The sequence below is a fragment of the Schistocerca piceifrons genome, chromosome X (assembly GCF_021461385.2).
Source record: "Schistocerca piceifrons isolate TAMUIC-IGC-003096 chromosome X, iqSchPice1.1, whole genome shotgun sequence".
In the NCBI taxonomy this organism is placed as follows: Eukaryota; Metazoa; Arthropoda; class Insecta; order Orthoptera; family Acrididae; genus Schistocerca; species Schistocerca piceifrons.
In genome coordinates this window covers 742,878,015-743,022,193 of record NC_060149.1, presented here as the reverse complement: position 1 = coordinate 743,022,193, position 144,179 = coordinate 742,878,015, and the positions used below count along the sequence as shown (strand labels likewise).

General features: G+C 42.2%; 1 protein-coding gene across 1 annotated transcript; it reads right to left on the bottom strand.

Moving 5' to 3' along the window:
• Nucleotides 1–34,732: 34,732 nt before the first annotated feature.
• Nucleotides 34,733–118,294, bottom strand: LOC124723113 (protein obstructor-E-like). Its single transcript, XM_047248295.1, has 5 exons — nucleotides 118,209–118,294; nucleotides 75,963–76,217; nucleotides 53,365–53,565; nucleotides 47,232–47,427; nucleotides 34,733–35,351 (listed from the first exon to the last, which is right to left on the bottom strand). The coding sequence occupies exons 1-5, from the start codon at nucleotides 118,255–118,257 to the stop codon at nucleotides 35,201–35,203; spliced, it is 852 nt and encodes a 283-aa protein (XP_047104251.1). The 5' UTR covers nucleotides 118,258–118,294; the 3' UTR covers nucleotides 34,733–35,200.
• Between the last annotated feature and the right edge of the window lie 25,885 nt (nucleotides 118,295–144,179).

The following is a 144,179-nucleotide window of genomic DNA, read 5'->3' as shown; positions in this document are numbered from 1 at the left end:
GATTTTTGGCGAGCACTACCAGGTCGTCTGTATACTTGATGGTGTTAATGAGACGTCCTCCTGCTTTGAAGTTTACGCATACTTTCAGCGCTTCTCCCGCCAGCATTTCTCCATACAGGTTGACGACAGACAACATCCTTGTCTCACTCCCCTTCCTATTTCCACACTGTTCGTTTCTCCATAGTTCAGTCGTACCTTTACCCTTTGTCCCAGGTAGAAGTTCCTTATAAGTCTCCGATCTCTCCAGTTGATTCCTATTTCCTTAAGGATGTTCATCAAAATATTCCAATTGACTCTGTCGAAGGCCTTATGCCAGTCTATAAAACAAGCACAAACATCTTCGTTAACGGCCAAAACTCTCTCTGACAATATCTTCATCATGCCAATGGCGTCTCTGGTCCCTTTTCCTTTCCTAAAGCCAAACTGGTCTACTCCCATCACTCCTTCAATTTTGTTTTCCAACCGTCTGTTTAGTATTCTTGCAATGATCTTTGCCACATGTGATATCAGACTAACTGTTCTATAATCAGTACACTTCTAGGCTTGCTTTTTCTTCTCAAGGGTAACCATTGTGACGTCCAAAAAGTCTTCAGGCCATTCTCCAGTTTCATAAATAGATTTGGAAATAATCCGAAGTATATACATCCTCACCATATACAAACGAGGCTGGGTAATGGCCACAGCGCATCAAAAATAAACTTTTGCTACATACAAAGTTAACAACTCATGGAGGTCACGAAACCTTTCTCGCTATACTATACTGATAGAATGCGACCTTAGAGATCTGCAGAGATCGAGCACCACCTGTCAGTAAGCATATTCTCCAAATACTAATAACCTGTAAACTGCGAATAACACACATACACACAATGACTGCTGGAAAAACGGGCTACACCTATGCGATGATAGTAGAATCACAATTTCTTCCTGATTCCTGCGATCCCCACAAAGCTCCAGGCAACCCAGAGGTAGCAACGGTAGCAGCGTAAATAAAATGTCTAGTCCTGAGAGCCACAACTTCAAAGTACGGACGGCAACCACGGGAAAAATGGTCTACGCAAACTGATAAAGGAAGGCGATTTGAGCAGAGCCCGCGCAAAAGTGACGGTGTCTCTAATCCAAGAAGCTGTTACATAAAGACTACCATCGTGTCATCTGACGAGAGTGCGAAGCAGCCAGTGGAGCTGTATGATTAAAAATGCACTAAAATAATTTTTGTTACACGTCTGTCAGCTGTAGGATTTACCCATACATTCTTATTAACAATAAGGCATATTTAGTGGCTAAAACACACCCAACTTGTACTGGTTACGGTAATATTATCAGATGTAAAGTGCTGCATGCTAAGATTTTAGCACGAGTCCACCTCTCCGCTGGCTCAGATATTTCATTAGAGCTCTAAAAACGACATAGTTATTGGTGACGAAGCAAACGTCAGCTAAAGTTCAACTCCTAATGCTGTCGTTAGGAGAAGTCAGTAGAAAAAGTATTTTTTATCTTTCTCTTCGAACTGTAAGGTGGTGAATGTGACATCTCACTTGGAGAAAATGTCCGTAATCTTTGCATGTGTGGTCTTCCTCTTACAGAACTCTCAGGAGCTAATATATTTAGGGTTCATAGATTTAAGGTAGGGTGCACCATAATCATATTCCACATCTATTAACACAACCTGGTACCGTACTCAGACAGATGAGCAAATCCAGTAATATGGTTTTATAAGCTCGCTGGCGACATTTCGTAACCGTAACACATCTAGAACTACTATGTTTCTGCCAGCCATAGCTGCAAATGCATAATGAAGCTAGCTTCCCCATCTTGGTTTTATAGGATGTAACGTGGGGAGAAGAGATGATTTCAATCATCAGACAGAGTAACTCTGAATTCTACCATCAGACTGTCTACAAAACGGCTGTCTTTATTATTGTTGGTGGTCATATCACTATGCTAAGACTTTTTTTGCGCGGACTAACGTAGATTGACAGGGCATCTAAACTGGACTCTTCCAGCGATTTAAATACTGTTGATCTGTGTGGCTGTGCATACACTCCATGTAATAAGGTCCGATAATTAGTTATAATACTATGCTCTGTATGTCTAGAGATTTAATTATTTAATCTGGAAATCGATTACATGAGCTAATAAACAGCGATGCTGATAGTTCTACTGTGAACTATCTGTAGGCTAGATGACTGTTCGTCATAAGCAAATCATTATGGGATATATTACCTTCCCAGTGTTAATAACATGAGAAAAATCTAGTGACAGTGATTCTGACAATGTAAAGGTGAGTGCTGACTGTATTTCTGGTAACATAGAGAACAAATTATACCTTCCTGATATGTATAGCAGGCTTTATTTGTTTGAGCACATTTAGACTATCACATATTAAAATATTCGTATATGTAACCCTAATGTCGTTCTGCAACTTTATCTACTGGGGCGTAACTCTATCTTAGACGTTGTTGATCCTTTCTATTGTTATGACTCCTAAATTAGAATACATAAGTGTTATATTTTTAGCTGGATGTGTACATGTTCTGGAAGATTGTAGTTTTAATGGATTATTCGTAATGGCAGCATGTAATACCATACATCGATACTATACCTAAAAAGACAATCAGGACCTATAATGCTTATAAAACTATGTGCTGTATGCCTTGGTAGCTGTTTCTAGCCAACCTGATGGCGGAATTCAGAGTTAGTCTGCTGAATGACTGAAATCACTCGTCTGCCCATGTTACTTCTCATACTGGGCGGAGAACATAAAAGTGGCCCAAAGAAAGAGTTCCAGAGCACAAAGAAACACAGCAGAGGAAAGGAAATACAGTACTAACCTCACTGTAACAGATGTTGGAAGTGGCCACCATTTATCTTTTTGCACTGGCCAGCAAGTTGCTAAAGGCAGATCGAAGCTGGACTCCTGGAACTGCTGCAGTCTCATCCGAAATCTTCTGCTGCAGTTCTTGAAGACGATGAGGACTGTTGCGATATACCTTAAACTCGAGGACTCCCCGCACAAAAAAATCGCACACTGTCAGATCTGGTGACCTGGGTGACCAGCCAGGGCCGCGACCAGACTGACCTCTGCTAACAATTCCGTCAGGCGTGAAGACTGTGTGAATCGGCCGACTGTATGAGCAGTTGCTCTATCCTGTTGGAAACAATTATAGGTCTTGCCTTCCTCCGTTAATGCTGCCACAAATAGTTTCAAAATGTTGGTAATCAAAGAAAATGTGACCAATAATGTGGCGTGCAGGCTGTGCACACCAAACTACAACCTTCTGATCACGCAATGATGTTTTGTGGAAGTTACGTAGATTCTCTGCTGCCCAGAACCTGTGATTCTGTAAGTTGACATAACCACTTAGGTGAATCCGGGCTTCATCAGACACCAAGAACAGCTCCGTAACCAAGTCATTCATTGTTACCTCAGTGAGCAACCACTCACAAAACTGTAGCCGCTGAGGAGCATTTGCTGGTTTTAATGCATGAACAAGACACTCGGTAGGGATGCATGCGCTGTTCCAGGTGGAGTATTCCTCTCATGATCCACGTGATATGCTGGTCTCTTGCGACAGGCATCGGGTTGATGAGGTAGGACTCCGCGGCATTTTCTGGTGAACTGAAGTCATATTTCCTGGTGTGCGGGCACGTTTTGGAATGTTTTTTGATTTATTCAAAACAGATCCTGTCTGATGCCATTTTCGGACTAAGCGTTGCACGGTACTCTTTCCTGGCACATTGATACCATTAAACTTCTCAGCAAACAGATGACTGTACCGTTTTCACGATTTTGTTGTCGTATAACACCTGCTGCTCCACTGTGAGGATCATCGTCCCGTTTGTCCTGCTTCACTCACACTGACACAGCTCGCACTACGCTTTGAACCGGTCTGGATCACGTGGAGGGCGTACACATGGCGTGCGCGTTGTGGGATGTGGTTATATGCACACATTCACGTCCACTCATATTCACTCCTCTGGGCCACTTTTATTTGCCCCAACCTATGGGAAAATGGTTCAAATGGCTCTGAGCACTACGGGACTTAACATCTCAGGTCATCAGTCCCCTACAACTTAGAACTACTTAAACCTAACTAACCTAAGGACATCGCACACATCCATGCCCGAGGCAGGATTCGAACCTGCGACCGTAGCGGTCGCGCGGTGCCAGACTGAACCAACCTATAGAACCAAGACTGGGAAACTAGCTTTGTCATGCATTTGAAGCTATGGCTGGCAGAAACATAGTCTTTCCAGATGTGTTATCGTTCCACTACGTAATGCTATTGCCATTATGGTGTTGTAAATAATGTGTACTGTTAGTTCCTATTATGCAGTAGGTTCGCAGTTGTACCAAGGAGGAAAATAGAAAGGAACACAATTATTTGTTTTTCGTGTCGAATGTTAAGTGATTGTGAGCCTGGAACCTGCACAGATTCCGACAGTACCTACCAGGCTACCAGGTAGTGATAGTGACGCACCACAGTGCACTCACCTTCCTGAACAACGGTGGGAGCTTGAATGCCAGATTACTGCGCTGCACACTCACCTTGAAGGAATTTAATTAAACTGTCCCGTACATGCCCAGCAAAGACAACATAGTTCCAGATTCCTTAGCCTGTCTTTCTCTTGGAATGCCTGATGAAAATCTGGACGACCCGGAGAGTAAAGGGATTGATTTCCATTGGATTACTAAACTAGAAGTTTATGTAGAAATGAGGTGCAAGCTCCTCATCAGTCAGATGGCCTTAAGTTTCTGGTGATTTGGTATCAGTTACTGCCAAGTTCGAGCGAGGGAGGTGATACGTACTTAAGGGAAGGTTTACTATCTTTTGCCCGAAAAAAGCATGTTCTTTGAGAATTTTTTTCTCAGGATGTGTTATAGATATCAAAGTCAAATTTAGTCAAAATGTTTATTGATGTTTTCTCTACAAACTGAAATTTTTTCTACCGGGAATGTGAAGGAGCAAAGGCGGAAGTGCCGTCGGAACGAAACAAAATTTCGATGTAGACCTCCACGTGCTGTATGTCACAGGTCAGCCCGCTCGTCTGAAATCAAAATTCAGTTGACGTTAGCTTAGTATATCAGATTCTTTAGGAGTTGTACTTCGCTTGTTATTTGGACCATAGGAAACAAAATGGCGGCCATTTGAAGAAAATAGGGTTTCTTTCATCGATTTTTCGGCTTCGTCGGCGAAGTAAATATATTTATAGTTGATGGATCGGAATAAAAGTGGTACAACTCCTAGACAATTGAGTTAGCTTCGTTGGAAACAAAGAATCATGCAAATCTGTTCAGTAGATTTGAAGTTACCATACCGCGCGATAAAAAAAACGTCATTTCGGGAAAAACGCGTTTGAAGTTTTGACTACATATGAATGTAATATTATGCAACATACGTTCAATCTGCTATTCCGGGTCCATAAACTAGTTCTTCCTCTGCCTCATAGAGGGCGTTCTGTTGGATCTGGGCCATCCTGCACTGCTTCAGAGCCGCTCGTACGGCCGGTTACAACGGTTTCCGACCGCTTGAATCCGGTGGTCGTCCGAATGTTTGGCGAACTGCGTCGAATAGAGTCCCAGGGTGGCGTCCATCGTTGTCATGGTGTTCAGAATTGCTGAATACCCTTCGTTGAAGCTGCTCACTGCCAGGAAAGTCGCAATCTCCACAGTCTTCGCACCAGAATGCAAACGCTTGGGAGCTAACTTCCAAACACACGCGTGCAAACTTTCATTGAATTTTTGTGTGTTTCCCCCCAAGCACCGGTACAATAACTCGTCCTCAGAAAGAGAAAAACTGCTGCGTGAAAAAGGCCGATTTCAGGCAGGCGCATTTTTTTGTTCAATCGCGAATAACAAATATTTCCGTTCCGTATTTGGAAGAACTGTTTCAGGGATGGATTCTAAATTCTTTTATGGATCGAAAAATGCAATTTAAAAAAATCGATTTTTTAACCAAAAGATAGTAAACCTCCCTTCAATGGCGTTTGTTGGATGGAGTTCTGTACGTCCACGTCCACATTCATCAGGACAATGGCAGATGGAAGCTTTGCATGCTTATCTTATAGGGTGGACCCACCTATTGTTCGGACACTACAGGGCTGCAAAGTGCCTCATGATTCTTAAACAGGACAGACACTTGAAGAACGTGCAATCAATCACTGTCAAGCAGTTGACAAAATGTGTCTTGTGCCAGAGAGCTAAACCTCTGACAGAAAGGCTTACTTGTCTGATGCAGCACGTGACTGCATCTGCCCCAAGATAACTTACATCAGTTGACATTATGCGAAGTCTCCCAGTAGGTAGAGGTGGAGGTCGTTTCCTGTTAGCGATACTAGACATATTTATGGACTACATTCAGTTCTACCCAGTGGGAACCACTTTCGCTGTTGTTTTTGCGAGATGCCTGCGGCGTTACACTGGCGTGTTCAGTAGTTCCAAGGTGTCTTAGCTGACAACATCCCACAATTCATCTTCTGTGCTTAGATTGCTGAGATAAGGCAGTGATGATTCACTATCCACAGGATACGTGTGTATCATGCTGCGTCAAATCCAGTCGAATGTTGTATCTCGGAAGTTGAGAAGCTGCCACAAATTCACTTCTCAATGAAGCATACAAGGCGGGTCAAGTATTTTCTGTATTTTGGGGATATTAGCAATGGTTTAACATACGACTCCGCTGTTATTCCTCAACTGAACTCATACTAGAGAAGTCAGTGATTACGCCTGTGAGTGGAATGGTGTGTTTTTGCCCTTTCCCTTGTAGAGTTTACAACCTAAATTATCAGTTTCTCTGAGAGGGATTATATGAAAGGATCCACTGAAGAGGGGCAGTATGATCCTACCACCAAGAGACCAAGGATTAAGAAAGAAGATCTCGTTCCGGTCAGAAAATGTCAACAATCTGATCTAATCGAGAATAAACTAGTATAGTCTTACTTGTGATACGACATCCACTACTGTGTAGAGAAGGTTCTGGGTGACCATTTGTATGTTGTTGTCGGCATGGACACAGGTGTCGAGAAAAGGAGTCAGATTATTGGAAATATTAAGCTGCTCTTCAACTAAGCCCTCCAAACCTTTAGATTAGTTGTTTAACATTTCTGTAATGCTGTAAGCATTGTATTTGTTGTGGTAGTTGCATGGTTAGTGATTTTACCCTTAGTCATAGGGATAGGGGTGAGATTGTTCAGAAGCTAGCGTCAATAAATAGAAATGGTAAATGTCTGGTCTAGACTTGGGAGATAAACACCGGAACCAACACAACAGTAATGTCAGTCTTAACTTCCTGTTCATCCTTGGCACCCTTGTTATCAATGAATCATTTGCACCGCCGTAACTCTAGTTGAAGGACTGCAATCTAAGATAAAGGAAACCAAGTCATGCAACGAGGAACCCCTACAAGAATGTGCTACATTGAAAAACGGAGTATAAAGTATCTTATATGAACAGCGGTATTAAGGAACAATCGAAAGAGAGACTTGTTATTCATTTTAATGAAATGTAAATCATAATATAACTGCATGCATGAGTACTACCCATTCGAGAATTGACGTGACACCCCCGTGGGAAGAAAGGCGACCACGAGGGAAAGTAGTTTTAAGGAAAATCAAATCTCTTTATTATGCGTATTTTTTTAACTAAATTATATATGTAATTAGAAAACCGGGAACCTATTGGAAGTCATCTCGCAACTGAGTCACCATAGTTTGGGTGTCACCAGCATCTCCTAACTAGGTAGACATCTGCAGTGATTGAGGCAATTCGCAAGGACTGAACAGTTCAAAGCGACAATACCTGGGTGTTATTGGACACAGGCAAGGAGTAAACGATCCGCTGAGGGTTTATTGCAGCGACCACTGCCGATAACTTGTTGCAGCCCGTGACGACCCTCGCGAGCTGCATCTTCCTCGCCAGGTGACTCTGCTATCGCGTGGACGGTTTTATATCGATAGTAGGTCGGTGGTCATAATGTTCTAGCTGATCAGTGTGTATTCGCTAGTGAAATTAGTCATAAATAATAAATAAGAATTTGAGAAGAACAGTAATGTCCATATCTACAACACTAGAGGGAAAAGCGACCGTTATTACCCATTATTATAGCAGTCAGTAGCTTAGAAAGGAGATCAACAAGCAGCAACAAAATATTTCGATCATTTGCCAAATAGTATGACATGTCCGAAAGGTAGCAAAGCAAGTTTTAAAAATAACTGACAATCATTTTTCCTGGACAACTCCTCCTAGTCCATTGACGTATTTCTACTTAAAAACAGGTAGCCAGTAAAAAAAAAACCTTGTTTGTCAGAGTAGTTGCTTGAGTACGACTAAAATAATAGTATGTTCATACAGTTGACACTAACCATGTAAACAAAACTTGTGTACTGACTCGTTTCACATCATGTCGATAAAATAATCGTTCAAATGATCAATGGAAGATGTAACTAACTATTTGTACATCTCGACTCCTACATATTGAGTTCAGTCTGAATAGCATCCATACACCAGCAATATTAGAGTGTAAGGAACAGACATCCTTCAGGCAACTCGACATTCTACATTTTTAATCATAGGTGCCAAGGAACATGTGTTGTATCCTGCCTACTCGTCAAATATGAGGTGCCTAGGAAACCTGCTTTCTCGGATCGCTAGACAACAGCTCAAGCAAATCATATTAATGAGGTTTATTGCAAAAGGAAATGATTACAATACTTAACTTCGTGAAATACAGATGTGTCGCAGGCAAAGGGCGACAGACAAAGTAAGGAATCTCTTCAGTATAGAAGGACTAGTCTTCAACTAGGCGACGGAGCGCTTATGTCCTCTTCGTGTCGAGGGCGCTGCTGTCGGGTTGTCGTCCTGGAGAGGTCGGCCCGCGTACTATCGGCTGACTTCTTCACAGCCCTCTCTGCTCTAACGTTCCCGACCGGCGTACCGGCACTTGATTTTACACCGGAACAACGTACAACCCCGAAAGTTATATTGCAACACAATAGGTTGCTTCCATGTCCTATAGGCACGCCTGCCATTTGGCATATCGAGCATATCTGCCATGTGGTTGGCCAGCACTTCGGATATCCAGTAAAGGCCGTTCATGCTTCGTGCACTCACATATAACTTGCATGGAGGGAGACGCCCCAGGAACTTATTCTAACCATCAATGATCCCATTCCGTGACGATTGGAGGCTTTGATTGCTGCTTCGTACAATACTGAACTGAATTTGTCGTCGGAAGAAAGTATTCAGTGTCAGTTTAGCAAGGATAAGGTTGATCACAATGTTTGTTGTGTTTTCGATAGTATCACATGCTGGTATGTGGTAGTTCTCCATTTATCGCTAGAAAGAACTGTTTACGAATATAGTGTTATTAAATTTATATTCTTGTCTTTGAATTTGACGAAATATATAATATGCAATGAGCATAACCGTTGAAATAACGATCTAAATGCTTATGAACTTCTTCTTGTTGGGTAAAACACAATTATGAATCTGATTCGTTTGTAATTTAGCAGTGCAACACCACTGACGACGCTTTTATGGAAAATAGGAAAATATTCTCATGGCAGTGCAAGAAAATGTAAGGAGCTACGTCCAGTTGATTCTGTTAGCTTTATCACTGTAAGGAGTAATTGGGGGAGATGAGTGATAAATACGAACGTACAGAAGATGAGAACGTGGTTAAAATGTTCGCTTGTTCTATTTCACATTGTTTCTTTTCAAATCACAAACGGCAAAAGCTCTCTTCCAGTCTGTTCAGTTAGAAACTTACTTAGGACCCCATACACATCAGATAATTTCTACAATCGTAAATCGCTTACAATTACGAGCTGGATGGAAAGGTTGTTGCTCTGCTGAATCTTTCACGCAATGCTACCGACAAGATCACTAACCTGCTTTGTTATGCCGAGAGTACAGCAGTCGAGGAAAGGCGCCTAGTTCCCACCGTCCTTATCTTCAAGAAACTGTTGGTTCAAACCAAGTACTTACTTGTGTGAGAGAAGCTTGAAAGTGTGTGTGAAAAGTGTTGCCCATGCTTGTGAAAAGATAATCGAAAAAAATTCGCAATTCACTTACATGAGAGAAAAAAATAGTGTATATTTAAACTGAGCTGGTCGGTATGAGGTGCCCTCCGAGAGGTGCGATTCTTTTAATTTCTCCCGACCAGCATGTCATGTTCTAAAGTCCACAGCTAAGCTGGTAGATCAGCGTATATGTGAAGTCCGGCAATATGAATGTCCTGTCTGACCAAATGCCTTCAAGAAAGTAGTCCGTGCCGCCTGCGGCTGTAAATTGGAAGCCGGCACATCATTTCTTGCCTCAGTGCTGCTGTGTCCTTTATTCACGTTGCACGCATCGCGCCCAAGAAAAACCGGCACGCTGTAAGTATTTGACACTTCGTATGAAAGTGTCGGCTTCGATACAGTAGAAAGGGAAAGAGCATTGCACCATGTTAGATGTATACACTAAGGTGAGAAAAGTCATGGCATAGCAGTATACACATATACAGATGGCGGCAGAATCGATAACGCAAGGTATAAAAGGGCAGTGCATTGGCGGAGCTGTCAGTTGTACTCAGATGACTCATGTGAAACAGATTCCGACGTGCTACTAGCCGCACGATGGAATTTAACAGACTGTGACCGTGGAACGGAAGTTGGAGATAGACTTATGGGACATTCCATTTAGGAGGTCGTTGGGGATTACACGATTCACAGTGACAACAGTATGCCGAGAATACCAGATTTCAGGCGTTACCTCTCACCACAGACAACGCAGTGACCGACAGCCTTCAATTAACGACCGAGAGCAGCGGCATTTGGGTAGACTTGTCAGTACTGACAGGCAAGCAACACTCCATCAAATAACGGCACCGAGCGAGGTGGCGCAGTGGTTAGACACTGGACTCGCATTCGGGAGGACGACGGTTCAATCCCGCGTCCGGCCATCCTGATTTAGGTTTTCCGTGATTTCCCTAAATCAGTCCAGGCAAATGCCGGGATGGTTCCTCTGAAAGGGCACAGCCGACTTCCTTCCCCATCCTTCCCCACTCCGATGAGACCGATGACCACGCTGTCTGGTCTCCTTCCCCAAAAACAACCAACCAACAACCAACCAAATAACGGCAGAAATCCATGCGGGACGTAAGTCCAACATGTCTGTTACGACAGTGCGGCGATATTTATCGTTAACGGCCGACGCAAGTACCTTTTTTTTAACACCACAACATTGTTTGCAGCGCCTCTCCTGGGCTCAAGACTGTATCGGTTTGTTTTATTTTCATTGTTTTCATTGAGTTTTACCACTTGGCATTAATATACACTGTAAAATTACTATTTTTGGCTTATAATTTAGTATAGTTTTGATTTAAACACATACAAAAAATTTAATTCAGATAATAATTCATTTAATTTTGATCAAACAATCTTTAAAATACGTTTTATTTAAATTAAAATTTGATAATATTATGAATAACAATTGTATAAAAATTATTTTGATTAAACGTTTATAAAATATTATTTAAAAATTATACATTATTTAAAAATTATGCATTACATTTAGATTTTAATTTTATAATACTTTGATTGAAAAATTAATAAAAAAGTTTTATTTCGATAAAAATTTTATAATACTTTGATTAAAAAATTATAAAAAAGTTTTATTTCTATTAAAATTTTATATAACTTTGATTAAAAAAAATTTAAAAAGGAGTATTAGTTAAATACCAATTTTAACTAATTTTGATATACAAATTTATAAAATAAATTTATTTAGGTTCTAATTTTTTATAATTTTATTTAAGAAATGTAGAAAAAGAACATTTTATTACAGATTAAAAGTCTGTAGAATTATGAGCAAAAAATTTTGAAAAGGTTATTTGGATAGAAATGTTCAAATATTTGGTTAAAAATTTATAGTATATAATATAAAAAATTATAATTCTCAACCATTATCATTGAGGCCCATTCTTAATTTTCGTTTTTCAAACAGTAATTACGCATCTATGACACATATTTTTTTTTTGCAGTTCATTGAAATTCTATATCTGATTCTTGTCTTTTCCTCAAAACATTATTATGTCAGTTTGAAATACTTTGTTTCTTACAAGCTTCATCTGATAGATTTATTCCTCTGTCACTTCTAGCTATTTTTTTAACTTTGTTTCTAGAGCACAATAATTGTAACAAGGAGGATAAATTTCAAAAGATAATTTACGAATTACAGTATTCCCAATCCTTTTCCATAATTTTCTGATTTCCAGGATGTGTGAGATAAATTATTCAGAAATCTAATTAAATAAGGAATATCTTTTGGATGTTTTGGAATAAAATCATTATATTTTTTATTAACATTTTTGTTATTGAAACTTTTCATTATAATATTTTTATATTTTGTGTTTAATATGGATACAAAATTATTGATTCATTTTAAAATTTAAGTTTAACATTTATATTGTTTAAAAATCTTTAACATTGTTTTTGTTTTGCTTCTGTTATTTAAACCATCATTTAACAATGTCGTTAAAAAACTTATCTTTAATATGGCTAATAAATCTTTTATTAGATATCTTTATTTCCATTCACTATAGTTTTTAGTTATATCTATTGTAATAAATCACAATTTATCATTATTCTAACATTTTGTATATATTTCCTTAAAATCGTGAAATTTTAAATCGCCAACGACGAACTCGTTATAAATATGTACAAAATTTGTTTCATCTAATCTAAAAACATTTTTAAAGTTATAATTATCTCAAACTAATTTTTTTCGTATTTTTGAATATTGCTTTATGTCCTCTTCCAGTAAAATATTCTTTAATTGTATCTTTATTTTCAAGAGTAAAGTCATCAAATAAAATAACTGATTTATCTTCATATTCATCTAATGGAATAATTTCATCATTATTTTCAATAAAATGAGTAATTTTGTGTGTATGTTTACTTTAAAATTTTCGCATCTTTTTATGAATTTAAAGTATTTTGTTGCATTTCAGCTTTTGGAACAGATATATAAATTATCAATTTTATCCCAATTTGGAGTACATATATAAATGATTAATATTTTCCCAAGTTAACCATCCAGCAGTTGAAATATAATTATCAATCGCCTAACCTCATTTTTCCACAACAGCTTGACCAAACTACGAAACAACAAATAGAACCCAGTAAAAGTTTCCAATGTTTATTTTTTATTTTTTTCTGGAATTCTTGTTTTTCATTCCCATTCAGTAAACTTTTTGTTAAAATGATTTTTATTAACGTTAAATCAGTTGTCTTTTACAATTAAAAAGCAATTCATTAGTTCATAAAAATGATAATTTTTCCTGTAAGAGATATTTATAAAAATGCTGCAGTTTTTTAACTTCCAGTATTACTTCAAAAGTTAATGAAATGTAGTGATATAGAAACTATAATAATTACTATTAATCAACACAGTTAAAAGTTTAGATAAATATATTCATCCTAAAAATGCAAATATTCACATTAAGGAGGATAAAATTTTGAATTAAGTTATTACTGATATTAAGTTATATATGGATATAAATGATAAAATCAAGAAATTTTTTGCCTTTAATGATCAAATTTCTGAAGTGTATCAAAAAACTGCTGCTGGTGGAATGCTTGTAGTATAAGATATTTCCATCAAGAAACTAATATTATTGCTTCTTTTAAATCTTAATTAGGTTTGGTTTCCTATAATTTATGTACTGATGGATATAATAAGTATGCTACTGTAACCGTTGATTTAGAAATGAATTAATTATGTCAAAATAATAGCAATGATAATCTTTCTATATAGAAATGGAATCATTTATTAAGGAAATCAACAGTATAAACAGTTCTAAGTTGTTTAAAAAGTTTAGTTAGTAAAAATTAATTATTGTATTAATATTACTAGTTTTGAATGTTTAAATACTAGATGTGGTGAACAAATTTGTTTAGAGCTCAATTAGGAATTTAAAATCATTTTAACAAAAATGTATAATAATGAAATTCTTGAATATCTGTTTCAGTATCTTAAGGAAGGGATTACTAAACTTAAATATAAAGAAATTAATAATAATAAGTTTTTTAATCTAGAACTCACTAATGTGCCAAATACGACTCGACCTTTGGACTTTCTTAAAAGTGACTTCACTGTAAACGATCTTTGCGATTTTTGTGAATTAGAAAATTTGAAGGAATATTATAAATTAAATGGAGATGATTTAATTATATTTATAATTAACGACTTTATAAATATCATGAAAATCGGGAAGCCATTACATTTTTCCTTTTTGAAAATCATGATATAATTTTTCAAAATTAACGTTCTAGGATAATAGTTAATTATTATTTAATCGAAAAACCATTTAAAAACGTTTAATAACTGTATATTTTGAAAGTAATAAACATTCATTCCTAAAAAAATATAAATTCATTGCCAAAACAACTTAATTCACCCAAATTCATGTTTAGAATCAATGCAAATCTTGTGTAAAGACATATCAGTAAGTTGACAACCTTTGCATGTTTTCATTCAATAATTTCATATGGGCTATTGTTTTGTGGTAACTCATCTTTAAGGAAGAGTCTTCTTTTCTCAAAAACCCATTGTGAGAATAAAATGTGGTGCTCACCCATGATTAATGTTTAGACATCTGTTTGACTTCGGCATTTTGACTACAACTTCGTAGTATATTTATTCCTTCATGAAGTTTGTTGTAAATAGTGTGATACAGTTCTGAAGAGACAATGATTTACATAATTACGATACCAGGAGAAAAAGTCATTCATTACTCAAGACTCCAGTGTGTTAAACTCAAAAAGGGGCGAAGAAGCCTACAAACAAAAATTTTTGAACATTTACTCAGTGATATAAAATACCTGATATACAGAAGAGTACAATTTGAAAAAAAAAACCGAAAAAGTTTCTGCATAACAACTCATTCCATTCTGTTGAAGAATTTCTGTATTAGCTGACACTGGGCAGTGATTTATATCAGTGCAGCAAGCTGAAACTTTTTGCAAGATCAGTATTTGAATCCAGGTCTCCTGCTTACTAAGTAGTTGCGCTGACCATGTCAAAAAGAAGGGACACCACATACACAAGACGAATCACCTAAAACTTACACCATAAAAAAATATGAAAATGAAAAGTGCTATTGATGTGCAGTTTTTACAGAATGGATTGGTAATCAGCAGCTTGTACTGTTGGCCAATAAAAGATTGTACAATACTTAAAAGTGTGTTCTTTGTGGATATATACACTTTTTAAATGGAACAATGCCTAATGACATACACAAATTAAATGTAGAGGAAATCAGTGGGTCTTTTGTTTTTAGCAGGATTCTAGTGAGAGTTGTTTATGTGTTACTGAATTTTGAAAATTTTCATGCCAACACTTGCTTGTGCCTTTCAGTCTGTGCAGTTGTTAGATATGATGTTGTTATATTTACTTACAGTCAGCACCATTTCTACCATTAAACAAGAGTAGGCAGCTGCCTAAGGTGGCACAAATTTTATGGGCAGCAAAGAGTGGAAAAAATTAATTTCAAATCAAAAAGCGGAAAATCTGACACTTTGGAATGTCTCCCATCAGTATAGCATAATTTCAAAATTCAAGGAAAAATTCATTCTCACCAGAAAATCGTTGCACATGTTTATTAGTCCATTTTCTTGCAGCTAAATAGTATTGGTAATTGATGGCAAATTTGGTTGCAGTGGTATTTTCAGTTCAGTTCTAGTTTAAAATATTCAGATAATTTTCGGTAAATTGAAAAATTGATAAAAATATAAAGAAATTGGGGGGATTTGTTGATCTCGGTCAGTTTTAAAGGAACTGAGGATGAAGTGTGAAAATTGAGAACTGTTCCCAGAATATGCAGATATCTGGTCACCTTAGTTTAATGATTAAAAGTATATTAGGAGGTCTGGATTATTGTGCTCTTGGATGTTGACGAGGGAGCGGTGAATATTCGGGAAACTAGTAGAAAAGTGGGGGTATCATTTTCCAACCCTCCCTAGGGCGGAAAAACACCAAGCAACGGTCCAGCTTGAAGTATACTTCTGTGTTCCTTGAGTGCTCTGCGATTTGTTAGTCAGTTAGTGTGTGGCAGTGCAAGCAGTAGGCCGTGAGTGGATGATGGGATTTACCAATGCAGAAAAAGCCGACATGCACATAATGTATGAAGAATGTAATAAGAATACAGTTCGTTCTTGCATGATGTGTGCAGCAAAATATCCCAATAGACTTCAACCATCTCGGTAATTATTTATCAACCTCTTCAACAGTTACGTGAAAGTGGTAGCGTAACAGCTAGACAATGTAACAGAAGAAAATAAGTGACGACAACAGAGGAGGAATTGAATGTTCTTCCTGCTGTTGCAATTGATCCACACGTTAGCTTCCACTCAATCGCAGGAGGAAGTGGCATCAGTCAGGTAAGCGTCCTGCACATAGTTAATCGATGTAGGTTCCCTCCATATCACATCGCTCTCCATCAAGAGCTGTTTGGAAACGATTATGAGAATTGTGTTAACTTCTGCACATGGGCATTAAGATGGGATACTTCAAATATATGTTATTTATTTTGTTTGGTGATGAAGCCACATTTACCAGTAATGGCTGTGTATACATCCAAAACATGCTATATTGGTCTGTTGACAATCCCCGTTGGCTTCGTCAGGTGGAACGTCAGCGTCCATGGAGTGTAAAAATGTAGTGTGGGTGAAAGGGTACAGTACCGCCCGACATTGAAAATAGGTACAACATTCTTTGTTATTTTTGTCAGAACAACATATTTTTTCTAATAATAACTCAGTTTCAATTAATACAGCGAAGCCGGATACCAGTGTGGGAAAGAATGACAATTTATTTATTTAATTGATTACATGTGCACTCCCACAAAATAAATCCCTACATCCAATTTGGTGAGATCTGTGAAATGAATGAATGTATGGTCGTCTGCTAACCACAGATAGTGAATGTGAATATATGATCATCATTGAGACGGTACTTGGGTCACCTTTGGTGGGACCAAAGAGATGAAATTTACCTGAGCTTTGAGCGCCTGAAATGTGGCTGACCAATATGGTAGCAAGGTGCTCAACCACTTCGGCAGAGGTGCGAGAGGACCTGAAGAACGGCCATGTTTCAGCACTCTGCCACTGGATCTAGTGTTGGTAAGACCTGTCTTAGGCGTGCTCCGTAAGGATAAAAGAGTGAAGACATGGTATGCATGTGAAATACTTAAGAGTAGTTTAGAATAATAATTTCTCTATTTCAGGAACTTTTGTGGGGAGAATTAAATGTCAGGAAGGTAATATTAAGGGGATCGTAGTAATCTTCGGAAGTGACCAACGGTCACAATGAAACCACGTGTAGCAATAAGTTGAAATACTTCTGAGTGCTTAAGTTAAGCTGAATTACTAGCATGTGTACTATAAGTTGGAAATATTTAAGAAATGGCGTGTGCAGGACTTGAAATTAGAGACGAGTACTTCCACGTGGTGAGTACTGTGTGAGTCTCAATCTGTGTATGAGACAAAGGATAAAGAGAAGCACTCGTCCATGGTATCAGTTGAGGACTCGCGTGTGTGATGAATATGTTCTTAATATTACTTTGCGTGTTATGTTTCCGTGTGACGGTTGATTCAAACTATAATACTCTGAGAGAGAAGCAAGGTGAGTCAGCCGTCGATCCAGCAACGCCACTTGGCTTGCATTGCACAGGAAGACGTGCATATATCCTCCAGAGTTCATAGTAGGAAAGAAAAATTACGAAGTGGGGCAGCGTCGTGTGAAACTGGGATAAATACTAATTGAAGTGAGAAAGCTGAAAGTGATAATGTTGTGACTATTCCTTGTGTTGTATTCCATGTTGCAGTGTCGTGTATGTCATGTAATTTAAGTATGTGTGGTTTGCATGGGAGAGTACCAAGGTAGTTTCAGAGGTAGTGGGTTATGCATGTTCCTTTTGTACCGCTCGGTCTGGAGGAAAGTTTCGTGATGAGGGTTGTGAGAGTCGAAGTGTGAGATATAGCAAAAGATCCACCATCCTATCCAGAAAGTGCACTGTAGCGTTAAATAATTACGAGACCATAAGATAGAGAATCACCAATGTAAAGCCATGCTCACTGGGCGGAATTTCTCATGTGTTATTGTTGTAGGTTATAGAAATTGTGTGTTTAGGTTATAAAATTTATCGGAATAAATAAGATAGTGAAAAGAAAAAGATTGGTGGCCTTTTCCTTCGAATTGTATGTTGTCATGATATCCAGAATTTATAATGCGTGCGCCATTCATATTCAGTGCGATGGCCACGTGTTGATCAAAGCCGTTAAATAAGAAAGAAAATGTGGTATTGCCAGTGCGTAATAAACAGTCAGAGTTCTGTAAATTTCTAATAGTCAGAAGTGCGTTTCCGTTGCGTAATATTCAAACAGGAGAATAACTTGTAACTTAATTGTGAGCACTAGAGTTCATGTTACTCGATAAATAAGAATGAGCCCACTCGCATGGCAGACCACTCATCTTGCAGGCCTGACTGCTTGATGCCACAGTATGAGCAAGGCATGTGGGTGCCTCTCATGGGATAGTGAACTATCAGCTCATAGGTCCGTTTTTCACGAGCAGATCACTGAATCCGCTCAAGTATCGCAGCTTCCTGGCAGACTATGTTCGAAAGGTACTAGAACACTTTCCTCTGCAGACTAGGAAGAACCTATGGTACCAACATGATGGCTGCCCAGCCCATAGTGCACGAAGTACATCAGCATGTCTTCACGAATTGTTTTCAAATCGTTGGACTAGACGTAGAGGACCTATACCTTGGATGGTCCGTTCCCCGGATTTGACGTCTGTAGACATTTCTGTGGGGAAAGCTGAAAGACGCTGTCTCAAGGACATACCAACCATATCCTATGATATGCAACGACGAATTACTGCAGCCTGCTCGGACATTTCCGCTGAAATGCTAGCACGTGTGCAGCAGTCGTTCTATACGAGTCTAGTGGCGTGAATTACCGCTGATGGTGACCATTTTGAACACAATCTCTGATGATCTGTAGTCTCGTTATTCGTCAGAACCCACGTAACTAGTATTGTTCTTTACTGTGTGCTACCACTGGTATTGTACAATTTCGGTATCAGAACTTTTCAAAATACGATATCTCGTAAGCGACTCGTGCAAAAATCCTACAATAAACACCACTGTCAGTCTAATTTTCCCTACTTTCAGTTTATTAATGTCAATAGGCATTGCTTCATTTAAAAAGGTGTGTTTTTTGCGCAAAAATACGCAAAGTTTTACTACGATCTGTTGATTGGCTAACAATACGAACCCCTGACCACCAATCCACTCTCTGCAAACAGCACATCAATAGCACTTCCCATTTCCCCAATATTTGCGGTGCAAGTTTTAGGTAATTCACCCTGTATATAATTAGGTGATGACGACTATTGGTCCTTTCAGTGGAGATGCACACCAAGCTCGAGCTTTTACGGGAATGAGCGAGATTCCACGATTGATGAAGCTAATGAGTCGGGGCATTACATCAATAGTACGTGGTACAGGTTGAGAATTTGTGTCTGAAGAGAGGTGTGCTAGAGTAGTCCGTTGGTGACCACTGTGTCCGTTGGTGACCACTGTGTCTGGATGGCATAGCAGTCAGCCCATTTGCCTAGTAAGCAGGAGCCCCAGCTGCATTCTTGGTCTGGCACAGAGTTTCAACTTGCCCCATAGGACTAAATCAATGTCCACTGGCAGTTAACGTATTTAATTCCTTTGTGTTTTGATTACCATTTATCGTGCAAAATGATTCATGCAACATGAAACCAACCAACAAATTATGTAACTAATTTTGAGTAGGATCGTTGCATTTATTGCGATGACGACCATCACTTCCTGATATCCTCATTTTCCATTCCACATTGGATGGTCCTTTTTTGCAATCCAGCACTTGAATCTTCAAGCATACGAATGTGCTTTTCTTGTCTGACTTTAACTACTATATATCACGTCAATGTCGTCCTTTGAACTTATCGCTGCAGATAATAGGTGCCATGCGTGCAGACAGTAAAACCATGTCTGTAGTGCAAGGAATCATTGCATAATCACCAGGATGAATGGTGCTATATCAGATCTTGTTTTACCTTTTTCTTATTGTCCTTTATATTACTTGTTCACTTAGACTAATTAAATTTTCAATCAACCGAACTTGTTCATGTGCATGCGAAGTGGCTGTTAAAGTCATAACATACTGAAATGATATACCCAGGTATTAAAATGAACTTTGTAGGCTACAGAACACTGTAATAATAGCAAAACTCAAGCTATGTTAACATATAGACTTTTAGAATTATTTTATATTTTTGCGTTCATTTACCTTTATTCGTAGTTCATCACTCAAATAATCAAACGGATCGTTTTTTTTATATAAATTACATTTTGAAACAAGTTATAGAAACACAAACATTTTTGTTGTTATTTGTTAGAGTACCGGATACATAATAGTGACCTCGTTACCCGTCAGCGGACGACTATACCGGCATCGTACGTTCCTCTCCACTTGTTTCTTCAATAAGCTATTTCTGAATTTTTCAGTAGAACTATCCTTTACAACTATCCTCCATTCAAGAGCGCCTGTACGGTAATTTGTAATGTGTGGGAGGAAGACTGGGCACGGAGTTTGGAATATATTTAGTATGTTGCCTACCCATAAGAAGGCATAAAAAAGTTCCAGTTCCGACCGTGTTAAAACCTGCTTAACACCGTCTTTTAAATCATTTTCTCGAAAGAGAAGCACATGATTACACTATATTGTTCCCTTTCCCTGAGAGAAAAGGGGGACAGGGGCTGCCTCGTGTACGGGCACCCTTGCCTCCGGTACATTTTACAGAAAAATCTAATGAAATGCCAAAAGAATAAACCGAAGCAGTGAACGTGTGGCTGTTAGAGTCGTTTTTCTTACAGTTCTCCACACTCCAAATGGGTAACCAGTGGACCAGTTCAAGTTTCGACTTTCCTTGCTCTGTGACATAACATCATGATTTTATAAAGCGCCTCATATCATTCTGTTACCCTTCTCACGTTAGTGGCTTATGACCACACTTCAGTTTGTGATCTTGTGCGGCTCCGTTTGATATATAGAGTAGCAATTTTTGCGTTAGTAAAAATCGGAGGACGTTCCCTATTTTCTGCAATGAGGATGCAGATGACGTAGTAGCCTTGTTCACAGGCACGAATATATTCCTTAGTACTACTTCATTTCTCAAGGAATACATCTCCCATGGTGTTTACCCGCTAATATCTACCTTTATATTTAAACTACATTCTCTAGAAAGAGTACAAAACGTTTCCAAAGGGAACGTTTGTCTCGAAGCTGACCAATTTTCTGATAGACAGTTGGTAGATATTCAGTAACATAGTGGGGTACCTGCCGGAGAAGAACAATGCCTTTTGTGTTTTGTCACTCTCATCTTTTGTAAGTTTCTAGTCATTGTGCTTCCTGGAGTGAATTCACCATTTTCCGAGCTGAATTAAAAGTATTGTTCAACTGAAGCTATTCTATACCATTATGCTAATTGTGCAGGTCAAGGAACAATTGAAATGAAGTAAATTTCATTTTTCTGTTGATCTTTCTTAGCAGAGTCTAGGACACTAGATTCGCATTCTACAGGAACATGGTTGAAATCCCTGTTCGGTGATCCATGTTAATATTTTCCGTGCTTTCCCTAAATTTCAGACAAGCATTAATAGTCATACACTGAATAAGGTTCAAATGGTTCAAATGGCTCTGAGCACTATGGGACTTAACTTCTGAGGTCACCAGTCAACTACAACTTAGAACTACTTAAACCTAGCTAACCTAAGGACATCACACACATCCATGCCCGAGGCCGGATTCGAACCTGCGACCGTAGCGGTCTCGCGGTTCCAGACTGTAGCGCCTAGAACCGTTCGGCCATTTTGGCCGGCACTGAATAAGGCACAGTGCTTAAAACTCCTTGGGGTCTTGGTGGATAACAAGTTAAAATGTAGTCTACACATCGATAAACCAATCAAGAAACTTTATTCAGTGACTTAGCCCCTTAGAGCCATCTCCCGTTGGGTTAACATATAGACGAGAGTATTGACTAATTTTGTGTATTACTGCTCCCTGTTATCTTATGGAATTATCTTCTGGGACAGTGCACCAAAAGTAATTAAAGTGTTTGTTCAGCAGTAAGTATATTATGTGGCAGAGAATTGCATATTTTGCAGCAGTATTTTTAAGGATCTTCGAATTCTTTCACTAATTTATTCTTTCATGATTTTTGTTGCTGGTAATGAAAACCAGTTTCAACTGAACAATGATATACTCAATCACAATACAAGACACAAAAATAATTTGCGTATAGACTTTGCCTCTTTGTTTAGGGTTCAGCATTAAGTTCTGAACTCCTGTGCTAAAATATTCAAAACGCTCCTGTATAACACAAAGCAAGAAATTGAGTATCCCTACCAACACAAAAGAAAATTAAAAACATGATGCCTCATAAGCCACTCTTTCTGCCAATTATCAGAATATCTAGACTAAGGAATTCAGGCGTTTTGTTAGCTACATGGAAATTAGGAGTGTATGTTATAAAACTGTATGACAAGTAATAATGTACAATTAATTATGACAGTATTTATACATGTAAAAATGTTCTCTTTGAAAAATGTCTTCGTTATCAGGTAAATAAGAAGCTACTAGTAGGAGATAATCAGCGGCTGCGTAGTCATCTTGAGGAAGTAGTACTTTTTCTCAAAGTAGCAGCTATCTTACTAATTTATTAGATTAAATTTAAGTAGCATAAGTTTGAATGATATTAAGGAGTGCAGTGATAGCCTATCGTTAATACAGCATACAGATTAAGTTTATGTGATGTCTTTGTCTCATAGTAAACTATATCTTGACTCGATCCACATCCCTGAACGTTTACCTTCTTGTTGAGATCCACGCAACATGGTGAATGAATCATTCAATCAACTGGAGCAAACTTTGGGATGGTTCCTTTGAAAAAGAAAGTGTCGTTTTACTTGCTCATCCCTCCCATTCTGAGCTAATGCTTCCTTTCTGATGAGCTGGTCAACGAAGAATCATTAAACGCTAATCCATCTTCCTTCCCTTAAATTTGCCTACAAATATTATTTTGAACTCTTTTTACCTATATTCATTATTCGTTATTTGGATCTTACAGTGTCATGGAATTACAGGGTCTAATAATCAGCATCTGTTCCTATATTATTAAAATCTTATTATGTTCTCTGTATTTGTCTAGTTACGTAGTGAAAGCGATCTGTGAATGGATCCCAGAAATGTAAACATATCGTTTTCTGACAATACTGGAAATCATAGTCGTTGCATTTACTTACCTGTATTGTTAACTTCTACTCAGTTGTAAAATTACCGTAGACTACCATGAGTAAGCGTAGACTACGGTAGTTTTCCTACTAGCTTTGGTAGTTAAGGTCGTACCCACGTTACCTGTATATTGGGTGTGTTGCATAGTATCGGCCATTACCTCGTAACGACCGCTTTCTTTACGTATGCAATCAGTGTCTTACTAAATTCCCCTGAAAACCGGAAGTCGTGAACCGTCTAAAAACTGAGTGAGGATATTTAAAGGGCCGCATGACCTACGGAACGTTTTTGTTCTACATAGCATCCTCCTGCCTCTAACTTAAGAATAAACGGTATTTATAGCAAAATTGAAATTGGCAATACTTAGTTTAGGTTTGCTGTGTCATTCGAACGAGACTCAGCCAGGGCAAAAGCACCACAGGCGCAAAGATGCAAGCTGACGCCAGTGCCTTAGAGACTCGCCACTAGCGCGAGTTCCACCACCTCCACGTACGGCCCTGAGGACAATGATATCGACTTCACCTCGGCCAATTTCCGGCCGAGTACAATCCGCCAATGACCGGACGGAAACGGACAGAAGCCTGCGAGGAAGATAGAAGAGCAGCTCTCGCCCACTTGGTTATAGATCATCTTTCAGGGCTGACTTTGACAGGGAACGTCGTTTAGTGAACTCTTAGGACACAACAGACAGTTGTAAATTGCATTTGCTATGTACTGTGAAGTTTACCTACGATTATTTGCATTTAGCCACTGAGGGCCTTTTTCGCGCTCTGTTATGTGCAGTGTGGCAGATTTCATTATTCAACAAGTCACAAAGATAAGTAAATCTTTTTAACTCATTTGTGTGACTTTGCTACAGATTTGTTGGAGTGTTGTAGAGTCTTCGTTATCCTATCCTGTTACCTGACCCTGGGGTATAGCTGTGTAATATTGGCACGGAGAAATTGTCGTAGCGGTTTACTGCACCAGAAGCCATTTCACGTACTCACAAACTCTGACTACTTAACAACAGTGTCAACTCGTTGTCCACAGCAGTAGCGACGAGGCCTTTACAAAAGAGGCGACGAGGGTTTACAAAAAGGTTTTCTTCGAAAATAATTGATTTGTAATATGAATCAGAGAAATGTAGCAAAAATAAAGAAAACAATATAGATTTATCGTATAGCGCTAGAAAATACAATTTCCTCGCAAAAAGCTAAAATAAAAGGCCACAAAACAAAAATATATCAAACACCGCTTCAATACTTCTTTGAACTTATATACAACGCGTACTGTTATTCATAAACAAATTTCGCATTTATCATTTATAACAGGAAACTCTTGCTTTTGATCATGTTGAAGAAGGTTCTGTTGAGCACAAAACAACAACAATAATTACATATATTTTTATGTTAATGTATGTAAACTGTAGTTACATCATAAGTATTTACTTTGGTTACACAAAAGCGCAGTAGTTGAGTGGCAAACTAATTTTTGTTGCTTTTAAAATGCAATTTCTACTCTGTAATGATATAAAACACACAATGGACTAACACTGAATAATGCGTGGTTCTAATAACGCACAAAATAAACAACCAAACAAATAAAAAACAAAGAAAAATCAACAGCTTCCAGTTTCTCTCTTATACATTCATTTATGTTTCTTTCCCTACCAGTTCTATCAATACTACCGGTGATCCTAACATTTAGTACGTCATTTATGTACTGTACAAAACTACCGCACCGTAGTTTCGAAAGAGCACAACTCTACTCCTACTAAAGCAGTCTTCCGCACGCTCGTGGAGGCACACCAAACAAACATCATAATGTGATATTCATGTCGGGTCTCCAGCGGGAACATATCGTCATACGCACACAATATTTTGGTGGCCCATCTGACCGCCATCTTTCTCACCTGAAGATTGCGGCCAGATGGACCGCCGAAATATTGTGTCCGGATGACGATATATTACAGGCTCGAGTGCCGACATGAATATCACAAGTTACTACGCCGGAAAAGTTTACGGAGCCACAAACATTGTTTCTGTGATGGTTTTTGCGATGGTAGTGCTCCAGCTGTTGTCACAGAATACCGTCGGTGCTTTCCGACACGTCGAAATCCCGATCGTAGAATGTTTACCAGTATTTTCAGCACATTACTGAAACAGTTATTCCTCTTAGTTCCCATTTTTCTATTGAACGTGTAGTTCAACAACCTGTAGCGGAACAACAGCATGTTGCTGAAATGGTGAAGCGTAGTCCTACTACTAGTACACATGTTTGTAGGTCTGTGTGCTAAAATACGTATTTTTCAATTGATATTTTGTAAAACGCGTGTTGTAAAGTTTAAAAATTTTTGTATATATGTACACGTGTAAACCTGACAGTGTATTAAATAATACAGAAAAAACTATATATGTTAAATGTGTTCTATCTCAAAAACCTTTCGAAACAGGGGAGATGTCCGTATGAGGTTTTTGCTTCAAATGATTGTTCCTGCCATATCCCTGAATACTGACCAGTCCTTGTGGGACACCCTGTATGTGTTTTGTCAATTTCATCTGTAATTGCTTGTGGTATATGGTTTACCTTACTGTGCTCTTTTCAGTATTGGACTTGTAAAATGCTGAGTTGGGAGATATTCTCTTCCCACGAAATGAACATAACGTCCCAGACAACAACTCTTCTTGCAATCAGAATGTCATAATTTTCACCCATGCATTACCTCGTTGGCTTATCCACAGTTTGCCTTCCTAACTGCATGCTGGATTCAAGATACGAATGAACGGGTTGCAACGGGCGGGAGATAGTCCTCAATTGCGGACTTTCACATAGCCAACATTGTTACTGCAGGGAGACATTTTTGAGTGCCGAGTCTAGATATCATGTCTTTCTTTCTCTCAATCTCTCTCTCTTTCTCTCTGTCTTTGTGAATCAGGTATTTGTGAGAAGACGAAGCACCTTCTCGTCCTTTGACGTTCAACGACTTAGTGCAGAACGTAATGGCACTATGTCAGTAAAGACAGAAACCATTTTCTAAGGATGTACAATCAAATCTTTTAATGGCTGTCTCAGTATGAAAAAAAGTTTCGTGTGTAATTCAGAGTGTTTATAACACCTCGAGAGAAGAATGATTAAAATAAAGCTATTGCGCTTTCTCGCTTCTTCCTTTGATTTAACGCTCTGCTTAGGCATGGTGCACTAGTTGGAATGAGTCTGGGGAGGGAGATTGAGGAGGGAGTGGCGTGAAGAGGACCCAGGGGGAAAGGTATAACCATGGCCTTCTAAAGGGAGTCACTCATAAAATGTAATGACCGTCCGGGGATTTGCAACTAGATTTTCTTGATATCGTGTCTGATTTCTTAGCAATATGGCAACCTATTCACTGTGAAAGCTAACGTCTTGACGGTCACAAGCTATTATTTACAATTTCCCGATTCAGGTAGAGTCGTAAAGACCTTAACTAAAATGTTACTTGACTAAATTAATGCTCTCATCATCGGAACCAAATGAGGACCAGCCACCATCGGATCTATATTCCAGGCTGACAAGGAGGTAAGACCTGAGAATCTAATACCTAATACTAAACAATACTAAAATACTTTAACCGTAATATGCCAAAAAATTATAGTAAAAACATTAAAAAGGGGTAATTTTAGCAGAGAATGTTGAATAACGAAATGGGTTGAAAATTCCTATGATTTTGTGGCAGGTTCCAATTAGTAGTGGCAAATTCACATTTCAGGGTGTTATTCTCAAGATAGACATTTGCATAGATCTTAAACGAAGACTTTAGAATATAAAATATCAATCAAGCGGTCGTCAGGTACAATCTAATAATGACATGAAACCATCTAACTTCAAGAATGAATTTTTCCAGGGAATAGACATTGATCAGTTACACAACAGTGGTGTGACTGAACATCTCACAGCACATAGCAAAAGCATCGAAGGCAGTTTAATGAAAAGAAGCGAAAGTATCAGACGGGAAAATAAACAGAGACGTAAAAAATAGGTTAGGCATGAGAAAGAAAGTAAGAGAAAACCTTGAGTGAAATGAGGCATACACATATACCGGAGGAGAAAAATCTACAGATATAGAGAAATTAATGGAGCAATTACACGTGACTCACAAATTAAATTAACAGCAAGTATGATATACAAATTGCAGTGATGTTGAAAGAGAAGGGTGCTGCAGTTAAAAAAAAAGAAACATGCTATAGCCATTACCATAACATTAGAGAAATGAAACAAAAGACTGGAGAAAGGAGATTAATAACTTCAGGAGTACGGACTGGAAAAAGCTAACACATATAAATAATTATTTATCACTCGTTAATATCCCAACAGTACTGAGGTCGTTCAAAGTTTGATCACAAGCTCATTTATAAAAAGAGGCAGTGGAGGAGAGGTGACTTTTTTGGGGGGGGGGGGGGGAAGAGAGAAGAAAAGGAATCAGTCGTGTCCTTCATCAAACCGCCAATCGGACAATTGCAGGAGGTCGTCTATGGAATCCACACAATACCTAAAACGAACCTTTCATTTTGCTTTCTTCTGGTGTGCGTAGTTGTGGAAAATATTGACGTATTAAAACTGTGCAACCGGACAGGAGTGGAACGCCGACCTCAGCGTTCTGGTAAGAGCATTGCCCCTGCCAAACAGTCTCCAAAGAAGGCATATTCTGCTGCAGAGTGAACTGTTCATTCTCGAAACAACTGCTACGCTGTGGCTAAGAAATACATCTGCGATATCATTTCTTCAACAAGTGCTAGTGCAACAAGGTAATTGGGAGAGCTATTATCAAGTCTGGAAAATAAGTACTGCCACAGTTGAAACAGTGAGTCGTATCTTGAGAGCTCAGCTGGTATGAACATTACGGGCAACATGCAACGGTATTATGTATTATTAAATTTGAGTTCGATAGACAGTATTTCAGGTAAAGGCTATAATGTGTAACGTTTCTGTTTGAAAGAAGAAGTTACAATATTTCTTACTTTCTGGTCACTTGAAGTTTTACAGTTGACTGCATATTTCTGTTCTAGATAAACTCCATGGCAGACTAGTTGAAGAAGGTGTCAAAGAGAAGCAAATTATACTCCGCATCTGGAGACATCACTATATTCTACCAGTCTGCTTTTCAAGGTTGATTGCAACAATATATTTCATTCCTCACGATGAAAAAATTGTGTTCACAAGAGAGTAGTATAGATCAGTTTTCATTCTAGCACGACATTTTAAATATGACAGTTAATCGAAAACTCAAATGCATTGGGTGACAACAAATGTCATCAATAAATAAATACTTAACGGAGGGGTGCGAGAGTGAGCCTCATATATAATTCTGATCACTTCCTTCAGTGCGATGAATACTTTTTGCCAAGATAGGGAGCTACCACAAAGTATTAATCTATATGATATCAGTGGATTTAAAAGTATAAAATGCGTTAACTTACTAACTTTCGTGTCCCCAAAGCAGGGGATTACTCTGGTGATAAAAGCAGCTGAAGTCATGTTTTAGGAGTTCTACTGTGTTGAAATTAGTTTCAAAATCTACGCTCAAGAAGTTACAACATTCTAACCTGTTTGCTATTCCTGCTTAGTAGAGTGCATCAAAATATTATGTTTTGTCTATTGAAAGGTAAAAAGTTCAAAATAATTGAGTTTTCGAACACTTATAAGTTTGCATGTAGAACACGCAGATGACTTGTAGATATTACTCTGACATGTTTGGGGAAAATTAGCAAAACCAAGAATATTTTATAGCATTCCAGTGCGACGAAAGTTTTCATGACACTAAGTAAAATGTTTGACCTTTTGATAAGGCTACCCCTGATCTAATGACTAAAGAACATTTTAAAATATATTTGTGAATATCACCTGGAAATGACAAAAATGAGAAATGAGTAAATAGAAAGTGAGAAAAGGAGTGAGATTTTGCTGCACCTCTGTGCATCCATATTTTAATTTGTATATTGAGAAGGAACCAATGTAAATGAAAGTAGAATTTAGAACAAGTAGTATTTCAAAATGGCTTATTCACTTTCCATTAAATTACAACAGATGCAGAATAGTTAGCGATTCTAATAAGACAAGGAAGGCTATAGAGGAAGTGAAGCAAGCTGGCACTTTAGCAAGTAACTTCAACAGAGTAGTCCATGTGAGATTAGTATAAGAGCCAGACAAACAGAAGCAGGGGAAAAACTCTCATCATACGTATTTTCATACGTATTTTGCTACTGTTTAACATCGTTAAATTTTAGGAGTACCAAAAATGCTAGCAAGAAGTTTCGGATAAAAAAATTCATCCAATACGTTAATCTCAAATTCTTCCATAATTGCAGTCAGAAAATTCAATGTTGTACCAAGAAGCACGAGTAGATGCTTACGTAATCTCATAAGGGCTGAAGCAGCATATAGGACTAAGTGCAGAAAGATATTACGATTGGAATAGTTATTTTACATATTGGCAATATTGGTTTTCGTGACTGTGTCGTAATGAAGGTTATACACATTTACCGCAACCACTCACAGTGTACATGTCATTGTTAACGTTAACGTAGTTGCGATATTTTTCAAGCCCCTGGTGCTCGTCATGAAGCTTCAAGGTACACAAAACTCTTAAATAATATTTTTGGAAACAAAATGCTACCAACTAAATTAATATCATAATTAAAATGGCAAATAACTTATAGATTTCGTTAGATGACAGTATGTTGATAATATAAATAACAGTTAAGAGTTTTTTCTGTCTTTTCTGCTTGATGACGAGCGTCTGTGACCCGAAACATCTCACATATAATGCAAAACAACAACAGAAAGACATTGTGACTGCTGTGGTAAGTATGTATGATGGTGCGATTACGTTACAAATATCATATATGAATTTAATTGGAGGATACACTTGGAGATGAAGATTTCGAAACAGAATGAGAACAAATACTGAATACTTCTAACGAGCTCATGGCCTAATGCTTTTATACAGTGTAAGTAAGTGTAACTGATCTCTCATCACTTGGGTAGGGTAGGTTATTATTTATGATGATATGCATCAACAAGAATAAACTGTAATTCCATCTGCAGAATGACGACAGAAAAAAATTGGGTGACTGTTTAAACCTTCATTGAAATGCAGATTTTATGAAAGAGAAAGGCAACAGAAAGAAGTTAGACTATTAACCTTCATAGTAATCAGGCTACTTTCATTCTCTCTCGACATTTAAAGTGTTTGCAATCGGTAAAGTTTAATTAGCAGTTATCGTTTGAGTGGTAGAACGGTAAGTAGCGTAAATGTTGCTGTAAAATGTTAAGTAATAAGATAAGTTTAAAGCGTAAAATGGCCTCTATCAATAATCGCTAGCAAAACACAGGAACCTTTAATCAAATTCAATTAGCAGGAACTGCAGTGAATCAGGTTGATCCTTTGCTAAGCATTTCTGAGTTCCATTTAAAATATTTCCATCACGAGGACACCCTCTCGCTAAATTTATACATACGATTATATTAAAGTCTCATGCCGTGGTTTTCCGTCGGTATGTCAAGGAACCACTGCATGGATTTTGATACTGTTGTCACTAATATACAGACTGCTTCACGAGGAGAGGTTGCGTGTAAAATTTAGTACCACTACGCCAAGCAAGTCGTCCGGCCTTAGATGCTTCGTACTACGCTTGCGAAGCCTGGGCAGGCGGGTAATGTAAAGTAGAACTATACCAAGGATCACCAATTTAAAAGTACTACCAATTCTCGAACTGTTGTGAGATTGTAGGACTATACACACAGAATGATTGTGGTAATGACAGAAACTTTGGAAATATGTTATGGGTTACTTATAAAACAATACATCAAGGACAAATTTTCGAAGATCACAAAATGAGGATTCTGGCAAAAAGTTTTAATATATAAAAACATTTACTATTTCTAAGATGTCGATTTTGTTGTCCTTCACGAAAGGGTGGGACGGAATCAAGAAGTTATCTTAGCTGTCAATTCAGTGTGCTGCGCATTAAGATCAATGTATATCGATCAGTTTCAACCATGAGCATATTTCAACGTCTAGAGATAGCATGGAAGAGCTTCCTTCGAAACTGTATACACACGAAATAAATCATCTGAAAGAGTAATAATTTTCCTTAGAGACAATTAAAAAATCTGGACGGATGGAAGGAACAGTTCTCCATGTTTTGGAAAAGTAGTTCTGTCAACGTAGAAGATTTTCCTTCTGATGTATCTCAGTTTGTCTTAAAACCCTGGAAGAAAATTTACCAAACATTCCAACATTTCAGGGAAAATCGAGATCGACTGCTACTCGTCTTATAAGTTGTATTTATGATACACTATCAAGAATGCAGATCCGAAGTTGTACCATTACTTGCAGAAACTTAAACGCATTATTTTCAACAATCTGTACATATGACCATAAATTCGTCTGTGCGTTCGTAAATAAATAGGTTTTTATGTTGTAAGGTATTAGCAAGTGGTACCTATTCTACTGGGAAGAGACAACAGTTTGTCCGCCTACAGTGTCATTTTCTTACATATAGTGTATCAGCATAAACTCCTCTACGTTTTCTGCACATCTTACTTTAACTGCCATAAGACCCTTTTTCTGTGTCGCTTAAGAATCCCTTTCCATTATTTTCTGTCAAATTATTTGTTGCATCAGACTGACTGCTTGTTTCCTGATTCCATCTGTGAACTACTATAGTACATAAATCTCACACGGAGGTAGAGCTATCAGTCTGTAGAGATTTTGCAGAGCTATAAATATTAAAAAGCCGAGCTGTGCTCTTTCTACCTTGAATGTAGATTTGTCCACAGACTGAAGTTATGACTGTCCTTATTCAGTGCACGCCCTGGTTTATTTCCTTTCTAATATATTTTGTTATAAATATTTCCTTAATCAACTATCCCTGTGGCATATTTTGAAGTCCTTTCCCATAAATTACTTACCTGGATACGCCTAAGCTATTCTGTTCCTGCTTTTTCGTAAAGTTTCTAGAATTCCTGCATATTCTAGTCAACACCCACTCTACAGTGTTCGATGTCATTTTTACACAATTTCTTATAGTTTCTCCTGGATACACTGGATATGATTAACCTCCCTGTGAGAAATCAGATCCTATCTAATTAATACCGTAGTAATTCGCTGGTGTCACGAGTATGAGAGACCTGGTATGGTCTCTCATTTGACAGTATCACTTGCGTCATTAAATGCTTTCTATAGTCCTTTTACTTTCTTTTTAAGAGCAACTAAGTTAACAAGCAATCATTTCAAATGCTCTCTGCACTCTTGTAGTGAATCAGCCAGTTTTTAATTTTTTGAAAGTGATATTTGCGTTAACCTAATTGGCCACTGCATCTATAGCTATAAAAATCCACACAAAAACTCGTCTCAAAGTCAAATATGTTTTCTTATCTTATTTACGAACTTAAACTGCAAAATGTTTCGCAGTTATTGTTCTTTATCAAGCATAGTGAAACATACTTTTTTCATATTTCACTTCAACACTGTGTTATCATCGAAAGATCGTGGTGCCACACCAAAGTCGGCATCGAGCATCAGTACTACAGACATCAGTGACGGCTCGATGCAATCCGTAATGACGAACGGGGGGTGCTCCTGGAGAAGGATGGCTCCCTCCATCCTATATGTGGCTGCGATGAAGTGTCCGCAGCTCGTGGTCGTGCGGTAGCTTTCTCGCTTCCCACGCCCGGGTTTCCGGGTTAGATTCCCGGCAGGGTCAGGGATTTTCTCTGCCTCGTGATGACTGGGCGTTGTGTGATGTCCTTAGGTTAGTTAGGTTTAAGTAGTTCTAAGTTCTAGGTGACTGATGACCATAGATGTTAAGCCTCATAGGGCTCAGAGCAATTTGAACCATTTTGCGATGAAGTGATTGGCATCATCTAATTAGGTCACCAATACTATTCAAGTCTCAGATAAAACTGTACTTTTGTAAATATTGAACTTGTACTTCAAGAGAAGTGTTTGTAATTGTGTGCATCAAGTGATGCTTTACTGTTCAAAGGCTGTTGTAAATTTTCGGCTTGTTCCTGTGTCAATGGACTGTATAAAGTCAAGTAAATCCTTTTATCATTCTTGTAATGAAGTGGACTAATGTTACACATCTTGTAGTTCCAATCAGCCGTCTCCCAAAGGAATCAAAGAACCCACAGTTATGACCGGATGATTCTAGTATGTCTGGCTGTGACGAACACTACATCGAACGTATTGTGTCGACTTCTCTTTGCTAGTCATTTGAATTTTTGTACAGGAGCTACAGTCATTTGACATCTTGTTAGTTTCGTTTTAAGCTCTTTGCACATTGATCGATAGAGTTGGCGCAATGATTATGAGACTAGACACGAATTCGTGGGGAGCTGTCCCAATCTGGCCGTACAAATGTAAGTTATTTGCGGTTCCCTAAAATCCATTATGGTGGCTTGAAAAGGTAACAACTGATTTTGTTTGACTTCGTTGTCCAGTTCAGCATGTGTTCAGACTCCAATGGTCTCTTTGTTGACAAACTGTTAAACTGAAATCTTCCTTCTTTTACTTCTGTCTTTATTGATCTTCTAAAGTTCATTAAACACTTTGCACAGTTCCACAACATAATTCCGACATTCTGAGCATTTACGAAGCTCGTCCTCAATTTTAACCCACCCTAACGGGCAGAAGCTGATTTAAACATTCTCTAAGAGGTCTTCCTACAGCATTTTCTTGAGCCACTACAGATATTTCCATCAGAAACTACTGCTATTTGTGAACTTTCCGTAGTCGTGACAGCTTAAAGCCGGCATATGTACAGCGATATCACTTTAAAGGTAACATCATACATAAATGCAGAGTACATATAATTTAGTTCAGTTACGGTCATCTCTCGGATATGCTATAATTTCAACAAACCGAGTACTCAGTGCAGTGGTTAAGACGTGGATTCCTAAACTGGAAGTGGACTAAAATCCCTTTCGAGCCACCTGCATTCAGGTTTTCTATGGATTCTTTAATGTATGGTACTTCAAATGAGTGTCTCGCTGCCTCGTTCAGTAAAGCTGGGGTCTGCTCTCTTTCGTATTCTTCTAAATCAGACATAGTTCTCTCTCTCCACAACACATTCAGCTGTAACTCCCCTTATTTGTTATGTTGTACCTTGAGGACACGTAGCGTAAATGTAGTGACATGTAAAGTGACACGTCAAATGGAAACGGGGAGAGACAGAAGCAAGTGTAATAATAGAGGAGATTTTACTTTAAACTTTCTAGTGTGTTTTTGCAACTCTTTCTTAATGAATTGTAATTCCAGTACTGCTCATTTGCCCTGTTTCACACACACAGACACATCAAATAACTATTTTGCGAAACTACAGGTATGAATATACGGTAATTTTCATCGGAAATTTGCATACGCTTTATTTATCGAAAACAAGATTATAATGCAATGCTGAATCACATGCATCTCTTAGCCTATTTGATAGTAAAATAAGCTATAAATATAATGATTATTACTTTTAACATGACATCTGAGGCGCAATATTGAACATGTTTCGAATTTCCAGAAGCTTTAATTTGTGTTTTCTGCAGCATAGCTGTGTAATTCAATGACAAGAAGCAAATGCAAGTGACAGTAAAAATCGATGTGATTGCTTTGAGATATGCAAATCGAGACGAATAAGTTTGTAAAACTTAAGGAACGTACGACCAGTGCAGTACTGCCATCACTGCTGTCACTGTCTTCTACCTTAACCTAATAGGATGGATTCGCTGGAAGGAGGGGCACATACAGGACGCAGGCTGCCCTCATTGTGCATGTGGTGCATGAAGACTTGGGAGACGGTAGTTCCCGCGGCGGCCACTAGGCTGCGTCCTCCTCTTGCGACGTTGTCGCTGGGCGCTGCCGGCCTCCGTTGCGCGTTTTGTATGCCGATTGCGACTTCACTTTAGGTTTCGGGTGCTCCAGCGCGTATAGCTCCTCGTCTGTCAGCACGCCCTTGTACCAGTCCGCACTGAAACATATCGTACATACCGCTCTTAGCTATAATCTTCCACATTCGCCCACAATCTAATAAAATATTTTACTCCTAATTGCTTGAATCAATAAAAGATTCTGACAAAAAGCTGCAGTCATTGGGTATGTTTTGCGATATGGATAACGAATTTTGACTGTAGAGGCTGAAACATACTGATAAGTATGTCAAAAGTTTGGATTCACTCTTATTTATCCAGAATGAAGAAAGTTGCTTTACATCGTATAATATAAAATTATCTTACGTCTGACTTGGACAGTTTAACATGAAGCTTCTTTCAGGGTTTCAGTTTTGGAACACTCCTTTTTATAATGTGCATAATTTGGCATAGCTCCAAAGGCATTTTATTTGTCAGTGATACAAATATAAGTTCGAAACAAAATCGCTTAATGCGAATAACTTGGCTTCAGCTGTATTATTTATAGATGTACTTCCTATTGGTGACATGTGAAAATTTGTGGCGTACCGGGTCTCGGCGCCGTATTTCCCACTTATCGCGAGCGGCAGAAATTTTTATATGTCCTAGGCAGTACACCTATACCTAATTTAGCTGAAACCAAGTAATTCGCATTCGGCGAATATATATCGAAGTAGTTTCGGAAGGCTAGGTAATCACATCATAACTGAATAATAAAATGATTAATTTGTTGGATAAAAATCGTTCCCAGTTCACACCTAATAGACTGACAGTTGCTATCAGACACAGAATGCTCAATTTCTTACACGTAATTCTGTGGTAGCTACTCATATGATCAAAATATATGCCACAGTTAGCATGTGTGATAAACTCCAACTGCTTTATTTTGCGTACTTTTATTCATTGACGTTACACTGGATGGTTCATGGTTATTCAAAATGGATATATTTAAGTGATCAAAACATTCCGTTTAGTGGCTGCTTCGCGTTTTCCCAAATGATTCGAGGTCGTATCATGATATTAATTAATGTAAGGCCGCTCCAGTTGCTGACATGTACTTTACCTAAGCCCACGATAGGTTTTGGCCTTCATATCCATGCCATCTTCAAATGGACCTGTTGAATATGCGGTTTTGGGATAAAAACACGCTTCAGACATGTTAGGATAGTTCCTACTAGCACGCCTGTTCCATTTCTATGCACCTTGTGAAGATTTTTAAAACAACGTTAATTATACCGGATATTTTGTTATTATTATTAATTACAGTGCTATATTCATTCTCTAACTTGATTGTTGTATGTTCTATCATTCTGTTAAGTTTATTTAAGTGTGTATATTATTATACATTCTGTGACATAGTTCTTTGGTACGCACATCTAGTTGGGAGAAAATAGAGAAACACACAAACCAAAATTCTGTGTCTCTGCTGCAATTAAAATAAAAAGAATATTCTATTACAAAAGAGGAACAACTGTTACTGCTACTTCCATTATTAATACTTTTGTTAGATAACTAAAACCAATATATTTGTAATGTCATTTAAATCACATTTTTCAAAAAAAACTATAAATTAAAGAATTATTTAGATAATACAAAGTTTCTAAATATGTAAAGCAAATAAATGCTAAAACACCTCTCTTGTTCTACAACACACTTTCATAGTATAATGCATGTTATTGGAAAGTAATATGCGAAAGAATCTTTTCTTTCTAAGCTCGACTTTCTCTTCCTTAGAAAAGAAATGGGGACTCTGTTTTCCTGACAGACAAATGGGAAATCACGAAGAGAGTGATTGGGGAGGGGGGGGGGGGGGAGGTAAAAGTATCTTTGTGATCCTGACATCAGCTGAAAAGTATATGTATGTTTCTGTGTAGTGTGTGCAAATATGTGCTGTCACTAGTGATGAAATGTGAATGAGCAGTGGGACACTGCATTTGTCACTATCAGTTAACTCATTTGCGCACTAGACCTGATGAGCTATATGCCAGAAAAAAAAAAACAAATATTTTTAGCTTTCAGTAGCGTTTTACTCTTACCTTTTAACTGTGTTGTACATTGCTACATCGATTTGTCACGTGTGATACCAGTGTAAAATCATCTGTAAGTGAATCAACAAAAAACTAGTAGTTGCTGTTAAAAATCTACACTCTTGTGCATAATGTTATGTAACACGACTTTTCCTACACCCTTATTTTATCATTTTCTAATAGTTACGTTATTAATGAGATACGAGTTTTTATTACAAGCAGATAGAATTGCTGCAAGTACTACAGTTACAGAGAACTGCAATAAATATTAGCATTACAAAAGCGTATGCTACCCTCAAACTTTTACACCACCAACACTACTATGGCTCATTATTACTATTAACTGTTATCAATAATAATTCCTGGCGCCTCATTTTTATTTTTCCTCTTGACTACGTAATCATCTGATCCAAAAGTACTCGATCTTGGAACTTGTAAAATAATACTGCCACAATACACGATACCAAGAAATCATTGTACCATCATTTTTCGGTTCTACGGGAAGCCTACAAAAAATGTAGGTTGCTCAATAGCGTACACCCCTCTGCACATAATTTAAGTAAGTTTCAGCCATGTGCAAATCATTTTTCGATCTAGTATTTACTGATTACATACTGCAGTTGAATGAGTCCATATTATTAGCCACAGGTCCCATGACGGAGAATATGGACACATACGGTACACTGAGTATTCCGAGACGCTTGAATAAGGGTTCAAACAAAGCTCGCAAATGCCATCAGACTGCCCACGTGTCCTTTGTGAAAATACAGACTTGGCCCAAAGTTATGATGCCACAGGAGATAATAGAGAGAAGATAAGGGGAGTACACAAGCTATCAGTGTCATTTATCATGGAGAATCGTGTTATAGTGGAGACATAAACGCTCAGTTTTTCCTCAAGATCCTGAATGTTGTATTTCCGAGACAACATTTCATCTATTACGCATCCTATTAATTTAAATTGTTTGACTTCTGCGATATTTCGTTCAGCTTGGGAATGTAATTTTTATCAGATTTCTGTATCAGAAACTGCACATACTGTGTTCTGATGCAAATAAAATAAACAAGGAATTGGATTTACCCACTACCGCATCCATCATTTCCACAGATTTCGCGTCATTCACAACGACACTTGTTTCACTTGCAGATAGAAATTAAATTTCAGTCAACTGTCAAGTCTGTTGGCAGATCAATGATACAAACGATGCTCTGAACAAAATCATCAGACATTCACATTAAAATTTGTGATCTGTAAAGTCAAATGAATCAAGCCTGTTGATCTCTACAGGACTCAGGATGGAATATGATGCTCTGCTATCCACACCTCGGACCATATTTGTCACAGAAAGCTTATCATTGTCATAGGGATCGACATCAGGTCGCGTTGCCGGAAAAATCACTATTTTCAGAACAATTTGGAGCTACCCATAAGACCCCACAGATGTTAAGTCTTTTGTACCATCAGTGGCAACTACACTCAGCTTAGGTGATGCAGTGGCTTCAGGAAAATTCAGCTATTGACTTGTACATTATCAACACGAAACACGTTGATTACTATATTTTCCACGTATCCAATACAGCCATATCCGCAACTGCAAATTATGGTTCAGATTGTATTACTAACATAGAGAACCTGAGTAATACAGTACTGAGCTAAAGTGCTTGACATTTGCAGCTTAATTTGCTATACCTGCCGAAAGTGTAATACATGCAGAAATACCAGTCATTCAGCTAGGAGACAGATAATAAATAACGCTTATTAATCGTAGCAGGAAATAAATTTTACTAACAGCGAATTAGTATATCATATTCGAACGGAGTGATTACATTAAGTAACTAGTTTTAAAAACAGTGCCAAATGAAAGTATCCGCAAGAGAACGTACCGTATAAATTAGAAATAGGCATAAAAACTGGTCAGTGAGGCCGGAATACTTTAAACAAAGCACTGAGTGACTATGGAGCAAACAAATCAGAGACATCAGGAAGAAGTATTGCGAAATTTCACTGACAGCCACCATAGTCTTGAACTTACGAAATATAGTAAAATAATACAGACCAGAAGAAGAACTTGTTTGTGTCTTATAAAACCTAGAGTCAAGAAGTTTGAACCTAGCTGAAGGCGAAATAACGTAACAAGACGCAGCAGAAAGTGTTGTTTACAGAAAAAAATTGACAAACAAGAATGGTTTGCAAATTATAAGAGATAAGACAACAAGCTGATAATAATCAGTACGCAGAAGGAAAACAGAAACATATTAACGGATTGGGGGAGAGGGGGGGGAGGGGGAATACCAAATACTCTCAAATTAATCCATGATAGTTCTAGACCACGTGGGAATCCCACACTGCTTTAGAGAATAATATCTTAATGCTAATGCTTCATCCTTTCCTTTCTCCTGCCCGTTACACGCTCTGTTTCCTGTGGGTGGTTATGAAGAGTGCTTGCGTCGCGCAGCATTGCGTTTTTGTTGTTATGGATAAGTAAGTAAACGAAAGGAACCAAGAAGATGAAACCTGGTACCAGTAAATAACTTCCTTCTCTTTAATAGCAGCAAGAGGGTCGCCAGATTCATCGTCCCAGTAAGAGGACAGATCATCATCAACAGTTTAGATTGTCCTCATTCCACAAGAGATTGCGGAGAGCTTGGGATTTAACCCAGAACATTAACACACAATCTCGTGGTGCGCTACCTCTAGCCACCCTTACTGATGTTAGGTGCAAATGCAAGAGCAAATAACTAAAAACTAAAGTTGCTGTGAATCCTCAGATGGCCTTAGTGAGAGGAACAGAATAAATAGCCTGAAATCTGGAATGGTTGCGTCGGAAGGGAAAAAATGGGTTTGAACACGCGAAACCATTCGGTCGCGGAAAAGAGTAATTTCACAATTACAGGTCTATTGTTGTATCTAGAACGTCGGCTAGAATGACTAAATAAATAACCAAACATAAGTATTCGCATTTCAGTTCTGTCTTCCATCCCTTCACCTTCTATGTGAAATTCGACTCTTTGCGAATCTTTATAGTAATTCCTATTTTCGGTACTCACGTTTTGTATACATACTACAGGAAACAATTATGTGTAAACTGTATCAGTCCCTTTTATTTTTATTTTAACACCACTATGCATTTAGCCGGCCGAAGTGGCCGTGCGGTTAAAGGCGCTGCAGTCTGGAACCGCAAGACCGCTACGGTCGCAGGTTCTAATCCTGCCTCGGGCATGGATGTTTGTGATGTCCTTAGGTTAGTTAGGTTTAACTAGTTCTAAGTTCTAGGGGGCTAATGACCTCAGCAGTTGAGTCCCATAGTGCTCAGAGCCATTTTCCACTATGCATTTCGATGATCACGCCATCTCTTCAGGTGTTCTAGGATACTTTTACATTGTTAAACTCGTTTGTAACATACGCATCTGTTTCCTACTTTGCAGAGACAAATTCAACAATTTAAATATACCATAACTCACCTGAAAATGATGGCTTCACCACCGAAGCATGTGGTGGTGTTGTAATAAGAATAAAAGTGACTGAAGCAGTGTAGCAATAACTATTTACATTTAAGCAGTCTTAGCCCTTAACAAATTGCCCATTATGGACGACGTATTTGTACACTAAAGCGTGTACAGTTCTTGATAACAATAACCATTCTGAAGTGGGACATTATACCCTGACGGGATAGTATACCATGATATGTTTCGTTTCAAGATATTATTTATTCACCGATAAAATTGCGCAATGGTCATACACAATTACCAGTTTGTCACCAGCGGCTGTTTCAATTCAATTTATTGCCTTGGCAATACATGTCCTGTCTTTGTACAACACGCTACATTTGTGATATTGGATGTGCTTGAACATACACTAATCTGTTAATGTACTTCTAAGGTACTAACATGATCTGGAGATGGTTGCTGGTAGTTGTGTGTGATTGCTGTGTGACTGTCAATGAATAAATAATACTCTACAAGCAGAGTCACTTTACTGAACTGATACAGTCTGCAGGAAATACGTACATATTATCAGGATATATAAATAGAAGGGAATACATTCGAAGATGGAATGACAACTGTAACAAACTACATATGGAAGAACAGCTCAGAAATCAAAGGATGTGATGAAGTACTGCAGCTGTATTTCCGATAGCAGCTACTAGATAATACTAAACATTTAATCGTAATGCTCCAAAAGACGACATACAGAAAGAAACAATGTAGACACAGACAAAAGGACTGACCAAGCACCATTATAGGATGAGAAGTAGATGTTTCGACAAGATCTTTTATTACAAAGTATCAATTAAACAGCATATTTTCTTAATACACAAGGAGGACGTTATAACATGAAAAGTTTACGTACAACACAACATGCACAAAGACAGTGGTGCAACAAGACAGAGATGAAACATAGCTAAAGACAAAGTTTATTTCAATATATGTATTACACATTTAATTCATTAAAATACAGTAACATTGGTTCTGTAACATTTCAAAACACACATGGGCACTACTGAAAATCTAAAAGCTTAAAGTGCACTTTTCGACGAGAATTATAGTAAACTATATTATTTCCGCAAAATTTGCACTGGCAACATCTTATGCTCACAGATGAAGTTTCAGATAGTTCACTGTTCATGCATACATGTTCCCATGCTTGGAATGGATTTAGCATAGCAGCATGATTAAAAAAAATGCCTACAGATAGTAACTGCTTTTTGTTCATATGCAAATGCTGACTATCCATACCACTAACAAAAACCTCGGGAAAGTTGGCGCATACTGAACAACAGTAATAAACATTCATATAGGAAATAAATGAGTATTGCTATGCTTTAACCTTCAAAGTCAGTCAAACATTATGGTGACCCCACGATAGGGTAACAACTTTATTAACAGAACGTTTGTCATCTGCTGATAATTCTAACTTATGCAGTCATACAGTGAAACTACAGTGCTAAACAGGCAAGGCAATGACAGTCGACATAAACAAACAGGCATTCAGAACTGAAATAGTATTCTAAAACCAAAAGCTGACAGCGTATGTGTCATGACTTGACAGTAGGTGTCAGCTACTGTATCTTAAAATAGAATTCTAAGACCAGTAACTGACAGTGTGCATCAGCAGTGGGTGATTACAATTCTCCTAAATGTGTGGTGGATAGCCCTTGTTACAGCAACAGTCGAAACAAATCGCTCTATGTTACAGTAAGAATTGTAACAACCCATGTTACAGCAAAGTTCTAACAAATTGCCTCATGTTAAGCAAAATTGTAGTCATACGTAGGTATCGTACTCGTACACATCTTAGCACAGATGGTGAAGCCCACTGTAACTGTTTGCTAGTGTAACCATTTTCACTGTAACCATTTTCCAGTGTAATCATTACCAGTGCAATCATTTTACAGCATAACCATTTTCAAATGTAAGAATCTTCAAATGTAACAGTTTTCCAAACCACTTCTCAGTGTAACAATTTTCCGTTATAACCATTTCAAGTGTAACCACTTTATGGTGTAACTGTTTCCCAGTGTAACCATTTTCCACTAAATTGTTTCCAAGTGAACTTAATTTCCAATGCAACCATTCTCTGGTGTAACAGTTCTCCAATGTAGCGGTTCTTTACTGTTACCATTTTCTATTGTAACCATTTTCCAGTGTAACCACTTCCAGTGTAAACATTACCAGTATAACATTTCATCAAAACTTCTTCCAAGAAATGAAACACTTAGTCAGATTTGTGAGACCAACTGCTCAGCCCAGTAACCTGTTCATGTGGGCAAAAGTCATACCTCTTTACTATGATGTCACAATATCACTCACAGGTCACTTACCTTGACCACATGATTCCGCAATGATTGTGGCATGTGACTTCACAAACCTGACTAAGCATTTTGCGTGTTAGTACCATTCGTGAAAAAGCAATTACACTGGAAACAATTACATTGGAAGAAATTACCTTGAAAAACGATTGTACTGGAAAACTGTTACACGAGAAAACAGTTACATTGGAAAACAGTTATTCTGGTGATGGTAACACTGGAGAATGGTTCCACTGGAAATGATTATACTGTAAACAGTTACCCTGTAAACTATTTCACTGGAAATGGTTACTCTGGAAAATGTCTACACTGGAAACAAACATAATGGGAAACATTGACGCTGGGAAGCTATCACAATTGAAAATGTTTATCCTGGAAAATGATGTGCCAGAAAATGTTTACACTCTAAAACAGTTAGACTGAGAGGTAGTTACACCTGAAAATGGTTACACTAGACACCACCAGTTATGCTAAGATGTGTACTTGTGCAACATGTCCATATGGTTAAAATTTTACTGTATTATGAGGCAATATGTTACAATTTTGTTGTAAGATGGGTTGATACAATTTTTTCCGAAACATAGTGCAATTTGTTGCATAGCTTGCTGTAAAATGAAGCAATTTGTTACAAAGCTTGCTGTAAAATGGAGTAGTTTGTTACAGTTTTTTCTCTGGCATGGTGTAAGTCTCTGCCATGTGTCTGTGTCAGTTGCAGTCACCTACTTCACATACACACTGTCAGCTATTGGTGTTACAATACAATTTTAAGAACCAGTAGCTGACACACACGCAGTAACTGACAGTAGCTGACACCCCCAATAGCTGAAACACCAGTGGCTGACACCCACTGCATATACACACTATCAGCTACTGATGCTAGAGTTCTGCTTTAAGCTCCAGTAACTGACACCCACTGTCAAGATACTGCACATAACTGTCAAGTTATGAAATATAGACTGTTAGCTTCAGGTTTAAAATACTGTTTCAGTTCTGAAAGCCAATTTATTTGTGTCAACTATTACTGTCTTGCCTACTTAGCGTTTTTCCACTGTGCAATAGCACGGATTAGCATTGTCAGCAGAAGATGACAAACTTTTTATAGTAAAAACTAAAGTTAATATCTTAGTATGGATGACTATAATGTTTGGGTGACTTTTAAAGTGTGTAGTTGAAAACATATTAACCCATATTTCTCATCTATACAAATATGCATTGCTACTGCTGAGTATGTTTTTTGTGAAACACGTTTAAATAGCTCCATCTTTCCAAATGTTTCTGTTACTGGTATGGACAATCGCTGTTAGACATATCAGCAAGAAGCATTTGTAGTGGTAGGAATTCTGATCATATTTCTATGCTAAGTGCATTCCAAGACTAGAAAGTTATATGGATGAATAGTAAACTACATGAAACTCCTTTTTCGAGCATCAGAGGTTGTCAGTATCAACATAATGGAAATAACATTGGTTGTTTGGTAATTCTCTTCGACTAGTGCACTTTGAGCCGTAAGTTAGATCAGCAGTAGTGACCATGCGTGTTTCGCAACGTCATAGTACCAATTTTCATGTAATTTGGTGCATTTCATACATGGTACAAAGACTGAACTAGGCACTTCAACTGATTTCTACTTAATTTCAGTAGTGCCAGTAAGTGAGCAACATGAATTTTCATTAGTAATATTGACAATTTACATGTGGAAATGTTGAGTTCGAGGATTTACTGTGCCTGAAAACTGTGGTATGGATACTGAACTTGTGAGTGTTAACAAGTGCTACCTTACCTATCAGTTTTACCAGTAGTGCCAATATGCAAGCCACGTGATTTTTTTTATCTTGGAGACCACTTAAGTTATGATAGTAGTGCCATGTTTATTTTGTGCTCAAAGTCTTACATATTTTGAGAAATAATTTTATATTGGTGCAAAGTTCGAATTCCTGCTCACAATCAGAGATCTTTAATTACATTTACATATTATGACACGCAACCTATCTACCTGTTTTTGTATTCTAAATCGTTAGTTATTTTAAACAAGTAGTTTTATTTTGGTGCACGTTCTTATCTTCGAGACAGTGAACTTCCATCCCTGTCTTGTCAGGTACTTTTCAGCATAGCCACGATGGGCTGCATTGTGATTGGCTCCTAAAATACTACATAGTAGTTAGTTGTTCCACGGTAAACTATTGCACAGTGTTTGGAGGAGAAACGCATGGCTTACTACCATCTTGTCTCGGTTTGTGACATCATAGATAAGGAGAAATGGCTTGTCTCATGATAGATAAGGGGGCGTGGCTTGCTGCCATGTTGGATTTTTTGATTTTTCAACACTACCAGCGACTGCAGCGCCAACTTGAATTAATGTTTTGAAATCGTCATTTCATTCCTACTAATCAGACAAAAGACTAAATAGTGATTTGTCTACAGCTTCAAGTGAAAACGAGTAGATTTTTACCTGCTGGTAATTTTTTCGTGTTATCAGCTAAGTATTTCTTCGAAAACGACAAAGAGAATAGAAGTGAGGGGGCCTGTAGGCTGTTCCCATCTTTCTTTATAACAAATTTTATAATGGAAATCTATCCAATATTTGATGCACGCTTATGAGCAGTGGAATATGTATACACATATGCATACGAGTTGCCTTTATTAAATTTCGTACGCTAATGTACTGAGGTGTGTTGTTAGCAGTCTAACTATGCATGGTGGCGCAACGTTTAAGAAAGCTGTCTCGAATATGAGAGAAATGGAATTCACATAGTGGTTTCTCTGAATCACTTTACAAAAATTGCAGGATAGTTCCTTTGAAAAATGGACGATCGATATCCTTCTCCATCTTTCCGCAATCCGAACTTGTGCTCATCTCTAATGGTCTCGTTGTCGATGTAACGTGAAATCTAACACCTTCTCTACTTTCAGCGTTTCCGCCGCAATCATTTTGTATTATAAATGTTAGGATCTTGATAAACCTCCTGTTATGTGTACATGATGCCACTGAGAAGTAATAATTAAATGAAGATCGTGTGGCACCCAACATGATGCAAGTCTGTCGATTTAATGTGATTCTGACAGCTTGTGTGGCTCTGACGGCTTGTCTGTCAGTTTCGCTGTGTATTTAATCGAGCAACTTATCATTTACCCTTACTAGATTTAATGAATCCTGTGTCAGTGTTTTCCACAATAGGAAAAACAAAGCTATTCACTACCAAATGAAGCTGTAACATCCATATTGCTAGACGGCAACGCACTTCACCGGGCCATGGAGGCTGAGTGATAATAATATGTTTGTGCTTGTGATTATGAACGGTGCACTGATAGTGAAAAAGTTTTGATTTACGTAAATAGACAATTGTAAAGTATTTCTTAATTTAAATATATCTCAAAAGACTTTTTGTGTCCATACTGTTTTCATTAAAGACTGACAGTGAAATGAGAAAACGATCGGCTGCTGAGAATTCTTCCGGGTTGTATGGCCGTGATCCATGGAACTCTCCTATCCCTGACGTTGTGCCGAGCCTTGCCGACTGACGAGTCGGACGTCTAAGAGCGCCCTAAATACCGTGAAAAGTGGGCGTGGTCTGGATTTCATGTGATAGCTGAGATAAACCTTGTCAAAGATAAAATATAACTCTCCTTCATAGTACGCCAAAGATAAAAACTTCTCATCGATTCTGTTGCGCCACTGTCCATATATCGCTGAGTTTCATTGCTTCTTCTTTTCTGTTAAAATTATCTCCATGTTTATATATTTCGATTGTATGAGGAAACTATCATTTAAAATATAAATATAACATCTACGAATTTCGTACTGTGTCACGTAATTTTGATATACAGAACAGCTATCCAACAATTGTAGAATAGATGAAAGCCTCTTGAATGAGGAGAGCTTCAAGGCAACTGAATTATCTCCCTCAGAATATAAATTTGTTGGTCGTCTGTGTTGGCTCTGATTAATTGTACCTAGGCCTACCATTCATCTACTTCCTCCCATACTTCAATTACGTAACACTAAAATCCTGAACAAAAGATATGTCTGTAAAGTTATTAACAAGGGCAGTTGCGAGAGGAGAAATTGAATGCACGTTTCCAATCTAAGTTGGTTGCCAAATACGTACCATTCGGGAACGTTCCTAGGCCAGTCACAGCTGCGCGTGGCGTCGTTGAAGACCTGCCCCATCTTGCAGCCATTGCGGCGGGGCACCTCCCCGTTGATGCAGACGTAGAAGAACTGGCAGTCCTCCGGGTCAGAGTAGCGCGGATGTTGCTGCGCCTCCGATTCGTTCACTTTTGGACATGTGAACTGGAACACGTCTGCCGCCCACCGCAATTAGCACAACAATGTCATACGGCTGTGGTTGGGTTGGTAGGTGGTCATTATGTCGCTCTTCTACCATAAACAATTTAAAGTAATACGAAAAAGGCTTTAAAGTTTTTTTCAATAGGTAAAAGTCTTCACATGTTTTTACATTGTTGAATAGATAGTTAACAATGATGGTATGGGACCAGACAGAAGTGTTTCAGTGGTTCTGTGAGAGTTCAGGATGAAGAGGAACGCTAGAGAAGATGTGTTAGGATATGCAGAAGAGTGTCACGTAAAAGGGCGTATGGTAAGAAAACAAGGGATTTGGAGTAAGTGTAAACAGGATGTTAGCCGAGTCACAGTTATCAGGAGAAACAAAAATAGCAAAAGTAAAGCGAAAAGGGTAAAGAAAGAGCCCTAATAAGGGATAGGATGAGAAGAGCTGGATACACTTAATAGTAGGTAATGTAGTTATTAAATGTAGGCAGCTAGATTAGAGACTTTGATGAGTCGGCAAAGGATTTGTGTAGAGGTGGGTAAGTGGATGCGAGAAGTAAGATTAAGTGTATGGTATTATAGAATTATAATGTTGGCTGGAATTTCAGAAAAGTGGAAATCAGGCGACTGCACCAGTAGAGGGCATTGCTCGAATCAAGACTTCCAACGTACAGTGGTCACTGTTAGAACGAAACCTCTACCATCACTTTTTTCAATTCCCACTAATTTGACGGGTTGGCGGCATTATCGTCACTTCTCTTCACCTTTTGATTTATGAATCAAAGAAATACAATTTTTTTATGATTTCAAGAAGGACATGATGTACTTTTGGACGAGGATGGTACTGGAGTGAATCTTGTATGAAAAGTGATGTATGTACACTCCTGGAAATGGAAAAAAGAACACATTGACACCGGTGTGTCAGACCCACCATACTTACTGCGGACACTGCGAGAGGGCTGTACAAGCAATGATCACACGCACGGCACAGCGGACACACCAGGAACCGCGGTGTTGGCCGTCGACAGCGTGGACGTGAACCGTATGTGCAGTTGACGGACTTTGAGCGAGGGCGTATAGTGGGCATGCGGGAGGCCGGGTGGACGTACCGCCGAATTGCTCAACACGTGGGGCGTGAGGTCTCCACAGTACATCGATGTTGTCGCCAGTGGTCGGCGGAAGGTGCACGTGCCCGTCGACCTGGGACTGGACCGCAGCGACGCACGGAAGCACGCCAAGACCGTAGGATCCTACGCAGTGCCGTAGGGGACCGCACCGCCACTTCCCAGCAAATTAGGGATACTGTTGCTCCTGGGGTATCGGCGAGGACCATTCGCAACCGTCTCCATGAAGCTGGGCTACGGTCCCGCACACCGTTAGGCCGTCTTCCGCTCACGCCCCAACATCGTGCAGCCCGCCTCCAGTGGTGTCGCGACAGGCGTGAATGGAGGGACGAATGGAGACGTGTCGTCTTCAGCGATGAGAGTCGCTTCTGCCTTGGTGCCAATGATGGTCGTATGCGTGTTTGGCGCCGTGCAGGTGAGCGCCACAATCAGGACTGCATACGACCGAGGCACACAGGGCCAACACCCGGCATCATGGTGTGGGGAGCGATCTCCTACACTGGCCATACACCACTGGTGATCGTCGAGGGGACACTGAATAGTGCACGGTACATCCAAACCGTCATCGAACCCATCGTTCTACCATTCCTAGACCGGCAAGGGAACTTGCTGTTCCAACAGGACAATGCACGTCCGCATGTATCCCGTGCCACCCAACGTGCTCTAGAAGGTGTAAGTCAACTACCCTGGCCAGCAAGATCTCCGGATCTGTCCCCCATTGAGCATGTTTGGGACTGGATGAAGCGTCGTCTCACGCGGTCTGCACGTCCAGCACGAACGCTGGTCCAACTGAGGCGCCAGGTGGAAATGGCATGGCAAGCCGTTCCACAGGACTACATCCAGCATCTCTACGATCGTCTCCATGGGAGAATAGCAGCCTGCATTGCTGCGAAAGGTGGATATACACTGTACTAGTGCCGACATTGTGCATGCTCTGTTGCCTGTGTCTATGTGCCTGTGGTTCTGTCAGTGTGATCATGTGATGTATCTGACCCCAGGAATGTGTCAATAAAGTTTCCCTTTCCTGGGACAATGAATTCACGGTGTTCTTATTTCAATTTCCAGGAGTGTATATTGAGGGAGGAACTGTTATGATTAGAGGTTAGTAGATGCTAGGATTTCGGTTAGGGAGAGACTGGCTTCGAGACATCATTTGGGATGGGACAGGTTGGGTAGCTAAGATGAGCCGATCTTGAAGTTTGTCCTATGGTATATGAGAGGAAAGTGTTAAAACATATGCAGAGGAAGCATTGGTTAAAAATAAAACAAATGCGGGGTGTATGCTGACACAGACATCGAAACAAGCCAGGGTTCTCAAGAATGGAGGGAGACAGTGGGTTATTGGGACGGTGCTAGAGGAAGTGAAAGGACATTATATACTGGTGCAGGATACGTGTGGGAAAATTCAGTCTAATGTGAGAAGCTAGTTACAGCGTGTGTCGCTCAGATATTCGATGGAGTAGTAAAACTAGAGATAAGTTGCTTTGATAACACACAAAGGTCTTTTTGAAAGCTGCTCTATGAACTATTGTGTAGCCCATCAGTGAGATCACAACAGCACTATATTATGAATGGCAACAGACTTGAAAGAAAAATCATAGACATCACTGAGCGACTGATAGATTGGTTATTTAGATTACATCTGAGTTTACCACACTACCTGCAGACGTTGTCTGCTTGCATATGTTGACAATAACCTAGATTTCTTTGTTTTCTCGAATGTAAGATATTTGCTGCAACTTTTTTTTTAATTCCCTCGCACTTCAAGAAGAGTGTAATGACTCCACTTCCAAAGAAGGCGAATTATTTATAATAAATTGCAAAGACTGATAGAAGACGACAATGGGACAGATTATTTTGACTCCGGAGAAATGTAATAACACGCGTGCAATACAGACTCTCCGATTTATCTTAGAAAATCGGTTGATGAAAGGTAAGCCTACGTTTGTAGCCTTTGTATATTTAGATAAATCTTTAGACAACATTGAATGCAACACACTCCTTGAAACTATGAATATGGCAGGCCTAATATACAGAGAGTTGAACAGAGGGAATTATGAGAGATGTGAGAAGTTCCAATACTTGGGAGTGCTGGTTACGGAGGATAGCAGAATAAGAGAAGAAATACAATCTAGGATTGCTGCAGGAAATAATGCTTATTGGGCGCTGATCAAGATCCTTCAGTCACGTAGCCTGAGCAGAAAATCGAGGGTGACTGTCTATTAAACAGTCATAATACCGGTGGTAATGTATGGCTCAGAAACATGGACAATGACGGTAGCAGAAGAAGAGGTCTTGAGAAGATGGGAGAGGAAAATATTAAGAAACATTTTTGGAGTCGTGTATGAGGCGGGGCATGGGCGAATAGGGAGAAACAACGAATTGGAAGAACTGCATAGAAATCCTGACTTGGTGACTGAAATTAAGTATAACAGATTGAGATGGCTGCGCCATGTATAGCTAATGTCGAAGGATCGAGCTGTCGAAAAGGTTTAAACAGTAAATCCAGGTGTCAAAAGGAGCAAAGGGAGACCCCGGAAAAGATGGCTGAAGGATGTGGAAAATTATTTGAGAAAGATTGGAGTCAGGAGATGGAGGAAACGAGCAGAAAATCGTCAGGATTAGGCTGTGATCATCAGAGAGGTCAAGGCCCTACATGGGCTGTAGCACCAAGGAGTAAGTAAGTAAATACACAGGGAGTGAAAGTTTATCTACAACTTGTACTAAAGCTAGACTGCAGATATGAATCAAATGACATTAAAGAGAAGCAGCAGTTGACAAGGGGATGGGACAGGGTTATAGCCTATTGCAGGTATTATTCAGTCTGCGTATTGAGCATGCAGTAAAATAGACCAAGGACAAATTAGGAAAGGAAATTAAAGTTCAGGGTGAAAAAGAAAATTTTTGAGCTTTCGCCGATGACATTGTGATTCTGTCGGATACAGCAAAGGACTTGGAAGATCAAATAAGCAGAATGGATAACGCCTTGAAAAGGGGTGATTGGATGAATGCCGTCAACAAAAGCAAACTAAGTGTTATGGAACATAGTCAAATTTAATCAGGCTATGCTGAAGGAATTACGTTAGGAAGTAAGACACTAATAGTAGCTGATGCGTTTGGCTATTTAGGCAACAAAATAATTGACGATAACGGAGTAGGGAGGGTGTAAAATGCAGACTGGTAAGAACAAGAAAAGAGTTTCTGACAAAGAGAAATTCGTTAACGCTAAATTTGAATTTAATAGTTAGGAAGTCATTTTTGAAGGTATTTATCTGGAGTGTCGCCTTGTGCGAAAGTGAAACGTGGACGATAAACATTTCAAGCAAGAACAGAACAGAAGCTTCTGAAGTATAGTACTAGTTTGTGTGTGTGTGTGCGTGTGTGTGTGCGTGTGTGTGTGTGTGTGTGTGTGTGTGTGTCTGGAAGGGGGAGATGGGTGAAAATTGTAGGAGGAGGCTAAGGCTTGACTAAAGAAAGCAGGTTCAAATGGGTGTAAGTTGTATTAGTTACACAAGGCTATACAGCTGCCCCTGGTGACGTCGTTTAATGCAACCCGCAATGTTATTTCTGACCTTCAGAAACCATGGGCGAGATTTTCATATTCTCTCGTTCACTACGCTAAAACTATTGGTCCTACATAAAAATGACCCTGACCTTTTTGTAGGAAATTTAATGTAGTCAAATTTTGTACTCGGATACGTTTTCGCTGGAAGCCACTGTTTTCAAGTTATTCAAGAAAAACGTACAAAAGTGACCTTCAAGCGTACCTCCATCTCCACTCTCATCCCTCACCAATCAGCATTTCTAGTATTTTTTTCATGGCAATCACTCCTACAAATGTACAAAACTTTCTAATTACACGAACTGTTCCGATATTTGACCTTTTTCGGTCACTCTTGATTGGGCTACTATGTCGACAACATAATCGGCTATTTCGTTCACGTTAATAATTTAAACGTGTCCGTGAGGGTGATGAAAGGTAAACGACTTTTGTAAACATTACGCTACAACTAATTACGCTGGAAATTCGATCCAAGCTTAACCCTTACAGACACGATAGTTTCGTAGTCAGAAGGCCTGACGAATACGACGTAATTGTTCAGTTCATGCTGCTAAAATTCAAAAAAATTTAGATAAAATTTACACAAACGTCAGTTTTACTATTTTGAAGTACTCGAATAAGCCGGTGACGTAATAAGGCCACTGCATGAAGACCAAAAATGTCGAATGTGGAAGTAACTCGTGCAGTCGCAAATTCTTGTACAGTGATAGGACGGATTGCCATAAACAACGTACCAGAAATCCTGACTGTTTGGGGCTGAGTATGGAAGTGGGGATGCGCCCGAAAGTCAGTTTTGGTAGTTTTTCTTGAATAACTCGAAAACTACGTCCTCTAGCGAAAAAGTATCCCTGGGCAAAATCTGACTTCATTAAATTTCCTGCAGAAAGGTCACGTTCATTTTTTCTATAGGACTTAGAGTTTGCGCGTAGCGAGCGAGAGAGTATGAAAATCTCGCAGGTGGTTTTTGAAACCCATGTATAGGCTTGTGGGTTGCATAAAACGACGTCGGTAGGGGTAGCTGAATCACCCCATATAGAGATGACGATATTTGCACAGGACAGACTAACATGGAGAGTTTCATCAAACCAGTCTTCGGATTGAAGACCACAACAACATGATTGGATTCGCCTGTGGTCTTTCCTGTCAAAAGTTATAGTCATTACATAAGTTAATAGGTGTTTCCGTAGTAATAGTACTACCACTATTTCTAGCGGTTTATTGAGGAAAGAACTAATATGCTTTGGGTGACGCCTTTGTTTTCTTACCTTGGGAGGAGCAGCCTTTCTTCTTGGCTTCATCTGGCCACGTGCAGATGCCGGTGCGCTCATTGTAGACGAGTCCGTCAGGACAGGTGATCATGTTGAACTTGCCGTCCACGCAGTAGTAGAACTTGTCGCACACGTTCGGCTCCTCATGCGCGAAGTAACCGTGCTTACGTGGGCAGTGCAGACTGGGTTGTGGCGTTTCTGCAGAAAAAGATGCGACAAACATTTACATTAGTCCCCAGTCACGACTCATCGATATCATATTCATTGCAGGGCTTTTGCTCAAAGCTATTTTGATGGAATGAACATTTTCTATCACAGAAAACCAGAAACAGAAAGTAAGAAAAATGGTTCGCATTAGCTAGACTCAGACTGTATTGTACATGACTTAAATCGTCTTCTTATTACATTTCGGTGAACTCTCGTAGAATGGTCGACTGCAACTATAAGAAGGAAGATACTCTTTAGACATGTCTGATACAGCTGCAGGAATTAAGTTTAGTTTTCTTGTAACAGAGAGCAACGGTCTTCTTCTTTCACTTCGGTAGGTTAAGTCATTGAAATCCGTTTACGATCTACAAGGATACTGTGGGGCGGGTCTGTCCCTTAAAATCAACCTTGACACATTGACGGCGGTGGTTTCTTGAATGTTTTGATACAAAAGTGCTGTATGCCCCAGAATATACGGGATACAGCCTACATAGAATAGCGACGAGATGCCTATGAACATACGAGGGTTGTCGATAAAGTAAGTTTCGATCGGTCGCTAAATGGAAACCACTGTGAAAATCAGAAACATTTTATTTGCAAAGTTAGCTATACTTTCCAGATACTTCTCTACGTAGTCGCCGCTCTGACGCAGACATTTGTCCGAGCGTAACACCAAATTTCCTACACCATCGTCATAGAAGGCAACCGCCTGTGCTTTCCGATAATTCTCTATGCTGGTCTATAGCGCGTAGCCTGCGCCCATGTGTTGTCTTCGTATCCAGCGTTTCATGTGAACAGAGATGGTACTTAGGACGAGCCAATTAGGCCTGTGTTGTGGGTGATCAAACACGTCGCATCGAAAAGGCTGCAGGAGCGCCTTCACTGCCCCTGCAGAGTGCGGTTGAGAATTGCCATGAAGAAGGAAGTGCGTAGCAGTTGTGTTAGGCGGGCTGCATTCATTAAGGCAAAGCCTGTCAGCGGGCCCTCCTACTTGGTGGGAGACATCGTTGTTCTAGGCACCTTTACTCGCCCACAACGCGCTCACAACTGAAAAGAGCGTCTTGATGCGGTCGACGGTCATACTAGAGACACTACCCAACACATGTGTGCAAACCTTCATCGGGTTTTCACTGTGGTGTCCATTTCGCGACCGATCGGAACTTACTTTCTCGACAACCCTCATAGTTAATGCCAGACTCCAAAGAGGGTATACGCGACAAGGACTATGTTACACATCCGCCATACGTCACACAAGTAGTTCCCAAGCGTACATCCATCCACCAAACGTGAATATAAGTAGGCATACACCTACACTCACGTTAAATGGGGCTGTAGCCCTCCGAGAAGGGGTGAATCGCCCATGTTAAGACCGCGAAATGTGTGGGAACCAACATCCCAAGGAAAGAGCTGCGTTCATTGACGCCCACTATGCCGCCCCCTGAGGACTTTTCATTTCGATTCTGAGCGCTGTGTGTCTGAAATGTTTTCATCGCCACCCATAAGAAATCCACGTGATTTCAACGCTGAGCGTCGAGGTTGTGACCTTCATCGGAGAGAAGTCAAAAGAAGAGATGAACTTTGGGTAAGACAGGCTTTGACGACCTTCCCATAGCGTCACACGTCTACGGTGGCGTTGGGCAGAAATTTGGTGCCAATGTGACATCATTAACCCACTTTACACATCACATTAACTTCTGAGCTCTGCCCCTTTTTTTCGTAAGTGCCGACACCTTGCTGGTTGAAGCACCGTTGAGCCCGAGGGTGAAGTCGCAGGGCGCCAAGCTTTTGCACCCTTACAGAAGAAGGTTGTGTGCATCTTCGAGCCAGATTTCAAACATATGCGTCGCAACAGGACGAAAATTACGGGGTTTCGATAAAGTTATCCTTTAATTCTGTTGTGCAGAGCATCTTACATATTACATGCATCTGCTTTGATGTAAAAAAAAATTTCTGTGCAGTTGAGTGACAAAGATAGCTGGAATAAAGAACAGGACGAATTAGTTTGTAACGAGGACATGGAGATCAAATGCTCCGTATTAGAAGACAGTCATCAAATTCCAGATCGACGTCTAAAACTCTTTGCTCCCAGCAAGTATTTTGTGCTAAAGCTTTAACTCACAGTAAGCGAATTCTTACTTAACTGTTATTCGTAAGCCCCATTTACTTCCTTGTGGCTTAATATGCCGTCGAAGGCTGAATCCGATCTGTATTGATTCTGTCATTCTTTTAACTTCGCCGGCCGGAGTGGCCGTGCGGTTCTAGGCGCTACAGTCTGGAACCGAGCGACCGCTACGGTCGCAGGTTCGAATCCTGCCTCGGGTATGGATGTGTGGGATGTCCATAGGTTAGTTAGGTTTAATTAGTTCTAAGTTCTAGGCGACTGATGACCTCAGAAGTAAAGTCGCATAGTGCTCGGAGCCATTTTCTTTTAACTTAACAGCGTGAATGTTCTGTTTACATTAAAAAATTGAGCTAATATGTGCATTTTGGACAAAGGAAAAGTTGAATTTATAGAGATTTATTTTTGTTGGTATTATAAAAGTTTGGGCTTATCACACATAGCACACCATGTGGTGAAGGATATGTAATACTAAGAAGAAAAATGTTCAGCAAGTTCAGTAACAGATACTACATTGTTCTGTAGAACAGATGTAACAGACTGGGAGAAAAATGTACAAGTATTTCTTAAGCATTAGTCAGTTTTCCTTTAGAGTTGGGAAACATATAGTGAGAATCAGTATTTCTGTTTTAACTGCTTGAATATCCGTGTTCAGTGGATAAAGAAATCAGCTATTCTCTTTATCATCGGAGACGATTGCAGAGCACCTTTCACAGAAACCGCTGGAATAATTGTAGTGACCATGGTTCTTTTAGGTCAGATTAATGTGAAGACCGTATAAACTATATTAGTAAACACAAATAGCACTTGTTAACAGTTCATAACTATGTGTCAGATACGCCTTACTTGACAATAAACGATACGTTTGTTTGTGCTATGTCTATCACACTGGCACGGTAAAGAGTCAGCTGATTGTTAATTAGCCTGAAGATTCAAATTCACCCCAGGTGACTAGTGTTAGGTCTACACTGCGATCATACACTACGAAAGCCAGTAATTCTAGGAGGGAAAATTAAGATGCAGCCACACGGAAAACGAGACGAAAACCACAATGACAAAATAAACACAGAGAAAACATCCAAAATATATAATAAATATAGTTGAAACAGACCTGATTTGCTTGGTCTTTATTTTTTTGTGTTTCCTGAGAACATTCCAGCTGACGCGAGGACATACGAGAACATCGAAAAAATGAATATTCAAAAAAAAGTTAGTTTTTCACGTTCAAAAATAATCTCGAAGGCTCAAAACCAGTCTTGAGTAGTCTTAAATCCACTAATTTGGAATAAAGCACTCTGTTACGCACATGTTCATTTCTGTATAGGCCAACGGCCTTGCCACGTTTACTACACCGATTCGCTTCGGATCACCGAAGTTAAGCAACGCTGGGCGTGACCCTACATGAATGAGTAACCGCCCTGGTATGTCACGCGCTGTTGGCAATTTCCCCTTTGCCTTTCCTCCGAAGAAGAGGAGGGCTGGTGACTTACAGTTTCTGATCAGCAGACTTTGCGCCAATATCCTGGACTAAATTCCAAACCTCTCCAATGTTTCTCATTGAGTGAGGAAATGTGACGCTGTTTATGGTGATCCGTCCGTCGGATAGGGACGTTAAGTTCGGCGGTCCCCTTGCCGCTATTTGAGAGAAGTAGGCAATGTACCGGCACAGGGTTTCATTCTCTCCCTTCTCTCCTCATCATATAGCGTGAAGAGACACCACACTACACACATATCCAGTACAGTCAAGTACATGTATTAGATACGCTTAACTCAACAGATCGCACGATTGGTGAAGGAAAGGGGCCGGTGTTCGCGAAGTATAGGAAAAACCTTTCCATTTAGATGGCTAAACGTCCCCCTCGTGTCTCCCAACCAATCATGACATTCGACTTTACTTTTTTGTTTCTTTATAGCACACTGAGAACATTCCAAAACGTTAGAGAATGTTAAAGAGGACTGTGGAACTTACTAGAACACTAAAACATTCAAGAACATTCGAAAGCATTAAAGAACACTCCAGGATAATTTAGAACGCTCTGCTGTACTCTGGAACATTCTAGAATATTTTAAAACATTCGAAAACATTCGTTAATATTCAAGAATATTTGCAAAAGCTCGAGAACGTTTTAGGTAATTTCAAATTTTTTCCCTTGGATTATACATTCATGCGAAACAGATGGAATATCTGCTGGTGACCACCACATTGTGATAGCGACCACTTCAAAATCTCATATTCCCACGACCACAACAGTCAAATGGTTCAAATGGCTCTGAGCACTATGGGACTTAACATCTGAGGTCATCAGTCCCCTAGAACTTAGAACTACTTAAACCTAACTAACCTAAGGACATCACACACATCCATGCCCGAGGCAGGATTCAAACCTGCGACCGTAGCGGTCACGTGGTTCCAGACTGAAGCGCCTAGAACCGCTCGGCCACAACGGCCGGCACCACAACAGTCACCACTGCACAACCACTATAGTGAACAAATGGGAAACCAAGGGTAGCACTAGACACAAAAACTAGTGATTGACAGTGACGGGGTTTCGAGGTATCGTAACCTTCTCTCGTAAACACTAGAGAGAGAGAGAGAGAGAGAGACAGACAGACAGACAGATAGACAGATAGAGAGAGAGAGAGAGAGAGAGGCGGGAGGGCGAAAGGGGGGGGGGGGGGAGAGAAACATGGTCTTATCCTCGCTGCGCCTGAAATACACTTGTAAAAAATTATAAGCTTCCTTTGGTGACATTTTAATCGAAAACACAGGACTGAATTGATGCTCTCCACTACTCGCACCAAATGATCTCATCTGAAAGCAACTATTCTACCATCTTACATTTTGTAGAAAACGATTTGATTTCGAAGTTTCTCCAGTCATGTAATTAAATATTTCTGGTAGAACACTTTCAGTGGTGCTAATATAACTTTTCCACTCCTGAGACGCATTCTTGGATTCTCTACTGATATTCTTTGCACTGTGGAACTGACATACTAGATCCACATTTTGTCAACGACAACATATTTGAGTTTTTTGTAGTCTTTAATGGGATAGTGGTGGAATTCTCTACTTCTGCTTTGCACTTCTCTTACATAAATGTTTTGTTCATGCGCTTGTAATCGTTATCTTTCAGAAAATTCGCTCATCATAACTCTGCTTAGTTCATTTCATACCGTTTCTTCAGCAGTTTCTCCATGTCTGCTTGCTGATTGTCTCACTCGATCCCCTACTCTACTTTCATCTCGGTATTCACCCTTTAAGTTTTCTCTCAATCTATTGATTCTCTTCCGTTGTGAAGCTCAACGTGCAGCTCGCGTATCATCTGTTTCTTTTCTTCCCTGTTCTTTCTGTTTCCTTCTTTTCAATTTATCACTGGCCAGACCTCCTCCTCGGCCGGCCGGAGTGACCGAGCGGTTCTAGGCGCTACAGTCTGGAACCGCGCGACCGCTACGGTCGCAGGTTCGAATCCTGCCTCGGGCATGGACGTGTGTGATGTCCTTAGGTTAGTTAGGTTTAAGTAGTTCTAAGTTTTAGGGGACTGATGACCTCAGAAGTTAAGTCCCATAGTGCTCAGAGCCACTTGAACCATTTAGCCCCCTCCTCTTTTACGTTTCGGCATCCTAGTAAATATTAGTAGTACTTTACACATTAAGATTCGACTTAATACACTATTCACTACCTTAATTATTTTACATTTATTTCACTTTCAATCGCCTGTTACTTTTCCTTGATCGACTGTAATCGATTTTCAAAACCAAACTGGTATATGTGCCTCTCCACCGCCTATATATATATATATATATATATATATATATATATATATATATATATATATATATATATATATATATATATACCCTTCTGAGCTGGAACTTATCCCTACCACAACAGGATAATGGAGCATTCGAGAACGTTCGAGAACAACCTGGAACATTCGAGAACAGCCTTGAACATTCCAGAACATTCTTGAACACCTGTATTTACGAACCCAACTCCTGCAGTTCCAAACCAAAACCTTTTTCATGGATGGGGGATGGAACACTACCGTCCCATATAATCCCCACTGGGCAGCGGGTGTGGGTTGCGGAGCTGTAGTGAAACGCACGGACAAACCACGCTTACATTTATTTCATCCTTATCTTGCCAGGCGAGTGTTTCTCCTTCAGTCACACCCACCAAACCACTAGCCCACATCTTTTCACTTCCCATTTGATCTTGGTCATGGTCGATGTCTTAGGAAATCAGGCTGAACATGGCACCGCGACCGGTCCTCTGGTTAGCAACTGAAACCAGCACGCTGCCAACTACTATGTAAATGTCACTTCATTCATATTTACGAAGACAGCGAGCTCCAGTGCATGTTCTTTTCTTCTCACTACGCCATTGCAGTGTTTAAAGAATATGATACTGTCTTGTATTTTTCCAGTAAGTTGTGTAATATATTCTGTACCTTTGTGTCGTTGAATGTGTATCAATTTTTATAAAGATGAAGCAAATAAAAAAGAAAATAAATGTAAATTAATGCATGCCACGAAATGTTAAAGTATTTTAGCATTTGACTGTATAATTAATATGTCATAATTGGAGGAAGTCATCTCACACAAATACCTGCGAACAACAATGCTTGGGTATGTGTGGTGGAACAATCCCACGGGCTCTGTTCTAGATAAAGCTAATGAGAAGCTTCGATTCATTGATTTGGTACTGGGAAACTGCAGTTCACTTATTAAAATATTCCTGACTAGTACCGTGAGACCATCATCAACATCGGAATCTTCCGAGGAAGATATGTACCAATGTTCCATCATGAAGCAATAAAAGCAGCGGATGACAGCAACCGACACCAACCAATAGCGCTCGTCTTTTGAAAGTATGTAACGTCACGCTTCGGTGCAGGAACACAAGGAAACGATGTTTACTGTTGTCGGTGGCGAGCCATTACGTGAATAGGATCTTCGTTGAATTTCTAACAAAAAATTCGTTTGTTCACAGAACAATAGACATTTTAATGAGCGTAACATTTCCAGCCTTGAACGCTTACATTCTACAAACAGGAGTTCGTCTACAAAAACAGTGTTACTTGGCGAAGCCAAGTCTCTCTGATGGAAGAGTGTGTCAGAAGCGTTGTTCACTCCGAACAGGCAGACACCTGATATATATATATATATATATATATATATATATATATATACACTCCTGGAAATTGAAATAAGAACACCGTGAATTCATTGTCCCAGGAAGGGGAAACTTTATTGACACATTCCTGGGGTCAGATACATCACATGATCACACTGACAGAACCACAGGCACATAGACACAGGCAACAGAGCATGCACAATGTCGGCACTAGTACAGTGTATATCCACCTTTCGCAGCAATGCAGGCTGCTATTCTCCCATGGAGACGATCGTAGAGATGCTGGATGTAGTCCTGTGGAACGGCTTGCCATGCCATTTCCACCTGGCGCCTCAGTTGGACCAGCGTTCGTGCTGGACGTGCAGACCGCGTGAGACGACGCTTCATCCAGTCCCAAACATGCTCAATGGGGGACAGATCCGGAGATCTTGCTGGCCAGGGTAGTTGACTTACACCTTCTAGAGCACGTTGGGCGGCACGGGATACATGCGGACGTGCATTGTCCTGTTGGAACAGCAAGTTCCCTTGCCGGTCTAGGAATGGTAGAACGATGGGTTCGATGACGGTTTGGGTGTACCGTGCACTATTCAGTGTCCCCTCGACGATCACCAGTGGTGTACGGCCAGTGTAGGAGATCGCTCCCCACACCATGATGCCGGGTGTTGGCCCTGTGTGCCTCGGTCGTATGCAGTCCTGATTGTGGCGCTCACCTGCACGGCGCCAAACACGCATACGACCATCATTGGCACCAAGGCAGAAGCGACTCTCATCGCTGAAGACGACACGTCTCCATTCGTCCCTCCATTCACGCCTGTCGCGACACCACTGGAGGCGGGCTGCACGATGTTGGGGCGTGAGCGGAAGACGGCCTAACGGTGTGCGGGACCGTAGCCCAGCTTCATGGAGACGGTTGCGAATGGTCCTCGCCGATACCCCAGGAGCAACAGTATCCCTAATTTGCTGGGAAGTGGCGGTGCGGTCCCCTACGGCACTGCGTAGGATCCTACGGTCTTGGCGTGCATCCGTGAGTCGCTGCGGTCCGGTCCCAGGTCGACGGGCACGTGCACCTTCCGCCGACCACTGGCGACAACATCGATGTACTGTGGAGACCTCACGCCCCACGTGTTGAGCAATTCGGCGGTACGTCCACCCGGCCTCCCGCATGCCCACTATACGCCCTCGCTCAAAGTCCGTCAACTGCACATACGGTTCACGTCCACGCTGTCGCGGCATGCTACCAGTGTTAAAAACTGCGATGGAGCTCCGTATGCCACGGCAAACTGGCTGACACTGACGGCGGCGGTGCACAAATGCTGCGCAGCTAGCGCCATTCGACGGCCAACACCGCGGTTCCTGGTGTGTCCGCTGTGCCGTGCGTGTGATCATTGCTTGTACAGCCCTCTCGCAGTGTCCGGAGCAAGTATGGTGGGTCTGACACACCGGTGTCAATGTGTTCTTTTTTCCATTTCCAGGAGTGTATATATGTTCCGAGTTATTCACAGCTGTTTAGACCTTTTCCTGCAACCTCTCACCCAAGTCTCAGTTCAAATTTCTTGATAATATGCCCTCCTCCACTTGATTTTTGCCGGCCTCGGTGGCCGTGCGGTTCTGGCGCTGCAGTCCGGAACAGCGAGGCTGCTACGGTCGCAGGTTCGAATCCTGCCTTGGGCATGGGTGTGTGTGATGTCCTACTTAGGTTTAAGTAGTTCTAAGTTCTAGGGGACTTATGACCTAAGATGTTGAGTCCCATAGTGCTCAGAGCCATTTGAACTTGATTTTTCCATTCTGTACGTGTTCTTCCTCTTTTTCCACGTAGGTTGCCAACAAAGTACTTCTTTCGGTCATGGTTCATTCCTAATCTCATCATCACATGTCTATGCCGTTTCAGACGCAGTTTTTCCCCCTATTCGGTGAGCTACATGGGAGTTTGCGATAGTTTCCTGATTTCTTTATTTGGGATCTTGTCTCACGCTGAACCTCCACAACTTCTTCTCAAAAAATCCATTGGCACGGCTTCAAGTCTTCTTCTGTCCTGTTTTGTCATTTCCCAGGATTCCGCTCCATATAAACAAATGCTTTGATTATGGGTTCATGTAACCTTATTTATCCTTTTCCTAATTTTATCTAACCAAGGGACAGAATTCTAATTTTTAAGCCCCGTATACATATATTTTCTTTACATTCTCAAAATGAGCAAGACTATTGTGATTCTCACAGATTTACTCGATCTCTGAATGGACTAGGGGGGCTGTCTCAATATGTTACACAATGAAAAGTACCACTGTCAAGCAGCTCACAGCTATTTACAAAATTTAAATATAGAAGTGGAGGTAGAAAATTACCGTGTACACAGCCAAGAGGGAAAACCTGCGAACATTAGTGATTACTTGTTTGTTGTAGTTTTTCTGTGGTTATACAGTGTGTTTCCGTAAGGGCGTGCCAAAATTTAACAGGACATACAGGATGCTCTACTGAACAATTTGAGGTAGGGAACCTGAAGTCGGAGAAGCCAGCTTAAGGAGATATTGGGAATAAAATTACATTACTGTGTACTTTTTTATATAAATTAGTTACAGTTAACTGTAATTACAGTCATTGACACACTGAACGTACCATTTATACTGTATCTTACAAAGCGTGCTGAAACTGATGGCCGTCAACCTCAATGTAAGCATGACATTGGCGAACGAGATTCTGATACACCCTGACAATTATCGCTGGTGTGTTTCGAATCACATCACAGGCAGCTACAAATCCGGCAACTAATTCCATCTCTGTGTCCGTTGAGATCTCGAAGTGACTTTAGGTATCCCTACATGAAATAATCAAGAGTATTCAGGTCAGGTGACCTCGCAGGCCATGAGATAGGACCTCCCCTTCCAATCCAGCGACCAGGAAATACAGTATTGAGATGGTTGCGGACATCCACGTTAGGGGGTGCACCGTCATGTTGTATCCACATCCTCTCACGAACAGCGAAGGGTACGTTCTCCAACAACTCAGATAGAACTCTTTGCACGAACCTCAAGTACAAGTGGTCATTCAAACGGATAGGTAGAAGATAGTGCCCAATGAGATTGTTGTCTACAATGCCGGCCCTGATATTCGCTGCAAAACGAACTTGATGGTGAGACTCTACTACAGCGTGAGGGTTTTCTTCATCCCATAAATGGCTATTCCTGCTGTTCGAAATATCATCACGATCAAATGAGGCCTCGTCAATAAACAGCAAGATCTGGAGGAAATTTGAGCCCTTAATCCATTGTTGAAGCAACCACTGACACAATGCGACCCTTGCTGCAAAGTCAGTGACAAGCATTGCAAGTGATACGGGTTTAACTGTTGTTCGTGGAGTACTTCCACACGCTAGTATGTCCAGCGCCCATTTCACGTGCAATACGACGAGTACTTGTAGTGGGGTCCGCTGCAACACATTCCAGCAACTCCTTTTCAAAATCGGTTGTGCGAATAGTCCTCATGTTGTCAGGTCCCTCGTTTCTTCTTTACAGTGAACCAGCATTCGTCGATCGAGAAAAATAAGCACTCGTTGTGGCGGATGATGTCTGTTAGGAAATCGTGCCCTGTACAAACTTTCAGCAGCCAGCAACGTACTTCCCCATACCCAAGGTGCATGCCAGTTAGTTCTGTGAACTGTACCAATACTCCTCCGTCGTATGTATGTCTATGAATAGTACTGAGTAATGAAAGAGTCTGTCGTTGATTCATAGCACATTCTGTTATGGGACAAGTAAAGTATGTTATAGTCAAGTAAAGTAAACAAAAGCTGCATCATGACTTCCTGGTAATCAGGCTCGTATTCCCTGTTTCCTTAGCCGGCCGGAGTGGCCGTGCGATTCTAGGCGCTACAGTCTGGAGCCGAGCGACCGCTACGGTCGCAGGTTCGAATCCTGCCTCGGGCATGGATATGTGTGATGTCCTTAGGTTAGTTAGGTTTAATTAGTTCTAAGTTCTAGGCGACTGATGACCTCAGAAGTTAAGTCGCATAGTGCTCAGAGCCATTTGAACCATTTGAACCTGTTTCCTTGCAGGAAATGAAGAATTTATATGTAAATAAACAGTGTAAATTTGTACGCACCCTTGTTGTAGATAAACCGCAAAATAGTAATGCTGCACAAAGCGGTAGATAAGGTTGCTTCCATATCTCCTTAAGCTGGCTTCTCCGACACCGGGTTCCCTACCTCAAATTGTTCAGTGGAGCATTCTCTATGTCCTGTTACATTTTTGCACGCTCTTACGGGAACATCCTGTAGGCGCTAGAAGAACGTGAACTTCTTGCTCGGAGTAGGCACTCGGATGTTGCCAGATGACCTGTTCACCTTGCACAAAGGTTATCCAACTCTTCAAGGCCTTACCACTGCGTTGTCTCCGCAGCCGGCAGCGTGCACACAACTTCCATCGTCCCTTGCACTCGGAGACCGAGCTGCTATCCTCCAGTTTACTCTAAACTTAGTTTCAGTCTTCTCTGATACTAAAATCTGTTGAAATAAATTTCAACTTTTTGCCTAATGCAGACGTACTGTCGCCATTAGAACGGGTAGTTTGTGTACTGCATCGGCACAATACACTTAAGAATCAGGTTAAAACACCGTCGGTAACCTGAATGTCATCTACTGCACAACTGTGAGAAATTCTGAAATGCGGTACTACAGCACAAGAAACATTGTATTATTGAACTCAGTACTCACAGATAATTAATATCGGTTGATTTAATAAGTCTTTCTACCCAACGAAAGTCTCAAAGACTACAGCGTTTGCACAAATCTTAAAATATTTTAAGAGCACGAGAGATCCAATTAAGATCGGAAACCTGTCTTCTACGATAAAAAGTTAAATTATGCTTCTACAAATACCGTGGATCCGGTGTAATTGCCCTGCAAAAGCTGTCTTGTATTTGCAGGACAAATCAATCAGTATATAATAAATTATCACTCAGCAATAATTAGTAATTAACTTTTCAATGCTGTGGTTCGGAGTCTTGTAAAACTTTTAAAAGACGTCACAGTCGCCACTGATTGCAGAAATCTTTTATTTTCACTATTACAACTTGGGCCTTCAGGTCACTATCAAGTGTTATACTACAGAAGACTGTGCTTTAAAGGCTCAGATACAACGACAACATGTGTACATACCAGAAGATTTTTGAAGTTTGACGAACTAGCAGCCACCTGTATACCAGCTGGTATGGTAACAGTGAAATTAACTAATTTCTACAGTCAATGTCGACTATTATGTCTTTTAAAACATAATTTGTAAGGTTTTCGCTCTAAATTTCTCGAAACTTAATCTAATCAATTAGACTCAGATTTCTTTTTATTTTATTTCATTATTTTTATTTTGTCATGTTAGTATACTATTGCTGATTTTAGAACAACTTTTTACTAGCAATATTTATCGTTGGTTGGAAAGAAGTTTGGCTAAGGATCGAGTACGAAAACGGCCATAACATATTTAAGGGTCGATCCCAACACCCCGTAGAAGTGATTGTGGAAAACAACCGCAAATCTAAATCGGGAACACTGGACGGCGATTTGATCCCAATGCCTCTTGCAGCCAAGAGTTTTACCCACTGCATAACCTCGGCTAAATTTGCAGCCACGAAGCACCTGAAGAAACTGATGGTACAGATAGTAAAATTTCTGAAGTCCAATGTCAGTAACAGTTTTCAGTGGAACTGAACGAAAAGTATGCAGATTTTACCAATTACTGAAAACTACGTTGCTTAAGTCTAGGGCCGTGCTTGGAACGATTAGAATATCGGGAATAGATCGCAGACCTCGCATTTTAAGTGGGCTTGACTACACACCGCCCACAGAAAGAGAAACAACTTATTCCTGATTTGATGGGGATGCATTTAAAAAGAAAATCGCAATGTGGAGGGGACAGATCCTGACAAACACAGTCCAGGTCCCCCAAGCTCACCAGAATTAAAGAAAACGTGACGTCTGAAGAATTCACTGTGGCCTCGAAAGAATTTCCAGGATAATTTTCTAAACTTTTTAGGCGACTGTCAATCTTACATCTGTTTTAGAGCTGTATTCCAGACCATTTGCTAGTTCCGTTGGAAGCTCTCCCATGGATGCGCAGATGTAACTCACTGATCTGCAGTGTTATTCCCGCTTTAAAGGCAAATTTTTTACGTTACAGCTGTCCAGGTCATCTATATTGTTTTCCTCAGGTAGTGTTTCCACGTCTCCATAATGATGTTGCGAAAGTACTACAATACTTTCATCAACATATATGTGCGGAAGATCATTATTCGATTATGAAACTAAATATGTAACGATTATGTTGGAACTTGATTTCAAAAACGTGGAAAACTGTCTCTGCCTGCGTTTTTGCCGACAATTTGTACCAGATAAAAATTATATTGTGTCTTCAATGCTCCAAAATTAATTAAAAGATGTTGAAAATTTCTTTTTTTTAAATCTATTTCGTTGAGAAATATGAAATGTGGAGCCAACTCGTATGCAGTGCGACTAAATACAGTGCGTTCCCTTGTTGTTTTGCGTGGCACTATCACAGCATAGGGCTACATTGATGTTTTAAGCACCATCTTGCGTACCACTGCTGAAGAGCAATTCGGAGATGGCGATTGCATCTTTCAGCACAACCGAGCACCTGTTACTAATGCACGGTCTGTGGCGGAATGGTTACACGACAATAAAATCCCTCTAATGGACTGGCCTGCATAGAATCCTGACCTGAATCCTATAGAACACCTTTGGGATGTTTTGGAACGCCGACTTCGTTCCAGGCCTCACCGACCCACATCGATACCTCTCCTCAGTGCAGCACTCCGTGAAGAATGGGCTGCCATTCCCCAAGAAAGCTTCCAGCACCTGATTGAACGTATGCCTGCGAGAGTGCCGGCCGGAGTGGCCGTGCGGTTCTAGGCGCTACAGTCTGGAACCGAGCGACCGCTACGGTCGCAGGTTCGAATCCTGCCTCGGACATGGATCTGTGTGATGTCCTTAGGTTAGTTTGGTTTAATTAGTTCTACGTTCTAGGCGACTGATGACCTCAGAAGTTAAGTCGCATAGTGCTCAGAGCCATTTGAACCAACCTGCGAGAGCGGAAGCTGTCAACAAGGCTAAGGGTAGGGCAACACCATACTTAATTCCAGCATTACCGATGGATGGCGTCACGAACTTGTAAGTCATTTTCAGCCAGGTGTCCGGATACTTTTAATCCCATATTGTAGTAATTCACAATTGTTGTTGAAAAAGGAATACTTTCAATGGCTGGAGTATATTTTTCGTCACCAGACCCTTACTTCATATTTACTATGATAAGTCAGAACTGTAAGTTATGCGCGACAAAACAATTCCACTGAAAGATTAAACACAATCTACTGGCGCGAAATACTGGTTTTATTTGCATACCAGAATACCTCAGTGGTATATTGATGAAACTGATTTTTTTCGGACTGTGGGTTATCTGAAAAGTATGTCTTTTAAGTCACGGAAAATAATGGATGCTTTTGCAGAGTAAAGAGACCACATAGTAAATGGTCAATATTTATGTGTACATTCTGTGAGCATCTAAGAGGCACTGGACTCTGCAGCAAGCTCGCCTGTAAACTAAATATAGTCGTATTGATACAAGAGAATATCAACAAAACAAACTGGCATTATCAGGCGGATATGAAACAGCCATGGAACAAGGTAAAGTCATACCACTTTTATTTTCACAAGTCCGTCTTGGTCACATAGATTTTTTAAAAGAATTTGCAGACTAGTTTAGTGTTCAACTGTTGAAAACTGGAAGATTGTTAGACACAAGGTAGTTTTCGTCCAGTTTTCGTACAGTTTCAGGAGTCTGGGAGAAACACGACGTTCTTGCAAACCATTTTGTAGTAGCCAAAGAAGACGCAACACGTGATGCTTCGAACAGATCAAAGTATGAAGGCCACTCAGAAAACTAACATCGACATGCTTTGTTCTACATTTGGCGTTGATATGTTATGAACTTCAAGAACTTTCAGAAGTTAGTGAGAAGCTGCGACACCGAGATGTAGAGTTATTTCGGTCTAATAAGAAGACTTCAGATATTGGTTAACACATTTAATGCTAAGACAGGTAATCCGGGAACTTTTTATGAGCCAGCTGTGACATCTGTCAACAACAAAAAATTTGTGGGAATCAAACTCTACGAAAACACTAAGGAACTGCCCATGAATCCTGTTGACTTTCATAATAATCATTCAAAAGTCATTTAAATGAGAATGCTGAGTGGTGGAGATGCAGTTTTAGCCAATTCAGCCCGTAGAGTTGCCAAAAGCACTTGGTCCAAAGACATTATAACAATACTTCTGGGAAAAGATAGGTAGAGTCATTCGCAGTTGAACAAACGAGATATGATTAAAGCATTTCTTAGGTTTTTGATAATTGTGAGAACTTTGATGGAAATCGTGAAAAAAAGTATGCCACAAATTTCCTTCCATTGACAGCTATCATCAAGAAAATTTCAGTGTCATCTAGTTAACGTGAGAGAGCCTTCTCCCAAATGAATCTGATCATTGCTGACGGTAGAGCCTCTCTGTTAACAAAAACTGTTTCTTCACTACTTTTTCTGAAGCTTAATGGCCCACCACTGACTCATTTTGACCCTGCAAAGTGTGTGGAATCTTGGCTGCTTCATAACGGCAGTCTGCTATAGACAACAGCAAGGCGACATATCAACGAAAACCTTTCAAAGGGTTCACCTAACTGCAATTTCATTTTTGTAACAAATCATAAACAGAGAAATAATGTTTAAATTAATAAAACATGTAATAAGTGCTGGTTAGTAAACATGGGAGTTTTATTTTTTATCAGTACAAATTTGAATTAATACTTTTAAAATGCTCAGAAAAGTGTTAACGTTTATGAAGTCTACGAATAAATATGAATAACACCCACCAGAAAGTTACAGTAGTGGAACCTCATGTTTTACAAATCAAGTTACAAATCTGGTTCTATCTTCCTACTTCTTAGCGCATTTGATTCTTTACACAGTCCATTTAACGTCATCTATTCCACAAGTTATTCCTATTTCTCTAATCTCCCAACTTTTCCCAACGTCGTTTGCAAATACGAGGCTTGTCCAGAAAGTAAGTTCTGATCAGTTGCGAAATGGAAACCACAGTGAAAACCCCATGAAGCTTTGCGCAGATGTATTGGGTACTGTCTCTAGTATGACCATCGATCGCATCAAGTCGCTCTTTTCAGCTGTGAGTGCACTGTGAGCGAGTAAATGTGCCTATAATAACCATGTCTCCCGCCAAGTAGGAGGGCCCACTGAGAGGCTTCGCCTTAATGAATGCAGCCCGCCTAACACAACTGCCACGCACTTCCTTCTTCATGGCAATTCTCAACCGCACTCTGCAGGGGCAGTGAAGACGCTCCTGCAGCCTTTTCGATGGGAAGTGTTCGATCACCCACAACACAGCCCTAATTGGCTTGTCCTAAGTATCATCTCTGTTCACATGGAACGCTGGATACGAAGATAACACTTGCGCGCAGGCTACGCGCCATGGACTAGCGTAGAGAATTATCATAAAGCACAGGCGTCTGCCTTTTATGACGGTGGTGTTGGAAATTTGGTATAACGCTCCGAAAAATGTCTAAGTCGGAGCGGCGACTATGTAGAGAAGTCTCTGGAAAGTTTAGCTAACTCTTGTAAATAAAATGTTTCTGATTTTCACTGTGGTTTCCATTTAGAGACCGATCGGAACTTACTTTCTGGACAGCCCTCGTACTTTTCTTTGTCATGTCAGTATTCTATGTACACTGTCATATTATGAGAAATCTCGAATTTTATAGTTTTATATAGTTCGTCAACAGTTTTCTAAACGTTATCTGTATACCTTGCTCTTAAGTTCACCTCAGCTGTGAATTCTACGCACTTCCTCTTCAGGCCTTATGTTGTCACCCCTAGATAAATACATTCTGTTTCTGCTACATTTATTTGGTCTTCTTGATTCTCGCCACTTTTCCTAAGCTGAGACGTAATACTTGATGTGATACGCCACAAGCCTGCGTAGTTAAATTCGATTCCCGAAGGTCACCGAAATTTTCCCCCTAATATTTGACTTTGGAGTAAGCTTCCATTAACTTCTGGTTTGTAATTGATTCTCTCTTTCTGACTGCTGAAAAATCTTCTAAAATTACGGGATGTGCCATACGCTACTCCGAAAACAACGAACACAATTCCTTTGTTTTCTCCTCAGATTGTCTTCCTTTTAGAATTCTCTTGAGATAAAAAAGTTTTTCCACACACGACTTCCCATTTCTGCAACCTCTTTGATATTCAGCTAACTGCTAAATCAAACTTTCATTGACCTTGTTTAATACGACGTTGTAAAATTAATTACGAGGGCTATTCAGAAAGTGAGTAACGATCGATCGCAAAATGGAAACCACTGTGGAAATCGGACGAGGCTTTTCACAGACGTTTTGGGCAGTGTCTCTAGTATGCCCGTCAATCGCATCAAGACGCTCTTTTCAGTTGTGAGCGCACTGTGAGCGAGTAAAGGTGCCTAGAACAACGATGTCTCCCGCCAACTAGGAGGGCCCGCTGAAAGGCTTCGCCTTAATGAATGCAGCCCTCCTAACACAACTGCCACGCACATCCTTCTTCATGGCAATTCTCAACCACACTCTGCAGGGGCAGTGAAGGCGCTCCTGCAGCCTTTTCGATGGGAAGTGTTCGATCACCCACAACACAGCCCTAATTGCCTCGTCCTGAGTATCATCTCTGTTCACATGAAACGCTAGATTCGAAGACAACACTTGGGCGCAGACTACGCGCTATGGACCAGCGTAGAGAATTATCAGAAAGCACATGCGGCTGCCTTCTATGACGATGGTGTTGGAAATTTTGTATAACACTCCGACAAATGTCTAAGTCGGAGCGGCGATTATGTAGAGAAGTACCTGATAGGTATGGCTAAATGTTGAAAGAAAACAGTTTTGATTTTCACTATGGTTTCCATTTTGCGACCGATCGTTCCTTACTTTCCGAACAACCCTCGTAGAAGGAACGGGTAGGAACACAAACCCTCACCTGTCATTTGATTGGGTTTTCAACTGTTCTTTTTCCATTCGCACCAGTTAGCCACGCCACGCCACTCCAGGCCCTCGCATCTTTTGCCGATCACAGCGCGTATAGTGCTCCATGTAGCGCGATCATATGACCACAGATGACTCTTGCATATAGTTCAACACATATTAGAAGTCTGTGGATTTTGACTGCGCTTTTTTTTCTTCGTGTTTTGTCTCTACGTAAAGAGTATTTCAGAACTCCTGTAACCCACTTCTGAGGGTTGTATAGGGGACTCAGTAGATACAGTTTTGACAACGATCACATGTCCAGAAACGTACAGTTTGTATTTAAAATAACATTGAAGACTGGTCACGGTACGCACACAGCGAAAACAAAGAGCTCTGATCCATGTGCCGTGTACTATAAAAGACCTCATAGTATTGGTAATGATTCGAATACTCGTCGCCATGTTGTCTTCTCCGAGAATAAGCACCACAGTCAATCCTGTAGTTGTGAACGTACCAGTTCCTCGCAGACATTATTGTATTCAGATGGAATGCGATGTCCTAATTATTGCAGAAGGGACTGACGACGGCATCCTCTTCTCAGTTTGTGTACGTATCGTAAAGCGGGAGATTTGAAAGCAATCTGATCTTCAAACTTATAGGAAGCAGTCAAATGAAAACCGGACACAGGCTACAACGGGACCATGCAATGGTTCCATTCAAAAGTAATCACGACACGCGTTAAGACATGTACCTTAAGACATGTACCCCACTGCGAGACGAGGCGACCAATTCTTGTTTCGTAGGAAGCGGTCAGCCGCCAACGGATCCACAACCGCGCCCATTCTTGCACATCCTCGTCCAACTGAAACCGACGTCCACGTATATCTCTTTCTTCGGGTCGCCAAAGGTGTGAAAAGCAGACGGTGAAAGATCCGGGCCATCCCTAAGGATGTTGCAGTGTTTCCCGACCAAATGACCGAAGCGTAGCCTTCGTCTGATTGGCAGTGTTTGGATCGGGCTTTATCGTGCAACAGGATGATTCAGTCCGACAGCGCGAGGACAACTGGCAAAGCCAGCACTGGAAACATCCCACATCTACCCCGCCAAAGGAATTCAGAGCTGTTCACACAAGTTCCGGTAAGGTCATGATGACCTTCTTCTTCGACTGCAGGTGCCCTCTGCTCTTAAAGTTCCTCGAGATCAGAACCTCAATCAGAGTGCAGCGCTATAAAGGCACTTTGCAGAAACTGCGACGCGCCATGGAGTCCAAAAGCCCAGGAATGCTGTCGGACGGAATTATCCTGGTGCGCAATAACTCTCTCTCCCCTCCCCCCCCCCCTTGCCAATCGGACGAAGGCTACGCTTCAGCGATTTGGTTTGGAAACACTGCAGCATCCTCCGCACTGTCTGGATCTATCACCGTGTGGTTTTCACATCCTTAGCAACCTGAAGAAAGATATGCGTGGACATCGGTTTCAGTCGGACGAGGAAGCGCAACAGTGGGTCCGCTTTCGGATGAGTCAGCGACCAGCAGCTTTCTACGAAAAAGCAATTGATTGTCTCCTCTCCCAGTGGGATAAATGCCTCAACGGGTGTGGTGATTACTTTCGAGTAGAACTACTCCATGGTCCCATTGTAGCGGATGTCTGATTTTCATTTGGCTGCCCCTCATTTCTTACATCCAGACCATAGATTTCTGGAGAGTGATTGATTATCAAAGCTTTATTTACTAAGTCCCCTCTACAACCACTAGAATCTTGCAACAGATATGGTGAAACACCGTGTATAGTAGTCTGAGCCTTCGTTACTATCGCTTTTGTGACTAAGATGCAATTATAGGTCTTTTAAACTTTGTTTTAGATAGTAGTTCAGTACAGAGTGATACGTCAGACGCTGGGAGAAATTTTTCTTCTGTAGTAAACAAGGATGACCATGATTCTAGTGATGAAAAAGTTAAGAAAAGTATGACGATATATTTTTTCGTATTCTGGAGATACGCATATTATATACCTTTATTGTGTATCAAAACTCACGTGGCAGAAGAAGAAAACGTTCTCAGATTTTCGTATAAAAGTGTCAGAATAAGTATTACAATAGTGCAACTCCCAGAATCCTCGTCCATTTACAAGCAATGGACTAAGGACTCATTTGCCGATGAATATCCCAGCAGCTGTAAAGAAGAAGAGTCCATCAAACCGTTGCACGATGTGCCATGTGGCGCAACTGGGGAAAATGATATGAAGTTGGTTGACAATGAAAAAAAGAAGTTGTGTTTTTTTTTTCATTTACGAGAATGTCTGTAAATGATCAGCACCAAAACGTGATTCTGAACTTATATAGACAGTACGTATAGAGTTTTTAAAGTAAGGGTATCAAATTTGAATGCAAAACAGTATTTGTTTATTATACAGAGGGGTACAAAAAATGTATTCACTGTTTAAAAGTCCATAAGTGGCAAACTAATTGACGGAGTTGTCTCATCTTCGGTATTGTAATAGTTTGTAGTTCCGGTAATCGCCACACAAGCGTTGTATTGCGTTGTTTTGTTTTGTCAGATGACAGTCGCCAGATAGTCAGCGTTTTGTTCTTAGTTGCACCTAGTTACTCGAGTAAACATGGCTGGCGCAAGGCTTACATTCGATGAAAGGAAGTCAGTTTTGAAGTGGTATTTTAAGTACGAAAACATTAATGAGGTTCAACGGCAATGGCGAAATGAGTATCAAACAGAGCCACCGACACGTTTAACGATTCGTCGCATTCGAGACAAATTTGAAGCCGAAGGCTGTGTTAAAGATGTACACAAACAACCATCTGGACGACCTGTAGCAGTAACAAGTCCAGCTAACTCCCCTCGTGTGTTACAACAATTCAATCGCTCACCACAGAAGTCTGTGAGACGGTGTGCCCGTGAAACTGGAGTGAGTCGCTCAAGTGTTCGGCGAATTTTGAAGACAGCAAAGTGGAAGTGCTACATCCCACGATTGCTACACGCAATGAACGAGGACGACCCAGATCGTAAAATGGAGTACTGCGAGTGGTTTACTAACATGTGTGCAACGATGAAGAGTTTGCAGAGATGATTGTGTGGTCTGATGAGGCACAGTTCAAACTCAATGGTGCAGTAAATCGCCACAGTTGCATCTACTGGGCCGCCGAAAATCCGAACGTCCATGCAGACAAAGCCGTGAATTTGCCAGGAGAAAATGTGTGGTGTGGGTTGTCTTACCGGGGCTTCATTGGGCCATTCTTCTTTGACGGCACAGTTACCGGTGAGGTGTACCTCCAGAGGTTTCAGACATCCATTTTACCTGCCATCCGAGACTTGTATGGAGACGGAACAGTTTACTTCCAACGAAATGGTGTCCCAGCCCACTACCAAAATCGTGTTAGGGCGTATCTCGACGAAAATCTACCAGGAAGATGGATAGGCCGTAGAGGTGCTGTGTGTATCCACCGCGTTCGCCAGACCTAACTCCTCTGGATTTTTACCTGTGGGGAACACTAAAGGACGTCGTTTATCGACAAAAGCCACGCACATTGGATGAACTTCGAGAATCCATCGTACATTCATGTGCAAATATCCAACTGAACACGTTGCAGTCGGTAGTTCGTGCTGCAGTTCGGCGGGATCGTTTGTGTGTGGATGTTAATGGTGACCATTTCGAACACCTACAGTGATATCGTTATGTTGGACTTTAAGCTACACTTTCACCAAAAGTGAGACAACTCCGTCGATTAGTTTGCGAGTTATGGACTTTTAAACTGTGGATACATTTTTTTTGGACCCCTCTATATACCTTTTTAAAATGTATGTCTTCACATTTGCTGACTGTGTCCTATTTAAATCTAACAAGTTACCGGCACTTCACTTAAACCTGATACGAAAGGATTGGAGCGAGAGTATGAGTGTGTATTTCCAGTCTCCAGGGATTTCTGTTCATTCTTTTTTTCAGAATTTGAATTGTAAATCGCTACCTCTAAAATTTGAGTGCAGAATTGCTATGATTGCTGCATATGATGATGGAAGTTTCCTAACAACGTAAAGGAATGCCACTAGAGCAGTCTGTACACAACTTACGGAGTTCCGGCCTTTTGGAACAGTCAATGTTGAAGGGCAGGTCGCACTTCTCCTGATCGGGGCTGTAGTCGTTGAAGACCATGCCGTCGGGGCAGAGCTTCTCGGTGATGGCGCCGTCGCGGCACTCGTAGTACTTGTCGCACTGGTAGGCGTCTGCGAAGTAGCCGTTCGGCTCGGGGCATTCGTCCGCCAGTTCGCCTTCCGCCGCGGGCGCCGCCGTCGTCGGCTTCTTGCGCGACTGCGCCGCGCTCCCACCTGCAACACACACACACTCGTACTTCCTGTGCCTTGTCTCATGCACATAAACTCACACTAACTGCTAGGCATACACTTAACACAGCGTGGGAAAAGTAACACTCCCAGAACATATTTCACGCTCCTTAGCGTCGGCAACACCACTCCCATCATCCACATCTGGGGCACACGATATAAGTCGGGTTGCCTATCTTAGGTGCATGAAATATTTTCCGGCCAGTTTTACGAGGGCTATTTGGGAAGTAAGATCCGATCGGTCACGAAATGGAGACCACTGTGAAAATCAAAAATGTTTTGTTTGCAACAGTTTGCTATATATCCCAGCTATTCCTCTATATAGTCGCTGTTCCGACTTACAAGGGGAGCCCATCACGTTGGCATCATAGATTTACTTCAAACTTTGTATAACTTTAGTAAACCATTAAAACAACATAATGTGCAAATAGTAAGGTGTACTACTCCGGCAGTTCCGAGGAAACCACCAGAGATATTATGCTCGTCTATTATGTAACTCATGCATATGTGCGTAGATGTCGGAAGTTAGATTTCACGGTGGTCAACTTTCGAACTCACTCAAATTCAATTTTTAACCGATACTTTTTTCATCACTGGCCGTATTATTTAATTTATATGACATTTGAGAGGTAATATAATTTCAAAAACCACGTGTATTTGCGTGAAGTTTTAGTGAATATCATGTTATTTGACTACTAACTATTTTTAATTAAATTTAATTATTAGAACAAACATGTTTATAACTATCGACAAGGAAATGAAGAAACGCATAAAGTTTTCCTGAAAATGTATTCCAGACGTGATTTGCGAAATCCTATATACATGCAGTCTAGTAAGGTACTCGGAACTACTTTGCACCTCGACTCTTCGAGCTGCAGACACAGAGGCGGGCCCCATTTGGAAGTTAACCTGCTTGGCGGTGAGACGTTGCTAATGTAGCAAGAACGAATAGTGTAGGTGCAAATTTTTTCGAATATCACAGGATTTACCCTTGTACTACAAAAATGAAGATTTGAGCAGGAGTCGAACAGTCAGCTCGTACACGTTCGTCTTACGAAGCTCGAACACTGACCACTTGACCAACATGAGCTCTAACGTCCGCCACCTACGCACAGATACATCAGTTACATAATAGACACGTCAAACTTCTCTTCGATTTTCTCGAAATTGCCAGAGTAGTACACCTTACTACTGGCACATTATGTTGTTTTAATTGCCTACTAAAGGTGTACAACGTTTGAAGTAAATCCGCGATCCAAACGTCGTGGCCACCCGTTGTTAGACATTGTTCCAACAAATCGTCACAGAAGGCAGCCGCCTGCGCTTACCGTCAAATCTCTACGCTGGTCTTCAGTTCGTTGTCTGTGGCAAAACGTTGTCTTTATAGACAGCGGGTCGCATGAGTAGAGATGAAACTCAGTGGGAGCCGATTTCGGGCTGTACTGTGGGCGATCAAACATTTCCCGTCGATAACGCTGCAAAACATTTGCCATCGATAATGATGCACGGGCTCCTTCGTTGCCCCTGTAGAATGGGACCTAGAATAATGTCACGAAGAAGGAAACGCGTAACAGTTGTGATATGTGGGCTGCATGACATCAGGTGAAATCTCTCACCAGGCCCTTATACTTGGCGGGTGACACTATTTATCCAGACATCTTTACATGCTCACTGTTCCCTCATAACTGAAAAGAGTGACGTGACGCGATCGACAGGCATACTAGAGACTGCCCAACACATCTATGCAAAGCTTCATCGGATTTTCAATGTAATTTCCATTTCGAGCCCAATAGGACCTCATTTTCCAAATAGCCCTCATATTTTGTCTACCCTCTATAATAACAGATCAAAGTTCAAGAAGGTGCTATACAGCACAAGAAAACCACTAGTGTTTACTATAGAAACACCAAGCCTGCAGTCTAAAATTATGCTCAGATAATTCAGCTTTTGGACAAAACTTTCGGTGAAAGTATTTGGAAAACTGTCTGCATATAATTGATTAATTATTTCTAATTGTCTTCTTGTATTGAAGTATCGTTAGTATTGGTACCCCAAAAAATTTTCCAAACTATTATTTGCATAACTAAGTAGGATGAGAACAATTTGTGGGCATACACATCTTTAGCGCAGTGCTCATGTGCGGCTTACATTCTGCTGGTCGTTCTTTTACTCTCTCAGTTGTGTCCTCATTTTTACATGGATAGTGATAAGTCTATGGTCGTTTTTAACATTTATCCTCATTGTAGTGGTGTAACAGATGTACCACACTTAACAGCATGAATATAGCCAACTTACGAATTCTCTAATTTAATTTGGTTTATGATGAATTCCTCTATCGGTTCTGTATGCGTGTTTGATATTTGTATTTACCTGTCAATATGTGTCGTTGGAGGAGCGTGTATGCGATGTTCGTCGTACTCCAGTGTACTGTATTTTGTTGTTGCTCTGGTCTATAGTTGTTACCCAGTTTGTCTCATGTTCCACGAATCATTTGTACAATTAATCGTAAGTGCACACCACTACGTCAAATTGCTCTGAACTGACATCTCGTTTATAAAGGTTCGAATTTAATTAAGCAATCGCTTCTAATTCTATTCTGAAATCTGGTATTCTCAGCACACTCTTGAGACTACGGATCTAAGAATACTGAATTCCCTAACGATTTACGAAATTAAATGTCCAATGCATGTAGTTCCAACTACCATTCCGTGTTCAAAGTCTCTTAATTCCCGTCGTGCGACCCCAATGACATCGGAAATCTTTGTACATGAATCACCTGAATGCATATGACAGCTCCGCCAATACGCTTCCCTATTATACCTTGCGTACGCGATACTAGCGACATCTGTGTCTGTACATATCGCTATTCCACGACTTTTGTCACCACAGTATATAACGTCTGCGAGGTGGCACAGTTTTTAAGAAGCTGAACTATCATTCCTGATGTTCGTTTTTTCGACCATACAAGCCCTGGCTATGGACAATTACGTGTAGATAAGCGTAAAGACTATCATATACTCTGTTTATAGTACCGTCTAGGCAATCATTGCTCTCCTCTTATCCAGCTTAACATCCAACACTATTATATGAGCAGTATAGGGAGATAAACTCGAACAACCATTTTTCAAAATCATTTTCTGTATCGGGAGCCAAACTTCGTAACGATCTCCTTCAAAATCTCAGCAAAATTCCGCTCCTTTTCCACCTCGAAAGATAATTAATGGTCTATCTTCTATCACAACTGCCATTTATTCTGCATACGTTTCTGCAGTACAGTATAGTCACCCTCCCCTCTCTCAGTCTTTCCCAGCCTCTGTGTCTACAGCGCCTTCTATTGAAACAATATACCCTATCTTACAAGTTTCCGTCACTGGCATATCCATATTCTATGTCATCATATCTCCAGTATCGGATGATGTTGAAAAGTGCAAAATTAATATTTTTGTTATTGTTTATATATGTTACTATTAATATTGAGAATCACAATTATTATTAGATACGTCGGCAGTTATAATTTTTCTCGTTAGAGTATCTCAGATGTATACATAATTGAACCACAAGTACGTAAAGAAATTGAGAAGTTTGGTAAACAATTCTTGCAACTTTTTTATATGTATGTTCCTCTCCACTGTCGGGATCCCCTGGTCGGATAAAATAAGTAAATACCCCATCCGGCTATCCAGATTTTGGTTTTTCGTGGTTTCCTGATATCGCTTAAGATATATGCCGGGATGGGTCCTCTGTAAAGGACACGGCCGATGTTCTTCGACATACTTTCCCAGTCTCAGCTTGTACTTCGTCTCCCATGAACTCGTTGTCGATGGAACTGTACACCCTAATGTTCCTTTCTTCCTTTCTAAACGTCTCCTTACAGTGGGCGGCAGCAAGAAAAAATCAAACATTTTTGTGTTTTATGTTTTAGTCTTAAATCATGTTAAGAAAATACCTATGTCGTGGATTCACAGCTGCTTCCTCTCTAGTATAATCCAAACGGTGTACTGCAGGAAGATCCCGTAGAACGAGATGTTAATTAATGCATACGGGTTTAAGAAAGGTCAGACGACGTGACATTCGGAAAGATCAAGGCAAACGAGCAAGTGTCGCCCGAAATGGCAATGCGGGCTCGCGTACATCCGCAATTAAAAGTTGACAGTAGTCTACTAATTTATTTTCCATGTACTCCAGAAACGTCATCTGGAGCGGATGACTCGCAATTCCCGCAAAAGCAAAGGTTTGGTTTAAGGCATGGGTCCCACCCTAAGATCTAACCTCTCAGGAAGTTTCACTTAAACTGTTATTTCGCTGATATACTACAGCGGGAATAAATGTTTGTGTGGCGACGAAATATATGAGCTCTGCTCTTGAACAATTTCTTTGTGGAAGAACTAGTATAAAAAATCAAAAATCCGTAACGGACGCCTTCCTTGAAGGAAAAATTGCCAGGCGTCACTCCGAATGGCAGTGTCAGGAATCCAAAACTCAATAATGCTCCATGATTTCTCTCTTTGTTTCACACTAAACCGGTAAAAAAAGATACGATGTCGCATCCGAGATTGTTAATTATGTCAATTTAAGGAACGGGGGGGGGGGGGGGGGGGGAGGGACTCGAACCCGAGATCTTCAGCTTACGAGACAGTTGCTTTAACCACTACGCCATCTGGACCCAGCGTTTATCGCAAATGCACGAACTATCCCGGCACGCTCCCCAGCCGATCCACATTCCCACCTAGCAGTGCCTAGCCGCCCGCAGTCCCCGTCCATGTGCTTGCTACCTTTTTTTTTAGATTTCCACAGGAGGTCGAACGATACCGTGCATTCCCACTGGAGGTTGTGGATTTATTGCCCATCCATGCTAACCAATTATATTAAAGCATTCATATAACACATACGATATCGTCAAGGCTCGCTTCTGCGGTGACGCTCGACACTGAGAATGCTTTTTTCGAATCCTGATTCTTGGTGACATTTTGATGGCTTGTTGACGGCCGGCGGACGGAGAATAGCTGGTGGAAGGTCGTAATTTGCCAACTTCGCTGAGATTTACTTGCATGATCGGATGAACAGGCATTAATGACGATTTACAGCCGTCCAAAATTAATAAGAAATAAATTAGCTGAATGCGAATGTCTTCGCGTCAGCTGTGTTAGATGTAGATGTACCACCTACTACTTACACATGAAAATTTATGCGGAACCGACATTCATCTACAGCCTGTGTAAGGGACTATGGTTTAGTGATGTAGACAGTGTGATATATGAAAGTTTGGATCGGGTTAGGACACGTGCACGAGTAGCCAATGTGGGTAAGGCGACCGCTCGAGATAAGAGAGAAATCCGGGTTCGACTCCCCGTCCAGCATAAATTTTCATGTCAATGAAATGGAAAGTTGCTACTAACACCGGCCGGGGTGGCCGAGCAGTTCTAGGCGCTACAGTCTGGAACCGCGCGACCGCTAAGGTCGCAGGTTCGAATCCTGGCTCGGGCATGGATGTGTGTGATGTCCTTACGTTAGAAAGGTTTAAGTAGTTCTAAGTTCTAGGGCTGATGACCTTAGAAGTTAAGTCCCGTAGTGCTCAGAGCCATTTGAACATTTTTTGCTACTGACCATATAGCTATATGGTGAGTAGCAACTTTCCTTTTCATAATATTGGTACATTCTATCCTTGATTTTCCATTGTTCAATATGTATTATGTCTATACGTAATACAGTTGATTCCAAGATATTCGCATTCAGCGAATTTATTTCGAAGTCTTTGAGATTGTCTGGGAAATTGTGGATGCAGTCTCCCCCTCCGTGGATAAAGAACATGTGTTGATAATGAGCCGTCGGTAGGATGGGAACCGTAAGCTCAAGGAGGCCCTAGGCTACGTGCCGGCGGCTCACTGTTTCTCACTACCCCCTTCTTTCATTTATGACATCACAACCGTTACCCTATTCTGAACAAGCACACACAGTATTTAGATATCGACCTGATAGTTAATAACAGATAGCAGAAAAGCACAGGAAAACAACATTTATTAGAATCTTACGCGGGTAGGCAATACGATATTCTGTGAGACAAAGGATATCCCTTTCGCAAATCAATGATTTTCTTCCGCTCACTCAAAACATCTCTAAGCTAGAGAAAAACTCCGTAGGTCAAAAGGTCATAAATTGTATGAGAAAACACGTTTTTCACAAATCTTGCTTCATTTATATATGGCAGTATTTCTTTATACTAACAGGATGGGAAACATTTGTCCATCTTACAACTCAGACGTATCAGAAATTCTCCTCGAACTGTTCAGCTTCCAGTCATCGGCAGGCGTTGGACAATGTGAAAGTCTATTAACTGGAAACGGCCAGAGGTCGGTTTCTGCAGAAATCTGATTGCGTCCTGTAGGACAGATTCCTGGAAATATCAGCAAGAGTGCCAGCGTAACACTTGTCTTGGTTTCAAAGCTTCCGTATGGCCTCAATGCCAAAAGTTATTTTAGTGAAACCAGAAAATTCTTCACTTGCTACAAACAAATTCCAGAAATCAACAAATATGTTTGTTTCAACAATCTTAATTAGGAAATCATTTTTTTTGAAATTGAGGGTACAATACTTGTAACTGAATGTTCTATTAACATACAGCTAAGCAAAGTTTAATACAAGCCAGACAAGTCGAAATACGGGAAACTAGGATATGAACAATGGTTAAGATATTCGGTCAGATTTCGAACGGCGTAGGTTTTAGCTCCCCGTCCGGCCACGCGGATTTACATTTTACTCAGTTTTCCTACATTACTTCAAGGCAATGAGAGGGTGGTTCTTTCGATAATGAGTTGGACGATTCTTTCTTGCCGCCTTACTCCAACTGAGTCGTTCAGAATAACCTCCTTCTCCTACAGCACAAATCTGTTTATGTCTTGGCAAAAATAGGAGTGAAGTGAACGTCGAAAACAAAAGTTTTTGATTGCAATTTTTTTTATTCATTTCAATAACTGATTCGGACTTCATTTACCATCATTATATTGATACGTAGAAGATATTTTTCGTGTGCTGGTAAGCTACTTTCAGTTAATTTCGTTATGTACTATATACGTCGTGGATACCTGCTTGAGAGGTGACATTTGCATCTGATACTACTATTTTGCTGTCGTTTCATTTCAATGCTCTTTTTTTTTTTACTGCATTCTTCACTCCTTATAATGTGAATTGTATAGTATTTTCACTGGCTTTGTAACACGCCATTGTAAACTGTGCATAGCTGTCATTTGTAATTTTAACTAATATATTGCTGTGCACCCATTTTTATGCTCTGCCTCTTTTAACAAATTGCATTTTAGCTTACGTAACATTTCAAATATCTCTTCCCTGCGCTCGTAGCACGCCATTGTAGATTCTGCTTACGGAGAGTGACACCTAACGGCCACCCCCTATGCTGTTTGTATTGAGCCGTTATCGTAGTGTTTTAATGACGGCCCAACGTTACAGGCCGTAACTGTTCATCACAGCTTTATTGCATTTTGCAACATGTGAAGATGTCAACCATGTCTATCAATTTTATTTGCTTCGTTTACTAAGTTTAAGGAGGCAGGTATGTCATTTGTTAGATGCATCTCAGAAAACGTCAATCAATGCTACTAATTACACTACTGGAAATGGAAAAAAGAACACATTGACACCGGTGTGTCAGACCCACCATACTTGTTCCGGACACTGCGAGAGGGCTGTACAAGCAATGATCACACGCACGGCACAGCGGACACGCCAGGAACCGCGGTGTTGGCCGTCGAATGGCGCTAGCTGCGCAGCATTTGTGCACCGCCGCCGTCAGTGTCAGCCAGTTTGCCGTGGCATACGGAGCTCCATCGCAGTCTTTAACACTGGTAGCATGCCGCGACAGCGTGGACGTGAACCGTATGTGCAGTTGACGGACTTTGAGCGAGGGCGTATAGTGGGCATGCGGGAGGCCGGGTGGACGTACCGCCGAATTGCTCAACACGTGGGGCGTGAGGTCTCCACAGTACATCGATGTTGTCGCCAGTGGTCGGCGGAAGGTGCACGTGCCCGTCGACCTGGGACCGGACCGCAGCGACGCACGGATGCACGCCAAGACCGTAGGATCCTACGCAGTGCCGTAGGGGACCGCACCGCCACTTCCCAGCAAATTAGGGACACTGTTGCTCCTGGGGTATCGGCGAGGACCATTCGCAACCGTCTCCATGAAGCTGGGCTACGGTCCCGCACACCGTTAGGCCGTCTTCCGCTCACGTCCCAACATCGTGCAGCCCGCCTCCAGTGGTGTCGCGACAGGCGTGAATGGAGGGACGAATGGAGACGTGTCGTCTTCAGCGATGAGAGTCGCTTCTGCCTTGGTGCCAATGATGGTCGTATGCGTGTTTGGCGCCGTGCAGGTGAGCGCCACAATCAGGACTGCATACGACCGAGGCACACAGGGCCAACACCCGGCATCATGGTGTGGGGAGCGATCTCCTACACTGGCCGTACACCACTGGTGATCATCGAGGGGACACTGAATAGTGCACGGTACATCCAAACCGTCATCGAACCCATCGTTCTACCATTCCTAGACCGGCAAGGGAACTTGCTGTTCCAACAGGACAATGCACGTCCGCATGTATCCGGTGCCACCCAACGTGCTCTAGAAGGTGTAAGTCAACTACCCTGGCCAGCAAGATCTCCGGATCCGTCCCCCATTTAGCATGTTTGGGACTGGATGAAGCGTCGTCTCACGCGGTCTGCAAGTCCAGCACGAACGCTGGTCCAACTGAGGCGCCAGGTGGAAATGGCATGGCAAGCCGTTCCACAGGACTACATCCAGCATCTCTACGATCGTCTCCATGGGAGAATAGCAGCCTGCATTGCTGCGAAAGGTGGATATACACTGTACTGGTGCCGACATTGTGCATGCTCTGTTGCCTGTGTCTATGTGCCTGTGGTTCTGTCAGTGTGATCATGTGATGTATCTGACCCCAGGAATGTGTCAATAAAGTTTCCCCTTCCTGGGACAATGAATTCACGGTGTTCTTATTTCAATTTCCAGGAGTGTATAATTTTGCACCTTACCATAATGCTCTTACTCATAAAGGTGCCACTTCTATTTTAAATCAGTCTGATAATGATCATTACGATCGAAACCAGTTATTGAACAGAATTAAGGAAATTTACGATCAAAGACTGTCTTGACTCTGACATACTCTCACACATTATATAGCTGTTACCTTCAAGGTAACCATGTTGTCCCTCATCTAGAAGTGAAGTGATTTGACATGTGGGTTATTCTGTCTGCATGGTATATGACATCATACACTGTGCACAGTTTGTCCCACAATGGCAGTTTATGGGAAAGGGAGTCATACTGCAAGAACAAGAAAATATCTTCCTCTGTACTCACCATCAGCTCTTTGCAGCAGATGGCTAGGCTTTGGATATCTCGCTAAGCTCTTAAGCCCAAGACCATACACTTGGGCACAGGAAACGTACCTGGAGAACGACTGCATCAGTACAGAAAAACTACATCAGAGACGCCGATGAAAAATTGTTGTGTTCCAAGGCTACCACCTGTGAAACAGACGCCAACCATACAGGAATGCATCGCGGGTTGCCGAAACCTTGGCCCTCCAACGCCATTACCTGAGGACATTGTACGAGGGCTATTCAGAAATTATGGTCCAATCGGTCGCGAGTGGAAACCACTGTGAAAAACAAAAATGTTTTATTTTTAACAGTTAGCTACAGCTTGCAGATACTTGCCTACATAGTCGTCGCTCTCACTGAGACATTTGTCGTAACACTGTTCAACCTTTCCAGCACCCTCGTCATAGAAGGCAGCCACCTATACTTTCCGCCAGTTCTCTACACCAGTCTACAGCTCGTTGTCTGTGAAGAAATGTTGTCTTCATAGCCAGCGGTTCATGGGAGCAGAGATGAAACTCAGAGGGAGTCATTTACGGTCTGTACTGTGGGTGATCAAACATTTCCCATTGAAAACGCCACGCAAATTATCATCCCAAAATGTTGGCGAAACGGTCCCACTATTAGTTGAAGAATCTCGTCCCCGTACCGGAGAGGAGCTAGACTGTTCTCAACAACTACGAGAGGTGTACGATGGCCTTATGTAATGCCACCGCAGAACAACGCTCCACACCACCTTGTTGCACATGCTGGACACAGTATTGGAGACGTTCGATATCACCGGGTTGTCTCCAAACACGTTGTCAGAAATTATCAGGCTACAAACAGACACGACTTTCGTCAGTAAAGAACACCCACCGTTAATCCCGAGGCGTCCATTCTGCATGATTTATTGCGCATCTGTAACGGAGTCCACCGTGTTACGAAATACGACGTGGTGCTCGCCATGGTCGTCGGGAATGGAGATTCGCATCATTCAGTCGTCTCCCAACAGTTTGATGAGATACATAACGTCCTCTAGCCTATTCGAACGCCAAATTCAGTCCTGGAGCACTCTGCCCACCGTTCCTTTGAGTCAAAAGTCGTAGATATTGTTCATCTAGTGCACCCGTTGAACGTGGATGGCTTGCGTGGCGTCAGTCCTCCACACTAACTTCAATAGGAACCGATTCCATGTCTGCAGCATATCGCTTTGACTCCAGTGCACTCGTTTAGCAACTTCCCTGGTTGAGAATACTTCTGCGCGTAACTTGAAGATGCGGACATGATCACTGGTCTCAAATGTCCTTCTTGGCATAAAGAACGTTCATTCTTGACATGTGTCTTCAATGCGTCATTACTGGTGCTTAACTTTCAACTGAAATGCCGTAGCCGGCCGGAGTGGCCGTGCGGTTCTAGGCGCTACAGTCTGGAACCGCGTGACCGCTACGGTTGCAGGTTCGAATCCTGCCTCTGGCATGGATGTGTGTGATGTCCTTAGGTTAGTTAGGTTTAAGCAGTTCTAAGTTCTAGGGGACTGATGACCACAGCAGTTAAGTCCCATAGTGCTCAGAGCCATTTGAACCATTTTTTGTTGTTTTTTTTTTTTTGTTTAATGCCGTAATCACTTTGAGTGCGGCGTTCTACTGTATTGCGCTCATGGTAGCTGTGTGTGTGTTTACAAACAACGTCAGGGGTGACCTTCCGATCAGTATAGGAACAGTCGCAATAGAAACTCACCTGCACGACATACCAAGCTATTGCAAAACGTTTGTTGGTGTATTTATTAGAGGAAGTGGGGAACGACCAATGGAAATGTTTAAATCTATTGTTGGAGCAGGCTGAGAAAGAAGGGACGGGATAAATATTATATTATTTTGTGGAATTATTTGGAGTTCGTGAAATCGAGGAGTCGGCGGTAGTCGTCGAAGGTATAAGAAGCGATGCTGGGCCCTGTGGAGCGGCTAACACAACAGATCTTCCCAGGACTGTCACGTGAGGAGCCGCTCACGTGTGCAGTAGCTCAACGCCGCAGACACAGAGAGAGTCGAGTACGAATTAATAAGCAGAAAATCAGATGAGAGACCCAAGACCATTTATTAATGAGTAACCTACCGGTGTATCCAAAACTTCCATGTCAAGTTTATTGCGAGTTCCTTGAAAATTCAGTCACAATTTAAACCATTAACGAAATTTCCGAGAGAAAAGAAACGTCATAATAACGTTTCCTAATATACTGAGGAATAGAAATCTGAAAACAGATTCTGACTGCCGTCATTCTGAGAGGAGCCGATAATTTAATCAAAATGGCCTCGACCGCTTAAAACCATTCAAGTTTTAAACTATTTTTTTCTTACTTGAGGAGGTGTAACGATACAGTGAGAACTGCCTTCCCGGCAGCTGGAACTGAGGCTGGGTAGGAACCTCTGTCGACAAAAAGGTATTGTTGGCCGCTATGTCCCTGTAAGGAGGCTTGGAGCAGGATTTTCTATTTACTTAGAAAAGGCTGAATATTTTTAAACGTCGGAAGCCTACAGGAGTACTGTGCCACCAAGCCGTAAAAGGGCTAGCTGACGTCACATTCGACCCTTCAGTTCGAGCTTCTAGTCGGGGGACCAGCAGCTTCAGTTTCGTTACTGTCGCGGTCACGACTTGCTACAGGTACAATAGTTAGTAGTAGTTTGGCTGTTCATCACCTTGAACACAATGTAGCGACATCCCACGCGTACGTTCGCCGTTGCATTCGCTTCGCAAACACGAGTATCACGAGCCAAGACCACAATCAAAACCGCCAGCTATGAGGTACGATTCACCTGAGTCTCCCCCTTTGCCACCTGTTCTCTGTGGTTCAGTATTCTCCCTGCAGACTGATCACATTTCTGTGTACCTAAATATGGTTGCAATATATGTGCTCTGTGTCAATTTACAACGCATAATGTCAGTGAAAGCTGATCTCGGCTAAATATTGTTTTTTTACCTGATTCCAATTTCAGAATGTATCAACAGTTTTGATATTCCTTATTTCTTTCTTACACTACTGGCCATTAAAATTGCTACACCAAGAAGAAATGCAGATGATAAACGGGTATTCATTGGACAAATACATTATACTAGAACTGACATGTGATTACATTTTCACACAATGTGGGCGCATAGATCCTGAGAAATCAGTACCCAGAACAACCACCTCTGGCCGAAATAACGGCCTTGATACTCCTGGGCATTGAGTCAAACAGAGCTTGGATGGTGTGTACAGGTACAGCTTCGCATGCAGTTTCAACACGATACCACAGTTCATCAAGAGTAGTGACTGGCATATTGTGACGAGCCAGTTGCTCTGCCACCATTGACCAGACGTTTTAAATTGGTGAGAGATCTGGAGATGTGCTGGCCAGGGCAGCAGTCGAACATTTTCTGTATCCAGAAAGACCCGTACGGGAACTGCAACATGCGGTCGTGCATTATCCTGCTGAAATGTAGGATTTCGCAGGGATCGAATGAAGGGTCGTAACACATCTTAAATGTAACGTCCACAGTTCAAAGTGCCGTCATTGCGAACAAGAGGTGATCGAGACGTGTAACCAATGGCACCCCATACCATCACGCCGGGTGATACGCCAGGATGGCGATAACGAATACACGCATCCAATGTGCGTTCACCGCGATGTCGCCAAACACGGATGCGACCATCATGATGCTGTAAACAGAACCTGGATTCATCCGAAAGAATGACGTTTTGCCACTCGTGCACCCAGGTTCGTCGTTGAGTACACCATCCCAGGCGCTCCTGTTTGTGATGCAGCGTCAAGGGTAACCGCAGCCATGGTCTCCGAGCTGATAGTCAATGCTGCTGCAAACGTCGTCGACTGTTCGTGCAGATGGTTGTTGTCTTGCAAACGTCCCCATCTGTTGACTCAGCGATCGCGACGTTGCTCCACGATCCGTTACAGCCATGCGGATAAGATGCCTGTCATCTCGACTGCTAGTGATACGAGGCCATTGGGATTCAGCACGGCGTTCCGTATTACCCTCCTGAACCCCCCGATTCCCTATTCTGCTAACAGTCACTGGATCTCGACCAAGGCGAGCAGCAATGTCGCGACACGATAAACCGCAATCGCGATAGGCTACAATCCGACCTTTATCAAAGTCGGAAACGTGATCGTACGCATTTCTCCTCCTTACACGAGGCATCACAACAACGTTTCACCAGGCAACGCCGGTCAACTGCTGTTTGTGAATGAGGAATCAGTAGGAAATTTTCCTCATGTCAGCACGTTGCAGGTGTCGCCACCGGTGCCAACCTTGTGTGAATGCTCTGAAATGCTAATCATTTGCATATCACAGCATCTTCTTCCTGTCGGTTAAATTTGGCGTCTCTAGCACGTCATCTTCATTGTGTAGCAATTTTAATGGTCAGTAGTTTATTAGTGATATCCTCCCACCTTTTGCCAGTATCCAAACAAATCAGGGACATCCTGCTAGTAGGTATCAGTTTAAAATCCCGGCAGCTCGTTAACATTTACCACGCCCGTTAACTGGGGTTCTCAGATTAAAGGAAGGCATCGAAGCAATTCAGAGGCGTGCTCCTAAATTATTCACCAGTAGGTTCGATCGGCAGACAAGTATTACGAAGATGCTTCGTGAACTCAAATGGGACTTCCTGGAGGGAAGACGACGCTCTTTTCACGAGGCAGTATTGCAGAATTTTAGAGAACTGCCATTTGAGGCCGACTACAGAACGATTCTACTGTCGCCATGTGCTTTTCGCGTAAGAATCACGAAGATAAGACGAGAGAAATTAGGATTCGTACGGAGACTTTTGGACAGGCGTTTTCCCGTTGCTGTATTTGCAAGTAGAACAGGAAAGGAAATGACATGTAGTGATACGTGGAACCCTTCGCCATGCACCGTAAGGTGGCTTGCGGCGTATGTATGTAGATTTAGAATTGGGATTAGCTCCTTTTATTTGCACCCCCTAGTGTTGGAAGAACTGTGGAAGCCAGTGGGGTGTGGTAGTTGCTAGTGGAGGTCAATTTTGAGTATTGCTTGTATGAGAGAGGGCGTTAGTGATCCTCAGTGATTAATATACACTGAAGCGCCAACGAAACTGGTATGGGCATGTGTATTCAAATACAGAGATATATAAACAGCCAGAATGTGACGCTGCGGTCGGCAACGCCTATATAAGACAACAAGTGTCTGGCGCAGTTGTCAGATCGGTTACTGCTGCTACAAAGGTGGGTTATCAAGGTTTAAGTGAGTTTCAGCGTGGTGTTATAGTCGGCGCACGAGCCATGGGACACAGCAGAGATAGCGATGAAGTGGGGATTTTCCAGGACGACCATTTCACGAGTGTACTGTGACTATTAGGAATCCGGTAAAACATCAAATCTCCGACATCGCTGCGTCCGAAGAAGGTACTGCAAGAACGGAACCAACGACGACTGAAGGGAATCGTTCAACGTGACAGAAGTGCAACCCTTCCGCAAATTGCTGCAGATTTCAGTGCTGGGCCATCGACAAGTGTCAGCGTGTGAACCATTCAATGAAACATCATCGATATGGGCTTTCGCAGCCGAAGGTCGACTCGAGTACCCTTGACGACTGCAGAACACAAAGCTTTACGCCTCGCCTGGACCCGTCAGCACAGACATTCGACTGTTGATGACTGGAAACATATTGCCTGGTCGGACGAGTCTCGTTTCAAATTGTATCGAGAGGATGAACGTGTACGGGTATGGGGATAATCTCATGAATCCATAGACCTTGCATGTCAGCAGGGGACTAGTCACGCTGGTGGAGGCTCTGTAATGGTGTGGGGCGTGTGCAGTTGGAGTGATTTGGGGCCCCTGATGCGTCTAGATACAACTCTGACAAGTGACACGTACATAAGCATCCTGTCTGATCCCTTGTATCCATTCACGTCCATTGTTCATTCCGACGGTCTTTGGCAATTCCAGCAGGACAATGCAACACCCCACACGTCCAGAATTGCTACAGAGTGGCCCCAGAAACACTCTTCTAAGTTTAAACACTTCTGCTGGCGACCAAACTCCCCAGACATGAACATTGTTGAGACTATCTAGAATGCCTCGCAACCTGCTGTTCAGAAGAGATCTAACCCCCTCGTACTCTTACGGAATAATGGACAGCCCTCCCAGTCAAGCCAGCACTACTTCAGACATTAGTCGAGTCCATGCCACGTCGTGTTGCGGCACTTCTGCGTGGTCGCAGGGGGGCCCTACATCATATTAGGCAGGTGTACCAGTTTCTTTGGCTTTTCAGTGTAGCTGTTCTGTCAGCACGGGAAATCTTGAAAGAGTTTGAGATTTAATTTAAGCGAATAGATCCCGTTTGTTTCGCTGGTGTGTTTGTGGAGCTGTTGCCCTATCGACACTTAACTGTATTCCTTTCCTTGTTGTTCTGGAGAGTGTTGGCGGAAGTTGCTAGACGCCAGTTGGTGGAGATGTATGAACTGTTAGCAGTGTACTTATTCCAGTCCTCTGGTCGAATCTCCAAATATTGTTTTCAGTTATCGACTCTGAGATAGGGACATTTTTAACTCTGTCTCACAGGTCAAAGCGAGGCTGGTTAGTCTAATTTAAACTGATTCCACAGGGGTACCAATACAGGGAATTAATCCGGGCAAGCCAATATACTTTTCCCAGTGAATCTACGGAGCAATAAGTCACGTAGTTGATCTCGCGCGCCGATCACCGCTGCCAGTGCATGGATTCCAGCCGTGACTGCGAGTGGGACTTGAGGTCATAGCCGCGGAAGCTCCGACGACGGATGAAAGGAACGTTTCATCGTTAACATAGGCTACGACTTTAACGTGTCACATCAGAAAGACCGGAAATGAAATATTTCCGTGCGTTCTGAGCTGCCAAACAACGCAACACGGATGCGAGGAACCGTGTCTCATTGGCTTGGAGCGTGCGACCTGAGGACACGGAACGCGCTGCGTCTGGGACGTGGCCAGAAGGCCGCCCCGCCTTGCAAGGTTGATGGGTGTGGCCGCCGTCGCCCGGAACACTATTCGGCCGCCAAGGGGCAGAGCCCAGAATCGTGCATACGTTCAACCTTCACCTCCAACTTCAAACTGATTGACAGGTCCATTGGGGTCAGAATGATCGACAGCAGTAGAATACAAAGTTATTTCCTCTCCTTTTTGCTACCGAGACTTCTTGTCACCTAACAGTATGTCAACTTCTTCGCGTATCGATTTATTTGTAAATGTGCACCATTTATATCTTAGATCTAACAGGATGGCATTTTACTACTCTTTATCACCTGTCTCCATCTGCTATGTTACGCTTCTTTAGTATGATACGTATGACGAACTTTTCAACATTGTGTTTCCCAACTCCTTAACCGTTTCACTGTTTCCTTGTCTTGTCGGTATATACTAACAGCAGAAATCAAGAGGACATTAGGCAATAACACTGCGCAAATGAATTAAAGGTTCACTGTTTTGAAACTACATAATTTTCCCTCATTGCCGCCGGCCGTTGTGGCCGAGAGGTTCTAGGAGCTTCCGCCCGGAACCGAGCTGCTGCTACGGTCGCAGGTTCGAATCCTGCCTCGGACATTGATGTGCGTGATGTCCTTAAGTTAGTTAGGTTTAAGTAGTTCTAAGTCGAGGCGACTGATGACCTCAGACGATAATTCCCATAGTGCTCCGAGCCATTTGAACCATTTTGAACCCTCATTGCCACGCAGAAGTGTGACAAATTCAAATGGCTCCAAGCACTATGGGACTTAACATCTGAGGTCATCAGTCCCCTAGACTTAGAACTACTTAAACCTAACTAACCCAAGGACATCACACATATCCTTGCCCGAGGCAGGATTCGAACCTGCGACCGTAACAGCAGCGGGGTTCCGGAATGAAGCGCCTAGAAATGTGACATTTGGCTGCTGCCTGCAACCTTCCTGTGTAATGGTGCAAGAGCGTGGTGGCCTGTGACGTCACTCTCGGGATCGGTGCCGCTTCAAATAGGAATGTGTCGACACATGCGAAAATATGACCAACCCTTAGAAGTTCATGTGAGGTGAAAGGGCCGGCCGCAGTGGCCGAGCGGTTCTAGGCGCTTCAGTCTGGAACCGTGCGACCACTACGGTCGCAGGTTCGAATCCTGCCTCCGGCGTGGATGTGTGTGATGTCCTTAGGTTAGTTAGGTTTAAGTAGTTCTAAGTTCTAGGGGTCTGATGACCTCAGATGTTAAGTCCCATAGTGCCCAGAGCCATTTGAACCACTTGAGGTGAAAGGTAGGTTAATGATCTTACATTGGCACCAGATTTCACCACAATACTACACAACTCCTGCGTGGACGTGTCACACGATGGGAAGGTCTCCGTATGTCCATCTTTTCACAGTTGGTTGCGGGACCTCGGTTGTTTATTACAGAATGTCAAAACAAACACCTTTCAGCCGTCTAAATTTCCAAATTGTTATTTTATTGGGCTACCAGTTTTGGCGATATATTACGCCGTCTTCAGGTCCCTGCAGACATGCAGGAAAATTCCCACCTCTAGTCCTATGGATACCAGTCTCTGAATGCCCGTATTTTGACTGGGCTATTGATGGGAATCTTCTACACGAGGATCAGGGGGCCTGAAATGGCAACCCAATAAAATAACAATTTGGAAATTTAGACGGCTGAAAAGTGTTTGATTTGACATTCTTATGGAAAGGTCGTCCTACTCTCCCCTTTATCAAATTTCAACCCTTTTCTTGACGCCTCTGTGACGGGGGCCAGAACTGCGGAACCCACCGTTGAAACCACGCAGTTTATTTATGGGCGGCTGTGGAAAACATTTCAGGCACACTGCCACTCAGTATCCACACGAAAAGGCCTCAGAGGATGGAATAAAGGGCGGCAATGAAACCACCCATTCCCTTGGAGCGATGATTCCCACACATTTCGCGATCGAAAACGACAGTTCACAGTGTGATAAGCAGCACGATGACGTTCTTGACAACCTTCCACACTGCTGACACCATCGGATGATTCAGGCCTTCTCTAAGGACATCGTGGGGCAGCAGCCCCATTGAAAGTGATCTGACCATTTTGGAGTGTATTTCGATCACACGTTTTGCTCTGGTATACAGTGTGGAAGCTATAGGGGCCGTTCAAACACATTCGACGAAATTTGAACGTGATCCGAAGGAGCAAATGGTGTTTATGCTTTTTCAGCCCTCCTGTTTCATTCCCACCTGTGGACTGAACACAGGGTAGTGCGACACTGACACATTTATGAATAAAATGGCAAGATCCCCCAATTCGGTAGCACACATGGAGCCAACTGCGTACCTTTGTTGAGCAGTTTAAAAATGTACTCGTACAGAGACAAACATTGACCGGTTTCTAGGCGCCTGTGGACAAGTAACCCATTCAACATACTACTGCTGAGTGGCCCTACACTGCTGCTCAAGTGCCGGCTTGTAAGTATGCAGAATATGAGGGATGTCGAAGGGGCTGTCTGCCTGCAGACGCCCTGAAATCGGTCAAGATTTGTGTCTGCACAGGCAAATTTCTAAGCTGCTCAGTAAAGGAGTACGGTAGGCACCGAGGGAGTTGTTGAACTGAATTGTCTTAGACGCACCTTTTGCCATTTCATTCGAGCACGTGTCAGTGCTACACGCCCCCATGAACACACCACAGGAGGGTGTAAAACAGGAGGGATGATAAAGGATAAAGACTCTTAGCTGTTTCGGATCATGTTCAAATATCGTCAAATGGTTTTGAACGGTCCCTACACTCTAAATGGGTCAGATCATGTTGTTTTGGTTGGCAGGAGAGCCAACACCATGTTACTAGAGGAGGCCGAAAGGCACGCGTTTTAGCTCACGCAGGCTGGCGTGGGGTCTTGAACAGGACAAGGAAATTAGAATTTAGAAAAACGGACGTAGCTGGTGGAATACTTAACTTTAATCCATTAATGGTGAACGTCGGTCTGACGGTACATGATTCACAAGATCAATAGTAACTGATAATGGCGCCTTGCTAGGTCGTAGCAAATGACGTAGCTGAAGGCTATGCTAAACTATCGTCTCGGCAAATGAGAGCGTAATTTGTCAGTGAACCATCGCTAGCAAAGTCGGTTGTACAACTGGAGCGAGTGCTAGGAAGTCTCTCTAGACCTGCTCGGTCTGCAATCACTGATAGTGGCGACACGCGGGTCCGACGTATACTAAAAGACCGCGGCCGATTTAAAGGCTACCACCTAGCAAGTGTGGTGTCTGGAGGTGACACCACACATGTTCCACGGGTTTGCAACCCCACCGTGTCCTTGCAGAATGGTTGAATCGTCTGGGATGGGCGGGGGGCGTCAGCAGCGTCAAAGGTTCCCAAGAAGGTCGTCCTGCTGCATATCGCAATGAAAACTTATGTTTTCGATCGTGAGATGTGTGTAACTAAACGCCCCAAGGGAAGGAGCGGTTTCATTAACGTCCTTTAAAGCGTTCTCCTAACGCCTCGGCGGTGTGTCTGGAATGTTTTTATTGGACACTCATAAGAAAACAATTTCAACGCTAGGTGTTGCCTCCAGCGCAGAGGGTTCAAGAGGAGGCGTGAGACGTGGGTAAGGGGGAGTGTGACGTCCTTCCCGTTGTGTAACACGTCCACAGTGGAACTGGGCAGAATTGTGGTGAAAATCTGTAGCAATTCGACTTCATTTACTCCCCTTACACCTCACATGAACTTCTGAGCTCTGGATTCTTCTCGCATGAGTCGACATCTTGCTATCTGAGGTCGAGAGTGATGTCGCTGGGCGTCCTACTTTTTCAGAATAACAGAGGAAGGCTGTAGGCATCTTTGAGTCAAATTTCAAGCTTCTGCGTCGCAGTGGGTGAAAATGATGTGGTTTCAGAGAAAGTGACCCTTTAACTCTTTTGTGTAGTGTATTCAAAGAGTGAATTCATGCTACTAAAAAAACAGAGAAAAGCATTTTGTGTTTTGCAGAAGGCGGAATCGTAAATCAATAGGGTGAATTTATTTTGAAACTATAAATTAAAAGAAGTGTTTCACATTCATCAGGATAATTATTTAAATGCGATTTACGCGTCCAGTCTCGATTTAAGTCTGTTTGTTTAAATAATGACGCTTTTTCTGAAAGTCCTAACTGCTGTGTAGTACAGAATATTTAAATATAAACTATCAAGCAGCCAAAATCTGGTTTAAACCCATGTCATTCAAACCCAACCAATAATTTAGCTTTACAAGAGGTACGGTGCGTGCACGCAATGAGGCTTTTTACGCTGTGACTATTTAGTGTTGGTGTCTGGTTTTATTTCAGACCTTTCTTAACACTTTTCTAATAAGAGAGCTTAAGTTCATTAGCAATTAATGTCTGTCAGACTGTTCCTATAGTAGTATGTTCCACACAAATAAAGAGCTTGCAATTTATTTTTGTGGTTGGGTGAGCTTGTCTGGGCCTCCTTAGTCACTATATTGTGTGTGTGTGTGTGTGTGTGTGTGTGTGTGTGTGCTGGACAATGTGAGATGGTTCAGATGGCTCTGAGCACTATGGGACTCAACAACTTAGGTCATCAGTCCCCTAGAACTTAGAACTACTTAAACCTAACTAACCTAAGGACATCACACACATCCATGCCCGAGGCAGGATTCGAACCTGCGACCGAAGCGGCCGCGCGGTTCCAGACTGTAGCGCCTAGAACCGCATGACCACACCGGCCGGCTGGACAATGTGAAAGTAACTTTGGATGCAAGTTGCACAGAATTTTCTCAGAATAGCTTTTCCATGCACTGGATTTTAATGATATTTATACTTTTCTTTTATTACTCTAGACGACGGATTTTAAGTAAAGTGGTTTAAAATAAAGTTGTGTCCGACTCCTGCCTTCATCATAGATATTGTGCACCTGATTTAAGTTCGCAAATTTTAACCAAATAAGATCAGCAGAGTAAGATATGGAATCCGCAGATCCGAATATTAGTTTCGGATCACCACGACCGAGGGTCATTCCATGTGAAATACACAGGAGGCTTCATTTGTTACTAATATGGACAAAACAATTCGTACTGCAATATTAATAAGATTGCTCCTGAGTATTATCACGGAAAATTCATCAGCATAAACTTCCGGATCACCGAAACATACACTGAGGTGACAAAAGTCATGGGATACCTCCTAATATCGTGCAGCAGCTCGACGTGGCATGGTCTCAACAAGTCGTTGGAAGTCCCCTGCAGAAATATTGAGCCATGCTGCCTCTAAAGCCGACCATAATTGCGAGAGTGTTGCCGGTGCAGGACTTTTTGCACGAACTGACCTCTCGATTATGTCCCTCACATATTTGACGGGATGCATGACGGGCTATCTGAGTGAGCAAACTATTTGATAGAATGGTCTAGAATGTTCTTCAGACAAGTTTCGAACAGTTGTGGCCCGATAACATGGCGCATTGTCTTCCATAAAAATCCCATTGTTCTTTGGGACCATGAAGTCTATGAATGGCTGCAGATGGCCTCCAAGTGGCAGGACATAACCATTTGAAGTCAATGATCGGTTCAGTTTGATAAGAGGGCCCAGTCTATTCCACGTGACATACCACACCATTATGAAGCCGCCATCAGTCGACAACTTGGGTCGATGGCTTCATGTGGTCTCGAACCCTGCCATCAGCTCCTACCAACTGCAATCGGGATTAATTTAACCAGGCTACGGTTTTCCAGTCGTCTAACGTGCAATCGACATGGTCTCGAGCCCAGAAGAGGAGCTGCAGGCGACTTCGTTCTGTTAGCAAAGGCATTCGGATCGATCGTATGCTTCCATAGCCTATTAACGCCACATTTTGCTGTGCTGTCCTGACGGATACGTTCGCCGTACGTCCCACATTGATTTCTGCTGTTATTCCAAGCAGCGTTGCTTGTCTGTTAGCGCTGACAATTCTATGCAAACGCCGCTGCTCTCGGTCGTTACGTAAATTCTGTCGGCCACGGTGTTGACCGTGGTGAAAGGTAATACCTGAAATTTGGTACTCTCAGCACACTCCTGACACTATGGATCTCGGTATATTAAATTAGCTGCAGGCGACTTCGTTCTGTTAACAAAGGCATTCGCATCGATCGTATGCTTCCATAGCCAATTAACGCCACATTTTGCTGTGCTGTCCTGACGGATACGTTCGCCGTACGTCCCACATTGATTTCTGCTGTTATTCCAAGCAGCGTTGCTTTTCTGTTAGCGCTGACAATTCTATGCAAACGTCGCTGCTCTCGGTCGTTACGTAAATTCTGTCGGCCACGGTGTTGACCGTGGTGAAAGGTAATGCCTGAAATTTGGTACTCTCAGCACACTCCTGACACTATGGATCTCGGTATATTAAATTTCCAAACGATTTCCGAAATAGAATGTCCCTTGCGCCTAGTTCCAACTACTATTCTGCATTCAAAGTCTATTAATTCCCGTCGTGTGGCCAAATTCACGTAGGAAACCTCTTCACATGAATCACCTGAGTACAAGTGAGAGCTTCGCCACTGCACTCTGCTTTTATACCTTCTGTACGCACTGCTATCGTCATTTGAATATGTGCCGGCCGTTGTGGCCGAGCGGTTCTAGGCGCTTCAGTCCAGAAACGCTCGCCTGCTACGGTCGCAGGTTCGAATCCTGCATCGAGCATGCATGTGTGTGATGTCCTTAGGTCAGTTAGGTCTAATTAGATCTAAGTCTAGGTGACTGATGACCTCAGATGTTCAACCCCATAGTGCTTAGAGCCATTTGTATATGTTCATATCGCTATCCCATTTGTTTACTCAGTGTACACCGACACTCCAGACAATAGTATTATATTTATTATATTGTTAAACCTAGTATCATACAAAATTTTCGGCTCTTCAAGGAAGGGGGCAGGAAATCAATTGCGGCCTTTGTTAGGGAACCATATGGTTAGTAACTTACTGCAGATTATACAGACTATACGAAAACTGTTCCAGGATGGTTAGACCATCATTTGAGCGTCACTCCTCTCGCTAACAGTTTCTCCAGAATAGGTGTCAGCTGTCCAGGAACTGTATAACTTCGTTAGCAACGTAATTACTAAACAGTTGTGAAACCTTTCACAGTGTGATTGGGAAGCATATGAGATATCTCTCTGGTAAGATAGATATTAAGGTATAGAACATACGATTAAACTGTGGAACTCATCCCATATTTCTACACCAATATCGAAAGATTTAAGGTAGGGAAGAATTAAAAAATGTTATGTCAATTCGAGAGCACTAGAGAGGGAGGACTAGTTTAGTTGAATGAGAAAGAGAAATAAACAGGCCTCGGTCTATTTACTGTAAACCAATCATCCAGATATTCACCTGTTGTGAGTTATGGAAATAACAATAAACTTAATTCTGCATACTTCGGCGTTGATTTGAATCCTGCTCCTCGAGTAGACGAGGCCAGTGTCGTAACTACTTCGCCATCTCAATCTGTAATTTAAGGAAGGATGCAGACAGTACATTTCGCTCATGTAGAAACGCCGGCCGCTGTCGTCGAGCGGTTCTAGGCGCTTCAGTCCGGAACCGCGCTGCTGCTACGACCGCAGGTTCGAATCCTGTCTCGGGCTTGGATGTGTTTGATGTCCTTAGGTTAGTTAGGTTTAAGTAGTTCTAAGTCTAGGGGACTGATGACTTCAGATGTTAAGTCCCATAGTGCTTAGAGCCATTTGAACCATTTGAACCATGTAGAAACTGCGGAAATGGATTAGACAATTAGTGTACTTAAAGAGCATATTAAAAAGTACTCTGCTACCGTTGCATCACGTAGTGAACAAGCAAGATAAGTCAAAGTGATCTTCCCTCAAAAGTTAAACATACGTACCGGACCCAGATTCGATCCCAGAGCTTCGTCTTTCGTATCCAGTGCTCTAGTGACTGATCAATGCGAGAATCTGCCAGAGACAGACCGCTAATTTTAACCTATATCACTAACGGAGCAAGGCGAATGTACTGTCAGTGCTAGAGTACATAGTGATTTTCAGAATACTGACTAAGCCGAGAGCATATTTGTACAATTTCTGAGTGGACGTCATCTTATGGTGATATATCTCAATTTTGTTCAACGAGAATTTGTGCAATACTTCTTGGGGAGCAGTATAAGTAATTTTAATGCTAACACTCTCCGATATTTATCTAGGCAAAAAATGGAACGCCACGCTGCATCATCTCTTCCATTTATTACGTCATATCAATCTTTCCTCTCTTCCAAGTCGTGGGTACAAACCGTATCCAGTACAAATCCACTAATCCCAAAAAGAGAAAGAAAGCGGATGAACCATATAACAGCACCGGTCTCCCACGGAGAAGATGAATCTTGCCGAGGCTGCTTGGTCTTTTACCAGATTTAGATGAGAGCAAGTGAGTTCTCATTTGATCGCTGTGAACATTACGGCACGCAAGGAGAAACGGCTGGAGGAAAGCGCTGCTACCAGCAAATGCCAGCGCGACCTATCTGCGCAGCCGCTTAACGGTTTCGCTCCGCGTCTCTGACTCAGCTCTCGTGTCCGCTAACCCTTGCGACAATATCCTCTTCTGTTCCTATACCACTTCTCTTCCCTCTAACAGCCTTACGTTTATTGTGTCGGTGTTTCTCGTGATACGGAGTAGAATCAATATCTTGAACACATTTTGTAAAATTTCATTTTACTACATACGTGGACTGGTTAGACTAATCTCAAACTTAAAGTCATTAAAATCTGTGGAATAGTCTCGAAAAAATAAATGATCGCACTAAAGCAAATAAATGGAAGAACTATAGAGGAATCTTTAAAGGCAGGCATTCAAACCGTAAAAATAACTGAAATGAATGAGTGAATTCAATGGAGGGAACATATCGAATTATGATGGGTATTAAAGGATGAACTATACATATCTTTCGCAAAACTGTTAAAGGTAATTTCTTTAAGCGATTCTGTTATTTCGGTCCATTCCAAAAGAACTTGTATCTAGATTAGCCAGAATTGAGTCCAAGGTGCACACATCTCTCTTGATGGAATGCCAGATACGCCAAAAGTACTCAACGGAAATGACGTCAGGCGAGCTGTATGCAACACAGGTAGCCTCTTAACCGTTTCCTGTTCCTCAGACTACTTTCACATCATTCTGGAGAAATAGGATGGTATATTGTCTTGCTGTAGTTATAGGTCGCCTGTGGAGCGTTGTAGACACACATACGGATGCACACGATCGTTCTGTAGGTTTCTGTATCTTTAGATACATCTCTACAAAGGGCAATCACAGAAGCTGGGCAGACAAATAAAGTTACAAGAAAGGTAGCTTAGACGAAGCAGTGAGTAACAGAAGAAATACTTGAATTGATCGACACAATAAGGCAGTCTAAGAATGTTAATGAAAAGACAGGAATACAGCAATATAAGTCACATAGCAGTGAAAAAATGCTAAATTCAGAGTAACTAAGGCGAAATGGGTGGAGGAAAAGTGTGAAGAAATTGGAAACATTTGTCGTCGGAAGGACACATTAAGCATATAGAAATATCAGAACAACCTCAGTCGAAGTCAAAAGCAAAGGTGTCAACATTAAGAGTGCAGGAAAAGTTACGCTGTTAAACGTAGAGCAGGAAATGGTCAGATGGAAAGAATACACTGAAAGCCCCTACGAGAGAGATGAACTGTCTGTTGACATGGTCGAAGAAGAAATTGAAGTTGATTTGGAAGACGTAGGGGATCCAGTGTTACAGAGTTTGGCAGAGTTTTGGAAGATTTACGGTCAAATAAGGGTAAAGGCAGAGATAACCTTTCTTCGGTATTTCTAAAATCACCGGAAGATATTGCAACAAAACGGTTATTCAGGTTGATGTGTCGAGCCAATGGGACTGTAGACATATCATCAGACATTCTGAAAATATCATACACACAATTCCGAATACAGCAAGGGCAGACAAATACCAGGATTATCCCACAATCAGCTTAACAGTCATGCATCCAAGCTGCTGAATAGAATAATATATAGGAATGGAAAAGATGGTTAATAGTCTCTTAGTTGAAGATCAGTTTTGCTTTAGGAAAGGGAAAGGCGCCAGAGAAGCAGTTCTGAGCTGTGCTTGAAAATGAAAGCAAGACTTATCAAAAATTCAGACATTTTCATACAATTTGTCGACTTATAAAACGCCTCGCAAAGATATTAGAAATTCTGATATAAATAGATGTAGGCTGTAGGGAAATACAGCCAATAGACTATATGTAAGATCCAATAAGAATGGAAGCGAAGGGACGGGTTAAAAAGGCTATAAGACAGGTATGCAGCATTTCTTCCATACTGTTCAAACTGCACATCGAAGAAGGAATGACGGAAATGAAAAATAGGTTAAAGAGTGGCAATAAATTCAGGACGAAAGAATATCAACGATAAGATTTGCTGATGATGTTGCTATCCTCAGTGAAAAAGAGGAAGAATTAAAGGACACACTGAACCAAATCAGCAGTCTACTGAAGAAAGACGAAAGCAATAAGAAACAGCAGAAATAAGCTTAGCAATAAAGTTAACATCAAAATTGGGATCACGAAGTAGATTAAGTGAAGGAATTCCGCTACCTTGAAAGCAAGGAAGGTACAAAAATCAGACTAGCACAAGCAAAGAAGACATTCCTGGCAAAAAAGATGTACTAGTATTAAACATTGGCCTTAATTTGAGGAAGAAATTTCTGAGAATGCACGTGTGGAGCAAAGCATTCTCTGGAAATGATCGTGGACTACATGGGAACCGGAGAAGAAGAGGATCGATGTGACTGAGATGTGGTACTACAGAAAGATGCTAAACTTTAGGCGGGCTGATAAAATAAGAAATGAGCACGTCCTCCGCAGAATCGGCGAAGAAAACATTCACAAGCAGCAGGCACAGGATGATAGGAAATACGTTAATACACCTGAGAATAACTTCCATGGTGCTAGAGGGAGGTGTAGAGAGTAAAAACTGCAGCGAAAGTCAGAGACTGGAATATATCCAACGAATAATTGAAGACGACGAGTGCAAGTGTTACTCTAAGATGAAGACTTTGGCATAGAAAAGGAATTCGTAGCTGGCCGCATCTAACCAGTCAGATGACTGATGATGCAAAAGAAAGGGAAGATATCAGACTATCAGAGTTTTCCTTTTATCACCGATAAAGGTATTCTAGAGAAGAGTACTTTCGTAAGTGCTGCCCTATGTTCAATCGCAGTGATCATCTAATTTGGTTGTCGGAGTGTTCGTGCCCTGCAATCAGCGAGCATCATAGCATACCGTTCCAGACGACCTTTATCGTGCTTCGGGCGTCCAATGGCGGTGTTAAGGCGTTCGTGCTAATATCTGCTTCCACTAACGTGCGGTGAGCGATGGCACACGTGTAAGTCGTTGGCTTCTCTACCCTATCACGTTGAGGTGGTTCTAGACCAGTGGTTCCCAACCTGGGAGTAATTACCCCCTGATGGCTAAAATGAAATTTTCTGAGGGGTGAAAACAAAAAGGATTTGTTTGTGGTTTATCACGAAATTAAATTTTTGTTAAATGATAATATTGGTTACTTTTTCTCAATAATTGCTTTTCCTCACTTAATAGCATTATGACACTATGCGGTGGAGATGAAAGGTTACTCTCACTCACATAATCCACTCGCTGCACACGTACTTTGTGCTTTCTACCATACACACATGACGGGAAAAGTTAGACATACACGTAACAAACACTAAATATTTGATTGAAACGTGTTCTCCAGATTGTAGATAGTTCCTGCAGTAGACCAGAAATTGAGCCATTTCTCACTTCGAAACAGTTAAATGAACGAATTGACAGCACCAAACAACAGTAACTACATAAGGTTGCTGTAGTACTCTACACAGTGTTATTATTATTATTTTATTGGTCAGACATAAAGCATTAACAGTTTGAAGTGTACCAATTTCTGACAGTGCATAAGTAAGGAGTCCAGTCAAGTGATTTACAAACAGTAAGTACAGAGCACATACTTTAAAGTTGTTAATTTTAAATTGAGGTGCACAGTGCAGGGGAAGCAGTTACCGCTAGGGAGAGGAGTATGCAGGGGGGAATTGTTTTTTAACAAGTGCCCACGCTTATTGTGTATAGTCAGCTTTCTTACGTGAGAAGGAGTTGTAGGTAGCACTCGCGATACAGTGGGAATTGCTTCAGCATTCATTCCAAAACACACACACACACACACACACACTCACTCACACACACACACACACCACGCACCAACTGCCAGAACACAACAGGTCGAAAATAAATGTGCTAGTCAAGATTTATACATGTGAAATTAGATTTTTGACTATGATAGCAATGAAAATAAAAACAAGGAATTGAATAGTTTTGGAGCGTGATTTATGACGTACACTGACTGATAACAACTGGAGTACAAAAACGGTTGTGAGACATAAGTAGTACCAATTGCCTCATTGACTCACTAGTACGTAGCTTGATAAAATACCCACAAATACTAAATATCATTCATCTTTCATAATTTAATAAATAAAATTGTCCAGCGTTTTCTTTTTCATTCTAAAGGCGCGAAAGTTTATGACTGGGAGGAGGGTGGTTGGAGGGTGCGGGTACGGCAAAATAACCAATTACACTTGGGGGTAATAGTTCAAAAAAAGTTGGGAATCACTGTTCTAGATGGTGTGACAACTTACCGGTTATTGTTGTCCATCGCTAAATTGACGACTTATTTGCTGCGTTGCGGCTCGCCTGTCCACTGTCATTACTAACCAACGCAAAACGAAGCCACTACCAAACCAGGAACTACCTTAGTCAGATGTCTAGCTGCAGCAACGTTCTCATTCAAAGTTCGCAGCTAGTGGTCTAGTGGCTAGTGTTGCTGCGTCTGGATCACGGGATCCCAGGTTCGATTCTCGGCCGGGTGGGGATGCTCCGCCGGGGAGTGGGTGTTTGTGTTGTCCTCATAATTTCATCATCATCATCATTCGTGACAGTGGCAAGATTGGATTGTGTAAAAACTGGGCTGTGTGAAAATCGGGAATTTGTACGGGCGCTGATGACCCTGCAGTTGAGCACCCCACAAACCAAACATCATCTCTTGTCATTCAAAGCAACACGCGTCGTTACCTGACAGCGTATGCATGGAAAGGGATCGCGAAACATGCCACGACGGCATGCCGTTAACGTAATTACATTTATTGATGGTGAGAAGGACAAAGAAGCGATAGTTCTGACAGTTAAAATGATGGTATATCCATGCAAAATGTTAAAACTGAGACAGTCAATGGTGTGCAAATTACGGCAAGAGAGAGACGATGCAGAGAGGTATTGGGTGCAAGTGTAGAGTGGGCAAAATGAAACTGGCCCGGGAAGTGTGAGGGCATGTTTTTTTGTTTTTTTTTTTTTCAGTGTCCGATCAGTCGCGAAAGAGCATACCGAAGATCCAGTAACCGTTTGCGCAGATGTGTTGCGCGGTGTCTCTAGTATGACCGTCAATGGCGTCATGTTGCACTTTTCAGTTATGGGCGCACAGTGAGCATATAAAGATGTCCCCCGCCTAGTTTGAAGTGCGTGCTAACATTCAATTTCTTCATGCTGAGGGCGTCCGCCTGATTTCCATGCAGCTCACATAACGTAAATGTCATAAGTAACAGCAAAGTGCGGCAGTGGTGCTGGTACTTTTAGTACAATTCTCGACCGCATGCCACAGCTGCAACGTAGACCCTCCTGCATCGTTTTCGATGGATAGTGTTTGATCAACCACAATACAGCTCGGAATTGGCTCCCTTTCATTTTCATATCTTTGCTCATACGAAACGCTGGCTATGGGGACACCATTTTGATACAGAAACGAGCTGCAGCCCAGCGTAGAGAACTGCTGGAAAGCACAGGCGGCTGCCTTCTATGACGAGAGTATTAAAAAGTTAGTACCACACACTATGACTGACGTCTGAGGCGCAGTGGCGAGTCTGTAGAGAAGTAGCTGGAAGGTGTATCTAAATGTTGCAAATGAAACCTGTTTGATTTTCACTGTGGTTTCCAATTCGCAACCGATCGGACCATTTAAAAAAAAAAAAAAAAAAAAAAAGGAGAGAGAGCCCTCGTATTTCATGTACCTTAAGATAGGCAACCTGGTGCGGATCTTAAGTACAGTGAGATATTTCTGAACCAGTTTTGTCTTGTCCATCCTCTATGTGCCCAAAGAACAAGAAGAAGTGTGCACACATATCCAATAATCGATATGGATAGGTGTCGTATTAGGCAAAATTTAAGTGATTTCATGAAAACTACAAAAAATACCGAATTTGCGAGAACTTCGGAGCTTTTGTCCCACAGATCTGCACTTCAAAGAAAGCAAACAAACTCTGAGAAAAATTTTTCTGTCTGCAAGATTTGTTTGTAAAAGAACACTGAGTGAACGAGTCGTATTTTAAGCGAACAAGACGACATACTTGAAAAAAAAAGGCTCATTAAATTTTTACGAAAAAAGTAAGTATTAGAATCATAGCGACCAGCAGCTTATTCAAAAGAAACGTGAATTCTCATACAGTGTCTGGCCAAAAAAGAGAACCACCCAGGAGAGGAGGAAACGGAATGAAATATCGTGGATTGTGACGATACGGGACGTTATTTCAGTGATTATAGAATCTAATCATATTTGCAAACAACTTGACAATATGAGCCCCTTATCAGTATGACGGTATCACACCCCACCCCCCAACCCCCGCCCTCCCTAACCTAGATGCATGCACTGACTCGGTTGGGAAGGTCTCATAAGGCCGTTGTATCCTCTCCTGAGATAAGCTGACCCACAGCTATTGTAACTGCTTCTTGATATGCTCGATACTGGCACTGAGAACCAGTTGACGTCCGCACTGGTCCCACAGATACCAGATGTGAAGGAGTTACCAGATGTGAAGGAGTTACCAGATGCTTGGTGCACAATACGGCGATCCTCCGTTGTGGTGGTCAAAGGTGGTCGACTGGAACCGTGACGAGAAGTATGACTGATCTCACGTTCCCATTCAGTCCAACATCGGGCCTCTGTCACTTCCAAATGCCCCATAAATCTGGATATTGCACGATTCTTCCGACCGGCCAAATGGAGACCGGCAATGAGGCCGTTTTCAAACTCTGTCAAGTGCTGATACGAGTATGCGGCATCTCTGTGTCCTTCACAGTGATCGCTCAACATCTGACGCTGTTCACGCCCCTTAATCTGGTAAATATTTAATATTTACATATCCGCCAATGGTGTGTACGTGTACCATGTAGCATTGATACCGGATCGTGTCTTCTGGGTGCTTCACTTTTTTTTATCAGACAGTGTATATTACACCGTGAATAAATATTGTTAAGTGCGCGAGGACTGTTATGAAAAAAAATTGTCGGTCAATGTTTAATTATTGTGTTGTGTGTGGTATTGGTGCGTAGAGTGTGAGAGTGCTCCACTTATAAGGATATTTGAGTATACTCCACCACTGCCTCTTCGTTTTTCGTGTGTGAACACGACGGTGTTGCCACCGAAGTTAGGTCTTCTGTTACTTTGCCAAATAATACATTCCGTCATAGCGGGACACGATCCTTCTCATCACCACGTTGTTGCCCACGTCAGTGGCCTCCGTTGGTGGTGGTTCCCCCAGAAACGAAGTAGACCTGCGCACGGTAAAGCTCTGACGTGGTACCACATGAAAAGTAAAATGTAATTTCAGGAGCAGAGGCTTCAATTTTTTTCGGTACACACGATTTTCTGGAAGTTAATTGGATCCAATTCTTGTAGGGAGTGCAGTGGAAGTCTTATAACATCGCAATCCACACGAACAAGTCACAGCACGCTTTCTGTGTACGTTTACACCCGTCTACGTGTGTACTGCTGCTAATACACCACTGGCCATTAAAATTGCTACACCACAAAGATGACGTGCTACAGACGCGAAATTTAACCGACATGAAGAATATGCTGTGATATGCAAATGATTAGCTTTTCAGAGCATTCACACAAGGTTGGCGCCGGTGGCGACACCTACAACGTGCCGACATGGGGAAAGTTTCCAACCGATTTCTCATACACAAGCAGCAGTTGACCCGCGTTACCTGGTGAAACGTTGTTGTGATGCCTCCTGTAAGGAGGAGAAATGCGTACCATCACGTTTCCGGCTTTTATAAAGGTCGGATTGTAGCCTATCGCGCTTGAGGTTTATCGTATCGTGACATTGCTGCTCGTGTTGGTCGAGATCCACTGACTGTTAGCAGAATATGGAATCGTTGGGTTAAGAGGGTAATACGGAACGCCGTGCTGGATCCCAACGGCCTCGTATAACTAGCAGTCGAGATGACAGGCATCTTAATCGCATGGCTGTAACGGATCGTGCAGCCACGCCTCGATCCCTGAGTCAACAGATGGGAACGTTTGCAAGACAACAACCATCTTCACGAACAGTTCGACGACGTCTGCAGCAGCATGGACTATCAGCTCGGAGGCCATGGCTGCGGTTACCCTTGACGCTGCTTGGTGTACTCAGCGACGAACCTTGGGTGCACGAATGGCAAAACGTCATTTTCTCGGATGAATACAAGTTCTGTTTACAGCATCATGATGGTCGCATCAGTGTTTGGCGACATCGCGGTGAACGTACATTTGAAGCGTGTATGCGCCATCGCCATACTGGCGTACCACCCGGCGTGACCGTATGGGGTGCCATTGGTTACACGTCTCGGTCACCTCTTGTTCGCATTGACGGCACTTTGAACAGTGGACATTACATTTCAGATGTGTTACGACCCGTGGCTATACCCTTCATTCGATCCCTGCGAAACCCTACATTTCAGCAGGATAGTGCACGACCACATATTGCAGGTCCTGTACGGGCCTTTCTGGATACAGAAAATGTTCGACTGCTGCCCTGGCCAGCACGTTCTCTAGATCTCTCAACAATTGAAAACGTCTGGTCAGTGGTGGCCGAGCAACTGGCTCGTCACAATACGCCAGTCACTACTCTATTTGAACTGTGGTAGAGTGTTGAAGCTGCATGGGCAGCTGTACCTGTAAACGCCATCCGAGCTCTGTTTGACTCAATGCCCAGGCGTATCAAGGCCGTTATTGCGGTCAGATGTGGTTGTTCTGGGTCCTGTTTTTTCGGGATCTATTCACCCAAATTGCGTGAAAATGTAATCACATGTCAGTTCTAGTATACTATATTTGTCCAATGACTACCGGTTTATCATCTGCATTTCTTCTTGGTGTAGCAATTTTAATGGTCAGTAGTGTAGTTTGACTTCCTCTGATCAATATTGCCGTTGCTGTTGATCGATAATCTGCACGGCATTTGGTATTAGAAAGAAGAGTAGTGAATTGTTCGGCAGTAAAACTTTTTCCTAGAACTGACAGTGAGTCAGTGCTTTGAGATTTTGTCTCCAGTGCCAGGGAAACTCTTTCGACCTCACTCTACGGTATCCATACGGTTCCAAAGGATTATAGGGTTAACCTCAGTCTTGAAGAGAAGTGTCTTCCTGTCCGACCTACTCGGCCGTTTATGAGAACTTTGTTGTCATTCATACATTAATGAAGGAAGGCCTACATGTATTATCTCACGAGTTAGGGGGTCCTTGGACCTGTGTGTGCTTGAGTGTCGTATCATACTGGAAGACCAGCATGAAACTTGACCCATACTAGTTACCGTATTCCCTGACAAAGAGACAAATGCATCAGCGTGAGACAAAAATTTTGAAGTAGTTTATCTTGCTGTCTAAATATAACGATTACTCGAGTAGGTTTAAAAAACTGTATTTATCATTATACGGTTCAAATTAAACGTCAGAAGAAGTGAGCTCTTGAATATGAAGACACACCAGTAGCAGTTCGAGAACCCTGAACGGTAAACGTTTTCTGGGAATACCCGCCACAAGCACCAGAGGCACTTAAAACCATTCGTCCTCCATCGGTTCTCTCATCATGACAGCACCTCAGAACGTTCATCAAAAATTTTCAACGAGTGTTTTCCTGCAGTGCGGTTTACATTCTTCAGGCTGCCTCTGACAGTCTGATCTTGAGCCATTCGACTCTGCCTTGATACTATTATAGACTCTAGAGAGGACCTTCTGCAGAAGTGTAACAGTTAGTGTGCTCATATATCAAAAATACTTGGAAAAAACTTCTGACAGACCCATTTAATAACGTCAAAAAATTTTTGGAAAGGAAAATACGTAATTGGGACTGTTCCGCAAGGCTTTACAAGAGCGGTTTGTTTGTTCATACTCGTAAGTTCAGGGATCTTCGAGATGCAAGACACAAATATCATTGCGTTCTGGATACATTGTGCCAACATAATTGTGGCGGGACTAAACGAAACTCATGACATTAAGGGCACGACAGTACGATAAAACCTGGTATGTCTGCACAAGTTGCTGCGTGCAGGCGTCTATGGTACGGTGGTTCTGTGCAAACACTCCGTCTGTTTTTCTACAGTATGCGAGTTGCAGATAAGCAGGATGGCACAGGAAACGCGTTTGCACATTTGGATGACTATAAAGTGACGTGACAGAAGTTCGTGGGATAGTGATATGGACATATACAGATGGCGCCAGTATTGTTTGCGTAAGGTATATACAAAAGGCCAGTGCATTGGCGGAGCTGTCATTTGTACTCAGGTGATTCATGTGAAAAGATTTCCGACGTGATTATGGCCACACGATGGGAGTTAACAGACTTTGAACGCGGAATGGTAATTAGAGCTAGACGCATGGGACATTCCATTTCGGAAATCTTAGGAAATTCAGTACCCCGAGATCCACAGTATTAAGAGTGTGCCGAGAATACCAAATATCAGGCATTACCTCTTACTAAGGACAACACAATGGCTTATGACCTTCACTTAACGACTGAGAGCAGCGGTTGGACCGTAGACAACTGGAACCGTGGTCTGGTCAAATAAATTTCGATTTCAGTTGGTAAGAGCTGATAACAGGGTTCGAATGTGGCGCAGACCCCACGAAGCCATGGACCCAAGCTGTGAACAAGGCACTGTGCAAGCTTCATAATGGTGATGGCTGTGTTCACATGGAATGGACTGGATCCTCTGGTCCAGCTGAACCGATCATTGACTGGAAATGGTTATGTTCGCCTACTTGGAGACCATTTGCAAATTCATGGACTTCATATTCCCAAACGATGGAAGTTTCATGGACGACAATGCGCCATGTAACCAGGCCACAATTGTTCTTGGCAGATTTGAAGAACATTCTGGACAATTCGATAGAATGATTTGCCCACTCAGATCGCCCGAAATGAATTTCATCGAACATTTATGGGGTCAGTTAGTGCGTAGTGTCCTGCACCTGCAACACTTTCGCAATTATGCACGGCAGCAAGGCAGTGCACTTCCAAAGACTTGTTGAGTCTATGCCAAGTCGAGTTGTTGCACTATGCCGGGCAAAAGGAGGTCCAACACGATATTAGGAGGTATCCCACGACTTTTGTCACCTCGGTGCAATGCCTCACAAACAAGAGTCCGTTTACCCGAGAGAATCACGGGACTGCTGAGAGGGCACAAGCGGATCGTAAGCTATAGACGGGTTGTCCCGAAAGCGTGCGGAGGACGTTAGCAGAGAGAGAAGCCGTAACGGCGCGGCGCGAGTCTTTCACAAGACGGCTGTCGGTGGCCGCTTTCTCCTGGCAGCGCTCGCGACCGCCGACCGCCGCGCATCGCAAACAAAATACGTGCCAGCCCGCCGTCTGCTTTCCTCCGCCTCGCACATTTCTGCCATCTACACCGGAGAGCGTCGTACCGTTTTCCAAATAGTAATCTGCCGATGTACTTCAGAACCGGCTGCGGCGTTTTCAAACAGCTAGTAGTGAAGCCAGCGTTGTCGTAAAAATAACTCTACCTTACGCAGGTTTTTCTGTTGGGTTGGAAGTCCCGTTTACAATAAAGTCGCAAGATATAAAGTCAGATTTGAAAGAAATCATTCTCGGCTCTGTTCAGTGAACCATTTCGGTGCTCACTTGTTTTGATATAGGTGCCCTATGAAACATGTATGGCTCTGAGCACTATGGGACTTAAGATCTGAGGTCATCAGTCCCCTATAACTCAGAACTACTTAAACCTAACCAACCTAAGGACATCACGCACAAACATGCCCGAGGCAGGATTTGAACCTGCGACCGTAGCGGTCGCGTGGTTCCAGACGGAAGCGCCTAGAACCACTCGGCCACACCTGCCGGCTATGAAACATGTATCGAGTTCACTGCACGTATAATTTTGTGCCAGTGTTTCCAGCAGCTGATTAAGAGACGATCAAAGAGTTTCTGTTCGAAGGCCGTACAGTCCAGAATCAGTATGCCACTCAGGACAAATAGCCGTGAGCATTGAGGCAATTATTCCACCGACGCACCAGGCTGAAGATACCTGTTCGTCCTGCTGCGTGAAGGACTGTGCAACTACCCGCTGCACATCCTCGTCCGACAGCAATTGTCAACCCTGCAAGGCCTTTTTTAAGGGACCGAAGAGAAATCAGGGCTGTAGGGCGGGTACTGGAGTGTCTCCTGTTTGAGTTGTCGTAACTTCTGCGTTATGACATTTGCGTTATGGAGACGTGCGTTATCACGAAGTAGCAGCACCCAATGTCGCAGTTTTCATTCCGCAACGGTAGTTTTCGAAAGACATGATGCCCCACACATATTCTTCATTCTCCATGGATGTCTACCGATGTTTGTTCTTCGGCAGCCAAGTGAAGAATAACAGCACGTTGGTCCTGTTTGGACCAATTTCGTAATAACGTCGCCATAGTTCACTTTTCCGCATTTACTGCACGTACGTAGGAAAGACACGAATGCCACACTCATCCCTTGTCTAAATCTCGTTGCTTGTACGCTCGCATCGGAACAGTGCTGCGTGGCATATACGCTGAAGCAACGTCTTCAAGCGGAAAACTTTTGATCGTCCTTTATACATACACATTTGTGGTGAAGCAGCTCTAATGGTATTCTCACTGTTCCGTTTCAGTGCTATGGTGAAACGGGCGTCGTCTTAGTTATACTTCTTCAATAGTGGAAATCCACGACTGTGTGTTTAAGACGATGTGAACGAAATAAAAACAGCAACCAGCCACCATCTTGTGAAATCGACATGTTAGGTGTTCATTCGTCCTCTTGAAAGGGTCTCACTTGTCCTAAAATGGAAATATATTTCCGTAGCTGATTACTTTCGGTTGTATTACATCGAAATGCATGCAATCACTGGTAGAAATTAAAACAACTATGATTAGTTTCTTTCTTATCGTTCATATTGTCCACATTTTCATATTGCTATTTGAGAACACCTGAAAAACTTCCCAGATGAGTTTCACTGATGTGTGACATATAGTATATTCCAACAGAAATGCCGCGCGGTCTCAGGCGCCTTTCCACGGTTCGTTCGGCTCCCCCAGTCGGAGGTTCGAGTCCTCTCTCAGGCGTGGGCGTGTGTGTTGTCCTTGGCGTAAATTAGATTAAGTAGCGTGTAAGCCTAGGGACCGATGACCTCGGCAGTTTGGGCCCATAGAAACTAGCCACAAAAATTTTTCCAACGGAATAGAAACATTCCCCGCTCTGGGTATAGGCAAGGCAACTGTATTTGGAAGCACACTGCAGGCGAAAGTGACTTTCATCATTGTTCACTCTTATGAATGTTCCTTCAGTCCCCCCCCGTAGCTGAGTGTTTGTCAGCACGACGGAATGTCATGCCAAAGAGCCCGGGTTCGATTCCCGGCAGGGCCGGAGATTTCCTCATCAGCTCAGGGAGTGGATGTTGTGTTGTCCGAATAATCATCTCATCCTCATCGACACACAAGTCGTCGAAGTGGCGTCAACTCAAGAGACTTGCACCAGGCGAACGGTCTACCCGACGGGAGGCCCTAGCCACACGACATTTCATTTCATTTCAATGTTTCTTCACACGAAAGACAGAAACCAGAAGACTACATCAAAATTTCGTAACCATCTGGAAATAAGGCTTTTGAAGATTCAGGTGAGATATGACCGAGTGCATGGAAAAAGACAAAGGCGCTGTCTCCGTTGTGCACGTATTCTGCTGGCGAGGTGAAAGTCTTTCGCAAAGGTGTTCAGTTGGACGTCTTACAAATTCCCTATTGTCTCAAAGCGTTACAACAAAGACGCGAACAAGTAACTTAAGTAATCTTTCACCCGTCTGTTTCACAGAACTTTTCTTCCTAAATATAATAGTAACGTGACTGCTTAATTGCTATAGACGATGCAAAGCACAGAGCATTGTGATGGTAACTTCTAAACACTTCTGAATGGCTCTGATTCATTCTGGATAGCCGACCGCGGTGGCAGAGCGGTTCTAGGCGCTTCAGTCCGGAACAGCGTGACTGCTACGGTCGCAGGTTCGAATCCTGCCTCGGGCATGGATGTATGTGATGTCCTTAGGTTAGTTAGGTTTAAGTAGTTCTAAGTTTTAGGGGACTGATGACCTCTGATATTAAGTCCCATAGTGCTCAGAGCCATTTGAACCATTCTGGATAGGAACAATATTTAAGGAAGTAAACAGTTATAACTATTCTTTATATCGTAACTTACATAATACCAGCTATTGTAGAATCCGCTCAGTTACGTAACTACAATGAAAGGAAAAAGATGTTATTACTTCACTCTCTCAACCCCGTTCCAGTCAAAAGGTCGCCCAGCGTGCATAGACGAATTACAATGTAATGATCAGTGTCCCTCAAAAAGCAGCTAATACGTTAGAATGTCCTTGGATATATCAGCACACTTGACATTATTGAAGCCGTTTCAAGGCAAAGTAACAAGAACGAAGGAAAACGCTGGCACGGCCTCCGGAGCGCGTGTCCTTCTAGGGGAAGTTGTCCGCCGCCTGCAGTGTCTCGCGACGTGTTCTACTTTATGCAAGTCGTCTGGCTACAGAATGACCTTTGCTTCACTGAATCGCTCAGCGAACTCCAATAGGACACGCGGCATCGGGTGTCACGTGACCTAAGTTCCAGTACGAGCCAAGAAACATATTAATTCCTCCAGCGTACCTCTCGCATAATGAATGCGACAATGAAACTATAGAAATTCGTGCGAAACCATAGGGGTAACGAAAATCCTTCTTCTAGCGTAGAACCAGCGAGTGGAAAATGAAGGGGGTAAGATGATCCTGGTACACGACGTAACTTCGTCAAACACTGTGCATGCGGAGAACTGATACCGACTTTGCGTTCGCATTTATACTGCAGAGTGACAAACACTTCCAGCTTTTTTCATGGTTGCCATAGAGGTTGTTCATGGCAGAACAGTGGAAGGACAAAACTTCATAATAAAATCCGTGAGTTGTGCTATGAATAGCTTTTCTACTTCACCAATACGCATTTCGAAGCACATTTTCTTGATCAGGGCTTCAGCTGTCTTCTTTGGAAATGTATAAATTTTTAAAAAAACAATGTAAACAGCATGTGTAAATTGTTCCATTGGGGCGTCATACACAACATAAAACAGCAAAATTGACAGATAAGCGTCTCTGGCGTGTCGCAATCAAGGCCCTTCCATGAAAACTGAATACTAGTGATGAAACCGTTCGAAATGTACTCTGGTGACGTAAAAACGCTATCTAAAAGAGCATATACGAATTTTATTATTATTTAAATGACATCATATCTGCTTTCAGCTGTTATCTCTGTCCAACGTCAACGTGGAAGTCAAAAATCTTATGCTCAAAATTCAAATGGCTCTGAGCACTATGGGACTTAACAACTGAGGTCATCAGTTCCCTAGACTTAGAACTACTTAAACCTATCTAACCTAAGGACATCACACACACCCAAGCCCGAGGCAGGATTCGAACCTGCGACCGTCGCAGCAGCCCAATTCCGGACTGAAGCGCCTAGAACCGCTCGGCCACCGCGGCCGGCTCTTATGCTCAAAAATGGCATAAATGCTGAAATTACAATAGTAAAACAAAAACAGTAAAAGCTAAAAGTAAATATGACGTAATTAAAAAAATTATACAGTAGAATCTGTGGACCCATATTACAAGAAAATGATTTTATCATTATATTGCCCAATAAATACATTGTTCACAGTGCAAAAATCTATTTTTACAATCATGTGGAACAGCTTTCCGCCGTCACATGGCTGTTTTTATCTTAATTTTCGAGTGTGGGAGTTGCATATCACAAGCACCGTAATTTCTCTTAAGTTTTATGTATGAACAAAGTGAAACAGAAGAAACACGAATAACCAGTTGTTGAGAAATGGCAAGGTCTCAGTAATCGTCTAAGATAATGCCTGCTTGTAAGAGAAATTCCGGAAATATTATTGCAATAGCACTGGCGCAAATTATTCCTACGTACGCAGCTATATAGATACAGATATGTTAATTGATGCTCAAGAAACGAGTGCCTAGTCAACTCGCTGACTGCGCAAGAAAAGCTGCTTGGAAACCCCAGTATAAAAGACCAACCAAAGGTGGAATAATTGGTTTTTGTTTAGTTCGTACTAGAATGTCAGTTGCTGATGTGTCTATTATCAGCGGACATACATCTTCCCTAAAATTGAAGTAATTTACGTAATACATTAGGTAACAATGAATAATGATTTAAATTCTGAACTGCAATTCGCGGACAATAGTGAGCCATTAATGTCATGCAAAATATCTTTACGCCACCAAATAAGTATTTTTTCTGTTAATTTTCCGGTGTCATGGTTATGTATCAAAAGAAAGTACCGTAATTCCTTTTAATGTACGAGTAAAGTAAAATACAAGGAAAGAAAATAAGTTGCTGTTCAGAAATGGCAATGTCTTAACAATCGTCTAGGATAAAGCCCACTTGCAAGAGAACGTCTGCAAACATTGTTGCCATAGCATCGGTGCAAATACTCTCCAAGTACGGAAATGTGATTATTCAGCAAACAACTATGTAGATCTGTTCAGTAGTGCTCAGTAAATTAGTGCCTATTAAACTCTTCGATAAGGATAGAAGCTGAAGTAACGAATTACAATTTGTGACTAGGCTGGGACTCGAATCCAGATCTCGTGCTCACTAGGCAGATGTGTTGTCCACTATACCACCGTGGAATTGCAGCCGACACAGCTGTACAGACTACCCTACTCCAGGACCCCCCCTAACACAAATTCACACTTCAGCCCATCATGGCACAAGTTTTAATTCAGTGCTTCAGGTTCTACCATGGTGGAAGTTAAAATTGAGACTCAGTATATCTCCAGGGAAATGTAATCCCATCGGATCAATAGATCACCTACTAAACTCGTTGACTGCGTTATACCTGTCTGCTTTGAAACACACAATATGAAATCTCAGCAAAATGAATTAGAACAACTTTTTTTTCGCTACTCGTTGAAGTACCATACGTGTTCTCCAAAAGTCGAGCAATTTAGTAACTCACGAATAATAAAGCAACAATGAACCGCGATCTAAATTCTGAACTGAAATTCGCAGACCGCAGTGAACTGTGACATTTAAAAATTAGAGGTGCTGTCTGGTGTCAAATACACAGATACGATAGGCTGTCCTCTCGCCTGCGCACAGCCCCGCAGTTCTGTGACCATCGAGCGTTCTCACAGAGTCCGGGAAGCTGTGCTGCGGAACGAGAGGGAGTCTCACCGACGAAGGCGAGGAGCAGGATGGCGGCGGCTGCTGCTGCGGGTCTCATGTTGCTGTGCGACGCGGCGCCGGACTGGCCGCGGCGACCTTGCGGCTGCGCTTATACACGCCCGCCGCGAGAAAGTACCGGTAGGCGGCCTTTCGGCCAGCGCAATCTCTGAGCCCGCTGCTCCCTAGCCTTTTGTTGTCCACGGAACGCACGGTGGGCGCCCCCGACGACATGTGTACAATTGTATACCGATAACGCTAACGACCGTCTTTTACCGAATCCGAGAGCGTGAACTTTATGACGTCCCTAACGAAACAGAAATACCTCTCAAAGAACTACCCTCTAGAAAAATGTACTAGTGATGGCGCGAATTCAGGGTTCGAACACGTGACAGTCATTGATTCTTGAGGATATTTTTGGTCTGTCGTTGCAACTACAAAAATGCGTGATTTTTTCACCAGACGCGTTTCGCTTTATTGAGGTAAAGCACCACCAGTGGTGGTGATTTTTCGGCTGATTTCTCGCTTACATCGGGATATGCGGTCTGCTAGCACATCAATGTTTTTCTGTTTCTGACACTGATAATTTTCGTCTAATTTTTAGATGTTCTGCAGCACTATCCATTTCTCACGCCACACTTTTATGCATAAAAGTGTGGTGTGAGAAATGCATAAAAGTATGGTGTGAGAAATGCATAGCGCTGCAGACATCTAAAAATTAGACGAAAATTTTCAGTGTCAAAAACAGAAAAACTTCGATGCGCTAGCAGACGGCATTTCCCGATGTAAGCGAAACATCAGCCTAAAAATCACCACCACTGATGCTGCTTTACCTCAATAAAGCGAAAAGCGTCTGGTGAAAGAAATCACGCATTTTTGTAGTTGCAACGACAGACCAAAAATACCCTCAAGAATTATAAAGCAACTACAGACACTACGGCCACAGAAATGAAGAATTTAATGTCACCTTGTCAAGTCGCAGATTGTTCGTCATTTAGGGCGTTTTAAGACGGTCTGCAGAGTATCAACGCTTGCTGCAGGAATTGGCAGTTCTGCTGAACCTAAGACTTATCCTATAATGGGCGATCAAAAAGTTTCCTTTCTACGGTATTTCTGCATCGTAGATGGAACGTAATGCGACTCCGGTATGGATATACAATCTAGGGGTGACGAAAAAATTTCGACACTTCGATATATCGACATTCTCGCCAATAAATATCGAGATATACCGGCGCGATTCCTTTTCCCGCTATATCGATATCGAAAGACAATATCGAGTGCCGATATTTTTATTTTATTTTTTTTTATATTTTTATATTGAATAAAAGTGTGGTGTGAGAAGTGCATAGCTCTGCAGACATCTAAAAATTAGAAGATAGTTTTCAGTGTCAAATAGAGAAAACCATCTATGCACTAGCAGACCGCATTTCCCGATGTAAGCGAAACATCAGCCTAAAAATCACCACCACTGATGCTGTTTTACCTCAATAAAGCGAAAAGCGTCTGGTGAAAAAAATCACGCATTTTTGTAGTTGCAACGACAGACCAAAAATACCCTCAAGAATTATAAAGCAACTACAGACACTACGGCCACAGAAATGAAGAATTTAATGTCACCTTGTCAAGTCGCAGATTGTTCGTCATTTAGGGCGTTTTAAGACGGTCTGCAGAGTATCAACGCTTGCTGCAGGAATTGGCAGTTCTGCTGAACCTAAGACTTATCCTATAATGGGCGATCAAAAAGTTTCCTTTCTACGGTATTTCTGCATCGTAGATGGAACGTAATGCGACTCCGGTATGGATATACAATCTAGGGGTGACGAAAAAATTTCGACACTTCGATATATCGACATTCTCGCCAATAAATATCGAGATATACCGGCTCGATTCCTTTTCCCGCTATATCGATATCGAAAGACAATATCGAGTGCCGATATTTTTATTTTATTTTTTTTTTATTTTTTTATATTGAATAAAAGTGTGGTGTGAGAAGTGCATAGCTCTGCAGACATCTAAAAATTAGAAGATAGTTTTCAGTGTCAAATAGGGAAAACCGTCTATGCACTAGCAGACCGCATTTCCCGATGTAAGCGAGAAATCAGCCGAAAAATCACCACCACTGATGCTGTTTTACCTCAATAAAGCGAAAAGCGTCTGGTGAAAAAAATCACGCATTTTTGTAGTTGCAACGACAGACCAAAAATACCCTCAAGAATTATAAAGCAACTACAGACACTACGGCCACAGAAATGAAGAATTTAATGTCACCTTGTCAAGTCGCAGATTGTTCGTCATTTAGGGCGTTTTAAGACGGTCTGCAGAGTATCAACGCTTGCTGCAGGAATTGGCAGTTCTGCTGAACCTAAGACTTATCCTATAATGGGCGATCAAAAAGTTTCCTTTCTACGGTATTTCTGCATCGTAGATGGAACGTAATGCGACTCCGGTATGGATATACAATCTAGGGGTGACGAAAAAATTTCGACACTTCGATATATCGACATTCTCGCCAATAAATATCGAGATATACCGGCGCGATTCCTTTTCCCGCTATATCGATATCGAAAGACAATATCGAGTGCCGATATTTTTATTTTATTTTTTTTTATTTTTTTATATTGAATAAAAGTGTGGTGTGAGAAGTGCATAGCTCTGCAGACATCTAAAAATTAGAAGATAGTTTTCAGTGTCAAATAGGGAAAACCATCTATGCACTAGCAGACCGCATTTCCCGATGTAAGCGAGAAATCAGCCGAAAAATCACCACCACTGATGATGCTTTACCTCAATAAAACGAAACGCTTCTGGTGAATAAATCACGCATTTTTGTAGTTGCAACGACAGACCAAAAATACCCTCAAGAATTATAAAGCAACTACAGACACTATGGCCACACAAATGAAGATTTTAGTGTCACCTTGTCAAGTCGCAGATTGTTCGTCGTTTAGGGTGTTTTAAGACCGCCTGCATAGGATCGATGCCTGGTGCAAGAATTGGCAGTTCTGCTGAACCTACGACTATAATGGGCGATCAAAAAGTTTCCTTTTGACGCCATTTCTGCATCGTATATGGAACGTAGTGCGACTCCGGTATGGGTATATAATCTAGGGCTGTTGAAAAAATTTCGATACTTCGAATTATCGATATTCTGACCAATAAATATCGATATATAACGGCTCGATTCCTATTTTCCCGTTATATCGATATAAAAAAGTCCATATCGACTGCCGATATTTTTATTTTATATTATATTTTTTTCGCATTTTTCAGTAAATATTTGAAATTGTTCTTTTAGAATTATAGTGGAACGTAATTTTATTTTCACTGTGTGAAGGAGTGTTACAAACTTTTTGAGCTTTCATCACACCCAGTCTTTCTCTTTGACTGTGTGAAGCAAAATAGGTGGCACAAAGAAGAAGTTCGATTACAATGGGGGTGGCGGTGTTATTGGAATAACAAGATTTGCGATGTGAAGAAATAGCACACCACTTGGGTTAGAAAACAATTTTTAACGTCACTAGTGTGCTACTTCTTCATAACGGCATTTTCAAAAACAGTTACTGAAAATGATGAACAAAAATCTAATTGAAAAAAATGGTCTTTGCGGTGGGCAGGGGCGTGTGAGGGGAAATGCTAACGTAAACGTCACTCGGTACTGGTATCAGAAATTGCAACGGTTAACTTCACCACGCAATGTTTGACACTACAACTGCTAGGTAGCTGGAGTTTGCAGGAGTGAAAAAACAGGGAAGTCTACATGAAGTGTTCCAGACAAATTCGATATGTGACTAAACCGAACGACGGACCCATCGGACACCTTTTATTGTGCCACTTACAATTACCACTGTTACCAAAGTGGTTATCGCCAAGTGTGAACGTGCGTCGTTTTCCTTTCAATTCTTGTTTTAAAGGGCAGGCTGATAGCTTGTTGATGTACAGAATATCTAGTAATATACCAGTACTTACATGTACAGCTCTAAAACTGGCAGTATATTTACAATGTGCAACCAATATTTTTACAGGCCAGTACATCGATATTTTTTACGTCGATATATCAATACTTTTTTCGACACATCTGTCGTCGAGAATGATATTTTTTTAAAATATCAATATATCGGGTTCCCGATATTTTTAAAAATATCAATAGTCCTAATGCAAACACCGACATGTAGACAGGGATTAGTGTGACATTCGTGTCTCTCTGATGTGCATGCAGAAAATGATGAAAACCACAAGTGTGGCTACGTTATTACCAAATGCATCCAAACGGATTCTTTTCCTGGCTATCGAGGGCCAAACATTCGTAGGCATCCATCGGAGAGTGAAGTATGTGTATGGGGCAGCACAGCTGTCGAAAACCATCGATGTGGAATGGTGCACCAACTTCCACGCGGGTCACGATTTGACACAAGGTGCCGGTCTATCTGGGAGGCCAGCCTCAACCATTTCAAGGAACCTGGTGTCTCCATCGCTGGAGAACGATACAGCGCAACGCTGGATGAATTATAGTGACAGTTAAGGCGAAACGTCCGAGAAAATTGCGACATGTGGTGCTGATTCATGGTAACGCACGTCCCCATATCGCAAATGTCGTAACGCAGAAGTTGCGCCAGCTCAAGTGGGAGACACTCGAGCTCTCGCCCTATCGTTTTGATGTGTATCCAAGCAATTATCACGCCTTCGCTTCCTTCAAAAGGGCTTTGAAGGGTCGACGGTTACTGCCGGACGAGGATGTGCAGCAGGCAGTTACGGACTTCTTCATGCAGCAGGACACGGTGTTTTATCAAACAGGTATCTTCAACCTCGGGGTGCACTCAGCCCATGAGAAGTAGTGTCTCCGGTCTCGTAAACTGACATACGGCCGGTAGAGCGGTGTGCTGACCACATGCCTCTGCAAACCCGCATCCAGTGATGCCTTCGTGTGAGGATGACACGGCGGTCGGTCGGTACCGTTGGGCCTTCATGGTCTGTTCGGGTGGGGTTTATCTTCAACCTGGTGCGTCAGTGAGATGATTGCCTCGATGCACACGGCGATTTGTCCTGATCGGCATACCAGTTCTGGACTGCACGGCCTTCGAACGGAAACTTCTTGAACGCCCTTTATAGCAGATAGGTTGAAGAAAGGCAAACTTAAGTTTATAACTTTTTTTAGATTTAGAGAAAGCTTCTGACAATGTTGAGTGGACTAAACTCTTTGAAATTATGAAAGTACCAAGGATAAAAAACAGGGAACGAAAGATTGTTTACAGCTTTTACAGAAACCAGACTGCTGTTGTAAGAGTCCAATGTCGTGAAAATGAAGCCATAATAGAGAATGGAGCGGGACAGGGTTGTATGCTTTCCCGACGTTATTCAATCTGCACACTGAGAAAGTAGGTAAGGAAACCAAGTAGAAATTTGGAAAGGGAATTACAGTTCACGGAGAAGTTACAAAAACTTTAAATTTTCCGACGACATTGTGATTCTGTCAGAGACGGCAAAGGATCTGGAACTACAGTTGATGATTGGACAATCTCTTGAAAAGGGGCTATAAACTGAACATCAACAGACTCAAAACAAGGATAATTGAGTGTAGTCCAATTAAATCAGGCGATACTGAGGGCATTAGATTATGAAATGAAAAACTAAAAGTAGTAAATAAGTTTTGCTATTTGGACAGTAAAATAACAGATGATGGCCAAAGTAGGCGTCTATAAAATAACGACTGGCAATGGCAAGAAATTCTGAAGGCATTCGACTGGATTGTAGCTTTTCACACAAGTGAAACGTGGACGATGAGCAGTTTAGACAGGACGAGAATAGAAGCTTTTGAAATGTAGGGCTACACAAAAATGCTGACCCAATAACAAACTAGGAGGCACTGAATAGAATTGAAAAAAAGAAATTTATGGTACAAAGTAACTAAATGAAGGGATCGGTTGATAGGACGCATCCTGAGATGTCAAGGAACTGCCAGTCTGGTAATGGAAAAAAGTGTCGGGTGTATAAACGGTAGAGGCAGACCAAGGCTTAAGCAGGTTCAAACTGATGCAGGTGGCGCTAGCTATGCAGAGATGAAGAGGCTTGCACGCGATAGACTAGCATCGAGAGCGTCGTCAAACCAGTCTTCGGACTGAAGACAACAACGCCAAATTCTGTCTACAGGTTTATTGATAACTACCTGCAAGGTTCCAGAAGAAGATTGCAAGAAAACTACAAGACATACAGAAAATATACACATAATAGTAGTGGATAGAGAATCTCTCCAAGTTTTTCACTCACATTACAGGTGCTCAGTATGGGCACCGTTTGTGAGGTGCGTCAGTACGGTGGTCAGACTCTTGCCGTACACATCCTAACATGGTGTGGTCGATGCCAGAGACCGTATTAGTTATCCTTTGTAGCAACTCTTCGAAATGAAGTTGCAGCATAGGTAGGAACACACGATCTTTGACATAACCCCCCAAGAAGAAATCACTCGGAGTTAAGTGAGGTGACCGTGAGGGCCGTTGAAGAGGAGAGTCCTAGTGGGTAGCTCGTCCAGTCAAGTGCTGAGTCAGTTCATCACTGAGAAAATCAAGGACGTCTGAAATAAAGTGTGGTAGAGCACCGTCTTGTTGCAAAATAAACATTTCAAAGTCTTGCTGTAATTGAGGCTTGAACCAATGCTACAACGCGTCCAGGAACATGAAACCTGTCACAGTTTTCTCCGCAAATAAGAACAGCCAGTGAAATTTTGAAGAGAACATGGTACAAAAGATGTTAACCTTAGGTGAATCACGAATGTGCACCACAATCTAGCTTGGACGTTCTGTGCCCAAAATACCATCTTATGACGTTGCACCTTTCCAGACACACTAAACACGGCTTTTTCACTGATAACCAACTTCTGCGATAAACCGTACTCCTCCTGTAGCCTCTGCAAGACATTGTAATAGTCAGAACAAAGCTCATGGTCCTGAGTATTCAGCACGTGTGACAATTGCATACGGTATGGATTTACACCGAGACTTTTGCGCAGAATGCGCCGGAAAGTTGACTGCGGTATATTTTTCTCACATGTCATGTTAGTTTCCTTGGGCTCCTGACGAATGATCCCACACACGCTCAACTTTCTCTGCTGACGGTCCCAGGCAGTCTGCTTTCTTCGCACCACAGAAGTAGCCAGTCTCGCGGAATGTATAGTACTATCCATGAATTCTTTTGTCCGTTGGCGATTTTACCTGATATCTGGTGCTAAATTGTGGGTGAACCGTCATAATTAATTCACATATAGCGAATTCAAGGGCACAGAACGCCCGCATTTTTTCATTATATGATATGTTCTGAACGCTTGTCCTGTATTGGTTCGCTCTGTGACTGTCATGGCGAGTATTACGAATCTAACCTTCGTGAGGTGCTCTACCTATTGATATTTGTCATTTTTCTGCACGTCTAACAATTTTCGCACAGTCTTTTTCTACAACCCCGGAAGTACATATGAATAACCCTGTACATCTACATACACACCCTGCTAACCACTGTGAAGTCAATGGTACATGACACTTCGTACTGTCAGTTATTTGGCCGTCTTCTCGTTCTAATCCCATATAGAGCGTGAGAAGAAAGATTGTTTAAATGCCTCTGTGTGCGCTGTAATTAGTTCCATCTTGTCTTCACGGTCTTACGGGAGCAATACTTAGAGACTTGCAGTATATTTCTAGGTTCCTGAAACTTAGCAAGTAGCCCTTTACGGCATAGTTTGCGTATATCTTCAGTCGTCTGTCAGTTCAGATTTTCCAGCATCTCCGTGACGCTTTCCAATTGGTAGGAAATACCTGTAACCATTCATTCAGCCCTTCTTTGTATGCTTCCAATTCCTCCTGTTAGTCCTACTTGTTATGAGTCCCACGCACTTGAGCAATATTCTAGGATGAGTCGGACGAGTATTTTGTAAGCAATATCCTTTGTATAGTAGGCTGATAGCATTTTCCAAGTGTCGTATAAATGAACCGAAATGTGACTCCTGAACATTTAAAGCAATTTACCAGTATTTGCACCACTTTGAAATCTTACCGAGGTCTGTCTGAATATTTTTGCAGCCTTTTTTAGATAGTATTTTTTATTGATAACTGCACCATCTACGAAACGTTTAAGGTTACTTCTGATATTGTTCCCCACGACATTAAAATATAACATGAACAGCAAGGGTCCCAATACGCTTCTGTAGTGCACGCCTGAATTTACTTCTGCAGGTTGTACATAAGTCCGGGAACACTTTCAATTATTTATTGCACAAGAACTAAACATTGTACAGATGTTATACATATTGCATTTTGAAGAGAAACCTTGAAAGTTTTTTTACAAACATTCGATATGCGAACCATGAGTGACCCGACGGACCTCAATATGCTAATCGAATTCTTGCCATACCCGTCCCAGCATGGCATCGTCGACTGTGGCAGTCGCTTCCCGTATTCTCTCCCGGAGCTCTGCTACATCACGTGGTAGAGGCGGTACATACACCAGATCTTTAACGTGTCCCCACAGAAAAAAGTGACACGAAGTGAGATCTGGTGATCGGATAGCCCATTTCATGAAACGGCTGTCCCCTTCTGTAGCACGGCCGACCCATCGATGCGGCAGCTCCGTGTCCAGGTACCCACGAACTTCACGGTAAGAATGGGGTGGATGCCCAAATGGTTCAAATGGCTCTAAGCACTATGAGACTTAACATCTGAGGTCATCAGTCCCCTAGACTTAGAAGTACTTAAACCTAACCTAAGGACACCACACACATCCATGCCCGAGGCAGGATTCGAACCTGCGACCGTAGTAGCAGCGCGGTTCCGTACTGAAGCTCTTAGAACCGCTCGGTCACAGCGGCCGGCTGGTGGAGCCCCATCCTGCTGATAGATGAACGGAGAGTCCGATTACATTTGAAGCATCAGCCATTGTTGCAACATGTAGAAGCAGGAATATGGAATATCGAGTAACAGTGCTCTCGGCGAAGCAGAATGGCCCATACAGTTTTCGACATGACAAGGCACAAAAACATTTACCTTTGGGGAATCACGCTCAAATTCAATGCAGTCGTGTTGATGCTTTGTACTCCAGTTTCGACAATTATGCCTTTTCACTTTTCCATTAGTGTGAAAAGTGGCTTCGTCGCTAAAAATTAAACTATCAACAATCCCAACACACAGAAAGCTCGTTCCGCGCCTGAACTCGCCATGATCGCGACTACCACTGACTACTGGCAAATTACCAAACTACGCTGTGCCGGTATACATGAAAAAAAAAGACTTTCAGCGTTTCTCTTCAAACTGACATATGTATGATACCAGTACAATGTTTGGTTCTTGTGCAATAAATAATTGAAAGTGTTCCCGGACTTTATGTATAGCCTGTATATTTGTCGATGACTCAACGTCAACAAATGCGAAGTGTTGTGCATAAAAGAAGCGTTATTGCACCAGTACACGATCACTGATTGATTAACAGACACTGTCACATTCATAAACTGTCTGGGTGTATGTGGACAGAGAGATTTAAAGTGGAACGATCATATAAAACCAACGTTAGGAAAGGCACACGACGGACTGAGGTGCTTTGAAAGATATCTCAGGAAGACGATACTGCAGTGGCCGTGTTGTTAAGAAATGCAATGCAATGCTCCTTCGAACATGCATGCATGTAACGCAGGCGCTACACTATCGCATTTATTCGCCGATAACGGGAAGCGACTTTCAATTACAGTGTCTTCCTTCTCCCCCTTCACACCCCCCACCCCGCGCCTCCGCTACCCACCCACCCACCCACCCGTTCGGCCGTACGGGAGTTACATAATATGTACGAGTGCAGGTTGTGACACATGAGCGACGGCAAATGGAAGTTTGGGTCTCGCCGTTAGTCGCGCACGGATAGCCAAAGCGTAAAGTAGAAAAGCAGGGTTCAAGTCCTGGTAGAGCACAAATTTTGGTTGTCGTCATTCCATTATACAACCGAAGGTTGTCCATATTCGCAACTGCGAATACGTGTACATTTCATGTATTTCAAGAAGGTTGTAGTCACCACAGTGGGTGTTCCTTTGGACATGTATGCATGTCCGAAGGTACGTTGCATCGTAATTCGAAATGACACAGGCACCGCAACATCGTATTTATCCGGGACACTGAGCAAGCGACTTTCAAGTAAAATTTCTCCCCTGTACCGGAATATACGTAATGAATGTACGAGCACAGGTTGTAGACACCTGCACTACCTTTATTTACATGCGACACATCTTCCGAAAGACGAAAACCGAATTTGGGAAACCGTTTTTCGCTGTCATATTTGCGTGTTAAGGTCTCAGGCGGATTTGCTAGCCCATTTAAATATGTCGCCTGAGGAAAAGTTGTTACATTTTCTGACTTGGCACAATAGCTATTTCTTTTCTATTAGACGAGGTGTAAACAGCTTCAGTCTAATATTTCAACTTATCCTTCACTGTACAAAAAGTCACTCCCTCCACATCAGCAGAAAATTTTTAAAAACTAGACGAAACCTGACAGTCCAAGCACGTTTCAAAACCGGTTGCGTTTACACGGGAGCGAAATTCGATTACGGGGTTGGAAAACCGACACCTAGAAGTGGAATTCCAGAATCGATTTTGAAGTGTTAACATGACCACCCAGAAGCGGCATTGGGAAATCGCTTTACTAAATCTGGTTTCGGGAGCACCATGTAAACGGTATGATCGCTGACGACACATGGAAGTTCGGGTCTGGACGTGAGTCGTGCTCGGATGGCGAAAAGGTAAGGCGACCGCTCGCGATAAGCGGGAAATCAGCTCCGAATCCCGGGCCATTGCAAATTTTCATTGTCATCATTCGCAACTGCGAATACATTCATGTAACTCTCAGGAAGTTTATTGGATCCACGAAGCAGGTAACTTACACAATCCTCGTTCGACCGATAGTTCAGTATTTCTCCTTAGTTTGGGACTCTTACCGCATAGGATTGAAAGACGAAATAGTGAAGACCGAGAGATGTTCATTACGATTCGTCATGGATCTGTTTAGTAAGCCCGAAAGCGTCAAGGAAATACTCATCCAACTACGTTGTCAGACGTTCCAAGAGAGGCGTTGTTTGTTACAGAACAGTTTATGTTAAAATTGCGAGACCACACGATCATATAATGATGCACCAATAAATGACCACCTGGTGAATAGCGTATAAGTCAACATTTGGAAAGCAGTACTGCAGCAATTCTGAGCGGCATGGATTTAATAAGTCCTTGGTAGGTTTTCGGAGCTATGTAGCACCTAATCCTCTAGCGCAGGTCACGCAGTTCCCATAAATTACGGGTCTGTGGTTTGTGGGTGCGGAGCTGGCGTCCGATAGAGTCACTGATGTGTTCCATAAGAGTTCAGATCAGCTGAAACTGACAAATGGTTCAAATGGCTCTGAGTACTATGGGACTAAACATCTGAGGTCATCAATCCCCTAGAACTCAGAACTACTTAAACCTAACTAACCTAAGGACAGCACACACATCCATGTCCGAGGCAGGATTCGAACCTGCGACCGTAGCGGTAGCGCGGTTGTAGACTGAAGGGCCTAGAACCACTAGGTCACACCGGCTGGCAATCACCAAGACATCAAAATGAGTTCACTCTCATAGTCCTCAAATACCTGTAACACGATTATGGCCTTGTACCATGGACAGTGATTCTGCCAAAGATGCCATCGTCGATGGGGAAGATATCAAGCATGAAGGTATGTAGGTGGTCCACAATAATGTTCATGTACTTCACAGCTGACACTGTGCCTTCAATTACTACCACAGATCCCACGGAATCCCAGGTGAATGAACCCACCCTCCCCCAACTCCCTCAGTAGCATAACACGGATGACGGATTATCTGGACACGACCATCGACCTGGTATAACCACAAGCATGATTCATCCGACTAAGCGACACAATGCGACTGGTTCACGGTCCTATCTCAGTGTTCCCGTGCCAATATTCTATCTAGTTTACGATGATTTTGTGTCGAAATGGGAAAACTTAAGGGTCGTCTGCTGCGGAGCCCCATGTTCGACATTGAGCGCTGCACAATGTGCTCAGAAACACTCGTGCCTGCACTAGCATGTAGTCTAGCGACAGATCTGCCACAGATAGCCGCCGGTCCTGCACTACCCATCGCAACAGGCCTGCGACATCCAGGTTCTGTTATGTGACATGAACATCCAACAATTTGTCACCTACTCGTGATTTCACCGTCCTTCAACCCCTTTCCATAGATGCTTGCGACAGTGTCATGCTAACAGTATACCAGTTTCGCCGTTAGCGAGATGATCATACCCAGGTGCTGGACCATAACAATCTATTCTTCGTCAGCGTCGCTCATGTCAGAAAATTTCCACATTTTCGGCCCGTATCTGCGCTGGACTGATTCCCCATTCATCTCTGTTCCGCTTATATACTTCCCTTACCATGGCGACAACACTACCAGGTGGCATTCAGTGCCGGCCGATGTGGCCGAGCGGTTCTAGGCGCTTCAATTTGGAACCGCGCGACTGCTGCGGTCGCAGGTTCGAATCCTGTGTGTGATGAATATGTGTGATGTCCTTAGGTTAGTTAGGTTTAAGTAGTTCTAAGTTCTAGGAGACTGATGACCTCAGAAGTTAAGTCCCATAGTGCTCAGAGCCATTTGAACCATTTGATTTGGCATTCAGTCTCGTGGTCATGTTTTGGTTCATTAGTGTAGATGAGTCAACCAATATATTGCCATCTCTTACATACAAAAATTAAAGTCTATTGCACAAGCCCGTGACTGGGCTATTGGCCTGACTGTAGCTAGAGCATAGCCTTTCACCCCGACATTGGTAGGGGGAGGATGGCGAGTCCTTTGCCTTCGCCGTCTTTTACCCCGGGAAAGGTCCTCAGTACTCATTTGATAGCAGGCTGAGGGGACCTGGGGCCATCCTGGAGGGACTGGAACGAAAAATAATCATACCCTTGTCAGTGATTTAACCCGGAACCCCCAGCGCCGGAGTGTAGTGTTCTACCCCCTGGACCACAACTCTTACACATATCCCGCGAAAAGACAATGAAGATCAAATTAGACAGATTTAGAGTTATACGGAGGCTTACCGACAGCCGAGCGCCATTCACGACTGGCACAGGAAAGACGGGAATAGACAGTGCTGCACAATGTGTCCTCTGCAGCACACCATAAGCTTGCTTGCGGAGAGAAGGCTACTAGCCCAGATGGGAAATTTTTTGCGGCGATCAGGCCACAAAACCATCCAATTAGTCTAGACCTCAGGCAAACAGCTGCAAGTATCCAATGGTAAACATCTGATTAAAAGTATTCGGACATTTATTAGTGGACATCAATACGGGACGCGTCCACCCATCGCCTTCATGGCGGCTTTAATTCTATCGGAAACAGTGAGGTGTCCGAATGCCTATGGACGACTGGCAACCAATTTAACCTCAAGAGGCGAAACCAGTGACGGTAATGATGTTGGACGCTGGGCTCTGGAGCAAAGCCAAGGTTATTACTCATCTCAAAGGTTTTACACTGGATTCTGCTCAGGACTCTGGGCAGGTCAGTCCATTTCAGGAATGTTATTGTCCACAAACAATTGCTTCACGGATGCTACTTTATGACATGGTGCATTGTCGTGAAGATACAATCATCGTCTCCGAGCTGCTCCAAATCACTTGTTTCAGGTCATCTACTGTTCAGTGGCTTTGCTCTTTACACCACCTCAAGCGTCACTTAGGAATGTCTCGCTTATATGGGCCTGCTCGACCGTTGTACCCTATTCCTTCTAATTCCCCAGGCATAGACCGTGTGCTAACTGGAACGGTGGTAGCACTTTGGAACTCACGAATAAGATACCCTGTGAAACATGACTAAATGTTTCCAGAATGAGATTTTCACTCTGCAGCGGAGTGTGCGCTGATATGAAACTTCCTGGCAGATTAAAACTGTGTGCCCGACCGAGACTCGAACTCGGGACCTTTGCCTTTCGTGGGCAAGTGCTCTACCAACTGAGCTACCGAAGCACGACTCACGCCCGGTACTCACAGTTCTGCAAGGTTCGCAGGAGAGCTTCTGTAAAGTTTGGAAGGTAGGAGACGAGGTACTGGCAGAAGTAAAGCTGTGAGTACCGGGCGTGAGTCGTGCTTCGGTAGCTCAGTTGGTAGAGCACTTGCCCACGAAAGGCAAAGGTCCCGAATTCGAGTCTCGGTCGGGTACACAGTTTTAATCTGCCAGGAAGTTTCATGACTAAATGCTTGCTCTGAAGACTACTTAGAACAGATAGCTCGGTAATCCGCTCATGATGGAAATGTATTAGATCTAATGACAATAAATAGACGTGACCTCCTTGAGGCGTTGACATTATAACAGGTATCAGTGACCATGAGGCAGTTGTAGCTACAATGATTACCCAAGTACGACCAGCAACTAAAATATGTGGAAAGATTTATATTCTCTGTAAACTAGAAAAAACAGCAATAGTGTAATATCTCGGTGAGGAACTTGAAACTCTTAGCGCAGATCAGGATCTCGTGAAGGAACTATGGCTCAAGTTTAAAAAAAAATAGTTGACCACGCACTGGATACGTATGAACCCAGCAGAACAGTTCATGATGGGTTCATGGATTACAGCCACTGTAAAGGAACTTCTGAAGAAACCGAGACTACTGGATAATAGGTCGTATGTAGAGGCTGTTATTGGCACCAACGTTTGCGTCCAGTCATTCATGGATGAAATACGATCTGAAATTGAGAATTGTCCCAATTTAATCCTCGTACCACTGGAAAGATGGGTAAAGGAAGTATAGGAAGTATTAGTGTCAATGACGTTGAGAAGAAACTGAAATCGTCAGAACTGGACAATGGTCGAGGCCCTGATGAAATCACTTTCAGATTCTATAATGAATTTGCAGCTGAGTTAGATCCCCTTTTAACTATAATCTATCGTAGTTCCCTCAAACAACAGTCATGCCCAGTAGTTCGAAGACAGCATAGGCCACACCCGTCTACAAAAATAGTAGCAGAAATGATCCCCAAAACTAAGGTATAATATCGAAATGTATTTCTAAAATTCAACTTAACTATGATAGGTTTAGATGTACTACCTAAAGCGACACATGAAAATTTGTGCCAGCCAGGATCTGAAACCGGATTTTACGCTTATCGCGAGCTGTCGCCTGACCACTTAGGCTATCTGAGAACGCTCGTCGAACCGACCCAAATATCCTTATGTTACACACCTATATATTTCTTGTCATAGACGGTTAATTAATTTACCCACCCTCGCACATCTCGTGATCCCCGTGCAGGTTTTTGGAATCGAGACAGGGAGAAGTCATAGACTATCGTTGTCATTTTCGTCACAGGACAGATTTCGCCTTACATACACATATTTGAGGCGATTAGAGTATATAAGCCGCAGACGTGCCTGTAACGAAAATGACTTTATTCTAAAAACTTGAGCGGATATCACGAGATGGGTAAATGAATTAATAATCTATAAGAAATAGATAGGTGTGTGACATAAGCAAGTTTGGGTCGGTCCGCGGAGTTTGCAGTGATAGCGCAAGTGGTAAGGCAACCGCTTGCGATGAGCGGGAAATCCGAATTCCTGCCTGGCACAAATTTTCATATGCCGTTTTAGCAGTACGTCTGTACCTATTACAGTTAAGTTGAATTTCAGGAATAAATTTCAATATTTGAAACTGCAGTTCATCATCAGGGCAGTCAGAAACAGTATGAAAACCTTGTAAGAGTACTGGAGGGTTGGTTGTACGGAGGAACAGTTGTGAAGTCAAAAATTCGGTAAGTTGCGCCGTTCTCGAGTTAATTAGCACTGAAGTTAGCCAATCAGATCGTTGCACGCGCAAATTCAAGTGGTCCGCCAGATGCAGTATTAGTTGTTCTCATAAGTTAGATGATAGCGCACAAGACTGGTCAGCGTTTGGCTCTGGTTCGATCCTTACTACCGTCCCATGTCCAATTTTTGTATCGCCCTTTTCTTCGGTTTTAGGAAAAAACAAAACAGACGTTTGGCGATCCCGTCTCTGGTGGTCTGCTTGAATCTGCGTTCGCAACGGCCTGACTGGATAATTTCAGTGCTATTCAACTCTGAAACGGAGCGAAATATTCTTACCCTTACAAGCCCTTCAGACAGCTTCTGACCACCCTGTACAAATATAAATACCGTCTAATATCCTTGATATCGATTTGTTGTAGAATTTTAGGACATATTTTGACTACACACATGATGAGGTATCTCTAACAGAATTATCTATATCGTGGTTCTTGTAAAGCTCAACTCGTACTTCCCACACATGATGTACTGAAAGCTTTGGATCAATGCAGTCAAGAAGCTGTAGTATCCCTGGATTACCGAAATACATTCGGCTCATACCACAACTATGCCTATTATCAAAACTACGATCATACAGGGTATCAAGCGAAATTTGTAACTGGATTGAGGAGTTTTGGTAAGGAGAATGGAGAAAGTTATCTAGGAGGGAAGTTATCAGCAGATGTAGACATACACTATGCGATCAAAAGTATCCCGACACCCCCAAAACCATACTTTTTGATATTAGGTGCATTATGCTGCCAACTGCTGCCACGTACTCCATATCAGCGACCTCAGTAGTCATTAGACATCGTGATAGAGCGGAAGGCGGTGGTCCACGGAATTCACGGCCTTCGAACGTGGTCAGGTGATTGGGTGTCACTTGTGTCACACGTATGTGCGCGAGATTTCCACACTCCTAAACATCCCTAGGTCCACTGTTTCCGATGTGGTAGTGAAGTGGAAACGTGAAGGGACACGTACAGCACAAAAGCGTACAGGTCGACCTCGTCTGTTGACTGACAGAGACCGCTGACAGTTAAAGAGGGTCGTAATATGTATTAAGCAGACATCTATACACACCATCACACAGGAATCCCAAACTGCATCAGGATCCACTGCAACTTCTATGGCAGTTAGGTGGGAGGTGCGAGAACTTGGATTTCATGAACGAGCGGCTGTTCATAAGCCATACGTCACGCCGGTAAATGCCAAACGACGCCTCGCTTGGTGTAATGAGCGTGAACGTTGTACTACTGAACAGTGGAAAAACGTTGTGTGGAGTGACGAATCACGGTACACAACGTGGCGATTCGATGGCAGGGTGTGGGTAAGGCGAATGCCCGGTGAACGTCGTCTCTCAGCGTGTGTGGAGCCAACAGCAAAATTCAGAGGCGGTGGTCTTATGGTGTGGTCGTGTTTTTCATGGAGAGGGCTTGCATCCCTTGTTCTTTTGCGTGGCACTATCACAGCACAGGCCTACATTGATGTTTTAAGCACCTTCTTGCTTCCCACTGTTGAAGAGCAATTACGGGATGGCGACTGCATCTTTCAACACGATCGAGCACCTGTTCATAATGCACGGCCTGTAACGGAGTGGTTAAACGACAATAACATCCCTGTAATGGACTGGCCTGCACAGAGTTCTGACCTGAATCCTATGGAAAACCTTTGGCATGTTTTGGAACGCCGACTTCGTTCCAGGCCTCACCGACCGACATCGATACCTCTCTTTAGTGCAGCACTCCGTGAAGAATGGGCTGCCATTCCCCAAGAAACCTTCCAGAACCTAATTGAACGTATGCCTGTGACAGTGGAAGCTGTCATTAAGGCTAAGAGTGAGTCAACACCATATTGAATTTCAGCATTACCGACGGAGGGCGCCACGAACTTGTAAGTCATTTTCAGTACGATGTACGGATACTTTTGATCACATAGCGTAACTTTTGGTGTGCCTCAGGGAAATGTGTTGGACCCCCGCTGTGCGTGCTGTATATAAATGATCTTGCGGACAACGTTAAGAGTAACCTCAGACCTTTCGCAAATGACGCAGTTACCTGTAATGAAGTACTGTCTGAAACAAGCTGTATAAATATTCTGTCAGATCTTGAAAAGATTTCAAAATGGTGCAAAGAATGTCGGTTTACTTTAAATATCCTGAAATGCAAAATCATACATTTCACAAAACTAAATAATGTAGTACCCTATGACTATAACACCAGCTCATACAAATACCTGTGTGTAACACTTTGTAGCGACAACCAATGGAATGATCACATAGGCTCAGTAGCATGTAAAGCAGGTGGCAAATTTGGGTCTATTGGTAGAATACTCGGGAAATGCAATCAGTCTACATGGGCAGTCGACTTTGGCAGCTGTAGAAGGGTTGACATGACTCTGATGGATTTGTTACTCAGGTGACATACAATCAGTAGCCCCCGTGCGAAGTTACTGAGCTCCCCTGAGCGATCCATTCTGCTGTTACTGCTTCTCACCTGATAACACAATACTTTCGGCCTCTTATTATACTGGTGTGTCCATCTATAGTGGCATCTAGTGGTAAATTCTGCATTACATAGAAGTGTCCAGATACTTTTGATTAGGTAGTGTAGCTTGTAATTTGCTATAATGTCTTGTCATTTTCGAGGCCCTTCATTTCAATCTACTTTATTCTCCGATAGTTGTCTCAAAAGTTCGAAAATTGTTATCGATCTGTATATATATATTTATTAAAGTGTTCTTTGAGAGGGGGTTAACGAACCACATGACTCCCCCTTCCATTCTGCCCTTCCATCCTCATACACATACCTGCGCTAGTGTGAAACTCGATATTTTCTCACACAATATTTTTCAAATAGTCGATTCAAATTGACAGGTAGGTTTACTCTTTAGGAGGTAATTTATCAGATGTTCTGCGCACTTGCCGGCACGGTAGCTAAGCGTGTTGGGTTAGAGAGCTGGCTGGTCTCTGTAATAAAAAAAACTGAGTGAAGGCATCAGCAACGAACTTCAACGGATGTCATATGACGTCCGCTACGATCAAATACGTCGAATAATAAGGAACAAAATGAAAGCAAAGGGGGCTAGCGTTGCTTCCTCTGGATCACGGAGTCCCGGGTTCGATTCCTGGACGGGTTGGGGATTTTCTCTGCCCGGGGACTGGGTGTTTGTGTTGTCCCCATCATTTCATCACCATTATCATTTGTGAGAGTGACTAGATTGGATTGTGAAAAGAAAATGAACTGTGTAAAAACTGGGACTTTGTACGGGCGCTGATGACAGCGCAGTTGAGCGCCCCACAAACCAAAGATCATCATCATCATGATCACAGATATCTGACTGTCTCGTAATCTTTATGACTAATATCACCCAGTAGGTTACACTGGACGCCAAATGCTTAAAGGAAACGAAAGTAACAAATTTGTTGTGAAGAAGTTTAGTAGGTCCACTACCTGCCACATTAGCCGAGAGCGCTAATGCGCTGCTTCGTGGACTCGGGTAGGCGCGCCGGCCCCGGATCGAATCCGCCCGGCGGATTAACGACGACGGTTGGTGTGCCGGCCAGCCTGGATGTGGTTTTTAGGCGGTTTACCACATTCCCCTAGGTGAATACCGGGCTGGTCCCCATGTCCCGCCTCAGTTCCACGGCTAGCAGACACCTGAACACTTCCGCATTATTCCATGGATTACACTAGTCGCAGACAGTTGAGTATACTAATTCCATCCCGGGAGGTACAGGTGGTGGCAGGAAGGGCATCCAGCCACCCCTTCATCTAACATTGCCAAATCCGATTAACCTTGCCGACCCTGCGTCCCTGCGGGAAAACGGTACAAGCGAAAGAAAAATTTTAATAGGTCCACTAACGCACATAAATGATTTATCAGATAGGATCAACAGTGCTCTCAGGTTACTCGTTGACGGCTGTGTTGTTTACAGGAAAGTTTCATCACTTAAGTATTGTAAGAAAATGCAGAACGCCGAGCATAGACTATCCACTTGGTGTAATACACTCCTGGAAATTGAAATAAGAACACCGTGAATTCATTGTCCCAGGAAGGGGAAACTTTATTGACACATTCCTGGGTTCAGATACATCACATGATCACACTGACAGAACCACAGGCACATAGACACAGGCAACAGAGCATGCACAATGTCGGCACTAGTACAGTGTATATCCACCTTTCGCAGCAATGCAGGCTGCTATTCTCCCATGGAGACGATCGTAGAGATGCTGGATGTAGTCCTGTGGAACGGCTTGCCATGCCGTTTCCACCTGGCGCCTCAGTTGGACCAGCGTTCGTGCTGGACGTGCAGACCGCGTGAGACGACGCTTCATCCAGTCCAAAACATGCTCAATGGGGGACAGATCCGGAGATCTTGCTGGCCAGGGTAGTTGACTTACACCTTCTAGAGCACGTTGGGTGGCACGGGATACATGCGGACGTGCATTGTCCTGTTGGAACAGCAAGTTCCCTTGCCGGTCTAGGAATGGTAGAACGGTGGGTTCGATGACGGTTTGGATGTACCGTGCACTATTCAGTGTCCCCTCGACGATCACCAGTGGTGTACGGCCAGTGTAGGAGATCGCTCCCCACACCATGATGCCGGGTGTTGGCCCTGTGTGCCTCGGTCGTATGCAGTCCTGATTGTGGCGCTCACCTGCACGGCGCCAAACACGCATACGACCATCATTGGCACCAAGGCAGAAGCGACTCTCATCGCTGAAGACGACACGTCTCCATTCGTCCCTCCATTCACGCCTGTCGCGACACCACTGGAGGCTGGTTGCACGATGTTGGGGCGTGAGCGGAAGACGGCCTAACGGTGTGTGGGACCGTAGCCCAGCTTCATGGAGACGGTTGCGAATGGTCCTCGCCGATACCCCAGGAGCAACAGTGTCCCTAATTTGCTGGGAAGTGGCGGTGCGGTCCCCTACGGCACTGCGTAAGATCCTACGGTCTTGGCGTGCATCCGTGCGTCGCTGCGGTCCGGTCCCAGGTCGACGGGCACGTGCACCTTCCGCCGACCACTGGCGACAACATCGATGTACTGTGGAGACCTCACGCCCCACGTGTTGAGCAGTTCGGCGGTACGTCCACCCGGCCTCCCGCATGCCCACTATACGCCCTCGCTCAAAGTCCGTCAACTGCACATACGGTTCACGTCCACGCTGTCGCGGCATGCTACCAGTGTTAAAGACTGCGATGGAGCTCCGTATGCCACGGCAAACTGGCTGACACTGACGGCGGCGGTGCACAAATGCTGCGCAGCTAGCGCCATTCGACGGCCAACACCGCGGTTCCTGGTGTGTCCGCTGTGCCGTGCGTGTGATCATTGCTTGTACAGCCCTCTCGCAGTGTCCGGAGCAAGTATGGTGGGTCTGACACACCGGTGTCAATGTGTTCTTTTTTCCATTTCCAGGAGTGTAAGTGCGGATAAATACATGATGATAGTAAAAAGAGAAATAACATGATAGTATACAAGTACAAGTTTTGAGGTAATCTTCTGGAGCCCCTCACTCGTTTAAATGGTTTTAATGTTTAGTGGTTCTACTAAGAAGCGATATGAAATGAGATAAATGCGAGGAATCGATTATAGGGATGGCAAATTGAAGAGTTAGATTTGTTGGCAGGTGCAGTGCATCCGTACAGAAGATCACACACAAGACGCTAATGGGATTAGTTCTAAGGAACTGCTCCAACGTGGAATCTTCATCACGTAGGCACGATTCCAGACATAGAACGAAATCAGATGCGGGCTGCTAGCAATGAAATGATCGTAGGATATTGATGGCTGGGAGTCCCTATCCGGGGAAGTTCTGCCGCTGAGTTACAAGTCGTATTTCAAGTGACGCAACATCTGGCAACTTGTGTGTCGGTGATGATGAGGACAATACGACAACAGTCCACGGGCAGAGAAACTCTCCAACATGGCCGGGAATCGAACCCGGTTCCCCTTTATGGTGGGCAAACATGTTACCACTCAGCTAAGCAGGCGGACAGGCTGCTAGAATAGTTACAAGTTGGTATAGTCCCTCAAGCATTTATTACAGACGCTCAGAAAACTTAATTGAAACTTTCTGGAAGAAAGGTGATATTCTTCTCGCGTAACTCTCTTCGGTAAATTTAGAAAACGGATGTCCCAGGCAGAATATGACGCAATTCTATCTCCATCATCTGTCTCGAGTAGAAATTATGAGAATAATGTAATAGAGAGTAGAGAACGTATAGAGGAATATAGACAGTGTTCTGTCCGCAGCTCGTGGTCGTGCGGTAGCGTTCTCGCTTCCCGCGCCCAGGTTCCCGGGTTCCCGGGTTCGATTCCCGGCGGGGTCAGGGATTTTCTCTGCCTCGTGATGACTGGGTGTTGCGTGATGTCCTTAGGCTAGTTAGGTTTAAGTAGCTCTAAGTTCTAGGGGACTGATGACCATAGATGTTAAGTCCCATAGTGCTCAGAGCCAGCCAAACAGTGTTCTTCCTTATCCAATACATGACTCGAATAGCACGAAAAATTGTTGGTATTAATATGAATTACGTTTGGCCATGCACTGCACAATAACTTCCAGAGTACACATACAGCTGTAAACAGTTGATGATGACAGTTTTACATGGGTGGAAAACGTCGGGGTCTTTACCATCAGTTCTATGACCATATGCAACGAGTGTGGTTAGAAAGGAGAAAAAGTACAATCTCTTGTAGAATAGAAATATCGTATTTTCCTAAGCCACACGCACTCAGAGTCTCTGCTTTCTCTTTTTGTCTCTGTCGCTCTCTCTCTGTCTCTGTGTCTCTCTCTCTCTCTCTCTCTCTCTCCAAAACACACACACACACACACAGAAACAGGTGCGTGCGCAAACCTTAGGCGTGCACATGCTAAAATCATGAGATATGAAACTTGATGGAAAGGAGACATTCATTAGCAAAAGATCTAAAATCCTACAGCAGGGATAGCCAAGAATCTGGCCCACGAGCCATCCCTTGGCACGAGTGTTACAGCACTTGGCTTGGGTGGCACGTTTCTCCCACCACCACACCACGCTGTCGGAACGTGAGGAGAGCGAATTGCGAACGCTCCGCATGTAAATGGCAATGAAGTCCCATGCCTATGACTTGGTTTTGTATTTCACATTTATCAACAACACAGATAAAGAACAAAACAAATTTTCAGTATTATTTAAGTATCGTTGGTGCGCTGAAGACATAATATAATTTTTATCTGGTACAAACTGTCTGCATACGAGACACAATTTCATAAGTTTTCGCATTCAGGTTGCGACATAATCGTGATTTATTTAGTTTCATAACAAAAAAATGTCTTTCATACACATATGTTGGTCGAAATATTGTAGCACTTATACAACCTCACTATGCTGACGTGGAAACTCTACCTGACGAAAGCAATGTACACGTCTTGGATAGTTTTGAGGTCAAAGGAATTTGTCTTTAAAATGGGGATTACCTTGCAGTTCAGTCAGTTACATCTTCACATACGTAGGGACGCTTGCAACTGAAACGACGAATAGTCTCGAAAACAGCTCTAGAACAGATTTAAGATTGGCAGTCTCCTCTAAGCGTCTAGGAAATTATTCTTGTAATACTTTCAGCGCCACAATGAATTCTTCAAACCTCTCGTTTTCTTTAATGCCAGTGAGCTTTCTCAAAATATGTTACTCCTACAACGCGATTTTCTTTTTAAATGCATCCCCATGAAATCAGAAAGCTGCTTCTCACTTTGCAATGTCTTACCATGTGCAAAGTGCAGTCAGGTCCACTTAAAATACGAGGTCTGAAATCCATTTCGGATGTTAATTTTCGTTCCTGCACTCCTTTTTCTTTCATAAATTCGACAACAGGAGGTTTTAAATCAAAAGATCATTCCGGGCTTGCCCCTTGATTTAACCAACGTACTTGCAATAATATATAAAGTCTCCATACTCTTAGTTCAGTTGCATAGGAAACAATTGAAACTGACAGTGGAATAATGCGGGAGATATCAGAAATTTTACTCTTCATACCACCAATATATTCACGTGCTGCATGCCTGCAAATTTAGCACAGAGTGCTTCTTGATGTACAGAACAATGAATCCCATCCGCCGATCATTTCACGATCATTGTCACGAGCATTGTCAACTAAATCTTTAAATTCTTTTGCATGGTACTGCAATATCGTTTCATAGCAAATTTGCGGTACCCATCACTTCTGCGACTGCATAACATATATTTAGAATTCTCATCCTTGTCTTCTGTCATCCCCATTCATTTTTAAAAGCTTGTAACGATAGATCGCTAGACTGCGTCTTGTTGTGCAAACAGCCACTGGACCTGCGGTCCGCAGCTCGTGGTCTAGTGGCTAGCGTTGCTGCCTCTGGATCACGGGGTCTCAGATTCGATTCCCTGCCGGACTGGGAATTTTCTCTGCCCGGAGACTGACTGTGTTGCTCTCATCATTTCATCATCATAATTCGTGACAGTGGTTAGATTCGACTGTGTAAAAATTCGGACTTTCTACGGGCACTGATGACCGCGCAGTTGAGCTCCCCAAAAACCAAACATCATCATCACTGGACCTGCGAACGTACTACACACCACAAACAAATAGCGAATGGTAAACATCGCTGACAGCACGATTCTGTCGACCTGAAGAGTGCTGTGCCGATCGAAAAATACCAGATCACCCGCAGTACTCAATGAAATGTTGCACTGTTGCAGGTTCTTCCGAGAATGAACGAGCAAAGCCAACACCACTCCCAGCCTTGGCCTGCACACGGTCCACACACCCTGCATGTGTAAAGTTTGGCATGCCATGGCGGACCCTGTTGTACAGCATGACAACTGTATGGGCTGACCACTTGACTAGGAACGGGTGAATCAGCCACTCTACAATATACTGAATGCCCCTGCACAAATAATATGCCTAGAGTGTGTAAAAGCTCACTCATCCCATCTTCAGATAAAGTAGAAGGCTAGTTCTGTTTCTCCCCTCTCTGTCAAAATATAGATCGTACTCTGCTGATATGTGGTGTACGTTAATCTATATGCCATTAGACCCACACACTGGCGGTTCTTCATTCCTCAGCATGAAGTCGTGTGTCAATGGACAGTGCCCTATTAAGAGAAGCGCCGGGCAGACTACGTCCCGTCAAAGTGACCAGTATGAAATGCACCACAGACAGATGACTTAAGGGACAATAGCTTCTTGTCCCACACCACCTGCAGCTTCACGTCTCAGAACTGCATGGATCTTTGACTCAACAAAATATAAAGGCATGCAGTGGAATAGCACACTGTGACTCACTGTGATCCCTGTAGCTCTCCTGCCCTAATACAACGGCTTGCTTATTCCCCCTAATTCGTGTCTGTCCAAGCACTGAGGGAATCAGAGCAGTAAAAAAATTTGTTTTTCAGCGACATCTCATCTGTCCCATTGACTCAGAATATCATAGAGCTCCCCAGAAAATACAATACATTTTTTTTAAAAATCGAGACTTGAAGAAGTAGTCAGAGATGGATACCAAGAAACTGAGTCTGTCCTGTTGTGAGTTATCCTTATAGAGTATACTAGGCGTGTGGCACTTATCTAAAATATTACAAGAATGGCTACAAATTACGTTTTGGATCTTTTCTTATACAGTAAACTCTAAAATAATTCTGGGTCTCTAAAACCAACACCGGTTATAACCCCAGTCTTGTCGTGGAAAACAATATTTTCTACACTCAGCTCTGAAATAAATCCGTGTGCTCGGATTGAAAATGGTTTTGTTGGCAACTGACAGTCGTAAAGAATAGCCCTAAATGTGCGTAATAGTATGGCAGTCAGACGAATCAGACTATCAGGACTGATAGGACTGGCCCTAAGAACATCCATAGTGGTATGTATCTAACAATTTTAAATATAACGACGTTGTAGGCACATATACCATAGACCCACTGTCAAGCCGTTATCGCACAAAGGTACGATAAAAGTGGAGTGACAAGTTTTAAAATACTATGTGCTTTTAGAGACCCCTCATCTATAGAGGACAGGTAAGCTGCGCATAAAAACGTATAGACCCAGTAATGTCTTCCATTTCTGACACGGATGTTGTACCATTCATGAATATTAAGAAAGGGGACACTTAATACACCATCTTCAGAGGGGCCGTTT

Coding starts and splice junctions, on each gene's coding strand:
- LOC124723113 (XM_047248295.1), bottom strand. CDS start 118,257: ATGAGACCCGCAGCAGCAGCCGCCGCCATCCTGCTCCTCGCCTTCGTC. Junction 53,566..75,962: donor TTCCAAAAGGCCGGAACTCC/GTAAGTTGTGTA, acceptor CTTTTTCTGCAG/AAACGCCACAACCCAGTCTG. Junction 35,352..47,231: donor CCTAGGAACGTTCCCGAATG/GTACGTATTTGG, acceptor GATATGTTTCAG/TGCGGACTGGTACAAGGGCG.